Source organism: Myotis daubentonii, chromosome 11 (assembly GCF_963259705.1).
Source record: "Myotis daubentonii chromosome 11, mMyoDau2.1, whole genome shotgun sequence".
Lineage (NCBI taxonomy): Eukaryota > Metazoa > Chordata > Mammalia > Chiroptera > Vespertilionidae > Myotis > Myotis daubentonii.
Window position 1 is genome coordinate 26,550,258 of NC_081850.1, and position 144,179 is coordinate 26,694,436.

The 144,179-nt window shown below is 38.8% G+C and overlaps 1 protein-coding gene across 2 annotated transcripts; it reads right to left on the minus strand.

Annotated features, from left to right (window-relative positions):
* Nucleotides 1-44,771: 44,771 nt before the first annotated feature.
* On the minus strand, nt 44,772-94,935 carry LURAP1L (leucine rich adaptor protein 1 like). 2 transcript variants are annotated; one of them, XM_059656664.1, is made up of 2 exons: nt 93,810-94,935; nt 44,772-46,876 (listed from the first exon to the last, which is right to left on the minus strand). In XM_059656664.1, the coding sequence occupies exons 1-2, from the start codon at nt 94,182-94,184 to the stop codon at nt 46,502-46,504; spliced, it is 750 nt and encodes a 249-aa protein (XP_059512647.1). In that variant the 5' UTR covers nt 94,185-94,935; the 3' UTR covers nt 44,772-46,501. The 2 variants fall into 2 exon arrangements, with proteins under 2 accessions (XP_059512647.1, XP_059512649.1); XM_059656666.1 differs by having other exon boundaries at nt 93,879-94,931.
* Between the last annotated feature and the right edge of the window lie 49,244 nt (nt 94,936-144,179).

Below are 144,179 nucleotides of genomic sequence, written 5' to 3' on the forward strand. Positions count from 1 at the left end.
AGCTCTCAAATAATTGTTCTTTGTCCCCTAATGTGTCTGGGCCTTTCTGGTTTACAAAGCTTTCCTTTATCTCCTTGCTCCTTGCTATGAACCCATAAGGGACTCACGCCTCCTACTGACCCCCTTTGCGAAGTGAAGAAATACGACTTCACAATCATTCATAATGAAAAGTAGTAGGAATGGAATCTCATTATTTTATTATCACAGATTTCAAACCTAGTGCCTTTCCTGGTGTCCATACTGCCTCCCTGACCATTTACCATGCCCATAACTGTCATGTTAATAATTATCACCCTCACCAAACCAGTCTGGCAGACCAAATCGCGAAGGCCTGACCTATGTTCTTCCTGCTTGTATACCTAGCCTTTATACTGTGTGGTCTAGTACATTTTCTGTTTTACCTCAAACCCAAAGACACTGGCAGCTGGGCAGTGGCAATGGGAAGTAAAGAAAGAGTATTGTAATAATACCTGGGATTTGTATAAAAATAATCAGTATATTCATTTGTACCCCTTTTTTCGAAGGCTGTTTTTGAGGTTCAGATTAGTCTGGTTTCAGCTAATTTTCACCTATCAGGAGAGCAGGCCTTGTAGAGTATAATATTATTCCTGCCTAAACTTAACCTATTATTGCTCTGAATGGAACAGAGTTGGTGACTCTCCCAGAACTGGGAAACCCTCCAGTCTGTGAAAGAGCTAGAAGTCTCCCAGATCTCAGGTATTGATCAGTATAGAAGGGAGCCTGGTACAGAAGGGTTCAAATGAATAACTAACTCTGAGGGGAGTCAAAATGTGATTTTCATACGTCTTACATTTCTTTCTGTATATTTAAATTTTCTGACTATGACTATATATTTTTAAGTTCTGTGATATTTAGGTTCCTTCTTTGATTTAAAACTTTTATTCCTGTTATTGCTCTTGACCATTTTGACGCCTGATGAAAAATGGAACAAAATACTCTGAAGTTCTAAGAATGCTCCTCAAACACATTTCTATTTCCCCCAATTTAAAATATTTGGAATATTTGTATGATAGTAGTAGAGTAACTTAATCCAAAAGACTTTATTGTTATTTTATTTCAAAACTGAAGTTATGGATTGTTTTTACTATGGAATATATAGATTCAGAGTTAAGTCTCTGAAAATTGTAGTAGTGTTGTTATAAATATACCATTATTAAGTCAAATGACAGTTATGATTCACATTTGTTAAACATAAATTCAGCTTTTATTCTAGGTCCTTTACATACAGATTTTAATCCACGCAACTATCATTTTTTGTTTATATTAATAATATTTTTTAAATGAGCAAAATTTTCTTGAAAAAATGTGTCTCAAATAGGAGTGCTCATTATGACAAAGCACTTAAGCATATGATATCCCATTTTCTCTCATAATGTAGACCATATTCCATGGGCCAGAACTTAGTCCCATGGCCCCACAAATGTATGTGGTCTGTGTGCCATGAGGAAAAGGAAACAAGATTTGCGGATAACATGTCATTGTGACTGTCACAGTGTTGGTCTACATGCTAAAGAAATAAATAATTTCAGTATTTGAGAATACAGAAAAAAATGCAAAGATACTCTCTTTTCCTTATTCATTTTTTAAAGCTAACATACCAAAACTAACAAGGAGAGTAAGAAAAATTTAAGCTAAGCTCATTAATTAACATAAGTGCAAAAATAATTAAATGAAGTATTAACAAACTGAATCCAGCAATGTAAAGCAAGGGTAATAATACATCATGACCACCTTGTATTTTTCCTAAAAATACAAAGTTGAACAGATTGAAGTAAAAAGTATTTAAAATAGTATCTTAATATAAGCCCCTCAAAGCCTTTCATATGCAATTCAACTTTCATTCACACACAAACATGGCATTAATAAGTAAGCCAAACCCTTCCCTTTAGGTTCTGAAAAAGACAAACATGCCTTTTATCACTCTTTATATTCAATATTGTACTAAAGGTCTGAGCTAGTTCTGGAAGGCAAGGAAAGTAAATACTAGTAAAAGGTACACGAATTATGAAAGAAGAAACAAAGCTGTCATTAATTGGGGTCTGGCTTGGAGACCAGTCTACCAACTTGCTCTTTAAGAGTATCTTGATGGGCCCTTCATAATTTCATATAGATTTTTCATTCATTTTCCAAATTCCCTTAAAAGGATAAAAATTTTAAATGCTTTGGCTCTATAGAACAATTAAAGGAAAAATGATACATTCACAGATTTTTTAGCACCTCACCTACTGATGAGCACTTGGAGCGTATTATGCTAAATGAAATAAGCCACACAGAGAAGGACAAGTATCATATGATCTCACTTATATGTGGAATCTAATGAACAAAGCAAACTGAAGAACAAAATTGATTCAGAGGCATGGAAGTTTGCATCAGACTGATGAATCTCAGTGGGAAGGGGGAGTGGGAAGAGATTAACCAAAGACCTTATATGCATATATGCATAACCCATGGACACGGGCTTGGGGAGGGGCTAAGAGCGGGGTGGAGGGGGCCAATGGGGGAAAAAAGAGGATATTTGTGATACTTTCAACAATAAAGATACATTGTGGTTTAGAGCAAGTATTTGAGTATTCTGACAGGTAATTCACTGAAGAGGTAAAAGCAAGAATGTAATCCTACTAAAGTCTTGAAAAGATTCCTCTGGGTGCTATATGGGCCCTGGAAGAGAACATGGTTGACTATATCAAATATTGTTGAGGATGTGGAGCAAGGAGATTGCAGTGGTCAGTTGATAAAACCAATTTGGAAAATAATTTGACATTTTCCAGCATATTTGAAGGTGTGTATTTCTTATGATCCTGGAATTCCGTTCTTGATTTATACTATAGAGAAATTCTTTTACCTGAAAAACATTTTACACAAACATTTTCAGAGCAACTCTTATATAACATTCCTAAATGGAAACAACCCAAATGTTCATCTACTATAAATTGAATAAATATATCATGGTATATACATGCATTATAATAATGTACTACAAGCAAAATGAACAAATTACAGCAGACACCAATGTAGAAGAACATTCTGTCAACATAATATTGAGTGAAAGAAGTAGGTACAGAATATATGCAATGTGATTTCATTTTATCAAAGTTCTAAGACTGGTAAAGCTAAAACAATGCATTGTTTAAATATGCATGCATAGAAGGAAAGAGAGGAAATAGTTATCACAGATAGGATTATGATTAGATGTGGGGAAGGAAGGAAACTTCATTGGGAGGGGCACAAAAGAGGCTTCTAACAGTAATCTATTAGTTAACCTGGGTAATAGTTCCAAGGGTGATCGCTTTATTTTTATTCTTTAAATTATATGTTTTTATATATGCTTCTTTGTGTATGATATATTTTATAAAAAATAAAAGGGGTTTTATAGATCAATTTTTTTGATGGAGTGTACCTAATATTTTCTTTCTTATTGTCTGAAAACAATTTTTAAAAAGATTCTGTTATTAAGATCTAGGGTTATTCTCATTGAAAATTTAAAAACCATAAAACATATAATGAAAAATGTAGAAATGGCCAATATCTGAGTTGTGAGTTATGTATATTTTATACAAAATAATCAATATGAATTCATGCAAATATTTCTATTATAGTTTTGATTTTTTTTTGTGCCAGAATAGAATACTTTTCTTTTTTTTTCTATTGATATTATTCACAAGAATGTACTCTACAAGGATCTAAAAATTAAACACTTATCTTCATATTACATAATTATAGCAGTTAAAATAATATCTACTATTACCCTGGAAGTGATTAATTTAACTGAACTTTTTATTTTATTTGATATTCATAAATTTATTATTTAAATGTCATATAGTGAATGATAATAAAACAAACCAAACACTCCTTCCATCTGTACAGAACATTATTGTGTACTACAAAGCGCTCTCATGAGGTGGTAACAAGTAACATTTATTGAGGAGCATACGAGATATTGTTTAAGTCTCACAAGCACCATAGAAGGCATATATGATGATGATGATGATGATGATGATGATGATGATGATGATGATGATGATGTTTCAGTATGGAAACATTATGTTCCAGTATTACCATTTGGGGGAAAATCAAGACTGAAAGAAATTAAATAACTTCCCAACTCAGACAGAGAAAGACAAATACTGTATGATGTCACATTTATATGTGGAATCTAAAAAAGGCAAACTCAGAGAAACAGATAGTATAGTAGTGGTTACCAGGGGCAGGGAGGTAGGTGGGTAGAGGAAATAGGAGATATTGGTCAAAGGTTAACAATCCAGCTTTAAGATGAACACATTTGGGGATATAATATATGGCATGATGATTATAGTTTGTAATACTGTATCATATTCTTGAATGTTGCTAAGAGAGTAGATCTTTATGTTCTCACCATAGCAAGGAAACGGTAACTCTTCACAGGATGGGGATGGGAGTTAATGCTGCAGTGCTGAGCCTTTGGCAGTTTCTAAATGTGTGAAATCAACACGTTGTACACAGTGTTGGGTGTCAAATTTACACAATATTGGGTGTCACTCATATCTCAATAAAGCTGGGAGGAAAAGAAAATTAAGTAACTTTCCTAAGGTACTTAAGAACCAGGTAGGACATGTACTTTGAGGTAATTTCAAATTCTTAGGCTGTCTCAACCCAGAGGTCCCCTCCACGCCCCTTTATTTTCATCACTCCAGGAGCTGCAACCTATTATTTGGGAGCTATCAAAGACTTGTGGTTTTGTTTTATTTTTTTCTTTGTCTGGCAAAGTGTTAACTTTTTTTTAATGCATGAAATGCTTTTGTGAGTGCACTTGCTCATCCCAGTCCTACAGAGCCCATCCTCCTCTCACCTTGACAATCACATTCCAGTGGCCCCCCAAACTCCTGCAAAAGTTTGGATCTTCCTCTCCTTCACCACCTCTATTCTCTCAACAGCTGGTCTTTATAATTATTCTCTAAGGTAGGTTAAAAAAAAAAAAAAAGCCACAGTTCACAGGTGGGGAAACCAGTTCTCAATGATGTTATGATTGCCCAGAGTGTTGAAATTGATTTATTTCTAAATGTAAAGTTATTCAAAATATAGGGGAGTTCAATCAGAAAATGAAATCTGACCTCCCCTTGCCCCGAACCACCCCTCTGCGCCCCCCCCCCCCCCCCCCCCCGCCCATTAGCGTTAATCTGTCAGATTTCTTTCTCAGCCAGGAGAGGAAAGAGATAAAGGAACTTCACTGCTGTCAGGGGCATCCTGGTTTTGCTTTCATCTTAATTAGCGGATCCTTTGCCCTCTTTGGAAAAAGAAATTTTACACCATCCCAGAGGAAGGGATTTTTCCTCCCGAGGTTTCCTGATGTGAAATCCACTCCTCTAATGTTTTCCGTCATCAGAGGGTGTGACAATTCTAAACAACGTATGTGCTCCCATGACTCCAAGAAACAAAGAAAAATAACTTTTTTTCCTTAGTTTATTGAAAATGATGACTTCATTACAATTAGATTTTTTTCTTCTTCTTCTTCTTCTTCTTCTTTTTTTTTTTTTTTTTTTTTTACCTCTGATAGTAGAAACAAAACATTTCTCTGTCTGTGAAAGAACTATAGTTCCTTCCAGTGTGTGTTTGAGGTCGGGGATGGGAGGAGCATTTGGGTGGGAAGGGAAAGAAGATACAGTTGAGAAAAGTAATGGAAAAGAGCAAATTACTGGCATTCCCACGAATGCACTGGAAAAGGGCCTGGCATAATTTTTGTTGAAACATTGAGATGTCCTCTCTCCCTCCGACCTGGAGATCCTGATTGCAGCTTTCATGCTTCCAGGAAGGCATGCAACCTCCCAGCGCCGGCACAGAGCTCTCTCCCTAGCTGCACACGCATAAGGTTTCTCTGTGCTTGGAAAACTAAGAAGAGCAGCCCTCGGTTCACCTGATCAAAGAACTGTTCTATCAGCCTGAGAAAATGCAGGAAAAATTACTGATAGGTCATTTTCCCAGGGGACTCATTTGAAAACACTTGGCAAGCTTACAAAGAAACTGGAAATAGCCTATGAAGGCAACATGCTAAGCAGGTGCCATTGAGTGTTTTAATATTAACAGTGTCTTGGGGAGGATCGCCAAATGGCTGGGACTCAAACTGATTTATCTGCAGTTGATTCTGATGAGCCAGGTACTGGATTTCAGTGACTTAGAAGAGCGGATACAGATTTACAGGCTGCTGAAAACAAATATTTCCTGTAAGGGAATGACATTTTCTTGCAATTTGATGAACACAACTTCCAGAAGTTCATCACAGTATGGTAATAATTTTCAGCAAGGCAACTTGCCAACTTTAGTGATTATCGAAGCGTTTTTGCTTCATTGAATTTTCCCAAAGAAACTTTTAGAGTAAAAGAGATGAGATCTTCTTAAGAGTGTGTCGAGTCACCATCATGCATAAAGAAGAAAGGAATTGTTTGAGTCACTACAGTCTTACTAGCATGCATTCATGGCGAGCTGGCTGATGATTGCAAACCTTGTAAGGCACGCTGTATTGGGAATACAGGTGGATGCCCTGAGCTCCCCCTCCCGTCTTCCAAGTGGTACCACTGTTCCAAAGTTGGTGGGCACCCCATTAGTTCTGATAATAATATTTTTACTAAATTAAATACATTGAATTAACTTGTAGGTTTTCAAAACACAAATGTTCTAATTTTGGAATTTGACCTTGTCCAGTTGTGTATGTGTTTATGTCTGGGATCTCTGTTTTGATCCATTAGTGTATCTGATTATACCTATAGTTCTAATTTCTATATTTCCTCCGACTTCTCCACATTTTCTTACATCCCTGGTTTCTATAGTCTTCCAAATTAAGTTAAGGTTATCTTGTTACATTCTATGAAAAAATTCTGCTGAGATGTTGGTTGGTGTTGCTTTAAATTTATAGATTAAGTAAATTAATAGATTAATAGCATCATTAATACTGCATATCTTTCCATCAGTTTCCTAGGTTTTTTGCCTGCTTTAGTAAATTAAAGAATTTTTCTACATACAGGCATTACACCATTAGCTATATTCCCAAGTAGTTTGTAATTTTCGAGGAAATTTTATATAAAACATGTATTTAATTTTTATTGGTTCTTAATGCATTGGTTCTTGGGGAAAACTATTTATATACACACACACACACACACACACACATATATATATATATATATACATACACACTCATACATATACACTAAATGCTGTCATTTACAAAAGGAATGTTTGGATTGTCTGTGTGGTCTATCATATCGTCTGCAAATGAAGATAAATGGATTTTTTCTTTCAATTTTTGAACCTCTTCTTACGCTTTAGTTTTCTTATTCTGTGTAGGGTCATCACACGATAAATAGAAGTGAGAATTCTTATTTTGATCCTGACTTCACAGCAAGTGCTTCTGCCATATCACAATTGAGAGTATCAGTAGAGGTTCTCAAAGTATGGCCAGTATCCTAGGTCAGCAAGCTCATGTCATCTGGGAACTGGTTAGAAATACAAATTCTTGCGCCCCAATCCAGACCTAGTGAGTCAGAAATTCTGAGGGAAAGGAGGTGATCCCAGAAATCCGTGTCTGAATGTGCCCCTATATTTCCTGTTGGCTGCAAATAGGAAATGAAGGTGTATCAGGTGATCCTCATGCACACTACAGTGTGGGATTCCCTGCTGTGCTCTACGTATTTCTGTGTATTTTCCGTTAGGCTAAAAAATGCCCTGCATTGAAATATAACCGAGTTTTTCTCATGTATACATGATTCATTTTATGAATATTTTTTTCTTAATCCAGTAAGACCAAGTGGTGTTTTGTTTTTAATTCATCAATGTGATGGGTGATGGATTATACAGTGAATTTAAAAAAATAAAATCGTACTTATTGGACAATCTCTACTTATTCATGATATACTTTAGTGGTTGTAAATGGCATTAATTTATACTTTAAAAGTTAATATGCAAATTGGGAAACTACCAGGACTGCTTCCTGAATCTCTAAAGTTGTAACCAGGTTTCTATTTAAGCATCCTATTTGTTCTCTTCATAGGATATATCCCAGGTTGGAGATATTTTATTTGTTTGTTTGTCTTGGGTCTGTTTTACTATTAGCTTTTTTGCTTCACAAGAGCAGTTAGCACTTCTGACATAACCATCTTTGTCCGATCGTCCAGTGTTGACACGGTGCCGTATACACAGCCAGTCCTCGGTACGGAGCAGTGCTGGAGGAATCAGCCCTAATGGCCCGTGCTATGGGACAGGCCACCTACACGCCAGGCTGGGTTCCCTTTTGGTTTTACAGCAGCCTCTGCCTCCTGTCCTCCTCCTCCTGCGGACTTCACCTCCCCAGAGCCTCAACTGGGCTTAGTTCCTGTATTTTCAGTGCACGTATTTCTTGATGAACCACAGAAGTCCTTCTAAGAATATTCTGAAATCACGTGTGGTGAAAAGGGGTGGCATGGGAGACGGTAACCCTGACTTCTGACACAGACTGGCTGGCTCGCTTTGGGCAAAGTGCCTCACTCTTAGCCTCACTGAGCACCGTGTCCTCATGTGGGCTGTGGGAAAGTAATGCCTACCTCGTGGATATGATTAGGTACATGCAGATTCAGTGAGGAATTTATAGCCAATATTCATTAAATGCTTGGTACCAGGAATGTGTTTAGAACGTCATATACATGGACTCAATCAGTGAGATCATGTGAATGTCGTACCTGGCTCAATGTCTGGCACTAAATAAATGGTAAATAAAAGTAGATTTTAAAATTTTTCAATGAGAAAATAGGCTGCAAATAGGAAATGAAGGTATATTAGGCAATTTAAAAATGGATTTAAGATAGTTTAAAAATGGATAAGACACAGTTCTTGCTGTTAGGAGCTCCTGGTTTATCTGATATTACATGTACTGGGTGGGCTTCACCAAACAAATGATAAAAGATATTCTAATTTTTATATAGATCCTAGTGGCATTTGCAACTTACTACACGTGAAAGCAAAGAAAGCCTATTAACAGAATAAGTATTTTAAATTATACTGTGTTCACTTAGAGATAGCAAGATTAGATGGTTAAACAGGAAATTACCATTTAGTTGATTATAAAGTCTGAAAGTGCAAACAATAATTTAAGTAGATTTCCAATTTCTTTTTATTGCAAGGACTGAAGTCACTCTTTCAGAAAATTGACTCTGTGGGTGGGGCAGTCCTTTAGTGGAGACAACGGAATCATAGAAAAGAAAGGGGGACAAGTCCTGAATCACTCATCACAGTGAGCTTGTGTTAAGCCTTAAAGTTCTGTCCAAGTCGAACAATCCAGCAAAGTTACTTAAAGCCATATATATATATATATATATATATATATATATATATGGCTAAGTGACCGACCGTCCACTCGATCCTCCAACCAACCGACTGGCTGATACATATGATGCGCACTGGCAATTTAAAAATAAACGTCGACTAATGCATGCGTGATACATATAAAGCTCTCACTGGTGCCAATTGCATGCAATGCCAGAAAAGATATGGAAAACCATATCTTTATAAAGTCTTAATACTGTTTTACCCACAGCATTTTCAGGAATTGCTGCAAATTTACTTCTCGGTGGGAGAACCTTTCATTACTAATATAAATTACCATTCCATTAAATGAAACTTCAATTTCTAGACTCAATATAAAGAGTGAAAGTTGCTAAAATCATTAAAAAGGCCCAACTTTTCATTATTGATGAGTGAACCATGGCATCCAGTAATGGTATAAATGCCATAGATTACTAAGAGAAACTGAATTTGAATGTTGCATTTGGTGGGAAAGTTCTCCTTCTCGGAGGGGATCTTCGGCAATGTCTCAGTGTTGTGCCGCATGCTATGCAGTCGGCCAGAGTACAAAAGAGTTGAAAGTACTGTAGTGTTTGGGGATGTTTCAGACAGTTGTCTCTGAAAACAAATATGAGATCAGAGGATTCTGCTTATCGTGAATAGTTAGTTAGTAAAACTTTGAGATGCCAAACTTGATAGCAGTTTTCATTTAGGAATGGATGTTATTAAAATCCCCCATGAAAATGATTTGTAACGGATCTATTATTGAATCTACCTGTAACATGATTTTTTTCTCAGTGAAATAGCTTCTCCTCTTTTCCATGACTTCGGTCATCAGGAATTCTGGGCTTCTTCAAATTTCAAATGTTTTCTCCATGGCTTTCATGACTATCCTCTTCTTAGTCCCCAAATATTGTCAGTTTTTTCAATGGGCAATAGATACATGACACCATACCTCTGTACCTCTGTTAGGTATCTGTGGTAGGTTTTCTGTAAGAGGTAATCAATCAAAAAAGACTGCAGCCACCAGATAAAACTGCCACTTTCAACGACGTATTCAGAAACAAACTGCTTCTCTTTGGTAGACTCTGACTTTTCACTTTGTATTCGCTTGGTTTTGACTTACACTTGTTTCTTTGAAGTTTGATACATCACAGTGGCTATGCTCTTGGACCACATTCTCTTGCAGAACCTGCTGACATTTTTTTCCCCAGACATTTTTTCCCCCCAAGTTTTGAAGGCAACATATGTTCATTGTGAGAACTTTAGAAACTATGAAATATAAAATGAATGAATAACCATGTCTAATCTTGCACCCCAGAAATAACACTCGTTAACATTCTGTTTAATAGATTACTTTTAATACTATTTTCTAGACATCAGTTTTACAAAGCTAGAGTCATTCTGATACACAATCTTGTATCCCGTTGTTGCCACATAACGTTACATCATTATGATTTTTCTCTTGTGTCTTAAGCTAGTTTTCCAGAAATCAGAGCCTGGAGCTTTATTTTGGAGTATAATCTAGGGAGCAGGGCAGGGAGGAACAAAGGGAGTAAAGAAGGGTGAGGGAAAGCTAATACAGAGATGGTACCCAGCCGGCATGGCTCAGTGGCTGAGGGTCGACCTATGAACCAGGAGGTCATGGTTCAATTCCAGGTCAGGGCACATGCCTAGGTTTCGGGCTTAATCCCCAGTGCAGGGCGTGCAGGAGGCAGCCGATTAATGATTCTCTCTCATCATTGATGTCTGTCTCCCTCCCTCCCTCCCTCCCTCCCTCCCTCCCTCCCTCTTCCCTCCTCTCTGAAATTAATAAAGATATATATTAAAAAATAAAAAATAGGCGATGGCAAGTTCACTGATAATAAGTGCACTGGTTACTTGGTCTTGGGGTCCATCCAATGAGAAACTTCACAAACTATATATAAGGACTTTTCATCCATGGAGAAAGGGAGAAAATTTATACAGGGATGGGCAAGAGAAGATTTATACAGAGTGTCCCCCAAAAATGTGTACACCCTTTAATAGTCGATAGCTTAACTTTGAAAACGAAATGTATTTTACTAAACACTGCCCTTATAATTACTCATAGTGTGTACATACATTTGTTGGGACGACCTATAGTTGTGAGTACATGAAACACAGAGTTCATTCTTGTATTATTTATTGATTGTTGTGTTATTTTCTATAGGAACAACTATAAACCTACTTTTGCCCTATCCTGTACATTGGCTCTTATTTCCTACCAAGCAGTTCCCCATAGGATACGAATTCCCCTAAAGGTGTGCATGGTGTTTGCTTAGATAAAGATGGGTGTCGGTGGGGTCTGATCATGTCTCAGAGCTTAGTGTTAGTGGGAAAGTTCCAGGCCGGAGGCGAGAGGGCCCAGTAGAGTCATGAAGATGTCAGCCTGCATCTATGTCATGTTGGTCAGACACACATGCTGCACCACACCTGCAACAAGAGACAGTGCATCTGAGAGTAGCTGAAGCAGTCCCGTGTCTGATACAGTAAACCCCTTGCACTACCCAGCATCTCCTAGTATTCTCCCATATCCTCGTGGTCCTAAATTCCCAATCTTTTCCCCTCGCTAGCTCTTTATCAACCACCCCAAACTGCTCAGGAGTCCTTGTGTGCTTGGACTTCAGGCCACTGCTCCCTCCATACACAAAGGGGATAATCTAATCCTGTCTACAGCTCCCCACGGTTCCTCAGGCCTCTCACTGTAGGGCTTTACCATGGCTGCAACCTGTTTTCATATTGTATCAACCCAGCCGTGAACTAGGCCCAAGTTCAGTCCTTCTCCATTGATTGTAAAATAAATAAATAAAATAAAATAAAATAAAATAAAATAATAAAATAAAAAATAAAATTAAATTAAAAAATAAATAAAATAATAAAATAAATGAAGAAATGAAATGAGATGAAATGAAATATCTCCATATGGCCATAGGTGTGGGTTGAAGTCAGGATGTCAGTGTCACAGAGGTAATTGACATGGGAGTCTGATCACCTGCTGCTCCTCCGGGAACTACTGAGACTCACCCCCTGAAATATAATTTGTATAAAAAACAGAACTTTGCTCTGCTATGGTGCACTATAACTCAGATATGGAAACACTCAGTTTACAGTGGGTCATCCCAAAACAACCGTTACTCAGTCCCCACAACAGCGCAGGTACCCTGGGAACTGTTTAGCAAGCAGAGAGTTTTGCCCCTGAAGGCATAGTTTTGCTCCATATATAACTCCAGGGACTTGCCGGAAACTCCACAGCACATTCTTATCCACCATGGAAACCCCAGGGACCATTTGAGTAGCTGGTCTGATGGTCCAGGTGGCAGGGAGCACACCCCACAGTTTATATCTATTGCAGATTTCTCTTCCTCTGAGTGCCATGCAAAACTAGCAGTCTTCTGAGTCTCAAAATACATGGGTTTGAGCACAAGTATAATATATGCTTCCTTCAAAAGCCAAAGAGTGCCAAGTGGTTTATCTCTTTCTTCTTAGTAAGGTGCAAGGTACAACCACATACCTTACCTTAAAGGGCTCAGGCTGCTAGACCCAGAAGAACCTCACTAATTTGGGAGACCCTGAGGATTCATAGATCTTACTTCTAGTCATCGGACATGCATGTCTTTTAATAGGGCATTAGCATATTTGCCGCTTCCTGCTCACCAAGTCAAATTAGTAGACTGTCACCAAATCAATGAACCAGTTTGATGTTCCCTCACATGTCAACAATGATCAAAGACCTGCAGATTATAATATAATCGGGAACAGGAGTAATACAGCTTCGGGGAGAGACCTTAACAGTGTACTGCTATCCCCACCATATGCAGCCAAAATGATTGCTTCCCTCTATCACTGGGTATTCCAGCTACAAAATCCTGGCCTAAAGGTCTTCTTTCTAGGACCGTTTTAAATGCTTTACCTGGTTTCTCCAGAGAGCAGAGCTTGAGACAAAAGCTTATGTACTACTATTTCAGTAGGGAATGCAATTCCTGAGAACAGGAATGAGGAAAAAGAGAAGCAAAGCAGGTATAACCAATATAAACTTTTCAGCTCAATCTCATGCAAACATTCTCCAAGAGGCTTATAAACTATATCATAGAATCACGGGGAGGGAAGGGGACAGATTTATCCACTAGCTACTCTTTCTCCCAGGTCTTTTGCCCTACAGCAGGGGTGGAGAACATCGGGCCCATGAGCCATATAAGGCCCACAAAATCATCTGGTCTGGCCCTACCAAGGCATTAGGGGTGAGTTAATTCAATGTTTGACCAAATATACAGGCTAATTTTTAGTTGACAATTTTGTATGGCCCCCAAATCATGTTATAAATATCCAAATGGCCCTTGGCAGAAAAAAGGTTCCCCACCCCTGCCCTACAAGATATCAGCTCCCTCACACGTGTGGGTATGAGCCAGGCTTCTGTCCACAGGGAGGCTTGGGGCGGAAGGCAAGAGGCTCTTTATTTGACTTGAAACAGACTGTGTCAATTTGAGCTCACGTGAATCAGAATTTAGGCATAGCCAGTCACCGCAGCAGAGCCAGAATAGGAAAAAGAAAGGTGTATAGGTGAACAGGGTCTGAAGTATGACATGAAGTAATTCGATTCATCGTGCTACTAAAGACTCTAAAACGTTTTCATGACAGTATAATGTATAATATTTCATTTCATCGTTTCACTGATATGCCCGGACCTATTGCAACATTCACATTGCTAGTCAGGTTGTTTCCCTTCTATTATAACAGGCCTCAGTAATCAAGCCTCATGAATGCCTTATGAATAGTTCCTTCACACTGAACCCTGACTTAACTCTGGGGATTTTAGCATCCATACCCTTGTAATTGTGCTGTTTTCTTGTGATCCTGGTCCCTTGGCTAAAATAGAAAAATGCAAACTGGATTTTATCTTCCCAAATGGTGTCACTGTCTCACAGGAGGGCAATGAAGGGCCTCATCTCTCCAGGTGATGCTTCATATGGAGGTCATTTGTTCTTTCAATATTTGCTGAGATCTTACTGTGTGTCAAGTGCTGTGTTAGAAGCTGGGGATACAAAAATAAATGAGACATGACCCTCCATCACAAAGAACTCTTACTTTTTTAAATTTTTTTTTATTGATTAAGGTATTACAAATGTGTCTTTATCCCCCATTGCCCACTCATCCCCCCAGTCTTGCCCTATCCCCTGTTGTCTGCATCTGTTGCTTAAGCTTATATGCATGCATACAAGTCTTTTACTTTTTTGTTAATCCTCATCCGAGGATATTTTTCCTTTGATTTTTCAAGAGAGTGGAAGGGAGGGGCACAGACAGACAGAGAGAGGGAAACATTGATGTGAGACTCATCGATTGGTTACCCCTTACACTCACCCCAACTGGGGCCGGGGATCACTCTGACCGGTGCCTGCAACCTAGGTATGTGTCCTTGACTGGAATTGAACCCAGGACCTTCAGTCCCAGGGCCGATGCTCTAACCACTGAGAAAACTGGTTAAGGCCACTAAGAACTCTTAATCTAGAAACCAGTTGTTTATAAATACCAATAGTTTTGAGAAAACATTTCTCAACATTTTCCATTTGTATAATACTTTGCATATGAAAAAATAAAACCATTTATTTGCAACTGAGTCAGTGGTGTAGAAGGATTCTCGTTCTAAAAAATTCAGTTAGGTAGGCAGTTACTACAGTTTTTGCGGCAGACTATGTTTCAGAGTCTGGGAAGGCTGGATGCAATGTGACCTCCCTGCAGTAATAATAACCTCGCAGAAGATAAAATGTTATCGTCCACGCCTCTCATTTTACCATCATTTCCCTGGGAACTGACGTTCCGTGCCAGGATGGAGCCGAGTCCGTCCTCCTCCATGTTGTCCTGAGTGAGGTGCTGGGGTGGGGGCAGATTAGCTTCCTTGGGCTGGACGTTGTCCTCAGCGTGAAGCTGAAAGTCCTTTGAGCTGAAAAATCAGCATGTGTACCTCAGTGGTTACAGTGATAGAATTTTGGGGTGAAAGACATGGGTAACATGTAACCTGAATCAGGTATCCTCATCTGAGTTTGCAGGACTGCCAAAGCTCATATGAAACACTACTCACTTTATGGTTTAGCACCTCGATACTGTCTGGCACAATGTAAACGCTGGTTATGATTATCAAAGTAACACATGAGCTCTCTTTAGCGAATACTTTTCATAAAGCTCATAATCTGTGTTCCAAAACCCTGACAGCGGTCTCATTAGAACCACTGGCGTCTGTGTGTTTAGAAAATCACACCCTTTTATTGTACTTCCTCCCCTGAAGTGGTTAAAGCCGTAACATTTGTAAAATGGGGCAGAGTAAAGGGAGACACAGCCAAATTGCCAGTGATCATGGGACTTCTCAAGGAAATAATGCAAGATTCTCACTTCTTTCTTTTCTCTTCCTGCTCCCTCCCTCCCTCCCTCTCTCCTTTATTCTCTTTTTAACGTATTGCAGCACTGTGATTTCCGCCCCCAGTTGGTAACATTTCAGATATCTCTGACTCTCGGTTTGGTTGTATTCCCGTTCATTCCCTATGTCCTAAGTGGTGTGATAAGAAAAAGAATACTTTGCTGAGAAATGTCTTGTAATTCTGGAATCATAGCAAAGGAGATAATATTCTTGTTATGCACAGGATCGAAGGATTTTGGTCTCATCAAAATATTTGCTTTGTTAATTATGCCCCAATATTTTTAAGCAACACATACAAAACCATCCTCTCTTTTTTTAGTTTTGGTTAATCCTCACCGGGAGGATATATTCCCATTGGTTTTTAGAGAGAGTGGAAAGGAGGGGGAGGGACAGGGAGAGAGAAACATCGATGTGAGAGGTTCGTGCCTGCACCCAAGGTACAGGAATTGAACCCAGGACCCTTCAGTCCATAGGCCAGGGCTCTATCCACTGAGCAAAACCAGCAAGGGCCCAAACCATCCTTTCTCAGTAGAAGTACTTTGCCGGCTGATGACATGCCTTCATTCTGGATCTTCTGCCTCTGAGCTATCCATAGATTCTATAAAAAATCAGAAGAATAGGTTGAGGATAATCTTTTTAATTTCCATTTTCTGTAATATGTGCCTTGTTAGAATCTCTTGCCACTAATTAAATTTATCTCTGACTTTGTTCTCTGTAAGTTTTAGTTTTCCTTTACTGCCCAAGTACCTTCTTCTCTTTTTGGTGTCCGGGAAATCGCTGAAGTTTCACATCAGGTCATCTGGGACTGATGGGACTGTGTGTTCTCTCTCCAGGTGGCTTTGTGAGGAAGCTCTGCTGAAAAGGCCTGTGTTTCTTTCTCAAATAGTGGCACTTGTCCAACCGCATGTCCTGTTTGTCAAGAAGGCCTACGGAAGCCCTTCACTATCATGCCGCAGTGAAATAATTTGCCTGAAGGGGAAATGGCTCATTAATAAGAGGAGTGAATTACACATTGTTTTTGCCTATTGCTCACGCAGCTTCTTCCTGGTCACACACATTCCTCCTGCTGGCCTCACATTGTCTACCTGCTTGGTGAGCCTGTGTATGAGAATGGAAGCGGCAGCCTCGTAGATGCCAACATTACCCGAGGGAACTGAATCCCAGAGTAGATCGGAAAGCCTTTTGTGTTTTCTCTTAAAGGGAATAATTACTACAAGATACGTCTGTTTAACTCATCGGCCTCTTCTTGAGCTCTAAGCCTGAATTCAAATTTAGGTCCACAGTAGTGCTAACAGTGGAGATTTGTATTTGAAGCAACAAAAAGGCTAGTTTGGGACTAGACAGCTTAGAGTGGGCATATTTCACCCATTTTCACTCCTAACTGAAGGGGTTGATTTCCAGCATCTAGGTTTGTTTTGATTCCTTGTAATTACCAGGATTTAATATGTGATGAGGTTGGGGTAACCTCCTTCCTTCTCTTAGAAGTTGAAATAGAGACCAAGAAATAGTACACTGAATTGTACGAGTGTTTGGAACTTTAACTTAAAAGTCAGGAGTGCCCTGGCCAGTGTGGCTCAGTTGGGGGCGTCCTCCCAAACACCTAAACGTCGTGGTTTGATTCCGGTCCAGGTACATCCTAGGTTGCAGGTTTAGTCCCTGGCCTTGGTCAGCATGTGTGCTGTAGGCAACTGAGTGATGTTTCTCTCTATCTCTCTCTGCCTCTGTCTCTCTCTCTCTTCCCTTCTCTCTAAAAGTCAATGAATGTGTCTTTGGGTGAGGATTGAAAAAAAAACATACCAAGAAAACCTCAGGAGCACGGGGCATGCATATTCTCCTGTGCGCACTTGGAAGCAGAGAAAGCCAGTTTTCACAGAGAGATGGACATAAACAGTGAAAGCTGAGAGAAGTCCACTGAGGTCCTGGTGTCTTTCCTGCCCTCTGAGGACTGCCTGAATTCCTTTTTTTTTCCCTTTTCTCTGCTTGAGTTGAGTAACTGCCAGTTATCTGCAGTCAAAGAATCTTGACAAACACATAAGCAATTACAGGTAGGTATTTTTTTTTATATTTCCATTTAGACACTGAAATTGATTTACAATTTTGCACAGAAAACAGCCAGAGGGAAAACATTATAGCAATAATATGCAGCACACATGAATCAGTAATTTAGAGCTGACAGATCCCTTGGATTGTGCCCTGGCTCATGCAGCAGTCAGGGAAGGAGAGAACAGGGACACAGCACAAACCTAAGGAGCACACATCAGTGGCAGCTTCACTGGGAGTAACTCAGGGTGAGTTGGGTTGGAACAAATATTTACATAGAAGAAAATTCAGTAATGCAATGTTAGCATAATCATTATTTGTAAAAACATCTGACATTTGTATCACTGCAAATCACAGTCTCTGGGGGGATACTTTATAACCAAAGCTATTTTAATGGCTTTGCACCACTCTCTTTTATGATTCTTTTTTGGGGAAAATATTATGTAAACTAAATATCTGAAAACAAAACACTCTTCATTCTTTTTAAAATCAAGAAATAATTTATTTAGCTAAAACATAAACACCCCAAAATGCCTTTTTTTTTTTTTTTTTTTGGTTGTGGTGGTGGGGTTGTGGAGGCTCTTTATTCTTAAGGGAAAGGAAAATGTTGTGTATGAATCATCACAACTAACAAATACAACACTACAGGCCATTAGAAAACTACTCTTAGGTTCTTCTCACTTCTTATCAAGGAATTGAGCTGCAGTGGTATATTTCAAAAAGAAGTTTAGGCAAGTATGATTACATTTTCCTGAAAAATGAAAATAGAATTATTTTGTATTTAAAAAATTACACTTAATAACTGCAACATATGTTTATTCAGTTTTTCTATCACTTGTGGGAGTAGTGATATTTAACATTTTAGATAAGAATAGCAAACATGTGATAACATTAATTCTGCACATATGTAGCAGTTGATGCTCATGCCTGTCATTACTTGTTGAAAAAGTTGGGCATGGAGATGCAAACAAGTCATTGAATTTGCCCGCACCTCTTCCAACCAGGCTTCTTGAGGAGGAGGCACTGGGCACAGATTAACTGTAGAGCAGACCTGGAGGCCAAGGGTGTTCAGAGAGAGGAGCTGGGCCAACCAAAGGCAAACTATACTGCGCACATTCCCAGTGGGGTCGAGGTGTGGCCACCGGGCAGAGGAATATGGAGGAGGGAATCGGGATTCTGCAGTCACAATCTGTAAAGCGTTCCCTGGAACAGGAGCTAATGAAACAAGGGTATGCAGGAACCGAAGCCGAACCTTCATTTTAGAGACCAGGATGCGTAGGAGTTGGTGGATTTGTAACTCCATGGTGCTGGGAAGTGGATCTATTCAACTCCTCTCAGTGCCGGAAGGAGGAAATTGCCAACAGTGCTCCAGCCTTGCCTGTTCTACGCCCCAGGGCTCAGGGTGTTGGGATGACATGATTTTTTCAGGTGGGGCAGAGGGAGAGCAAAAGAATACCCCAGGCCTGTCTGATTATTAGTATCCAGGTCAGATAAAAACACCACGACCTTCCTCCTGGCGCTGTGACTAATGTGCTTAGTGTTCAGGGGCTCCTTTTGCCTGTAATGTTTCAGTTTCGCCTTATTCTCTTTCATATTCACATCAGTACAACCAAACTGGTATATTTTGTTATCTAAATCTTTCCTTTATATCTTTATATCTTTGGAAATACCTTCCATCCTATCTTTTATTAATTTTATCTATGCTTCAAGTCTTACTTCAATTTCTATTTTGTGCTAAACCTCTAGAGTTGAGAAAACATTAGGCATTCTAACTTACTTTAAAAAACACTTCTTATTGTGAAGTATATCATTTTGGATATGAAAATACAGAAAACAGTTAATATAAAAAGCATCATCTACGTAACCACCACCCAGGAAAAGAAACGGGACACTGTTAACATCCTAGAAGCCCGTATGCAATTTAACTCCTTGATTGTATCTTCTTTGTTCTTCTTTGGAGGTCATTCTGTCATGACCTTATAATAATCATGTCCTTCCTTTCACTGTACTTATTTACTTGGACTTATACTGCCTATGCAGACCTCTCTAAGTAACATTGTTGTTTAGCTTTACGTAATTGCATCTTACTATATAGATTTTGTACTTTTGCTCAACATTATATATCTCTTTTATTGCTTGTAGCTACAGTTCATTTTCATTTTATATAGTATTACCTTGTCTAAATATCCAGCAATTTATTTTCATTGTACTATTTATGGACATTTCAGCTTTTTCCAGTTTAGGGCTATTATGAATGTTCTAATGTTGGTACCCTGGTGCACATATATATGATTTCTTTAACTATTGAACTATCCATTTTTATTTAAAAGTATGAGCTTATATTTGTTCCATACTTAAAAATGCTATTATAACTAATTTCAATTATAATATATTCTAGCTTATATTTATAGTTCATGTACCTAATTGTTACTCCATTTTGGGGTTTTTGGATATTCAAATTTCTATTATAATTTCACTGTAATTAATAGCATTAGGAATATATTTTCTCCCTAAACTAGGTTATTTCTAAAAAAAGAATTCACTTATTAGAATTCTCAGGTAAAAGGCTATGAATATTCTTGACTTAAAAAAGACACATGACTTGCAAAATTTGATTATACATATATATTGACTGCTTGTTTTCACTAGAAAATTGTTTCTTGGAAGGGAAACCCAACATATTAGTTTACTTTAGGATTGAATGATCTTGACATTATAACCATACATCCATGTGTTCTCTTTTTAAAACAGGAAATAAATCATCCTTTCTTCTTCTTCTTCATTGTTAGAGACTATCTAATTCTCTATCTCTGACCAAAATTTTGGCAGGTTGTCCTCAGTATTTTATTACAATCAGCTTTTTGATGGAAGGTAAGAACATTAGAGTGATTATAAAAGGTAGTTATTAATAATTTAATCATCAGGGAGAAAGGTAAATAGATTAGAATAAATATGTATGGAGATTATCCTTTAAACAAATATGCTTTATTTCACTATTTCCAAACCAAAATTTTTGGATATATTATTGTATACACACACACAACTATACATAAAGAGGACAAATGTCGTTTTTTTTTTTAAATTAATGTTAAGGTGAAATCTTTTTTGTCCTTTTTACCAACTAATTACATTCTTCCCAATCCATTTGCCTGTCTCCACTACCACATAGCAGGCTTCTCAGGCTGACTGTGGCTGTACTTCTTGTTTACTTCCCTCAGTGATTGGAACCAATGGCTAGAACTATGGAGAAATAAAAGATGATGAATGACACTGCTTGTTCTGCAAAATTAAACAATTGCAAGTATCATGAGTCTGTGCAATTGTGATGTTTGTGGAAAGGAGCAGTGAGAGAATGATTATAAAACAAAGTGCCAAGTTTATTCCTAATAAAGCAAACTGGGTGAGTTCAACAGTTTGCCTCTAAATGTTCCGTAGTATTCACACAGGAAGAGTCCATTTATCTTTTGTTTGTGACTCCCAATTAAAACATGCCCTACTTTCTGTATCAGCCTGTAACTCTGTCTTGTGTGGGTGTCTCTGTATGTGTATCGCAACACTTTATAGTAATACCAGAAGCCCGGTGCATGAAATTTGTGCACGGGTAGGGTCCCAAGGCCTGGCCAGCGATCAGGGACAACCGGGGCCTTCCGGCTGCTGGCAGGGGCCTTCCTTCCCTGGCTGCCGGCTGCCAGCCAGGGCCTACCTTCGTTCTGCACCATCCCCTGGTGGTCAGTGCAGCAATCTAACTCTCGGTCTCCTGGTCGAACTCCAGAGCGGGGACACATATAATAGAGAGAGAGAGAGAGGAGTTTAGATTCTATCTTTTTTTTAAAATTGGAAATGGTGCTTTTTGTATATTTTGACCACAATATGATGCATAATACCTTCTTAGACTCATAAGTTAATATCAAAAACACAAATTCCACATTTTTAGCTTTAGTCTTCTTTAAAGGGGTTCTTTCTGACACATGAGATGCTGAATCTTGTATCTGGAGGTCTTTCCTTCTCAGACAACTGGCAAGTCTCTTTCCTGTGAAGAATGCAGTTGCTTATTGTCTAGTGGCCACTGGAGCTCCTGAGAGGTAAAGGGTTGATAGAGCGACGGATGCTGTTTCTAGGTTGTAAAAGCAGGAGTTACTGTCTTGACACTAACCTCATCCCAGTAGAGGCTGTGGATGGTTTGTTTAATTTTCTCTTCTCTTCTTTTCTGGGCAACATCTAGATTCTCTTCATGCTTCTAACAGTTCTCTTTCATGAAATAAAGCTCATCTGAGAACAAGAATTAGAGGAATTGGAGGCAGGGGAAGGAAGGAAGGATATTACATACAGAGGTGGGCAAAAGTAGGTTTACAGTTGTGAGTCCCTGAGACATAGTTTATTCTTGTATTATTATTTGTTAAGTATTGAATTATTTATTTGTATTACAAGTGTAAACCTGCATTGCCTACCTCTATGTATTTAAAGCTAGTTGGTGAGTAAGAAAATAAACCAGAGTCACTGTTAAATATGGATTAACTCTTTGATTAGTCAAGTACTATCTTTAATGTTTGCCATAAATTGTTAGCAGTAGCATTTTTGCCTAAGGATTGCATAATCCTCCTCTCATTGCCTAAGCCAATCTTGAAATTATGTGGAGAATGAGGCTTTAAAATTGTTTTACTATTTCCATATTTCAAATTCTTAGTGGTTATAGACCCCCATTTCATAATCTTATCCCAGACAAACTCTTCAACCTCATTTCCTACCACTTGTACCTCAGGATGGTACCTACCTCGCGTATTGAATGCCTCCCATATTTCTAAAATTGACATATTATCCTGCTCAATTTCATTCTGACAAGCCCTATCACCCACTCCTAATCACACAAAGATAAATACCTTGTCACTCTTTTGTAATCATGTAAGAAGAATTTCTGGAGGTATCCCCTTCCCTAGATGCTATCTCTAATATTTTTAACTATCTTGTTAATGTCATCCTACAAGCCCTGTGCTTGCAGATAAAATAGCACATATTATATAATTGTCACAGTATGTTTGGTCATCTGTCTTTTCTCCTCTTGCTCAAATACTATGCTGTATTAAAGAGTGGCATTTCAGAGTAGGTGTTGAAAATTATGCAATAAATGAATGAATAAAAGTCACTAGCCACAGTATATTAGAATGACAGTTCCAACTCCACAATTCATAATATAGGTTTAGACAGTATAAAAATAAAGAACCAACACACTTGTTTGCCTGTTTTTAATTAAGTAAACTCTTTAAAATCCAATAACTAAATAATGTGGATTCAATTTGAGCTCTCTGTATAGCGAGTTCTAAACCTGGGCTGATTCCATCAGATTTTAAAATTGAATGGCGTACTGTTGTTTAGGGAGATTTAAAAGAATCTATATGCCTAATCTTTGAAGGAAACACTAAATCTGTTCCATTCCATTCTGATGAATCGGAATCTGCATAATGCGTTCATTGCCAGACGTCAGCAAGCAGAGCTGAGTTTTTAGTACCACTGTGTCATGATGTACATAATGAGGCTCTCACATCTTTTTATGCAAAACCCTGTCCATTTCCTGGAGCAGAGGAGGAAAGAGCACAGGGATGCAGAATCCAAAATTCTGTTTTGTTTTTTACCATACCCATACTTAGAACAGAAAAGAATAAAAATATAAACATCTGGCCTTTGATCATAAAAAATAAGGAGAGCCCTGGCCAGTTTTGCTCAGTGGATAGAGTGTCAGCCTACAGACAGAAGGGTTCCAGGTTTGATTCTGCTCAAGGGCACATGCCCTGGTTGTGGGCTCGATCCCCAACAGGGTGCATGCAGGAGGCAGCCTATCAATGATTCTCTCTCATCATTGATGTTTCTATTTCTCTCTCCCTCTCCCTTCCTCTCTGAAATCAATGAAAATACTTAAAAAAAAGAAGTAACTACAGATGAAAGCTACTTTAGTAGCATAACTAGTGAAATTTAAAAGCACACCTATACCTTGGTAAGGCAGTGGTTTTAAACCTTTCTCTGTGTCATAAGCCTCATTGAGAGCCTGAAGAAAGTAATGGTCTCTCTCCTCACAGTAATGTATTCACACACAATTTTGCATCAGTTAAAAATATTCATGAATTTACTCCCATGTCAAAAATGAACCCTCTTTGAATCTTATATTAGGACTTTGGTCTAGACCAGTGGTCGGCAAACTCATTAGTCAACAGAGCCAAATATCAACAGTACAACAATTGAAATTTCTTTTGAGAGCCAAATGTTTTAAACTTAAACTATATAGGTAGGTACATTGTTGTTAACTTAATTAGGGTACTCCTAAGGCTTAGGAAGAGCCATGCTCAAGGGGCCCAAGAGCCGCATATGGCTCGCAAGCCGCAGTTTGCCGACCACGGGTCTAGACAACTTCTTGTAATGGTGTTGTAGAGATGTGGTTGCAGAAAGCCTCCCACATAAAACAATGATAAAATCTGGACAAAATATTAAATACAGTTATTTAAAGGCATTGGAAAGAGCCTAACAACATGCAGAAGCTGGAAGAGAATATACCCTTAAAAATTGGAAAGCATAAATTATATCTCAACAATAAGCAGTTTATATTATTTTTTCTTAAAAAAAAAATCTCAGGTCAAACACATGAGTCCCTAAGACTAGGAAAACAGATTCCCATGAAAGCCTACAGTGGGAACTCTGCAGTTAAGATGCCAGATGACTAACTATAAACACCAACTGGTGCTTCATGGGCCGCTTAGGCCTGCAAGAAACCAACTGTATTTAAGCCCCAGTATCATTGAGAGTTGGCTGTGGCTTTAAAGATGCCCACCTTTCGGGAAGGCTATCACTCCGACTTTCTAACTCACAAAACAATTAAGTTAAGGGGCGATGCTTCTCTTTTCAGAATACTGACATTACAGAATGAGTGTACATTTCTCTGCATATAGGTATTTAAACATCCATCTCTTTTTAATGTCTAAGCTATGAGTCAATTGGCTCTGCCTTGCTGTGGTAGCCCACTAGTGGGAAGGTGAGTCACATATAATTTTAATTTCTCAGATACACATGCAGTGTGGCAGGATGGATTGCTGAGGGCAAGTGCTACTTTGGATGATGACGATGAACCTGGGATGCAGATGCGGAATCTGTATTAGTGATGGCGACGTCTGGCCACGGGTGCAGGCAATATTACAGTGGTATCAGCACAGTGGGACTCACAGGACATAGAAGTCTTTGGTGTTAAACTGAGCTCATGCCATTCGCAGCTCTGCTATCTATTGGTTTTGTGATCTCGGTTACACATTGATATACTTTCCCTGCCCCCTGATAATGTCTTCATATGTACAGCATGGTAATGATATCTTAGTTATAAATGCATATCAGTAATTAAATTTAAAATGTAATATACCTCATGATTTCTAATATCTAATTAGTGTTCACTAATGATAGCTATTACAATTACTAGTATTACTTTATTGATAGAGGCTGGAACTTAAAACCGGAACTTGAAACTTCCTCCTACCTGCCATAGGAGAAAGTGCAGAGAGAAAGGTTATTAGTAATGTATGTTGTACAAATCTGTAATTACTTACTACATGTCAATTTTTTTGATGTCCTTCAGATGTTTTCTGTATTCCCACAATATAATTTTTTAAAAATTGTGTTTTCTCTCAGATGTAAACCACTTATATATCTTATTCATTTTTTTAAAGCTACATGCTAAAGCTTATTTTAAAGAAAGGTTAGTAAGGGCAATATTGATCTCACTTTTTTATTACTAGCCATTTGTGGAATGACTCTTTTCTTTGTGAGAAGCTGTTTGCGGCACACTGTTGCTATAGTAAATCCAAAACCGTCCTGAGCAAGTCATGCTTGTAATATCTCAGTAACATTTAGTTTTAAAATGAGCAGTTTCTTTCTAGTAAATGGCAATTTATTCTTAGGTTCACTGTTGATAGATAGGTTCAGAGCATTAGGGGTGCACTTTTTCTCTTTGCTAAGAAAACATGGATCCTGAAGCAGTAATTCTTGGTCTACAAAAATTTACAGATTGACTTAGGATATAAATTTCACTGTTTTTTTAATTGAGGTATAATTGACATACAACATTACACTGGTTTCAGGTATACAACATAATGATTTGATATTTCTATACTCTGAGTAATGATCACTAGAAGACTCTGTTTCTATTGTACGTAAAATGTATTACAAAATTTGGGGGATTCTATAAATTTTCTCCCAAATGAGCTCTAGTTGTTATATGAATAGCTTTTTCCATTGTCATTGGGCACCCTTCTCTAGTCCCTCTCTAGGAAAAGGTTAAATATGTCACGTGAAGTCATCATAATCTGACACCAGCCAATTTTCTCAAATTTATCTTCAGCTAGTCTACAATATTTCCACCCACTAATCTATGTATTAATAACTCTAAAATTTGAGTATATTATTATTTTTGCACTAATATATCTGTAACAAATGCAAACTTTTGCAATATTTCCTTTTCTTTCTAAATCCATTCTTCACCACTACAATGATCTTTTCATTTATTATATTTTCTAATGCTACTCTTATACCTTTTAATATTCTTATACCCTCATTATGGATTTCAGCCTTAAGTAGTTGTGTGTGAGTGTGTGTGTGTGTGTGTGTGTGTGCTATGCCAAGTGAAGCTCCAAGAACCCCAACCCTTCCAAGGATTACAACAGTAGGTGGATAAAATGTCTTAAAAATAATGTGGAGAGAAAATAAAAACAGGCATATTTTAGAGGTAAACTGAGATTTGGAAGGAGGAGATGGCATAGGGAGATTTTGTCAGTTTATGACTTTTAGCCTAAAAGCAGGCTGAAGTGGATTATTTATGATGTGGCTAAAATTCTAAAAGAACGTGAATGCTGTCATGCCCGAAGAGGCAGAATACAGACTTTAAGGAAACCAAAGTGTCTGAAAAGTGAGGGAGTATCATAGGGAGTAGAAGTCAGAAGTGTGGCGTCCCAAACGCTCTGGAAGGCTTTGCCCAAGTCTCTGCCTGAACCTGACACTGACCAAAATACAGCTGAGGGTAAAAGGATGACATGAGATTGGAGCAGCTCAAAGGATGAAGTTTACTTTGAGTCCAACCAGTCCAACCAAATTAATTATTTTCTTAAACTAATGTATTCTTCAAAAATATAAGAGAATCTAGATTATTAGCAACATAATATTGACAAAGGCCAGGATAAAATTCAAAGAAACTAGAAAATGTGACTATTTTCAAGAAAAAAAGTAAAGTAGGGAAGACCAACTTTGAGATAGCCCAGATGTTGGGATTTTCACACAAGACTTTTGAAGCAGCTATTTCTTTGGTGTTCAAAGATATAAAGGATAATATGTTTACAGTGAATGAAAAGATAGAACAGAGTAACAGAGAAATATAATATATGATAGAGAGCCAAGTGGGAATTTTAGAATTGTGATTTGAGACTGCTAGAAAGAGGAACAGGAAAACCTTTACTTCATTATCTTTATTTTTCACTTTTTATTATGGAAAGATTTTAAATCATATAAAAGGTAAAAAATATTTAGTGGGCCCCCATGTACCCATCACCAAATTTAAAAATGAAATTAATGTTAAGTAATTGTTTTGTGTATTCTCTCCTTTCTACATTTTTAGTAGAGCATTTTAAAATAAACTATAGTGATCATGTCATTTTATCCATAAATACTTCAGTATGTATCTCTGATAAGAAATTTCAAAATTGTATCCATTTTTACACGTAAGAGAATTACTATTAATTACTTAATATTATCTAATATGAATGATATATTCAAATTTTTCCAGTTGGTTTCAATTAAACTATAACAAGGTCCATGTATTGTATTTGGCTGTTATTTTATTTTTATTTTTTTTGTCTCTTCTTTTGACAGTTTTCCTTTCTTCCCTTGTTTGGAGAAAACTGGTTTGGTCCCAAATACAGATGCATTGGAGAAGCACCAAATCCTTCTTAAAAAAAAAAAAAAGCATTAAAGATCTACCTTTATTTTTACTGAAGGATGTTGATATCACAGAAGAGGGATTCCACCCCTTAAAACCCAGTAGTGCCTTCTTACAGTCTGACATAGATTTTCTCTTTCTTTACCAATTAATGATCCCTCCTTCTAACAGCTTCTTCATCTCTTAGACTTTCTCCACAATTCTCTGTTGCATTGAAATTTAACTATTCTTTCTAATGTCTCCTTTTCATCATTGTCACCAATCTGTAACCTTAACAATTCTTAAACATTTTCCCAAGTACTTGTATTTTTACCACAAAGCTAGTAAATGCCTTTTTGGGCTCACCATTTTGCAGCTACAGCCATGACTTTTCTTAGAAAAATCTATATATATAAAAGCCTAAGCGCCCGTCTAACTGGTAGCTATGACGTGGACTGACCATCACGGGGGCAGATGCTCAACACAGGAGCTGCCGAACTGCGGAGCTGCGGTGATTGGCAGCTGCGGTTCTCAGGTGATGCACCCAGAACCAGAGAGGAGGGAGCCCGATTCCAGGGTGTGTCACCTGAGAACCGCCCTCTCGCAACCCGGGACCTCTCAGGAGATGTCGGAGAGCCAGTTTTGGCCCAATCCCTGCAGGCCGGGCCGAGGGACCCCACGGGTGCATGAATCCATGCACTGGCCTCTAGTAGTAACTCTATAATCAATCCTTGCTTACAAATGATACTTTTAGAAGGTGGAGAAAAAGACAAATATCTGTGTGGTTTTTTGTTATTGTGATTTCTGCCACATTCATTATAGCATAATACTTTGTCATTGTCCTTTTTAAATGTAACTGTGAACTACTTAAGATCAAATTGCGCTTTTTTTCTTTTTAACTTTATCTCCAACACAGCAGCCACCGCAGTTAGAGCACATCATAAATGAGCCTGCTGAGTAGATGACTACTTAAGAGATTAGATTTGTTTTCATAAAAACTGTTTCTCATCTCCCCATGTTATCTCACTGTTCTTCCAAACATGTAAGTGTAGATCTAAAGTAGATTAGTTGAAAATTCTGTGTTTTGTCAGAAATCCCAGATAGTGTGACATTTTAATTCACATAACCACACATAGATCAACTTCCTCCATTTTCTTCTAGCTGTATGTGAACATATTTTCTCCACAATTCAAGGAATTCTATGCTATGGAGTTTTCAGTTCTTTTGTGATAATTCAATTCAGATTAAATTCAAGCCTACACAAGAAACTAAAATGGCAGGTAACTTGGTAAGTTACAAGAAGAAAAACTGCCTGAACTGTTGCACATAGACACTTGCAATTGAATGTGATTTCAGTGAGAGCCATTATACTCAGGGTTTAATTATGAAACCAAGCACAGCCACAGGAGGATAATGTACAAATCAGAAAGGTAACTGTGCCAGTCTGAGAAGTAACAAGCATTATTACAAAATCAAATTATACAAAATCAAATTATAAATGTGTTTTGAAACATTAAGAGGCTTTAAGGAAAACGACTAGTTAGTGGGATATTTTTCTGGTATCAGTCAGAAAATGCATATTTATTGAGTATCTATAATGTCTTTGGCACTAAGTTAAACAGATTCAGTCATTCTTAGTACTGATAGGAAAATAGTTCTTAGTACTGACTGCTTTTGACAAGCTTTTTAAAAGTCTTTTCATGGGTAGATATCAGGTTTTCGTCTGTGATAATCTCAGAGCACGAAATCAAAACAAATCAACTTTAGGTTTCATTAATAGCTGGTCATTTTATCTAGTTTTCTGAAACTGTGTCATTTTTAAGATAATTTTGCTTTATAGAATACTAGAGGCCTGATGCACGAAATTTGTGCAAAAGTAGGCCTTCCCCCAGCTGCCAGCACCGGGTTCCCTCTGGCACCCGGGACCCGGGCTTCCCTCGCAGCCTCAGCTTTGTCCAGAAGGTTGTCTGGGAGAACACCCAGTCTAATTAACATATTATGCTTTTATTATTATAGATCCCATTCCAAAGTATTTCAAATGATTCATAGATATCACAACCACCAAACAATAAATACAAAATAATTTATACAAGAGCTTCTCACCCTCGCTAGGTAACTCCGTTGGTTAGAGCGTCGTCCCGGTGCACCTGAGTTGGGAGTTTGATCCCTGGTCAGGCACATGCAGGAGCCAACCAATGAATGCATAAGTAAGTGGGACAACAAATCGATGTTTCTCTTTCTCTCTCTAAAATCAGTAAAAATAAGTAAATAAAAGAGTGTCCCTCTAGTGCTGCTTTCTGTAGAGTACTGCAGAACCATGTCATAAATAAAGTAGGAAGTATGTTCCCTAGCACTTGTAGGGTATTTGGCAGTTAAATAATGCGGTCTGATTTACTCCTCACACAGCATTCAAAGATTATTTTCAATTTAGTGCATGAGAAAACTGTTTTGCAGATGATCATATAGCTCGCAAGAGCAATCTTCAGAATGAAACTTAGAACCATTGACTATGAGTCTAAAGAACTTCTCACTATAATATAGGAATCTCACACTTACAATAAGTTAAATTTGACATTTCCCAAAACAACCTAAAATTTAAGTCATGAAATCTAACCTGTAAAAATAAAATCAAATGATGTATATGAAAATGCTTTATAAACTATAGAACAATAGAGATACATTTCTATTCCTGACCCAATGATAAGGTATCAACATGTGCCATAAAATCTAAGTCTTCACACTTAAAATAGCCTTTAAAAATATAACACATGTATTTTTAAACTTTTTTTTACCTTAAGTATAGAAAATAATCTACTTAACCACAAGGAAAATATCAATAAAGTGGGAAAAGATAAATAGTGTAATCATAGAAGAGAAGTGAATGGCCAATTAGGATGAACAGATGTTCAACCTCATTAAATACTAAGACAATAGAATGAAAAAATAACAATGAAAAATAATTTTTAAACTAAACCAAAAAGTTAAAATGTTATGTAATAACCAGAGTTGGTAAATGTGCTGGAAAATGGACTCTTTAAAGGACTGATTAATTGATACAACCTAGTGATAGGGTAAATTTGGCAAGCCTTTTAAGTTATCTTTAATTTAAAAATGTAACTGCAATGTTACAGTATTTCATAGTACAAATGGGAAAAGCACCACAATAATACATATAATAAATTTCACACATGCACATATTTCTTGACAAAGTTGTAGTCATTCTTAATAAACAGTAAGAATCATTATAATTTTATACTTCATACAAACGTTTTTATTTTACTGTGTAAACTTCATTATCATCATCATTATCATAATTAATAGTAGTATCAGTTCCAGTGCATGTAGTACAGTTTAATTAACATTTCCCTATTGGTAGATATTTAGGTTATTTGTACCTCATTAGTTTAACTAATGTTATGGTAAACATCTTTGCAATTACTGGCTTTCTCCTCCCTTGGAGAACTATTTTATGTAGTTTTACTCTCAAATCTTTTACATTTAAATACTTTCAAGTTGCTCTAGCCAGTTTTTTCAGTGGTTAGAGCACCAGCCTGCCAACTTAAGGTTGACATGTTCGATTCCGGTCAAGGGCATGTACCTTGGTTGCAGAATCCATCACCAGCCCTAGTCAGGGCACATGTAGGAGGCAACCAATCGCTGTGTGTCTGTCACATCAATATTTCTCTGTCTCTCTCCCTCCCTTCCTCTCTAAAAATTAATGGAAAAAATATCTTGGGTGAGAATTAACAAAATAATAATAATAATAATAATAATAATAAATAATAATAAAAAATACTTTGAAACTGTAAAGAATAATACAGATTTACTTGGATATCAGCAATTTATATGTACCAATATATTTTTGAAAGTTTGGAGAAGCAAACTGGACTCTTATTTTCGGTCATTATTTAATTACTACTAAGGTTACTTTTCCTATGTATTTTATTTTATTTTAAATTTATTTTTATTGATTTCAGAGAAGAAGGGAGAGGGAGGGAAAAAGAGATAGAAACATCAACAATGAGAAAGAACCATTGATCAGCTGCCTCCTGCACCCCCCCCCACTGGGGTTTGGGCCCATAACCGGGGCATGTGCCCTTGACTGGATTGGATCTGGGACCCTTCAGTCCACAGGCAGACGCTCTATCCACTGAGCCAAACCAGCTAGGGTCCTATGTATTTTATTAATTGAGCTCCCTTTTTGAAATTTTCATGGGATATTGAAGAATATTCATGGGATATTTATTTACTAGGATATTGAAGAAATTTTTTTCCAATTCTTATTATACCATTTGGTGCAATTATTCCCCTCACCTACTTATCTTGTTCTAAATTTCAGTTTTAACCTTCACATATAAAGTTTTTCATTATTTTGATATCTTATTTTTATGCTAATATATTTAAATTTAAATGTTTTATTCTCTAACTCTCCTATAGTTATTTTCAAAGTAACACTTTAATACATATGAGATTTATTTTAGTGTTTAGTGTGAGTTGTAGACCTAAAACCGATTTTTGTCTTCCAGTTACTAATATGTTATCTCAGTGTCATTGATTAAATAAACTAATTTTTCTATTGTTTTCAGATGTTCCTTTTATAAATATCAAATCTTAATCTATAATTTTATTTATTCCATTCCAGGTATCTGTGTTTGTTTGTGTGTTGTTTTTTTGTGCCAGCAACACATTGTTTTATTTATTATAGTTCTTAATTAAAAGGTTTTTTATATGGTAGGGAACGTTTTTCTATTATTATTTATTTGCTGAATATGTTCTTTTATATTTTTGACCAGTTTTCTGTTAGATGAAATTTAGATCTGATTCTTTTTGTTTTGTTTCTTCTGCATCTATCTATATTATGTTCTATATTATCTTCTTATTTAGTTCCACAAACAGTTTTACAGTTTTGCAAGTTTTATATTGTAACTTTTGGAAAGTTTTATAGTTTTTCTTTTTTCAGGTAGGTTGAATTATTTCTCATTGAAATTATTCTTAAATCTTTTATATTTTTTCTTATTGTAAAGTGGTATCTCCTGGCACATCTCTGAAATGACTCTGCCATATAACAAAATAATACACATATTAAAAAATACTGATCTACTCATTTACTTTATTAACTCCTTTATTAATTTAAACGTTTAATTTGGTAGTTTTTAATTTTCTAACCACAATATTATATAACTTGCCTTTTTTCCTTTCTTTGATATGTTTTAATTCTGGCCTCATTTTTTGTTTTTACCATATAGTAGAGACAATTTGAATAATGACAACATGTTGATCATACTAATACTTTTTTCCTGTTGATTTTAATGGCTGTGAAATTACTTTTATTTAGTAGAGCTTAACAATAAATTCAACTAAACTACTTCTAGAAATATCCTTTGAACACATAGTGAGAATAAATATTATGAAATATATAACATTCTAAGCAACGAAGAGCTAAACATTTATGTTTCACCCTTAAATTGCTTCTACATACATATACTCAAATACACATATATTCACATCATATTATAGCAAATTATTATTTTTAATCATCGCCCAAGGATGTTTATTAATTAGAGAGAGAGAGAGGGACATCGATGTGAAAGAGAAACATCAATCGGTTGCCTCCTGTATACTCCCCGACCAGTGATTGAACTTTTGGTGTTTGGGATGACACCCCTGGCCAGGGTTATAGCAAATTCTTAAGTACCAAACATGTGGTGTGGTTAATGAATGCCACAGGTTAATGGAAAAGCTGACTGCTACCTGGAGAAGATAGATCTTCAAAGATAAATGGATTTGGATGGGTAGAGAGCAGAGGGAATGGCATTCTGGATGATGGAGAAAGCAGAGCAAAGGCATGGCTATTCTATTTTCAAGGCATATTCGGAGAATAGCAGATCAGTCTTCAAGGTGAGAACAGTGTGTGTGATCCTTTCCCGGGCTCATTGCCCTGGCTTGACTCCCTCCTGAGCCATGCCTTTGCAGGTCTTTAGAACTGCCTGCTGTTCTGGATGTGGATGTGTTTCCCCTCTTTCCCAGTTTGAATCCAAACCTCTTTCCTCTGTCAAGGCTGCACACTTTTGGCTGTGTGTTCTGATGTAGTCTCTAGTGTGGTCTTTTTCTGATGATCTCCTGGCCTCTGGACCTTGGTTGTTTAGCATGATTTGTAGCTTTGCAACTTTTTATCATGGGCTTACTATTGACCTTTATTATTAAGAAAATCTTTAGTGAGAATTTTTTTCTATGGTTTATCTCTTAAATCTTTATGACATTCCTAATCTTTTTGCTATTCCTGTTGGGAAGGATGTCTGCTCTTACTTTGCAAAGATGATATTGGGCAGATGAAGCATATGAATGCTAAGGTAAGGAAATGTTTCTGCAGTAGAAAATTTTATTGATTGATTGATTGATTGATTGATTAAGGTATTACATATGTGTCCTTATTCCTAGTAGAAAGTTCTTAAAGGCAGTGTGCTATAGTATAAAACTATAGAATAACTATGACTAAAAGGACATTTTACATTAAAAAAAATAACATGTTTTGTAGTTATTTCTTCAAAATGAATCTTATTGAAATATGAAATAGGGTAGACTTTCATAATTAGAAACACAAGCCTCTGCAAGAATGTCTAAGTATTTGCATCACTAAAAGAAAGAATGGATCACAATATTTATTTAAAAGTGAATTGTTTCATTTAAAACCAAGTAATTCCCAGGTAACAAATCACAGTGACCCCAGCGATTAGTTATTGGATTTCCCTGTAGAACGCTTAAGATACAATCTGGTGATGAAAACCATATATGTATGTGTGTGTGTGTGTGTGTGTGTGTGTGTGTGTGTGTGTGTGTGTGTGTATGTATATATATAGCATTTCTGTTCCCAATTCCTAAGTCAAACCTTGAAATTGGATTCTTAAGGTCTTCAAAGCCCGTAGGTTCAAATATGTTCCTCATCAAACATAAGAACCTGAAATGGAAAAAGACTTTCTTAAACAGTGATTATTTTTATTTTTCCAAAACAGCATTCAATGGACTCAATGTGTCTAACTTTGCAAGTTCTTTGAAAGACTTGAGATTTTAGCATTTCTAATTAGCTCGTCATCTTGGAGTTCAGAGATTTCAGCCATTTTCATAGAACTGCCAGTCTTTCAGAATGTGGGGTTATTTTCATTGTGCCTCTCATTAACTCAAGTGGGAGTCCCTAGTCATCCATTTAATGAGCTTTTCACCCTAACTGCTGGCAAATATTTAAGCCTGGAGTCATGCCAATGAAAATCCACAGGAATTTTAATGTTCCAAAGTTCTATGGGTAGTAAAAATTTGGAAGAAGGTAGAGTCATGATAGATTTTTGGTAAATCATTTGGTGAACTTCTATTGAATTAAAATGATCTCTCTGATAAATGGTGTATGTGACTGTAAATGGTATCACCAGCCATCATTTTGTCACCTATCATTTTCTCACTGATTGATTTGAGAAACCTAGTAGGAAAAGTAGGTCAGGTATGGTACATTTTTAACTGCACTCTTACTTATACTGGCTTTGTTTTTCATTCTATAGTAAATCTACCAAAATAAGTAATCATTTACCTGGTATTGTATCTGTAAGGGGCCTAAAATAAGAAAGTGACACACTATATAAATATTTTTTCCATTTTTTCTTAAACATAGCTCCAAGTGAAATTTGAAACAGCAAATTAACAATGTTTTAGAAAGTCTGGATGTCTAAAGAATTTTCTGTGCACCTTGGTTGGGGTCCAGAAACTAAAATTGAGAAAACAGAATCTGAATTTAGCATCTTCTCATCATTTTAAAGGCTTAACTATTACTGTAAAGCATGTACTATAAAAGCAAAAATGTGTTTTGCTTTTAAAAAAATCCCCAGATTTATTAGCTGCATAATGATGACTGTGAGGACAGAAGGAAAACAACTGTTTCATTTGTGTAATTCACTGCTGGCACTGTGTTAACAGTCGTAGAAATGCAAGTTGCACATTTAGTGCCTTTTCTTGCAAGAGTCTTACAACTGCCATAGGAAATAAGGTTGTCAGAAGCTCAGAATATTCTGAATTCAGGAATGGTTTATATAAACAGCTCAAAGGCAGCAAAATGTTTTCCAAAACCCCTTGTCAGATTTCTGCACACAGCTTATTGGCCAAAATTTTGTCTCGTAGCCATGGCTAGCTGCAAGGGTGGCTACAAATGCAACAGTGTAACTTCTGCAATCTATATAGAGGAGTAATTTGGAAATGATTATTGGATTGGTCATACAATAATATATGAATCTAAATTATATTCCCCAGGATGGGCCATCTGAATTTCTTCCTCCTTAGATATAAACAGATTCCTTTACTTAATTATTTATTATAATGACAGTAACATGATAAATTAAGTGTTTCCATGTGTAAGGTAGTACAGTGGGGCCTTGACTTACGAGTGTCCCGACTAACGAGTTTTTTGAGATACGAGCTGTGTCTCGGCCGATTTTTTGCTTTGGGTTGCGAGCTAAAATTCGGGTTATGAGCCAGCTTCAGATACCCCACCGCTAGTTGGCGCAGTGAATGTCACAGTGAACGCCACATCAGCCCAGCATCACGTGTCTCACTCGTTCATTTTATGATTTGACATACGAGTAATTTGAGTACGAGCTCCGTCACGGGAATGAATTAAACTCGTAAGTCAAGGCCCCACTGTATTCCAAGTAATTTCCAAATATTAATCCTTCAACAATTCCATGAGGCGGGTTTCATTATGCTCGTTTTACAAATGAGAAAACAGACACTTCTCTGTTCATGTGACTAGGAATTAGCAGAACAGAAATACTCTCAAACCAGTGCCTTTTACTACACACTTCTACCACTCCTTAACTGCAGGTTAATGAACATCCCATATCAGTCCTTAAATGTCCTTCTTTTTCCTTTTTATATTTATACTTTAAATGGAGTTTGTTATTTTTGTTTATTGTGGTAAGTGTGGGTCAGATCTTTTTCTGAAGCATAATTTAAAAGGCAACTTGGCTGAACTGTCTATCATACAGCACAAGTTCCCTAATTCCTCATTTTTCGTATGCAAAGTGATGGATTTCTCTACATGTTCTCTTGCAGCCCTTCAAGTCCTAACACTTATCATCTTTGAATTTTTTAAAAAAAACACATTAGGTGTTTGAGGGTCCAGCAGAATAGTTACCTCAGTCCACTTTTTATGACTGACAAAATGTTCAGATTGAGAGTCATCACTCTTCTGTTTGCAAAGAATCCTCAATTAAAAATACAGAGACAATGCTTTGAGAGGAAGGCAAAGGGACAAGAAGCTTGAATGCATCTGTGATAAAGGAGTAGGAGATTTTATGAGTTCAATATATATATATATATATATATATATATATATATATATATATATATATATATATATTCCTTTGCATGAGAAGGAAAAAATGCAGAGTTGATAGCTAAAACTATATTTGATTTATAGGTGGATTTGGCTTATGTCAAATAATTGTAGTAAATTACTCTTGAGAATAGTCTAAAAACTTGAAGAATGCAGCGTTTCCCTACTGGTCCATGATCTATCATTAGTTAAATATGAAATAATGCAGGCTCTGACAATTCTTCCACCCACGTTGGACACACAGGCTGTGTGCATGATGCTAACAACTTGGGCAGTGTTTGGAATCCGGCACTCTAAGGACAGGTGGATGAGATAGGGTCCCAGCACTGGCTCTGGCGTGGCTTGACCAAACCTGAGGTTAAGTATGCTACACATTCATCCCGAGTGATGGGTGAGGAGATCTGAAAGAATGTGTGTTTAATGGGAGTGCTCTGCTAAACATCTCAACAATGATAACTATGATTACATAGAAATAGTGTAAAGTTGATGCACCAGTCAATGAAATCCAAATAGAAACTATATCTTGTGCAAGGAAATAAAACCCTGTGAAAAAGTTATTTCTGTCTATTTCCTTTCTCTGCTTCTATAGTACCTCTGTAGCATTTCTATACTTGCCCTGAGAAATCCTTCTGCTTTGGAAAACTAGATTTAAATCTTTCAGACTTAAATGATATGGGACCATACCAAAGGCATATTGGCTATAAATATAACTGTATGCAGACAAATATTCTTTTGGTACATCTCAAGCTAAGAAAAGACACATTGAGTTAGTGTAATGTTTTTGTGCTGTAATTTGCATGCTGTGAGAACGTTGGAGTATGTAAAGCTTAAGTTAAAATCTTAGATCTGACCATTACTATTGGAATGAACTTGAGTAATTTATTTAGAGATTTACCAAGGACAGAGATAGCATGGATTCGCTACCATATCTGAGGTCATCAGATTCTCCCAACAGAACAGTATTTCATGTGATGCAGTTTCTGGTATTCGGTGTCTGGTAAAAATCAAGGAAATAGGTATTTTTGCTCACTTTTGTATTTATACTGATTCTGTTTAATAAATTCATCTTCTTGGGACAAGCAACAAATGAGTGCTATGTTAGCATGGAATCTGTTGACAAACTCTAAACCACCAATTTATTAGCATGAATTTAAATAGTTCTCTTAGAAAATGGCCCAGGATTAAAACACAATTTAATGGTGGTGATTAAGATTTATGCAGAAATGAATTTATTATGTTTGTCTTAATGAAAGTGAATAAAATAAACCTCCCCGGGGTATACTTTTGATATATTTCAAGGATATAATTTAGTGATTTTTGCATGAATTTAACAATACCTCTTTGCATATTGGACCATGGCCCTTATTTAGCATCTATCATACTATTTTGTAATTGCCTTTCTTTATTTTTCTTTATATTATAAGCTACATATGGGCAGGAAACATGTTTTTTTTTACATAAATAACTAAAAATATAACAACTTTTATTTTTGACTGTGGTTGAGGTAGCATTGAAAATAAAGAGAAAAGGAGGCAAGTATTACTAGCTACAAATGCGTTTTATTGAACCAATAATTGTAAGTACCTTTATAATATCCTTTTTTGACAGTATGGAAAATGTACTTGAAACTTAACAGGTCTTCAGACAAATGGCCATCATATAATAAACACTTCAAGATACAGTAACTCCGAATGAATTATGAATCATTAAAGAAATGAGCAAATGAAAATTATCTTACGGAAATTAAAATAACTGGTTTTTTAAATTAAATATATTTTTTATTGATTTCAGAGAGGAAGGGAGAGGGAGAGAGAGACAGAAACATCAGTGATGAGAGAGAATCATTGATCACCTGCCTCCTGCACGCCTCCCACTGGGGATTGAGCCTGCAACCCGAGCAGGTGCCCTTGACCGGAATGGAGCCCAAGCCCCTTGAGTCCACAGGCCGACACTCTGTCCACTAAGCCAAACCAGCTAAGGCTAAAATACCTAGCTTTTAAGAATGGCTGCTCTCCCACTTAACCACTGTGCTGGGAGATCACAGGGCACACAGCTGATCTGCCCTGTAACATGGTCCAACTCGCCCTCCTAAGCGCGTGCTCCTCGGGAAGATATACTTTCAGGACTTCCTCCCAGAGTAGAGGCTGATACTGGTGTCACTTTGGCTGCGAGGAGCCCAGGAATATTTATATAATTCATCATGTTTATTGATGAAGTCAGAGGAATGGGAGTTCGGTCCCACAGGAGTTTTCTTAAAACATTATTTGTAAAAGTGTGGGCAGTTGGCCAAATCTTAATCTAGCCTCTCATAATTTAGCCCAGAACTCCTTCTTGTTCAGGTACATATTTTCCTCTTTGGCGATAAAGCATAGACTAAAGCAGAGGAGGACACACGTAAGGCACTGTATTTGTAAGGTAACAACACAAGGGGACATTCACAGGATGGAGACACCTTAGGGATGTCATTACCCTGCATTTCGTAGTTCACTCCCTGTACCCCCACAATGCATGCCCATCTCGTATGCAAATTGCATTCACCCCATTCCAAAATTTCCAAATGTCTCAATTTAATAAAGCCTCAACTTTATTGAGTTTAAAACCTCATTTAAATTTCATCATCTCCAAAGGCCTACATTTCTTCATCTAAATCAAGTATGGGTGAGACTCTGGGTTTAATCCATTCTGAGGGAGAATTCCTCTTCGTGTGCAAAACTATGAAACTCAAGAAACAAGTTATTTGCTCCCAAAATACAATGGTAAGACAGGCGTGGGGGGGTACCAGTTATAGAGCTCTCTATTCAAAAAGGGAGAAAAGGAAGGGAAAAAAAAAAAAAAGCACCAACATTCCCAATCAGCTTTAAAATGCAGCTGAGGCATCAATGTTCGGTTTAAAAGCCTGGGACTAATCCTCTGTGGTTTTCTGCTCTGTCCTCTGGATTTCTGACTTTTCCCTCTGAGGTTGAGAATCCAACCTTCTAGTCATCCTCCAGTTTTCATCAGAAGTAGCATGTATTTGACGCTGATTAGTTTTACCAGCCTGGCTCCTAACTGGGGTTTTGGTGGGTTCTATCGCCTTTTTTCATTTTGATCTCTCCCTTCTGGTCCAAGCCGGCAATGTTTCTGCTAGTATAAGAATTTCAAGACCCTCGTGAGTTTCCTTGGCATATCACAGGAATCCACCCGTTAGAAAAGAAGCTCCACCCTGGGCCTTTCTTAGATAATCATATCTTTAATTTTGTGTTCTGCTGACAAGGCTGGGGGATCCATGAATCACATGCCTATTCTCTTTAAAGAGACATCTCTGTGACTGAATACTCACACCCTCTGAGCCTTCGGAGACATTAGACAAAGGTCATCCAGCCACACCCTTGGCTTTGTATCCAGAACACTTTTTCTTGGAAGTGATGCTCCTGATTTTAGTGTCTTTTGCGATCTGGTAGCCAAGAATATACCGTTTCATCAAGTCCTGCTTCCTTTTGGATTAAGTTCTTCCCTCCTCCTCACATCTTTCCTCTTGCATTTTCCTGGAAGAAGCCGGGAGAAACCAAGCCACATCTTTAACCACTTTGCTTGGGAATCTCCTCAGAAAAATATCAAGTTCATTAGTTACAAGTTACGCCTTTCATATAACGGAGGGGCACAGTTCTGCTAAACTCTCTGCTACTACATAACACGACTTCTCTTTCTTCCAGTTTCCAATAATGTGTTTTTCATTTGCTCCTGAGCCCTTAGCAGCGGTGCTTTTACTATCTTTCCTACCAATCATCAGCTTATGATGATTTAAGTGTCTCTAAGACAGCGTAGATCTTCTCTTCTGTGCTTCTCGCTTCCTCCTGGCTCTTGATTGGCAGAGGCATTCAAATCCATATTTCTACCAATAGTCTGTTCAAAGCAAGCTAGGCTTTCTCTGTCATGCTCCTCAAAATTCATTCTGTATTTGCTCCTTACTGAATTCCAAAGCCATGTCCACATGTTTAGGTATTTGTTAAAGCAGCATCCTTCTTCCAGTTCCCAAAATCGGTATTAGTTTGCCACATCAACGAATCACTACAAACTGAGGGGCTGAAAACAACCCTGTTGACAGCTGAGTTTAGCTGAGTCAGACCCATTTTAGACTTCAGAAGTCCACAGTGGGTCTCACTCAGCTAAAATCGGGTGTCAACAGGGCTCTAGGGAATGCCTGTGTCTTTCCTTTTTTAGAGACTGGAAGCTTCTTGCATTTCTTGACTCGTGGCTCTTCTCTCGCAGCCAAAAGTATAACATGGTCACACCTCTTTCCCTCACACCACAGCCTCTCTCTTGTAAGGATCCTTGTAATTACATTGGACGCCCTTGGATAATCTAGGGTCACCTTCCCATCTCAAGACCCTTAGTCACGTCTGCAAAGTTCCTTTTGCCTTGTAGTCACAGATCCCAGGAATTAGGACATGGACATCTTTGGGGAGGTGCAGGTGGAGCATTATCTTTCCTACCAAAGAAACATACTATACAAATGAGGTATTTAAAAGTGAAGTTTATGCCTCCCTTCTTTCTGCATCCCCAAGACCTGGTGTAGTCATTGCCTGGTACCTGGAAGGCACCCAGTAAATGTTAAATAATTGTTTTAGTAAAAATAACATGTGTTTGGCATTTGCTACATGACAGACACTCTTCTAAGAGATACAGCAGTGAACAAAACACAGTTCTCATCCTCACAGACCTTACATTCTAGTGTAGGGAAGCAGAGAGTATATATACACACACAATAGTATTAAGTGATGGATGACATGAAGAAACATCATCCAGGGTAAGTGCAGAATTTGCCGGGTGTGCTATGTGAGAAGTCCTTTCAAACAAGGTGCCATTTGACTGGAGACCAAACAGAACAGAGGAATCAAGACATAAATATTTGGGAGAAGAAATTTCATTAAGAGGAAATGGTAAATGAACAGATTCTGAGGTGGGAACATGCAGGGGTTTTGAGATTTTTAAGGTATAGAGAGGATGCCAATGAGGTTCACAATGAGAGGTGAAAGAATGGACTAAGAAGAGGTCAGACAGGTAGAAAGGACAGGTTGCGTAGTATTTTGTAATCTGTTGTGAAGAGTTGGATTACACTGAGAGGGAGATGGAAGTACATTACATAGTTGCAACACAGGCTGGCAAAAATCTGACTTGTATTTTAAAAGATGATTCTGGTTGCTATGTTGACTACTACCTGCAGGAAGGTAAAGGTGGAAGCAAGGAGACAAGACAGGGCTATTGCAGTGGTCCCAGGGAGAAATGATGCTGACGTGGCAGAGTGGTAACAGTGGTAATATGAATTTGTGGCTCATTCCAAAATTTTTTTTAAATTCTCACCTGAGGATATTTCCATTGCTCTCCAAAGAGAGTGGAAGGGAAGGGGTGGGCTGGAGGGAGGGAGGAAGGGAGGGGAAGAGGGAGAGAGAGAGAGAGACATTGATTGGTTGCCTCCTGCATGTGTCCCAATCAGAGCCAGGATGCAACCTGCAACTCATTTTCGAGCCCCTGATTGGGAATCGAACCTTAGAGCCTTCAGTGCAAGGGCCAACACTCTAACCACTCACACCAGCTATGGCTCTGAATTTTTTTCTAAAGTAGAACTCATGTGATTTGCATGAAGGATTGGTTGTGGTGTGAGAGATGGCAGTTAAAAATGACTGCAAGGATTTGGGCTGAGCATTTGTGAGTGGAGGCATCATGTTTTGAACTGGGGAAGACTACAGACCATAACAAATCCTGATTTGCCAAAGTTGCAGGTTTGATTCTTGATCAGAGCACATACAAGAACCAACCAATGAATGCATAAGTAAGTGGAACAGCAAATCCCTTCCTCCCTCCCTCCTTCCCTCCCTCCTTCCCCCTTCTACTCTCTCTTTAAAAGCAATAAATTAAAAATAAATAAATAAAAGTGATCAAATGTGTTCGCTGCTGCTGAGATGCCAGTAAGATGAGTGCCCCAAAATAACGACTTAGTTTGGCATCATGGACGCTTGTGTTCTGATGAGTTGGGGATTCAGATGCCTGATTGAAGTTATTCATGGAACCCCAAGGGCCTTTATAATCCGCCAAACAGCAAAGACTCCTCACTGCATTTCTTAACTTTGACAAATACTTAAAACTATGCTATGGAATTTGGGGCTGACTGGTAGTATAAATATTGGAGTTTCTTTGAAGTTCAGTCAAGACTTCTGCATTAGTCATCTAGAGTTCATTTCTTTGCAAAACTCTCACAGTGTACTAGCTTTAAGCTGTCTAAATTCCTTACCTTCAATTATCTCCCTCTCATAAGACAAACAAGTCTATAAAAATGGAGAGATTAATGTAACGGAGAAAAATTCTATTTTCCTGGGAGAACACAACTCAGGCCACGCAGAATAGTTTGAAAGGCACCATTGCTTAAACGTTTCTACCCCATTTCCTTGTGGTGCTGACAGAGAGAGAACATCAAATGCTGCAGGTCAGGCATTAGTTATGGGGATTCTTTAGCAGAAAATGCATTTGTTCTCTTGAGACCAATGAATATGTTAGTAATTAATTAGTGTTGTATACATTCCCCTCCTCTTAGTAAACTCAACTATCAAAACATTGTTGGCTTATATGTGACTCCATATGTCAAAATCACTGAGTCCATATTTGGTATCTTTTGAAAAAAGTAGGCATAACTGTAAAGCACATAAAACATTGGAACTCATAGAGCCAAAAAATTCTTATCCTTACATACTCTGCCAAGGTTTATTACAGATTCTTTAAAATGTAATGTATAAATGAAAACTATTCCACATACTTCTTTCATAGTATACTCCTATGCTTTTTCATTTCCTTTCTGCAGAAGGGGGACTTATAGAAGGTATGGGATAGACAAAAGCAGGGGAAGCAGATTGGAAAAAGGAGGGTGTAAAAGGAAATTTGCCAGATTGAATTTACCATCTGAAACTGATCCGAGGATGCAAATCATCTTCTGTGGGTCTGGCTTGAACTAGGAAAATGCTGGGTTTTGAAGGGGTTAGAATTTGCTCTTGATGCTTCATATAGTCTCGCTCTCTGCCCACCTCCCTCTTATTGGGGACATTCTCCTTGCAGTGGTGCAGATATAGGGTTACATATTTCATTACCCTCTGTTTGAAATTTATCAGTCATATTTCTAAGAATGTTTTCTCAACTAGGTCATGTGTGCTAAAAATTGCTTGCTTTAACTTCAGATTAAATCCAAACAAAATAGCCAACCAACCAGCTTTCATTAAGGGAATGTAAAAGAAAGCAGAAAGAGTGAAGTACACGAGGAGCAGTTGGCATGTGGTCAGCAGCCTGATTCGCCTATAGGCACAAACCTGACTCTGGACGTGTGATTTCAACAAAGGGTTTGGAAGCTTAGAATTGGAAAATGCAGGTCCCAGTGATTGGAAGGGAAATGGTTCGTTACTTTTTTCTTGTTGTCATCGGCTTATATTTGCTTTCTCATTTGTACTTTATTATTTAAGTTCAATAGGCACAGAAGAGTCTGCTGAGTGTTATTGTTAGGAATAAGACATACCCAAATTCAAATCCCACTTCTGACACTGACTGGGTGGTTTGACCCATTTACCTACCTTCTGTATATCTTAGTTTCTCAAACATAGAAGGGAGACAATCCCCACATTATGAGATTGTTGTGATGAACATTATATCAAGAAGTTTATGAAAAAGGACCAGTGTAGAAGATAGACCCTATAGATTTTAATCGTAAATTGAATAATATATGTCCTGGAAACAAACAATACATTTGACAAGTGTGTTATAGGTACACAGTAACAAAGGACATTTTGGGGAAACCATGTCTTGAATATGGACATTTTTTAGTTTAAATAGGAATACTTTTTGATTCATATTGTAAAATATTTTGTGCAGAAACATGTATCATTACAAAATACAGTTTGACATCTCAACAGATTAACTTGCTAGGAATCATTAAGGTAAAGGAAATGTGGAGGATTAATAAAATCACATCAAAATTAAGAGATTCTTTATCCACCACAGGATGAAATGATATCATATAAGTGAATAGTGATTCTGCTTTGCATGTAATATAGCTATCTATCCATTCATATGTATTATCTAAGTTTTTATATATCTGATTGCAATTGCAAAATGCATATAAGTGAATGTTAAGAAAATCTCAAAATACAATTAAATTTAAGACCCCCTAACTCAGGGGTGGGGAATCATTTTTCAACCAAAGGCCATTTGGGTATTTATAACATCATTCGAAGGACACACAAAGTTATCAACTTAAAAATTAGCTGATATATTTGATTAAACATTTAATTAACTCACCCCTAATGCCTTAGCAGGGCCAGACCAAATGATTTCATGGGCGTTATATGGCCTGCGGGCCGGATGTTCCTCACCCCTGAGGCTTAACCTCTAATCACCATCATATCTCATCTCAATTATCTTTGAAATTTGGGAGAATCAAATATTGCCACACAACATAGTCTACCGTTTCAGTTAGCATCACTGATGAGAAGCCCTAGCCAGTTTGGCTCAGTAGATAGAGCGTCAGCCTGCGGACCAAAGGGTCCCAGGTGGGTTCCGGTCAAGGGCACGTACCTCCGTTGCAGGCTCCTCCCTGGCCTGGGCCCTGGTCAGGGCTCATGCAGGAGGCAACCAATTGATGTGTTTCTCTCACATTGATATTTCTCTCTGTCTTTCCCTCTCTTTTCCACTCTCTCTAAAAATCAATGGGAAAATATCTTTGGGTGAGGATTAAAAAAAATAAAAATAAAAAAATAAATAAAGGAATCACTGATGAGAAAGTGCTGATCAAGACTATGAACACAAAGTTGAACTGAATAGATTTCATATCGTTGAGTCTTCCAAATGATTGCCATAAAAATACGTGACTAACGGTTTTGTTGATTTTTATGCTAGGAAGTTGTGGACTGGAAATAATACCTAACTTGGTCCCAGACATTTTGTTCAGTCTACTCTATAAACAGTAATAAACCTCAGTATCTTCTAGACAATGACACTTTGAATCCTTTAGGAATGCAAGCAACAAAATTAGCTGTTATCAGACTTTGGTTTATTGCAAAATTTAGCAAAGTTTTTGATGTAATCCCTGACCCCTTGCTCTGAAAACAAAAGCAAAAACATAATTATTGCTTATTCTTTCCCCCTTCTTTCTTTGTGCCACCGGAAAAGAAGGGAGAGGAAAAAAAAATCATTGTAATAAATAAAAATAGAGATGTAAAAGAGAAAAATAGATGAATCCAGATTAGAAATATTAGGAGCAACAGAAATATCATCAAGCAGTTTCAAAATATGCTTCTTTTTTTTAAAGGTTATCATGTAAAAAAAAAAATCACACCAAAAATATAGCAGCAGAGAAAAGAGATAAATACAAGTTAATTGCACACTAATCCCATGCAAAAAACCTGGGTCATCAGCCAAAGCAGTAGTATTCAGAATCCAATTTGGGATGCTTGCGCAGTGCTTGGGAGTCCTCCGTTACGGAGCTGTCACTGAACTGGTCCAAGTCTGATGGGGTGTGATGGCCTGGCACATCATCTGCCAAGGTGTCCAGGTAGCTCCCCACGGAGATGCCATCCAGCCCGTCGCTGCCATCGTGTAGGCTATTGTAGCTGCCATGGAGGGAGGTGCTCTGACTCTCCAGTAAGCTGCACAGGCTGCCACTGAGACTGCTGCCTCGGCTGGTGATGGTGGCTTTCTCTTCAATCATCCACTTGATGGACTCAATGCTCTCGTTGATCACAAGCAGCTGGCGCATGAGCCTGGCGTCCGTGGCTCTGAGATTAACCTGCAGAGAAGAGGGAGAGAGGAAAGACCTTCCAGTGAGTCTACGTTCGTGAAAGACCCAACATTCATTTGGATTCTTTCTTCTTCAGCCCGTGATTTTAAACTCGTAGACTAAATTCACTCGATCTCAGGATGTTTTTGAAAATGGCTGACCCATGGTGGGAGTCATAATCAAGGAACTCGCTTCCTGCCGGACGCATCAGGCTCCAAAAGAGACAATGAAACTCCCACTGCACCCCTGACCCTGACCAAGATGCCTGGAAATTTCATACTGAATATCAGGTTCCAGCTAAAACACGTATGCTCTCTTTGGCCCAATTAATAGTTTATCCAAGTTTACTTGAGAATATGTGTGTGGATGCTAAGAGGTGGGGAGAGGAGAAATGTGTAGAAATTAGGAATTATCATAATCCTTGTTGCAGCTTCTATCTTTTTGAGTGATAACATGCCAGGCATCATTATAGAAGCTCAACACTCGTTACAGTAATTCTATACCACAGGTATATTATTTTTATCCCCATTTTCCAGATGAAGAAACAGAAAAGATTTGAGAGTACAGAAGAGGTCTGTTCTCCTTATGATTTATGAGCATATATAGTACTCAATAATGCCTTATTTCTAAGAGGAACCAAATTGCTGTAATATTCCTTGAATCCAAAAGGGTACCATTATACTAGGCTGATATACTTTACAAGATGCAGTGCACAGATAGTTTCTGTAGATTTATTTGCTTGAAATATGTCAGGGGCAGCCCTGATCAAAATTGGGATATGGAATTCTGGGAAGGTTCTAAAACTCCCCTAAGTGCCTTCTCAGTGTGTATTTCTTCTGATAGATCTAAGCTACCTTGGAGAAATCTGTCTTTAAAGCCACAAAACGTAATTCCTTTGTGGGTCTTACACTTCAGCGGAACACTTGCTAACATCAGGTGTGCTGTGGTTCTGGGGAAGGTGGGAAAAGGGGGGCTGCACGAACTCTCATCATTCCCTTTGTTCTTGGAGCTGGAGAGATGGGGCTCCTGTAAAGACTCCAGTGCCTGGACTGGGAGGCAGGGACACGTTCGGCCACCAGGGGTCCTAGTCACATTCTTTATGGTTTGAAATGGATTCCTGTTTTTTTTGTTTTTGTTTTTTTCAGTTGGAATCTTTTGACTCAAGAGTCTGGGCTTTGCTAATTCTCTTTAACATCCATGGCTAATTCAAACGTACAGGTTTCTAGAATTTTCAAAGGCACTCAGTCACAAGTGACTCAAGCCATAAGGGAGAAAGGAGCCTATTGTTTTCAAACCTATGCATTCATTTTTGTAAAAAGTATTTCCTGGTTAGGAGTTAATCCATAACTGAAGGCAAACTTTGCATTTAGTGAATGTGGTGAACAAACATTAGGAGAGATGGAATTTCTACCAGGGACTTCAAAGATCTAAGATCACAGGATAAAACATAGATGTATAAATATTAAAAGCACAAAGTACAATTTAAAAACCCTTCATTTTGATAGGATATTCAGTAAAGTGATTGGGTGATTTCCTTCTCTTTTACGAGAGAGCACTGAGAACAAATTCTGTGGGAGGTAACCAGTGAAATCATTTCACTGAGGTGTTCACAAACAGAAGGATGTAAACTTAGTAGGTCTAAGAGGGGAAATGTGTAGAAATTAAGGAATCATTATATCATCATATATTAGCTTTTCTATTTGTGGAGTCATCTCAATGACCTTGCAGTGACCTGTTGGGGAAGGAGTCTTTCTGGCAGTTTTTATGTTCCAATTCACCCATACACCCCATGAGCCATCACAATACTATAATACGACAAATATTTACAAATCAGCAACAATTTGCCTTAGTCCACTGAGGAGCATAGAAAGTCAGGATGAGCCAAAGTCTTGCAAATGTGTCCAGTCAGGCAACTGTAGCTGATAAAACCCGCTGTGCCCATTGCTGGTGCAGTATAAATGCTGGTGCAATACACTGTAAATGAGACCATTTCCCAAATGAGCACAGCTGCATCTGTTCACATTCCCACCCTGTCCCAGGCAAGTCTCCCAGCCCAGGCTCAGCTCTGGGTGTGTTCCTGCTACTCCCCTCACTTGAAATACTTTTACTGTCTTCCTCCCTGAATCTACTCCATCCTCCACTGTTTAATTAATTCAATTAATTAATTCAATGTTTGATTCATTATTTCCAGTCCACCTCTTCCATCAACCCTACTTGCTAATTCCAGCCTCATCTGAAGGCCTATTAGTTACCTCTCACAGTGTAGCTTAATTTTGTACGGTCATACATTGCTACCTATGATTATGTCTTTGAGCTGTTTCTTGACTAAATTTAAAGTGCCTTTAAGAAAGAAGCCATGTCTCCTATTTCTTCCATCTCTTTTAGGTATGTTGTAAGCAATGATTGATTTTTTTCTTTTACAAATAGTCATAATTTGGGGATCTCAAAACATAATAATACACATTCCCAGAAAACTTGTCACTCAAGGGTTAAAACACACTTAAGATAATATTTCAGCAAATTTTGCCTGAGCCACACAGCGGCTGCATCAAATACAATTTAAAAAAAAAATTCATTGCACAATATGAATAAGATGGGAGTAGACTATGAAGCAACAAAAGCTTCCTTTGACCGTGACATGATTTATTTAAATAAAAAAATTCTTTTCTTCTGAAAGCAAACATTCACAGGCCATTGAACCACAGTTGGGGGAAAAAAACTGACGAAAGCGGGTCAGTTAGAACGCGTTGATCTGGCTGATCATGATCACAGATCGACTGTGTCTCACTCTCTGTCCTTGGTGAGAGAGTAAACAGCTTCCCACTGTGGGAGCCCTGGGCCAGCCGGTTCACACGCTGCCCATTCATTTCCTGGAGCTGCAGGCAGCTTGCTTCACACTCACTGCTTTCTCCTGGAACCAAGGTGTGGCTGTGCTACTGCTGATGACCCTTGGAAGTATGGGCAATCCACCGCAGAACTAAATCACAGTGTCACTGCAGTCTCCAGTAGCTGCCCCACCTTTTCTCACTATTATTCATGTCAGTCCTTATGAAGTCTGACCGTCAATTAAGAAGAGAGTAGAAGAGAGAGAGAGAGAGAGAGGGAGAGAGAGAGGGGGGGGGGGGGGCAGAGGCTATGTTGGCAGGAGACCATGCAGTTCTTTCACCTGAGGTCTTCTAAGGTCCCGTAACCTTACTCTGAGAATGGCGAGAGGTGGGAGGCCCTCCTTATAATCTGAATCTGTGTCCCTACTTTGGAGAAGGGACATGATATACAACCCCCACACCACATTTCTGGGCTTTCTGCTCCCTTCATATTTATCACTCGTTGAAATCATTCTGCTTCTTATTTGTCCACTTGTTTTCTGTCTCCCCCATTGGCATGGAAGTACCACAGAGTGCACAGGACTTAGTGTCCTCTTCACTGCTCTGTGCTCAGGACGTACAAGAATCTTGGCACATAGTAGGTGCTCGATTAGTGTTCATTCAAGAGCTGAATGATTTTGTCAGATTGGACCATCTGTCATAACCCTTGGGTTCTGCTGTGGGCCAGTGACATGTTTGCTTCTAGAAGAAAATAAATTTTTTTTATTTAAGTAAATCATGTCACGGTCAGAGGCAGCTTCTGGAAAGAGCACTTCAGTATTGAAACGCTGCCAGCATGCAATCCCACGCCTCTCCATTCACAGGATTGGGACGCCGAGAAACTGGTGCAGGGTTATTCCTATCTTCAATGTGCAGATTACGAGCTAGTACCTCTGAAAGGAAGTGGACTTCAAGGTGTGAATCACACTCCAAACATGACTGTGTTTGTTCGGAGGCAATAATGGGTACGAGCACAGCACAGGTGTTCTGCAAACACTTGATGCAATGAGTTACACAAAGGGAGCAAACACACACAGAGGACATTGACCAAGAAAAGGTTTGCGCGAATTGATCCCGCGAAGTGGCTGCCCCTTCCTCTCTCCCTGCTCCCTCTCTCCCACTCTGGCCCTTAGTTGCTGCACTTTAGACGGGATGAATGCTGACACTTCATGTCATTTTTAAACAGGAGGTGAATGGGGTCTGTGGCAGAACTTGAAATGAAGGATCTTGAAAGAGCAAATATTCTTAATGATAAACTTTTCCAGATCTATGTTTTCTTTCAGACTCTCATTTTAATACTGAAAGAATCCAAAGGTTACGAATTGTCTCAATGGAATCCCAGAAAGAGAGAATGCGGTCAAATTTTCAGTGAATGAGGGAGTTGACAAACTAGCCAATTTCTTTTGTGGTGGTAAATGAGGAACCTGTCACTGCCTCTGTCGACCTACGTGACCTTTGGGCAAAGTGGCCTGGCACATAGGCCTAAAAACCACATCCTGGGTGTTGTATGAGCTTCAGTGAGCCACTGGACTCGGTGGATGTGGTAAAAGTCTGTGAACAAAGACTGATTTCTGCCCAGTAAAGAAGATTTAATTCGGCTGAGGGACCCAGCTGTCATTTGTGTCTGCTTTTGGTATTAAGATGTTATCTGATAAGAAGATTCTGTAGGATAGATCATCTCAGTATCTCCCTCCACCCTGACTTTGTCTCCCATTCTTTGCCTCTCCTGTGGCCATTTGCTCCCTAAATTGTTTCTGTTATGAGAAAATTCCGCAAATTATAGAGGAGACAAGGTACACCGCTTTTGCTGCTCAGTATCTCCAGCAAAAGACTTAGCTGTTAAAACTCATGGCTGAAGCCAGAAGTTTACGCTCTATGTGAATGCAGTGATAGAAATTTTAGCTCTTACCATTTGGGTTGAAATAAAAATCATATTGTGTTCTGCTCCAAGATAAACATGCATATCCTCTTTAACATGCCTGTGTATTGACTGCACTGTGCACTTGAACTGCAGAATTGTGTCTTCCAGATAAGGGCATTACTCTATCTTGTCAGACTACAGGCTGGGTTAGCACCATGTTCTCATATCTCTCTCAACGCTCTCTTTCACTGTTTCTCCCCTTTTATTTATGAGAATGGATTAATCAGATAAAAGCAAGCCATCTCTTAGTTATGCATTCCTACTGTAAAAGCCACAGTATCCATGACCTAAATCCCAAACGTCCAGCAGGCTGTCATCTGAATTAGAAGGGAGAAAGACTACTTTTCAAGCAGGTCCATAATAATGAACAAGCGGAAAGGAAGCCAGATTAGATTTGCTTTTTAACAGGATGCTCTAATCCTGGTTTTAAATCAGAGGAAACCAATCAACATTGTTTTCGGATGTGTAGTTGGGGGACGCTCTTTTCTGGCCATATTTATTTCTAAATATACAAACATAATCAAAAGCATCTGCATGCACTAAAGGAAAGAGCTGTTTCAAATATGCTTGGAATATTGTTTTTCCAGCAGTTCATCCCAGTTTATCTTCACGTTCACTTTGCATAACCGTCTTGTGTCCAAATCTGCTCCCTCTCCAAATTCACCACATCCTCCATTTGAGGATCACAGGAGGTTTTCCTGCCTGCCCACCCTTCACATTTCCAGCATTTTATGAACAGCTTTGTGTGTGAAGCCCTCCGCTAACTCTTTTCGCAGAGGATCCGCAAGGAGCTGGTGTCCGTGCAGTCTAGGAGACTGTGCGTTCCCACCCACAGCCTTTGCTTTGGAATGAATGCTTCAGGGGACAAGCCATCCACAAGTCTGTGCGGTTCCACCAGAGTTTTTCCTCCGTTTCTTCAGTCAGTTAAAAACTGACAACACAATTTGTTTCTAATTGGGCAACAGAGGATTCCATTTTTATATCAGTCTTTGTCTCCCTCCATTTATGTTGTTTATTTGGGGAACTGAACAATAACTAAAACAGTTCACTCTTTTCCCAAGACCTTATAGAAGAGTTATTTCCCCAAAGACGGAATTACGTACATAAAAACACTATCAGCAGCACAGTTGACTGGTGGATGTTGTTTTGCTAAATTCAAAAGCTTCATCTGGTTTATGTGAAAGGGGCACATGTGACCCTCCCGAGTCTTAAACATAAATTCCAGCCACCAGGCCTGCTCCTGAGATCTGGACGGTTTCTGCTGGTTGGATAGGAGTTTTCAGTCTTGTTCCCTCAGGTTTTAGGTCCATTGGATACTTAGATGCCTGTGAAGTCAATTCCTTTCCCATATCCTAATGTAGTGAGATTGGCTTCCTGAGTTCTTTCAATACATACATGCAGAGTGTGATCACCTGGGTTGAAATTCTTTGGAATGATGTAACAGAAACACTGACTCCCCACATTTGTACCATGTGCATTTTTCTAATTTAGAACTTAAAATGGTATTTTTACATGGAAGACTGGGATATGTAAAGTGCTCCTCTGTGATATGTAGTAGCTGTGCTTACAGTGGGAGGGAAGGGAAGATGAGGTGGTAGATGCTTAACAACTGGCTCCCTGGAAAACTACACACACACACACACACACACACACACACACACACACGTAATAGAAATTGTACCAGCATAAAAGATGTGTAGCACACACTACAAATAACACTAAAATATGTAGTGCTTTTTCTTGTGAATTTCATGTAACTAATTGAGTCTCAGAGAATGGGTTGGTTCATTTTTGCTAAACTGAACCTATGGTTGCAGTTCAGCCACAATTCAACAAATGGAATTGCTCCTAATCCACGAGCTCTTTTCTCAATAATTCTGTCATTAAATCTCATACGTGATCTACTGTTAAACTATTTTTCACACCAGTACAAATTATATGTGCTAAACTGAAACCTGTTATATGTGCCTCGGCACTCGTTATGTCTGCACCTTGCTGGTTGGTCAGTGGTGTGAGCAACTTTGCTAAATTGGATAATGGGTTTTGAATATGTGAAGAATAGTTCCCTTTCTGCATGTGCTGTTGATATGTAATAGCTAAAGACTCGGCCCCCTTTTCAGTTTAATCTGCAGTATTCACATTTTCCCCATCACTGTTTTATGGCCACAAAATAAAGGTCAAGTTCTGATTTATAGTGTCTTCCAGTTTCTGTGCTGTCAATACTCCTACCATGGCCAGCTTCAATCTACCAATGTGATATAACTAGGCAGAGGGTTGGTAAGAGATTCTCAGTAGTTCAGCATTAGATAGTATTTCACCCAATAGAAATAATAAATGTTTTAAATAACCTCAGAAAATAATAGTAAAATGTAGTAAATAATTACCAAGTAATGTGTTTTGAGTACTTATTACCTCACTTTTCATATAACTTAATCATTTGTAGGTTTATATAAATACACACTTTAAGGTGTAAGAGTGACTGCGACTAAAAACTAGTTCATAAAACTGAAAATTTAGCAAACAGGTCACACAGGCCAATAGGAGTTGGCTCTAGTATCCAAATGAAGGTGCAGAATAAAGGCGTAACCTAACCTACTACACTTTTTGATAAGTAGATCAGAGGCTTTCATTTCTCCCTTAGGGCATTTATTTTCCTATAAAGCAGTGGTTCTCAACCTTCCTAATGCCGCTACCCTTTAATACAGTTCCTCATGTTGTGGTGACCCCCAACCATAAAATTATTTTCGTTGCTGCTTCATAACTGTAATTTTGCTACTGTTATGAATCACAATGTAAATATCTGATATGCAGGATATATTTTCATTGTTACAAACTGAACATAATTAAAGCATAGTGATTAATCACAAAACCAATATATAAATATATATGTGTTTTCCGATGGTCTTAGGCGACCCCTGTGAAAGGGTCATTCAACCCCCAAAGGGGCCACGACCCACAGGTTGAGAACTGCTGCTATAAAGGATTAAAAGGCCAATATAATTTATCTTTTCCAATAACTAGAATTTGAGGAAAATGTAAAATGTTTACACCAAAGTTATCAGTGTTTTTTAAAAAATGTTTTTATTGATTTTAGAGAGAAAGGAAGGGAGGAGAGATAGAAGCATCAATGAGAGAGAAACATCAACATCGATTGGCTGCCTCCTGCGCACCCCTTACTGGGGATGGAGCCTACAACCTGGGCATGTGCCCTGACGGGGAATTGAACTGGTGACCTCTTTGGTGCATAGGTCGATGCTCAACCACTGAGCCACATTGGCCAGGTAAAAGTTATTAGTATTTTTTATGAAAAGATTTCAAATATTGAATATAAATTATTTTTTAAGCATCACTGAGGTATAAAATGTACTTAGTAAAGGAATAATAGATCTGAAAGTCAAGTATATGTGCTTTGATATTATAATTTTTGCTGGATATATTTCTAATAAAATATGCTACACACTTCTCTAGGTAAATAGAACCATGCAGAATCAAGTATAAACAGAGTATTTCTAATGCATAGTTACTCAGCAGTGCACTTAAGGGTGCTGAGGAAATAGCAGCAGAGTCCCTTTTTTACATGATTCCAGACATCCTTCCCACCCAAATATGTAATCATCTCTTTCAGTCATTTTTTTTTTTTAGTGATTTATTGATTTTCAGATTAGATCTGTTTGTCAGTCCTTATGCCCCCCTTTTCTTCCTCATTCTCTTAATTCTATTTCTAACCTGCTATCTGCAGCCATAGTTTTTTCCAATGTGTTGAGTAGGGGACTACTGCACTGCAAGGAAGACTTATCTTTGCACTCATTAGAAAGTCATATTAACTGAGTAAAATTAGGTGAGGAAATATTCTGTGCAACAGGATAAGGTGCAAGAGCTTTGCGCTCTAGAACAGCTCTTCTCAACCTTTAATATGCATACAGATCACTGTGGAATCTTGTTCAAATTCAGATTCTCTTCACTGTTCTGTCATCCTGCATTTCTAACAAGTTCCCAGCTGATGCCAGTAGAGATAGCAACCTCTCAGATATCTGCCAAGACCCCCCACTTCCCCCGGTGTATCTACATCTCTGCAGAGTTCCCTGCCCTTGTTTGTGAACTGGCCTAGCAGCTGGTTTCTGGGGAACAGAATATGGTGAAATGATGGGCTGTCACTCTGAGAAAAGGTAACCAACAGACTGTGGCTGCTGCCTGGGCATATGACTTGCTCTAATGAGAGCCACCTGCCAGGCTGTGGGCTGGTCTCTTGTGAGATTTACATGATAAGGAACTACTATCACTGGACAACAGCTAAGCCAGAAGCCAGGCTGCCAACTGCTACAGGTGGTGGGAGTGAGTTTGGAAGCGGGTCCTCCCTGAATCCAGCCTTAAGGTGACTGCCGCCCAAACAGACAGGGTGATTGCAGACTTCATGCTAAGAAACTGAGCCAGAGGCACTCCGTGACTCTGTGCCCAAACTCTTACCCACAGAAGCTGTGAGATAACGTTTGCTGTTTACCTTGCCAAGGTTTAGAATGTTCTGCAGCATGAATGAGGAATACCCCAATGCTTTGGGTAAATGGACCACCCTTTGAGTAGCAAGTGCCTGAGATCTTTTTACTTGTGGATAATTTTGGGTAACGGCTAATGGACCACTCTATTGATGGAATGCTACTCTATTAATACATTGTTTTATAGTTTGAAAAAAAGTAAAACATAGAACAAATAGGTAAATATTTATTGATGAAGACAAAAACATGTTCATTGAGGGGCCATCTGCATCTCCAACAGGCTAACCTTTCTTCTTCCAAAAAAAAGGTGGTTTAATACCCAAAAGAGAAATGATAGACTCAGATATGGCACAGATTTTGGAATTATTAGACTGAAAATTTAAAATAGTTATGCTAATATGCTAAGGGATCTAATAAAAATATGTTCTTGCATGGGCAATATGCAAGAACAGGTGGTTAAAAAAAAAAAAAAAAGCAGGAAGATGGAAATCCAAAGACTCAAAAGGAAATGCTCTAAGTAAAAAACACTAATGTAAATGAATATTTCAGTAGGCTGGACACAACCAAAGAGAATCAATGGCCTTGAAGATATGTAAATAATTTGAATATCTCTTTGAGGGCCTTAGAGGCCCAGCAAAGCATTAATTATCTATGGGATTACCCTTATGTGACCTGCTATTTACTATTAATTTGGCCCAGATTTATCAAGTTAGAACTTGACTTATAGATTTGTGTCCGGATGACATGAAAATGACTTTTGTCTAGCTAAAAAATAATCTCAAAGGTTATGATTTTACTATCCTGCTGGACATTAAACATTTGCTCAGAGAAACTCTAACTCAACAGAATGATTTCATGTGTCTTTTTCAGAAAATATATCAACCTTTCCTCTAATTCTCTTTTGAACCAGCCACATCATCACCAGAAAGTAATCTCACAGGGTGACCTGATCACAAACGCCTAACTGGGAAGGTCATGCTTGGCAGTCATGCCCTAGGCATACAACTTCTTTAGCAGGTTTATCTTGGCCTTAAGCAAGACCTGTACATTTTTCTGAGTGCATCTAGGTTAACCACACCTTTGAAATAAGCATAACCACCCTCAAGAGAGCACATAATCTTGTTAACTATCCAGTAATCTAATCCCCACCTTGCTTGGAGAAAGTAATCTTCCTTGTTAATTTCAAAACTGTCATTCCCTGGAGCATTTGAGATTTTGCTTCCCAGCAATTATTGTCATTTTTTGCTCATGTAAACTCTAATATAAAATTCTCTACGTGTTTGGACGTTTCTCACGTGCACACCATCCTGCTGGTTCTCTCATTAAATGAGCTAAGTAAACCTGCGACATGTGCTCCCTCTGGGTTTGTGAGAGAGTCATGTTTTCATCTTTTTGAACATTAGACTTTGCTTACCTGCTGGGACTAGTTAAGCAGAGTTGCCCACAGAGAGACTTCTGGAGTGACTCATCAACAGAAATAGAACTTGACCTTTTCTGACGTTCAGTTTTCTTCTGGTCTGGTTCTTTTTGTTCTGGTTTGTTTAGCTGCTGTTGTTTCAGATTCTTGACCAACAACAAATATGCTAGTTGGTCTATATTGTTTGTCCATTGGTGCGCTCAAATCCATGTAGAAAATATTCTATTTCCACGGAGTAGGAGAACAACCCTTTGAGCATGTGTGCTCTGTGTTTTCTAGTGCCCTGTGCCTGAGGTGGTAGAATTGAAGTTTCAAGTCCTGTTGATGGTGGAGCATTTAATCGAAAAAACCTTTTACTGCTCATGCTTAGAAAATGAAATATTTTTCTACATCTAGAGTACATTAATGAATTAAATTAGACAGTCTCTTAAAAAAAAAATCTAATTATAGGGGCTAACAAATACTTGCAAAAATTTAATATTACCAGAATTTTAAGCAAGAAAAAAAAAAGAACTCTAATACACTGAATGCACTGACCTTTTAAAGCAAAAACAACAATAAAACTTCCTTACAGACAATACTAACTCAGAAGCATTTTTGTAGAAGAATCAAAGTGAATCTTTAGAGATGAATTGTTTTCATAATTTTAGGTTATAAATAGCTAAGTGTCTTTTTCTTGATTTCTTCAATATGGGGAATAAACATAATTTAATTGTTTGAGATTTAGATTTATTACCTAATAAGGAGACTAGTTAATTTTAACTTCCTAAATTTATTATACTGGGCTACTGATAAACTAATGTGACTTCCATATGTTATGTAAGATTAAGAAAATATGCAAATATGTATTCTAAAATATATGTAATTATAATTCTTTCTTAGTCTTTTTAATTCAACTGTAATAATTTTCTGTACTGTACCAGGTTAAACATAACTTGCAAGATATTTATTAATTTAGAACTTAGAGTAATATCAAGTTAATAAACAAAAACATATGGGTATGTGTATAATTTCTAAGGAGGACAGACTATTGAAACACTGGTCACCAATTGTTATTGATATCTTTGTTTGTTGTTGTTAATCCTCACCTGAGGATATTTTCCCATTGGTTTTTAAAAAGCATGGAAGGGAAAGGAGAGAAACAGAGAGAGAGAGAAACATCAATGTGAGAGAGACACATCGATTGGTTGCCTCCCAGACCCGTCCAGGGACTGAGATCAAGCCTGCAGCTGAGGTACATGCCCTTGATTGGAACTGAACTAAAGACCCTTCAGAACTAAAGACTCTAGCCACTGAGCCAAACTGACTAAGGCTGATGGGCTGATATCTTTGCTTTTATTTTATAGTAATAAAGTGACTATATCTTTGGGTCATTTTAATGAACATATTAATTTTGCCATCTACAAAGGTGTGAAAAATATGTTTTTGGCTGTGGAGGTCTTATAATGTAGTATATAAGCTTTGCTGGACTGCTAAAATGCTAACATGTATATGACAGACTTTGATTATTCTACAGTTTCTCTCTGAAAGATTAGTAAATTTGATTAAAAAATGATAGCTTAGTCATGCAGTTGAGACTACACTGGGAATAATCATGGTAAAGAACTGTGACAAAAATATGGTTTTGTATATCAAAAAGGAAAGTTTTTTATTCTTAATGAAAATTATTTCAGAGAGGAAGAGAAATAGCAACATCGATGATGGGAGAGACTCATTGATCAGCTGTCTCCTGCACATCCCCCCTGACCGCAAATTGAACCATGACCTCCTGGTTCATAGGTCGATGCTCAACCACTGAGCCACGCCGGCCAGGCAAATTGTTCAGAATGTGAAAGAACATAGTGAAGGACAGAACTTGACTTGATGTAGAAAACTGAATCTACAAAACAAACAAACATAAAATCTGTTTGCCTTGAATCCTAATATCTATAAATAATAATTCTGAAAGTAATAAAATATATAAAAATGTTGGTAAAATTTGCTCAGTTTAGATGGACTTATTAGGAGAAGTTTTCAAAGGAGCTTGTCAATAAATGTATTAATGCAAAGCTAGAACTATTTTTCTTTTCTTTGTCCTCTGTTGGAATGAAAAATTAGCTTAGAAGAATTTAGTTTGCTCTTGTGGAGAGATATTAAAAAGTTATTATTTTCTGTTATCTGCTCAGATAGAGATTCTGTAGTATCTAACCTGAAAGTTTCAGTGCTTTGTCCTAGCAGAGAGAGAGAGAGAGAGAGAGAGAGAGAGAGAGAGAGAGAGAGAGAGAGAGAGAAGGAAAAAAAGGAGGTTACTTAAAATTATGTTGTAATCTTACTCCAAACTATAGCTATTCCTTGTTTTCAGACACATCTGAGAGTGCTTTAATCAAATAATTAAATCTACTCAAATAACACTTAAACCCTTTTAATTTTGCCTTCCGAAGAAAAAACCCTAAATTCAGGTTGAAAATCATTTAAGATGTCTTTTACCCCCAAACTATTCTTTGAGGTCTCTGCAAGGCCCCTGGGCAAGTGCCTTGGATGACTGGTAGATAGCAGTCTTGGTAAATGATTGGGCGTGCCTGTGTTCCAATAAAAATTTTTACAAAAACAGCCACGTTGGATTTAGACATTCTGTTGCTGTGGGTTCCCAGACTTGCAGGTATAAAAAAAAAAAGGTGCTTCCTGGTGAGCTTATTTCCTCAGCATATCTTTCCAATGGACTATTTGTCCTCTGCTCCTCTATTCCTTCCTTCATCCATCTTTTCCATCCTGATGGTTCACCTCACTAAAGAATTAAATAAATATTTAGCCTATAGGTGAGTTATTTGTATGAGTCATGTTTTTGACTGTTATTTTGTTGTTGTTGTTTTGAAAAAGGTAGCCACAGACAGAAATCTGTTAGATCTGGCACAAAGGCATTTGGGCCCAGAGCAGTACAGATAACGCAGGTGATGTAAAGAAACTTAAAAGTGTTGCAACAAAAGTTTCTGTTAAGTATCTGTCCCTAGTTCTAACTTTTTTTTAAATCTTTAATCACTTCTTATCTTCTTTATTTTACCTGTATTGCATAAGAGAACATTGAATACCCTAAATTTAATATTTCAAATAAGAATAAACTATCTTCTCAGTGTGAACCAAGGTGAATTCTATGAGGAAGGAATGGATTTGTTATTTCCAGTGGATTTATCTCTCTGATTATCTGTGATTGAGCACATACCAAGAATTGTGATAACTCAGTGTTCATATTCTTACGGAGCTGTCCACATTTTATTTTCCACAAATAACTTAATGATATCTCTGGCACTTGAAGATTGTCAAGGACTAAATTTATGTGCTACTCTCTTTAGTCTTTTAGAAATGAAAGTGTTTAAACTATTCCTTTGCATGATACCATTTAAAAATTATTGTATGATTTATTTTAAATAAAATGTATTATAGACATTAAAATAAAATATTGATTGCCTAAAATATTACATTCATTTTTTTCTTTAGTATGCTCCTAAAATTTTACTCTAATTAATGTAGATGATTTTACCTAGATATGTGAGAGTTTGCTCTCCTTTAAATGTGATGTATTTTGTTATGTTTATATCTATATTGATCTATTTCCAGGAGAAATGATAAAGAAATTTAAAACAGAGGTGATGGCTGATTTATTTATTTATTTACTCCAATGATGCCTGTGACCCAACTACCAAATGATAATGTAGTTTAGTGAGACTAGCAAGGAAAATAAAATTTTGGTTCTGGTCTTGGTTCCATTACTAACAACCAGTGACTGGTAACAAGTTATCAACCTAATCTTCCCAAGCTTCTGTTTTTCTGTCTGTTAGACGAGAATACTGGAGATCATCTTTAAAATTCCTTCCAGCCCTAAAATGTCTTGATTCCTGGGTATTAACAGTGTATGATCAGCCTACAATTTGCACAAAAAATTAGATTTATCTATGTGTCTAATGGAGCATAGTTAAAATGATCTTAGAGTTTGATTCTGAGAGATGACTACATTAGAAAGAGTTTACATGTGAACAAGGGAATTTTCAAGATAGAGAAATTTTAAAGATATGGGAGAAACAAGCACATAGGTAACAACTGAATATAAAGACAACTGACAAAAAAGTGTTAAGCATGAATTAACTCCGCTAATGCAGTGGGTCTATCCTATCCATCAATTCTAGTTTCTTTCGTGTTGTTTTTTTTTGTGTGTGTGTATATGTTTTAATATGTTTGTATTCATTTCAGAGAGAGGAAGGGAGAGGGAGAGAGGGATCGAAACATCAATGATGAGAGGGAATCAGTAATTGGCTGCCTCCTGCACACCCCCTACTAGGGATTGTGACCTGACTTGGAATCAAACTGTGACCTCCTGCTTCATGGGTTGATATTCAACCACTGGGCCACATTAGCCAGGTCATCAATCTTAGTTCCTAACTAGGATTATTGGTACATGGCAAATCAGTAAACATATGTTGAGTGAAGAAATGGATGAGAGAGGAAAATACAGGTACATATGTACATGGTAATGTAGCAGAGGATAAGTATGGGTTAATGTTCTTTGGGAAAAGAATATATGGCAGTTGAATAATTTTGAAAAATGGATCTGGATAGAGAGAGGTGGGTATGGGGTGGCCTATGCAAAGAAAGACCTAATTATTTGAAGCTGCAATGAGGAAAGTAAGTGCAGGCCTAAAAAGGTGAAAGTTCAATACATACATACATACATACATACATACATACATACATACAGTAAAAATTCATGTCATGCTCAGGAAGTGGCAAGCCAGCTAGAGAGACTGAGGGTAATGTGGGACGGTAATCTGGAGGCATGCCATGTCTGAAGTGTTGAGCAAGGATCACTCAGCAATGATGCGATGGTCCATCCCATAGAACAGCTCAGCGCATTGTCTTAAACAGAAGCTCTTTATGAGAGTACTACCTCACTGCTGTGATCTGGGTTACTGACTTGGAGTTGACCTAAAAGAGCGTAAGGGGGTTTCATTAGGATCTCAGACCTGTTTGGGCAAACATTTATTAATTGCAACAACAAATGATGTTAAACAAAAAAATAACTTGACTGTCTAAGGAAATTAGACAAGGACTGCAGCTTAGATTGACATGAGGCCATTGCTTTCTGGAGCAGATGCTACCTCTTCCAAAAATAATTTTGCTAAAGTGTGAGTAAGCTATTATTTCATTTTCCAGAATCCAAAGTGGTAGTAGATTCAGTCTTGGGGAGAATCTGCTGAGAATTCAGAGTCCATCTGTATATGGGAAGCGAGGCTATTTTCCATCAGAAGCAAAGATGGGGTGAAGTGCTTTCAAGTATCTGACATAGAAAGGCAGAGGTCTTGACTCCAAATTCTTATTCTGATCTCCCATTTCCTGCCCATAAACCCCATCTCATTGTTCTTAAAATTCTCATGACAAATATGTTCTTCCTCTTGGGTTTTGACTTGTTCTCCCAATTTAGGGACATACTTAAGTTTCTATGACGGTCTGTATATTTTTCCTGTTTTGTGCTTTTAATGGACACAAAAGAAGTTTGTTTCTTGCCTTTAAAATGCAGTCATATTAATTGTTCCTCACCTAATTGCTAAACACACTTTGTTTTAGTTGAGTCCATTTAAAAATGTTCTTAAAACAAACGTTCCTTTGTAAGCTGTATTCTAATAGCAGTTCAGTGAAGATAATGTAGTAAAAGTTTCTTAAAATGATGGATGATTAGAGAATCCCAGATTTCCCTTTAGGAGAAAAAAAAAAAAAAGATCTGGTGCTCCATGCTAAGGAACAGGATACATATTTCTAAGAAATACTTCTAGATACTCCTAATTCACTTCATGAGCAAGTTTCTGAACAGCTTTTGCCATCTTTAATATACTTAACTACCATTAAAATAATATCCTGATGCTACTTCAGAGAGATGCAGCTACATCCATAGCGTGTGATGATTATTTATAATTATAACAATTAGTAATAGATGGTCTTGAATGAAAGGTGCTATGTGGAATTGCAGTATGATTATTATAGTAATTAGGAGATCACTTTCTCAGCTTATACTTGTTAGGAAAATATTTTTGTACCAATAATAAGAATTACATAATTATCATTATCTAAAACCCTAAATATTTTCAGTTGCTTTTATACCTTAGGTATCAAAATTAGCTCTATGCCTAGTCAAAACTAAATTTTATCTTCTGTTTGAGCTTGTCAAGAGAAACTACCACACAGGCACTGTTTTTTTTTTTCCCCATTGTGAAAATTACAAAGATATAAGACAGTCAGATGATCTTAACAGATTCGTGCTCATACATTGATTATGCCTAATCATAATTTGATATTGTTTTCTATCATAATATAATTTATTATAATCATATAGAAATAGTTTACCTAAGTGCTTTCCATAAAACCAAATAAAACTATATATATATATATATATATTGTTTTATTTTGTTTTTGTTTGTTTTTCTTTTTGACTCAGTATGTTTGGGCATTTCTTTGCAATCCTATATAATAAAGAGCTAATATGCTAATTAGACCAAATAGCAGATCGACCGTCCAGACAACCTTTCAGATGAAGCCGCAGCTGTGAGGGCCAAGACCCTTGCACGAATTTTGTGCATCAGGCCTCTAGTATTCTTATGAAGTCCAAAATAAAAACAGTGTAGGAAAATGGTATCCCAAACAGATCGGTACCCTAGAAAAAAAGTATGGGTTTGGATATTTAAAACCAGAAATACCATGCAATTCGTCCCCTAATTAGCTTCATAGGTTTTAATATTACTTATTTTTTTCTCTACATCAATTTTCTAATCTATATTGTGCTATGATCAGTGTGGTATTAGCCTTTAATATTCTATCAACTTTCTGTTGACAATTTAGGATTGGTTAAAAATGAATCATCTTTTTAAAAAAATACAATTCTAGCCCTAGCTGGTTTGCATAGAGTGTTGGCCTGTGGACTAAAGAGTTTGAGGTTCGATTCCGGTCAATGGCACATGCCTGGGTTGTGGGCTGGATCTCCAATAGGGGGTGTGTGGGAGACAGCTGATCAGAGATTCTTATCATTGATGTTTCTATCTCTCTCTCCCTCTCCCTTCCTATCCGTAATCAATAAAAAAACATATTTAAAAAAATAAAAAGATACAATTCTACAACTTGGATTAAACAGGCACTGGCCTGCGTAAGTATTCATTAACAAGTCTAGGGCAAAAGTAGATTTACAGTTGCTCATAAGGAAAATAAACAATCCTATCTAATAAAAGAGAAACATGGAAATTAGCTGTACGTCCGCTACCCTTCCCATTGGCTAATCAGGGTGATATGCAAATTAACTGCCAGCCAAGATGGCGGCCGGCAGCCAGGCAGCTTAAAGTTAACATGAGGCTTGCTTGCTTCAGTGATGGAGGACTCCAACGTTCCCCGCCTGCCGCTGCCGGCCTCTGAGCTTGCAGTTTGAAACATTGTTACAAATATAGAAGCTAAACCAGCCGTGGGCAAACTACAGCCCGTGGGCCAGATCCGGCCTGTTTGAAATGAATAAAACTAAAAAAAAAAAAAAAGACCGTACCCTTTTATGTAATGATGTTTACTTTGAATTTCTATTAGTTCACACAAACACTCCATCCATGCTTTTGTTCCGGCCCTCCAGTTCAGTTTAAAAACCCATTGTGGCCCTCGAGTCAAAAAGTTTGCCCACCCCTGAGCTAAACAAAACCCCCAGAAACCTGCTTTCAGCCAGCCGGGATCTCAGAGCTGGAGTTGATACAGTGTTTCAATTATAGAACCCAAACAAACCAGATACCTGCTTTCAGCAGCAGAGGCCTCAGAGCTGGAGCCAGGCTAAAGCTGGCCCAGAATAAAAAAAAGAAAAGAAAAAAAGCGGTTGGGAGCTTCAGTCACCCGCCAGCCTGAAAACAGCCCTCAGCCCCTCACCCAGGCTGGCCAGGCACCCCAGTGAGGACCCCCACCCTGATCCAGGACACCCTTCAGGGCAAACCAGCGGGCCCCCATCCGTGCACCAGGCCTCTATCCTATATAGTCAAAGGGTAATATGCCTCCCAGCACCGGGATCAGCGGAGCCGCGAGGCCTCCCGGCACCAGGATCAGCATGACAGGGGGCAGTGCCCAAACCCCCTGATCTCCCTGCAGCTCTGTGTGTGAAAGGGGGCGGGGCCACAACCTCCCTATCTGCCCTGCTCTGTTCGGGACAGGGGAAGGAGCCCCAATCCCCTGATCAGCCCTGCTCTGTGCCTGATAGGGGGGAGCTCCCCAACCCCATGATCGCCCTGCGGCTCTGTTTGTGACAGGGTGCGGCGCCCCAACCCCCTGATCGGCCCTGCTCTGTGTGTGACAGGGTGCGGCTCCCCAAACCCCCCTCCCCCCACGGGCCCTGCTCTGCGTGTGACGGGGTAGAGCCATAACCTCCCCATCAGCCCTGCCCTGAGTGTGAGAGTGTGGTGCCCCAACCCCCTGATCCGCCCTGCTCTGTGAGTGACAGGGGGCGGTGCCCCAACTCCCCTATTGGCCCTACTCTGTGTATTACGGGGGGGAGCTCCCCAACCCCCTGATGGGCCCTGCTCTGTGAGTGACGGGGCAGCGGCCCAACCCCGATTGGCCCTGCTCTGTGCATGACAGGGGGCGGCGCCCCAACTCCCCAATTGGCCCTGCTCTGAGCCCGACCAGGGGCTGCACCTAGGGATTGGGCCTGCCCTCTGCCACCCAGGAGCAGGCCTAAGCCAGCAGGTCGTTATCTCCTGAGGGGTCCCAGACTGCGAGAGGGCACAGGCCGGCTGAGGGACCCCCCTGCCCCCCGAGTGCACAAATTTTTGTGCACCGGGCCTCTAGTACTTAATAAGTAATAAACTCATGTACTCACAACTGTATACCTATTTTTGCCCACTCGATATGATACCACTTTGATTTTATGTACTTTGATGTAATCTCAACATATTTTACAATCAAGAATCACTCCTCTCTTAAATGTATGACAGGAAACCATAAAAATTCTAGAAGAATCCAAAGGCAACAAAATCTCAGACATATGCCGAAGCAATTTCTTCACTGATACAACTCCTAGGGCACTTGAAACGAAAGAGAAAATGAACAAATGGGACTACATCAAAATAAAAAGGTTCTGCACAGCAAAAGAAACCATCAACAAAACAACGAGAAAACCCACTGTGTGGGAAAACATATTTGCCAATGTCATATCTGATAAGGGCCTAATCTCCAAAATTTATAGGGAACTCATACAACTTAACAAAAGGAAGATAATCCAATCAAAAAATGGGCAAAGGACCTAAATAGACACCTTTCAAAAGAGGACATTCAGAAAGCCAAGAGACATATGAAAACATGCTCAAAGTCACTAATCATCCGAGAGATGCAAATCAAAACAACAATGAGGTACCATCTCACACCTGTCAGACTGGCTATCATCAACAAATCAACAAACGACAAGTGCTGGAGAGGATGTGGAGAAAAAGGAACACTTGTGCACTGCTTGTGGGAATGCAGACTGGTGCAGCCACTATGGAAGACAGTGTGGAGTTTCCTCAAAAAACTGAAAATGGAACTCCCATTTGACCCTGTGATCCCACTTCTAGGAATATATCCCAAGAAACCAGAAACACCAATCAGAAAGGATATATGCACCCCTATGTTCATAGCAGCACAATTCACCATAGCTAAGATCTGGAAACAGCCTAAGTGCCCATCAGTAGATGAATGGATTAGAAAACTGTGGTACATCTACACGATGGAATACTATGCTGCTCTAAAAAGGAAGGAACTTACCATTTGCAACGGCATGGATGGAACTGGAGAGCATTATGCTAAGTGAAATAAGCCAGTCAATGAAGGAAAAATACCACATGATCTCACTCATTCATGGATAATAGAGACCATTATAAACTTTTGAACAATAATAGATACAGAGGCAGAGCTGCCTCAAACAGATTGTCAAACTGCAGCGGGAAGGCCGGGGAGGGTTGGGGTGCAGGAGGTAGGGGGGTAAGAGATCAACCAAAGGACTTGTATGCATGCATATAAGCATAACCAATGGACATAAAACACCGGGGGATAGGGGAGGCTAGGGGACTGTGTAGGACGGGGGGAAAAATGGACACATATGTAATACCCTTTGTAATACTTTAAGCAATAAAAAAAAAAAAAAAGAATCACTCCTCACATTTTGCTGTTAAAGAAATGGAGCTACGCCCAAGTAACCATCAGTAGATGAGGGGACAGAAAAGCAGTGGTACATTTACACAATGGATTACTCATAAAAAAAGAAGGAAATCTTACAGCATTGATAGACCTGGAGAGTATTATGCTAAGTGAAAATAAGCCAGTTAGAGAAATACAGATACCATAAGATTTCACTCATCTGGAATTTAATGAACAAAATAAACAAAATAGAAATAGACTCATTGATACAGAGAACAGATGGACAGCTTTCAGAGGGGAGGGAGGTTGTGGGGCTAGGTGACAAAGGTGAAGGGATGAAGCAAAGAGGAAAAACTTGAGGGAAAGGGTGGAGGGAGATAAAAGAGTAGATATAGGGAGGAGAAATGGTGATGGAGGAAGACAATATACAGGTGATGTATTATAGAATTGTACACCTGAAACTTACATCGTTTTATTAACCAATGTCACCCCAATAAATTAAATGAAAAGTTTCCAAAATGGAGTTATGGAGATACTACAATTATCTAAAAGTTGTTCACCTATTCAAAAAATGTAGCTGGGAATACATCGTTGTTTCTATTCTTATCCTCTTGCATTTCCTTACATCTGAAAATCACTGCTGCCAGATTAAATGGTTTGCAGTAGCAGTAAAAATTAGAATAAATTCAATGTTAATTTATAACTTCTATCTCTGAAGGATCACAAATGAGGATGATAAAAGCAGATGCCTGGCATATGGCAACAGATGGGTCACCACATTTAAAAAGAACTAGTGGGAATAGGGTGGTTCACTTTTCTCAGTTCTTATCACATCAGGTGGAAAGCATGGAGAAGAAAACAATCAAGGCAATGCAGACTTAACTGTGTCCTAATTTTCCTATAGCTTTTAAATGTCCTATTAAAATACAGGACTTGTAGTTTGCTAGTATGTTTCATGTCACAGACATGCAGAAAAATCCATCCTAGAATGAATAAAGGTAGATATATAGATAGGAATCTACAGTACCCACTGACAAGCTATGGCAGCTGATGGCAAGAATTATTGGAGCAGATGGTACATGATAAATGCATCAGGACATGCCCAGACACCCAGATTCATAACATTACCAAGGGTTTCACTATTTTTGCTCAGATGATGACTTCTCCTAACATTACATTGAAATTTCATCTATGAAGCATTTAAAATTTTTTATTATAATTACACATGCTTTTTATTATAAATTAAACATAAGAATGATGCTTATAATAAAACTTTGACTCAATACCCATAAAACATTGCAGAAATACCCTAAGATGGAATGCTTCCCAGTGAACTAGCACCTAAATAACTATTCTTTTTTTTTTTTAAGGAATGTTTCATTTTCTATTTGGAATTCCTTCCATAAATGCAATTCATAAACTCAGATGATAAAAAATTATACTAAGTAATTGCTGGGTTTTACTGGATATAACTGCTTGCCATATAATTAGCAAAGATGATGCCAGATCATGTTTTCCCTTGGGTATGAATTACCTAAATAAGGCTCTATTTGGGTTGATTTAATCTCTCTATTAAAGAAAATATATGACTCCTACCTAAATAAAATCCTTAAAGAATATTCTAAAGTTAAAACTTAAAAGTTTATCCTAAATTATAATACAGAAAAAGAAGACAAAGTTACTGCAATTAAAGCTCAAACTTTACCTAGAATTGGAGGTTATTTTCTACTAATAAAAATCTTGGTGGATGCAGCTTATGAAGTGTAAGCAGTATTGTATTTGGGTGTCTCTAAAAGTAATAGAACGGCCATTTTTCTTTCCCTATTATCTGTCTCTTGATTCAAAAATGTAACTTCGTCCCAGCTGGTGTGGCTCAGGGGTTGAGTGTCAACTCAGGAACCAAGAGGTCACTGGTTCGATTCCAGGTCAGGGCACATGCCCAGGTTGCAACTTCATCCCCAGTAAGCGTGCTGAGTGCAGGAGGCACCCAATGAAGACGTCCCTCTCTCATTGATGTTTCTGTCTCTCTCTTCCTCTCTCTCTAAAAATTAATAAAAACATATTTAAAAAAAAAAAGAAAGGAAACTTCTGCAATTGCCTAAAACTTGGCATTGATCTCTCCTAACACTCTGTACGTGCTGCTTTTATAAATTAATCAGTGTGGTTGCCATTTCAATTTTCGGTAATAACAATAACGTCTTTCTAGGCTGGTTTTGCAATTATCAGAACGAACTGCTCAGGAAGTAGGTAAAGAACACCTGGAGGGTGGTGTATTGAATGCTAGGAAATGGCCATAGTTCTCATAGGCAAAGCCCCAGGGTTGATGGCAGATAGAGGAGCAGTCCTGGTAACAATGCATTTTAGCGATAGTGGAGGCATTTGCTGTTTTAATTATTGTGTTTGTAATCCCACATAGAAAATTTTAACTAATCCAGGTTAACTTCCATAGTGATAGCAAAAAATTCCAACATCATTAATAACAGCGTAAACAGTAATAACTAGCCTTTAATAAAGCATTAGTTCCAGGCACTACAACAAGTACTTCCTATTTTTTTTTCACCTAATCTTCATAAAAACTCTAATAGTATATTTTATTAAATTGCAACTCAGAGAGGATCTGTAACTTGCCAGTGTCCTACAACCATGGAGTGATGGAGCCAGGATTCAGACCTAAACCTCCCTGGCTCTGAACCCCATGGCCTACATGCTTCCTTTCCTATGCAAGAGCCCAAAAGACAGCATTCATGATCCCCTTTACAAAAACCTACTCGAATATTCAGTCTGGCCAAAAAAATTAATTAGAAAATCATGTTGCAAAAGGAATGACATTTATTCCCTCAGCTTAGGAATTGTTAAGGAAATAACCTGAACTGTTGTATCATCACAACAGAAATATAAGGAACAATTTAAATATCAGTATCAGAGAAATGCACAAAAAATGGAATCTCACTCAGGCAATAATAATTAGGTTTAGGAAAATCACATAGGAAAAGGTTTATGATACAATTCCAAGCAAAAATATAGGCTCTACAAAAAAGAAATATATAAGGCATATATTAGGATTTCAACACTGCAAAGGAAAATTACAGAAGAAAAATAATTGAATATAATAAGACAAAAATTATATAATAATGGCCTTGGATAATATAATCATTATTTTTGCCTCCCACTTATACTTATGTACTTTCTAAAATAACTATCAGGAGTGTATATTACATTTTAATGAGAAAAAACCTTAATTACAAGATAAATCACATAATCATAAACATGGAAATTTATATAAATAGCTGATCATTCAATGCCAGTTGAATGATTAAAACATTAAATTATTAAATATTTTTGTTTAGAAAATATCAACTTTCTAATACAGGCAACTTACATTAATTTACTGTGTAATTATAAAACCTATGGAATCGTGGAATTATATCTGGTAGGAAGAAAACAAACATTTTGGAATATTTATATCTTGTACAAGTATAACCTTCTCTTTCCTTGTTCCAAAAATATTTTTGTCATTTTTTTATTTTATTGCATACTTTCATTCCTTAGTAATCAACAGTATGCTTTCTTGTTTATGAGTGTTTCAAAAGTACAGCATTCTTTAAGGATCCCATAATAAAAAACACATGGAACTGTTTAGTTCTCAAGAAGAAAATCTTAAGGAAAAAAATGAGTAAGTATGCAAAAATATAACAGCTTTTATTACACAACTTCCTCAAATAACAACTACAATTGGTCCTTATTGCTTATCCAACCATATTCAAGCTGAGAATTCTCTATTAATTGTGATTGTTTTACCTTTCCTATCCCATTGCACTAATTCCCACATAACCTTCTCACCTGCCTCCATCATTCTCATTACAGATTCCTAACTAACAAGTGCTTATTCTACCCCAAGTTTGCCCAGGCTAATTTTCCCTCCACCTATGGTTACCCTCCTACAAAACCAGTTCTTGGCAGGGCACTTTCTAGACAGCGTTACTAATTTACTTCTCCAGTACTGAGCTCTTATACTCTGCTAAATGTATAGAGATGAAATATATTGGACATGGTTTTAGCTATGCAAGAACTTATGTTCTAGAGAGGGATATAAAAAGTAAAAAATGAAAAAAAATATATAGCACAACGTTATCCGTGGTATGACTTGGAGAATAAAAAGTCAGAGTTGACTGGATGTGTGAGGGACAGCACCGGGAAAGGAAGAAATATCCAGGCAAAAAGAACAACCTATATAAATGTCAAGAAATAAGAGTACACATGGCACATCTAAGGAACTTAGGTAGGGCTGGAGTTGTACATGAAGATGTAAATGGCCAGGTCTTAGGCATAGTATTGAATGGTTATGATAGATATAATTTGCTTGATATAAAAATTATATGTTATTACAGAACATGGGCCTTTGGAATTAGACCAGAATTTTTAATAGCATGGTGGTTAAATATTGCTATTGTTTTACTAATAACCTCATTGGTATGCAAATAATCTGAATTCTGTGTTTTCAACTGTATTTCTTCTGGGGCCTATACAGGAGTGGGATGTGGTTTGTGCTTAAAAATATGTGTTGCATTCACTTGATTACTGTTATAGTAACATTTCTAGAAGCAGAGGTGGTGAACCGTGCCCAGGGTGGGTATTTACATAGTTAAATGGTGTGCAACTGAGAGTTTCCATCTGTCTTGAAGGCCCAGCAGGGGGTGAGGCTTTGGAAATATGTATACTTACTATAGATATGCATCATCAGTGTTTAATTGGAACAACCAAGGTTTTTGGCTGGGTCAAATTAATTTCATGTGTAAAGTCAAGAGATGGCAAATAGATTCCTGTTAGACTCATTTCCAAGTATGTGAATCATGTAATATTTGTTCTTAGAAGAGTTAGATAGTATGAGTAGCACCAAAATCTGCTTACAAAAAGGCATTGGATTATTTTCATGGAGAGGATAACTTTTTCAAGTGACTTGATACTATCGTCACAAAATTAACTCAATGATGTAAAAAAAAGTAAAAGTAAAAAAAAGAAAAAGTATATTACTCCTTGAGAATTTGGGGTGAAATCCAAATAGAATCAGTTCGTTTTAAGACTGACAGAAAACAAAAATAACCCAACCCTTAATGTTATGAAATTGCTGTTCATCCCCAGTAATGATGTCTGAACTTTTGGAATTAAAGTGTAAATGCAAATTATTTTCCTCTATTTATATTGGCCACTCCATGACACTCAAAACAACCAATTTGGGAAGTAGAAAATCCTGGCCTTGTCTTTATCTACTGTAAATCACTCCCTATCTCGATTTCCAACTCAGCGTTGTGAGCATTTGATAGTGCTCCTAGGAGACTTAATGGTTAGTGGTTTTAAATAAAACAGTGTTACAGAGTCTAACAATAATCATTTCAACCCACTTGCTTATCAATGCCAATAAGATAAGATGGTTGTGCTATGATTATTTAAAAGGCTCCAATACAGAATGTAGCATCCATTTATGAGTTCATTCTTGTTATTTATTTTTTGACTGCTAATGATCATATTCAGAGCTCATTTCATTTATTAATCAAATAAAAATGTTCGAGCAGGTCCATTTTGTGCTGGCAATGTGTTTCCAAGCATGTTGATTTTCCATGTCTGATGCCAAGTAAAGCTATGGTTCATGAAAAAGATTACTTTCTATCATGGCTGAAAGAAGCACTGCTTGAGGAAGCTTTTTCACTGCCTTGTTAGTTGCTCTTTAAAGTTACAGTATTCATCATTATAATAATATAATAATTATAGTAAGTTTACAGTGTACATCAATATAGTACATGACAACCATTAAGATCTTCTCAAAATTCCTGACTTCATCATATATGAATCCACCTAAGAATCCACGTATGAGCAGAAGTAGTCAGTTGTTTCACTAAATAAGTTTTCCATGTTCTATAAAATTAGTCTTTTAATTCCACTTATAAATGTAAAGTTTAACATGGTTGGAAAGGAGAGTAATTAAAAATCACTGCCACTGAATAACCAAATACATCCAAAAAATGCTTACCATCACATAAAGAATGTTTATCAGCCCTGACCAGTTTGGCTCAGTGGCTAGAGCATCAGCCTGTGGACTGAAGAGTCCCAGGTTCGATTCCAGTCAAGGGCATGTACCTTGGTTGCGGGCACATCCCCAGTAGGGGGTGTGCAGGAGGCAGCTGATCGACGTTTCTCTCTCATCGATGTTTCTAACTCTCTATCCCTCTCCCTTCCTCTCTGTAAAAAAATCAATAAAATATATTTTTTAAAAAAAGAATGTTTATCAGTTTAAATGTACTCCAAAGTACAGATCAAGATCATGGACAACAAATTTGTTTGCTAATAAAAAACAACTTGTTTAGGTGATAAACCAAAGATACCATACCAGACAAACATCTAAGAAAATAGTTTTATTTTACATTAAGTGTACTGGTGGAGATGGTACAGATTTCATTTCCCTGTGCTATAAGATTACCTTGAAGCAGGATACATGTTTATAGAAATGAACTGTACATAATTTCCAAAGCTACTACTGAAGGATGGCATTGGAGGGAATGTAACCAACAAGAGTGGGGGGAAATTTTATGACCCACTCTTAAGTTTGGTCCCTATTAAAACAATGCATAATCTGCATTCATCATGAAATCCAAAATTTACCAAAATAATCTTTGTCAAGTTCTAGTTCATTTTTTCCCCACTGACAAAACCACATGTAAAGAAGACCATAAATTTCTTAGTTATCCTGACTTTTTTCTCACATACTCATTCTGACATCCCCAAACTGATTTTTAAGAACTTCCAAGTAAGGGATAATTGGAACAAATATTACATTGAAAAGCAAACACAAACACAAATTTAAAAATGGAGCAATAAACTCAAAGTTAAGCAGAATATGAAAGTTAAAATTACATTTCATTTCATCGGAGTTGTCAGGGCATGCATGGCTCTTGGCAAAGTATAAACATAGCCAGATTAAAGGAAAAACCAGTGGATGTTTTTCAAGAGTTAATTCAACGTAAGGATATTTCTATTAAATGTAACTCTCCAAAGGAGTTTAGCACATGATGACAGTGATAGTATAGCTTGAGTCATTACTTCTTTGGTCAAGTAACTATAGCATTAAGCAGAAGACTAGTTGCATTTATTGGGCAAATACAGTATTCTAGCAAATATAGCTACAGACATTGCATTGAAACATAGGCAGCAAGTGTTATATTCATCATTGAAGCACTATAACATCATTAACTCTAGGACTGAGGAAAGAAGATGGCATATGTGAAAATGCTTTGTAAACTACGATGTAAAGTGCAAAATAATGACTCACAGGAGACATCTTTTCTTAGACAAAAATGCTAAAAAATTATATTCTTTTCCTGTGACCTTTTCTCTCTCATTTAACAAAATGGGCTCTTCAAATCCTTGTTCCCATACAGTTCAAATATTAGAAGGCAATGGTGTTGTTACTGTATCCGGCATTCATATGTATTTATTGGATACCACCTATGCTCCAAAATCTTCCAGCTGCTACTTCATATTTTCATAGGGAACATAAGCTCTGGCTGAAAAGATGCTTTTGTGAGAATAGAATTTCTGGCATTAAGTCAACAGGAAAGTGAGAAGTTGAGGGCATTTTCCGGTTGCCCCTAGTATGCTTCAGGTAGACCTGCTATATTGTCTAACTGAATGCTGGTCTGGTCGATGTGAAGGAGCCACTTCTAGTGTCCTTTCAAAGATATTCTTAGGGAAGGTCTGAACTCAGCAGGAAAAGGATGGAGGTCATTAATTATGACTGCGAGTCTGCAAGAGAGAGGAAGGACATTTATGTCCCGTAACTGTTCTCGTTGGAGAAATACTCGCTGAGGTATTTAGAAGTAAAGTAATAGCATGTCTGCCACGTTTTTCTTTAATTTGGAGAGTGTGTTTATGAAAGCTGGGGACAGCGAAACAAGGAAGGGCTTAGGGTAGAAGCAGCAGGAGAGAGCCTGGGTGGTGGCTCCCTAGAAACATTATAGGAAAGAAGTGAGCCGTGGCAGGGCTGCTGTCAGCTCACTGAAAAGTCAGAGAAAAGGGGCCTTGGGACCAGGTTCATGGGTTAAGCCTGAGAGGAGCTGCTGCTGCCATTGCTCCCCTGGTTGCAAGTCTCCTGGGGGCCTTTAAGAGTTTAGGAGAGAAAAGTCAAGATGCACGCCTTCGAGGGAAGAAAGGTGTGGGCGTGCTCCGCCTGTCTGCCCCTTTTTAAGGTGAAAAAAAATTAAGGAAGTGTGTGTGTGTGTGTGTGTGTGTGTGTGTGTGTGTGTGTGTGAGAGAGAGAGAGAGAGAGATAGAGAGAGAGAGAGAGAGAGAGAGAGAGAGAGAGAGAGAGAGGAGGGAGGAGAGAGATTGAGGTCAATGTAAATTGTTAACAGGTGGGAGAATCTGGATGAGGGGTATATAGTGATTTTGGGTACTATTTTTGTAGCTTTTATGTCCAATCTAACATTATGTTAAAATAAAAGGTTTTTAAAAATGCCTGCCACATATTTGGAGCTCCTCCTGTGGATGTGGGTACCATACATAAGAAAGAGGAAGATGAAAAGCAGCAAAAGCCCATTAGTGCAGCTTTAGGACGGTGGTAAAATAACGCCGCTGGGAAAACGAGTGTTTAAAAAGCTCACATAGGGACAGACCAGTCAGAAGGAAGCCGGTACTGTTGCTGGTTTAGTAGCAATATTGGAGTGTTTGGTAGCTTTTCCCCCTCTTTTGAGACTAGTTCCAAATTAAAAACAGAAGAATGGGTTGATTCCTTGGAACTCCTTTCCATTTTGAATCTTACAATGAACACTCAGGAAACAGAGCCTTTCTCATTCTGTCCATCCAGCTTACCCACCTGGACGTTGATAATGTGACACTCCACTGAAGTTTGCTTAGCTGCCTCCAACATATAAGATCCAGTGTGCCCAGGCCACATGGCACTCCTACGTCCCCAAGCCTACGGAGGCCTGTGCCAGGAAGAGTCAGATAATTAATGCCCCGATGACTGATGCTACCCAGGTACTACACTAGGCTTCCAAAATAAATGGCCATGTATTGGTGTGCTGATCAGAGAGGAAAAAGAACTCCATTTCTATGGTATGGCAGTGCCCCTGCGAGCAGTGATTCTTGAGACTGACAGTATCTGGGGATAGAATAGGTCGTGCAGCCAGGAAGAGATTCTGCTGTATTGCTTCAAAAAAGGCAGAAAAGTCCTTTCCTTTTCTTTTTTAAAAGTAATAATGAAACGTGAACATTGAACTGGAACGCGCGGTGTTCCTCTGGGCAGGGTGATTCCCGGGTCCTTGTCCAGGTGGGTTCAAAGAATGAAACCACGGACAAAAGGTGGAATAGGAAAAGGTGGAACTTTATTGAGAAACAAGCACAGGCTCCCATGTGGGGAGGGGGAGAGAGTCCCACTAAGTCCCTTTTGGCTACGGTTTAGAAAGGCTACAGTTCTTTGTGTCTTGCTATCCCCTCTGATTGGTCACTATAGCAGCTTCAGAGCTCACACCTCATGGGAGGTTCCCCTCTTCTTCTCCCTTACTGTTTTTCTATTCCCTTTGGCCTTCCTCTTCCCTCCCTGAATGAGTGGCTTCCTTCCCATTATTCTGTAAATGAATACCTTCTGCAGCTCCCAGCTCCCTTATTCTATGGAAATGTATACCTTCTGGCAGCTCCCTTATTCTGTGAATGTATACCTTCTGCAGCTCCCAGCTCCCTTATTCTATGGAAATGTATACCTTCTGGCAGCTCCCTTATTCTGTGAATGTATACCTTCTGCAGCTCCCAGCTCCCTTATTCTATGGAAATGTATACCTTCTGCAGCTCCCTTATTCTGTGAATGTATACCTTCTGCAGCTCCCAGCTTTGCAGTCCTGTGGTTCTCCCCCATAGACCCCTTTATTCCTAAAACTTCCTAAACCTGCCTATTTTATCCCTAAAAACCCCTTTCAGTAAAGTGGAACAATAACAAACACTCAAAAGATGTTTTAATATTTCTTTAACCAACAACCTAAGTTCCAGGTGACTGGGTTTGGCTGGTGGGAGGCAGGGGAGGGACTGGGGTTCTATGTTCCAATCAAAAAGGAAATGTTGCTAACGCATTCCAAACACAACACTTAGAGGCAGGACTAAAGTGTACTTTAATTTAGATGTTCACTGCTCCATCCCTAAATAATGGCTGGGCATTATGGAAATACTAGAGGCCTGGTGCACGAAATTCATGCACTGGGGGAGTGGAGTCCCTCAGCCTTGCCTGCATCCTCTTGTAGTCTGGGACCTCTTGCTCCTTACTGCCTGCCTGCTCGCTGCTCTTTATTGCCCGGCTCACTGCTCCTTGGCTGAGCAGCGTTCCCCCTATGGGAGCGTACTGACCACCAGGGGAAGCTCCTGCATTGAGCGTTTGCCCCCTGGTGGTCAGTGCGCATCATAGTGACTGGTCATTCTGGTCGTTCCACCATACAGGCCGCTTAGGCTTTTATTATATAGATAAGCATTGATTAGTCATAGCCTCTGCCTTCCAGGTGATAATAGTGAGGGAGAAAAAGATAGCAATATTATTCACCAAGTTGAAATATATAGCCTAAAATTTGCACAATAGGAAAGTGACAAATGAAATTATGTTCATAGAATTTTGTCAGACTTTCACCCCGTTGAAATATTTAGCCCTAGAGATAAATAAATGTATTTTAAAGAATAATGTGCTTTTGCTGCAGAAAGATTTTTTTTTGGTGAATAATTCCTAGTCTACCATTAAATCATTAAGTTTTATAATGTGACTAAAATCACTGAACTCAGTCATTAAGTTATACTTGTTAGTTCCTATGTATTATTTCTTTGCAATACAATTTTATTATCACCTTTTAAAATGATAGAAGACTAGAAAGTGGTTTGAGATTCTTGTTGATTATTTCTTACCCTTTCCTGCACTTTAAACAGCAACTAATTTTCTGTCTAAAAATGTATATAAACATCTATCCGAGTCCTAATATTCTCCACTCATGTGAAGAGACTGTAGAATGCGTGTAAATATTTCTGAGAGTAGCAGACAAGTTCATTACCTTCCTTTGGTGAACTTGTCCATGTTTAGCATCAGCTACTGTGACTAAAATCATGAGGGTCCGTTGGTTTTTAATGCGCCTTATTGTACAGAGAGGACATTCCTAAGTTGAAGTGGCCAATTCTTACTTAGGCACTAAGCATTCCAGGTATTACTTCTATGCAAAGGCACTCAGTGCCGAACTTAGCAACTCAGACTTAGTATGTGTAGGACAAGAAGCTATTTTAAATATAGTCATACTCCCTTTTTCTTTGAAATGGAATAAAGGGAAGAAAGAGAAAAATGAGTAGTAGAAACAATTCTAATCTCATCTTTGCTTATAAGCACCAAAGAGTTAAGCTATTAATCAAATGGGAAGGACAGAAAAACTAATGCTTAATGAGCTCTTTCTGTTTAGCAGGCTGAATGCCAGCTATTTTATATATATTAAACTCTTAAAGGCATTTAGCTGATAAAAGGCAGAGCTATAATTCCTTGACTTCAACTCTACCTTATTTTGAAGCACACATTCTTTAATTTTTTTTATTTTTTTAATTCTATCATTTTTTTTCTTAACAAAATACAAAATATACTCAGTGTAGAGCAAGCATCTCAAACTCAACAGCTAACATGGGCCAAATAAATAAGGTTTAAGTTTATGTGGGCTGCAAAAAAAAAAAAAAAAAAAAAAAAAAAGCTTTAATTTTCATAGAAACGTAGGTTTATTTCGATAGAGACATGCTGAATACAAAGGGCTGACATAAATGAGTACTCGATCATGAGTATTCGTTGTGGCTGCATGCGGACTGTGGGCCGCAAATTTGCATACTTGGTGTAGAGGAATTGGATGAAACAAGAGCTAAACAGAAAAACAAAAACATTTATCACCTATAACTCCACCACCCATTGATACCACTCTGAATATTATAGGATATTTTTATCTCCAACCTTTTTTCCTAAGCATATTATATCCAAAACTGTTTTCGCTGTTCATAAATCTATATATATAAAAGTCTAAGCGACCCTTATGACTGGAATGACCAGCCGACCAGTCGCTATGACACATATTGACCACCGGGGAACAGACACTCAATGCAGGAGCTTCCCCCTGGTGGTCAGTGTGCTCCCACAGCCAACCTTTCACAGCCAACCAACCTCCCTCATTCCTGCCTGTGGCCAGCCAACCTCCCGCGGTCCCTCCCCCAGGCCAGCTGGCCCTGACCTGCCTTGATTGGGGCCGGCCAGCCAACCTCCCATGGTCCCTCCTCCTATCTGCCCCCTACTCCGGCAGGCCGGCCAACCTCCTGCAGTCCCTCCCCCTGTCCTTCACCCCCGGCTGGCAGAACCTAGTTGGCCCAACCCCAGTTGGGACTGGGTGAGACAGCCCTGATGACCCTGATCACCAGCCAGGCCTGGGGAACCCACCCATGTACAAATTTGTGCACCGGGCCTCTAGTAATTTTAAAATATAATTTAAATAGCTAAACACATTTCTGTCATATGCACATAAATAACCTACCTATCATTACTGGTCATTTAGATTATTTTTATTTTTTAATCATGAATAATACCAATTTAGAGACTATATTTTTGTGTGCATATTCATTATTTCCTTAGGGTAAGTAAATTTCTATATTTATCCTAAATATTCCTGGCACCAGAATTGCTATGTCAAAGAATATTTTTTTCCTTTTTTAAATACAGTGTCAAGTTTACCTATAAAGGCACCTTGAACATACACACTTCTGGCCCGTGAGAAGACTGCCTGTTTCTCTCCACTCTTGCCAAGACATGGCCTTGCCATTCTTTTCTCATTTTGCAAGAAAGGCAAAAAAGTCCTTTGTTTTACACATATACCCACAAACCCAGGAGGAACTCATTGAGCTTTTATTGTGTTTTACACTGGAGAGCTTTCATCTGAGGTTATAAATCCATGGCTTGTAGACACACATGCTACAGCATTTTTTCCCATAGTGAATGACTGTAGAGTTTGTTTTTTTGATGAATAACTGGAATTGCCAATTAACAATTATAATGAATAGAAGTGTCTGAACATGGAATGTTCTGTCTTGTGAGCCAGGGAAGTACCCATCACTGAAGAAGTTGAAAAAAAAAAATCAGCTGACTAGCATGCCAGTAGGGAATTGGTCTAGATGACCTCTATAGGTTCTTTCTACCTTAAGGCCTTTGTTGCTCTTTTCTTTGTTGTTGTTGTTATTATTATTATTATTATTATTAGTAGTAGTAGTAGTAGTAGTAGTAGAGAAGCAAGCAAGAATTTATTGATGACTGAAAAAAATATACGTAGGACAGTAAAACAAGGAAGGGCATAGAGAAGCGACAGGAGAGCCTGGGCTGGGCTGCCTTGGCTCACCAGGAAGTCAGAGAAAAAGGGACCTTGGAGTCAGGTTTTGGGGGTTAGCCTGGGATGAGCTGCCTCTGCCCATTGCTCCCCTGGTTGCAAGTCTCATGCAGTTCCTTGGAGTTTAGGAAATGCACACCTGTGGGGAATGGAGAAGGGGAAGGGAATGGCTGGGTGTGCTCCCTGGAGGGAGAGCACCCTGGGACCTAGCTGTCCCTGCCCATTCTCCCCTGGTTGCGAGTCTCAAGGGGTCCCTTAGAGTTTAGGAGATACGTGATTATGTGGGAAGGAGAGGGGGAGGGAATGGTGTGGGAGGACCCCTGGAGAGAGAGCACCCTATGATGCTCTTTTCTATTTCTAGAGATTATTGACTCTGTATTTTTGCCTCATCAACTGCAATATTTTTATACAAATAGAGTGATTCTCTCTGACTGCTGTACTTTGTCAGTAATCTATCCGAAGTGGCAGCACTGTAAGTTATGCTTTGAAGCAATATATACCTATAATCAATACCAGAGTGTTTGCTGACTCTAGAAAATTAGCTGCAACATGAGCTCCTAAGAGTTTCAGTTTGAAAATTATGCATGCACGTATAGTCACAAAAATATATGTATAATTATAGCTAAAGTATGTAAGAAACCAGAGGTATGCTTTCATGTGTTCAGAAAATTTCTAGGAGGATACATAAAATATTATTCTTAGTAGTTGTCTCTAAGGAGGGGAAATTGGGTAAAGGGATGTGGGGAACTTTTTCTAGTATTTTCCACTTTAGATCATTTTATACTGTTTGCATGTTTCAATGACTGCATGAAAGAATTTAATCATCATAATTTAAGATTTTATGAAATTAAGAGAAAATTTGGAAACAAAGTTAACCACACCAATGAAAAGCCAATCAGAGCTATTTATCATTAAATTGTCAGCAAAGGAACTACCGGTATCTGAATTGAGCAGCCTTACAAGTTGGACTTTATCACCAACTTGTGATAAAGTGACTTGTGAAGAGGGACTTTTCTTCTCAATTTCTTCTCAATATATGGAAAGTTGGAGACTTAAGTCCTAAGTTAACATACAGAGAGAAAATTCCATAATTTTAATTACAAACAGGTAATTCTGACCATTTTTAGTTTGCATAAAAAGAATCCATGGTATCCATCAAATCTTTTTTAAAACCTTAAAAATTATTCAAGAAAAGCTGATGCTGATAGTAGAGGAGGACATGCATGTGAATGTGATATGTCCCCTAGAACTTAAAATGAGGGAAATTATCCCCTGAAAATCTGAAATTAATCATAAGATATCAGAGGTCAGGATTGAACTATCACCCCTAAAGACAGTCCAGTGTGCCTGACTCCTGACTGATGGGCTTAACATTTTGAAGACTAAAATGTGTCAGTTAGAATATAGGCTTAACTGCGATGGACATTCTGCCTGACCCAACCAAGGCAGTTTTTTAATTAGTAGCTGGTTGAGGTTTATATGAGAAGTGATAAAATAGGATAAAAATTAACTAGATAAACATTTCTTAAGTTCTATCAGGAATCTGTTTGTATTACCTAACACCCCACAGTGCCTACCTCAAAAGTGGGTGAGGGGTGAGAACAGAACAACATATACATGAAAACTGTTTACAGTACCAACTAGCATAATGTAATCATCCAATGCATGTCAGATGAAGGAAAATGAAATCTAAAACAACAAAATTATGTGAATGTATATATGTATGTATATGTGTGTGTGTATATATAATATACATATACATATACATATATATGTATATATGTATACATGTATATATGTATATACATATACTAGAGGCCCAGTGCACAAATATTTGTGTACTGGGGGGGCAGGGGGGCCCCTCAGCCCAGCCTGTGCCCTCTCGCAGTCTGGGACCCCTCAGGAGATAACGACCTGCTGGCTTAGGCCTGCTCCCAGGTGGCAGGGCCGATTGGGGAGTTGGGGCGCCGCCCCCTGTCATGCACAGAGCAGGGCGGATCTGGAGGTTGCGATGCCACCCTCAGTCACACAAAGAGCAGGGACGATCAGAGGGTTGAGGTGCCGCACCCTGTCACACACAGAGCCTCAGGGCAATCAGGGGGTTGGGGAGCTGCCCCCGTCACTCACAGAGAAGGGCCGATAGGGGAGATGGGGCACCGCCCCTTGTCACACACAGAGCAGGGCGGATCAGGGGTTGGGGCGCCGCCCTCTATCACCCACAGAGCAGGGCCGATCAGGGGGTTCGGGCGCCGCCACTGTCACACTCAGGGCAGGGCCGATGGGGAGGTTATGGCTCTACCCCATCACACACAGAGCAGGGCCTGTTGGGGGTGGGGGAGGTTGGGGCGCCGCCCTCTATCACCCACAGAGCAGGGCCGATCAGGGGGTTGGGGTGCCGCCACTGTCACACTCAGGGTAGGGCCAGTGGGGAGATTATGGCTCTACCCCATCACACACAGAGTAGGGCCCGTTTGGGGGGGGGAGGTTGGGGTGCCGCCCTCTATCACCCACAGAGCAGGGCCGATCAGGGGGTTGGGGCACTGCCCCCGTCACACACAGAGCAGGGCCAATCAGGGGGTTGGGGAGCTCCCCCTATCAGGCACAGAGCAGGGCTGATCAGGGGGTTGGGGCGCCTTCCCCTGTCACAAACAGAGCAGGGCAGATAGGGAGGTTGTGGCCCCGCCCCCTGTCACACACAGAGCTGCAGAGTGATCAGGGGGTTTGGGTGCTGCCCCCTGTCACGCTGATCCCGGTGCCGGGAGGCCTCGCCGCTCTGCTGATCCCGGTGCTGGGAGGCATATTACCCTTTTACTATATAGGATAGAGGCCTGGTGCATGGGTGGGGCTGGCTGGTTTGCCCTGAAGGGTGTCCTGGATCAGGGTGGGGGTTCCCACTGGGGTGCCTGGCCAGCCTGGGTGAGGGGATGATGGCTGTTTGCAGCTGGTCACACACCCTTCAGGGTGGGGGTTCCCACTGGGGTGCCTGGCCAGTCTGGGTGAGGGGCTGAGGGCTGTTTTCAGGCCGACTGAAGCTCCCAACTGCTCCTTTTTTTCTTTTTCTTTTTTATTCTGGGCCAGGTTTAGCTCTGACTCCAGCTGAGGCCTCTGCTGCTGAAAGCAGGTATCTGGTTTGTTTAGGTTCTATAATCGAAACAATGTATAACTCCAGCTCTGAGATCCTGGCCGGCTGAAAGCAGGTTTCTGGGGTTTTGTTTAGCTTCTATATTTGTTACAATGTTTCTTAAATTGCAAGCTCAGAGGCTGGCAAGGCAGGCGGGGAACGCTATAGTCCTCCATCATTGAAGCAAGCAAGCCTCATGTTAGTTTCAAGCTGCCTGGCTGCCGGGTGCCATCTTGGCTGGCAGTTAATTTGCATATCGCCCTGATTAGCCAATGGGAAGGGTAGCAGTCGTACGCTAATTACCATGTTTCTCTTTTATTAGATAAGATATATGCAAAGAGATTGAAAAAGGCCTGAGAGGATTCATACCAAACTTCAACAGCAGTTTCCTTTGGGGTATAGAGTAATATGGGGGAGCTAAAGTATTGAGAATAAGTGAAGGGAGACTTTTGTTTTCCTTTTTATTTTTTTTTTTAATATATATTTTATTGATTTTTTACAGAGAGAAAGGGAGAGGGATAGAGAGTTAGAAATATCGATGAGAGAGAAACATCGAGCAGCTGCCTCCTGCACACTCCCCACTGGGGATGTGCCCGCAACCAAGGTACATGCCCTTGACTGGAATTGAACCTATGACCCTTGAGTCCGCAGTCCGATGCTCTATCCGCTGAGCCAAACTGGTTAGGGCTTGTTTTCCTTTTTCCATATGTCTATATTTCTGGAAGTTTTATAATGAAAGAGCATCTCTTTAATTTATAAAAAGGAAACAGTAATGTTTTTGAAGAAATACCAATGGATCCATTGGTAGATGTGTGGTGAAATTATTATAAAAACGTGCATTCACAGCAAATGAGCACACTTCATGGTACTCACATATAGTATGATTTGTGAGTAATTTGGATCCACCAAGTAGCCAGGCTCACAGTGGCCCTTGCCTGAATAAATGGCTGAGAAACCAATTCTAGTGACTTAGTCAAGTTACTTAACCTCTGTAAGCCAGTTTCCTTATCTATAAAATGAACATATGCATATATATATAACCCATGGACACAGACTAGTGCAGTAAAGGCCTGTAGTGGAGGGTGGCAGTGGGGTGGAGGGAGTCAATGGGGGGAAAAGGAGGACATCTCTAATACTTTTAATAATAAAGATAAATTTTTTTTAAAAGAGTGGTTGGGCTTGTAGCACCAATTTTTTTCTATGACAGATAAAGTATGTCTAACTTTGGTAAAAAAAAAAAAAAAAGTACATGTTGGTATAGCCATTTTAACATACGTAGAAATTGGATAAGAAATAGACATAATAAAAAATAGCTACATATAAATATCCATGTCTTTAGTTATTCCTCCTGGGAGAGCTGTGGTAAATAAGGATACAGTTTAAACTATTTAATATTTTGAAATTCTGAAAGAAAAGCAGATATATACATTTAATTTGGGGTGTCAACAAAAGCATAGAAGTACTCTCAAGCATGAAATGTAATACTACAGTCATGGTTAAAAGTTCAGATCCTGTGGGGAGGAGGGAGGCTAGAAGGGGTCAATGGGGAAAGAAAGGGTACATCTATATTACTTTCAACAATAAAGGTAAATTAAAAAAAAAAAAAAAAGCTCAGATACTGACTACAACCTAGCTCATCTCCTTACTACCTTGGTAATCTTAAGCATCAACAATAAGCCTCAGTACTTTATAAGATAACTGTGAAAATTATGTTTAGTTACAATAACTATAAGGTTTCAATGAGATGATACATATAACATGTTTAACAGAGTACCTGGCACATAGAAAGATCTCATTATATGGTGATGGAAGACCTGACTTGGGGTGGTGAACACAATACAATATATAGATGATGTATTATAATTGCACACCTGGAACCTATACAATTTTATTAACCTATGCCACCCAAATAAATTCATAATGAATGAATGAATGAATGAATGAATGAATGAAAGGTCTCATTCTAAGTAGTCTCCAGTTCCGCAGACTACCTAGGATACTGGAAATTAGGTTCATTAACCTATGCTACTATACCAGTGATGGCGAACCTATGACACGCGTGTCAGAGGTGACACACGAACTCATTTTTTTGGTTGATTTTTCTTTGTTAAATGGCATTTCAATATATAAAATAAATATCAAAAATATAAATCTTTGTTTTACTATGGTTGCAAATATCAAAAAATTTCTATATGTGACACGGCACCAGAGTTAAGTTAGGGTTTTTCAAAATGCTGCCACGCCGAGCTCAAAAGGTTTGCCATCACTGCACTATACTATGCTTGCACTGGAACTGGGGAAAGGCTGCCCACATTTCTTTTTTGCTTTTGTATAGAAATGCGGTCCCTGTGGAAGGTCTAGTGACATGGCTGAAGCTATGCTGGTCAGTTTGGCAGAAGCGGCGCCTAAGCTTTCATGTGTCGCAAAGCCGCATTGCCCTTGTCTAAAGTCGACAGAACAGCCATGTAACTGACATAATACAGTAGCTGTTAACTGTCATCATTCTCACTGCTTCTGAATGCCTATGTAATAACTGATTTTCTTATTTCACTGCGTTCACACGGCGCCTTGGTAGAAATGCCTTTATCCCTATGTGAAAAGGAGATTGTATTCTAACTTGCTCAGAAATGGCATTATAACTTGCGCGGCGCCATATACCAGTGAGTGAAAGAGCCAAGGCTAGAATGAGGGACCATGGAAGATGAGCTGAAGTCTCTGCAGGGATCGAGCGTTGGGCCGCGACAGCCTGCTGCCTTGTTGGTTTGTATCCTGTCTTGTTCTAGACGTGACTGGAATCCTAGCTTGTCTGATTCCAAAGCTGGTGAAGGTTCCAGCCAACCAGAGGTCCACCGCATGAGCAGTGAATATTAACCTTTAAAGAGGAACAACCAAAAAATGTCCTTCAAAGCCATAGAAACACATTCTCAGGGACCCCAGAGAACTCCAGACATAAATCCCAGTTTCAGAAGTAGTATCTTAAAAGCTAAAGCCTTAGTGTGTGCAAAAGCCTTTTCATTGTGACTCACCACTACAAAGTGGAAGGTGAAAAGGTGTTTTTATGCCCGCAATCACCCAAGTGAACACAACCAGTTTTAAAATTGGCGTAAAATGTGGTCCTCAAGGTCAGGGCTGTATGGTTGTGTAACTTGAATAAAAATGGAAGGTGATTCTTTTTTTGTCAGAATATGTTCCTCATGAGTGTACCAATCATTCAACATACATTCCTCAGGCTCATCCATTTTTTGGAAATGTCACTGTTTCAAGTTATGTATAAATCCTCGGCATTCTGTCTGTGTAACATTACTATCTTTGCCTGCACCGCCATTAATTTTGAGCCACTGTGTAAGGAAACATGTTTCAACAAGATTTGTTTACTAGAGTAAGGAAGTTTAATAATACTCCATGCACAACATGACAGAAGAAACTACTGTTAGGAATCAGATTTCCTGATCTCCTTTATGTCTTTATCCCTAATATTAATTAAGCCTATAATTTACATAGTTATTAGCACTTTTAATTCCTTGTACAAGGCACATTTGCTGTGAGAAATCTCCTCAGCTTTATCTGTTAGTCTCAACATTTATGTCTAATCTCCACCATCGCATAACACACCTGCTGATGTATTTGTTTGTAATCTTTCTCTGGCCAAATTATATTCCCGTTTTATCTTATCAGCTCTCTTGTGAACTCATCAAGGAAGTTGCCTTCTACTTTAAGCTTCTCAATTATATATCAAAGGGTTTTCCTTAAGTTTTTGTCCAACTTAAAAAAATAACTAAATTTTAGAACCCATGACATAAATCTTGTTGCCTACTTTAGTTGAAGTATTGCTGATGCAAGTGTAGTAAAATTCTTTTTGAGGACATTTAAGATAATTTTTCTTTTTTTTTCAATAAAAATAAGTTTTATTGATTTTACAGAGAGGAAGGGAGAGAGATAGAGAGTTAGAAACATAGATCAGCTGCCTCCTGCACGCCTCCTACTGGGGATGTGCCCGCAATCAAGGTACATGCCCTTGACCGGAATTGAACCTGGGACCCTTCAGTCTGCAGGCCGAGGCTCTATCCACTGAGCCAAACCAGTTGGGGCAATAATTTTTCTTTTTACTACAAAATAAGTAAGCCATTTAACACAGGGTACACACATGAAAAAGATCAGTGAGAAAAAGTATCAGTAACATTTTTTTTTACTATTATTATTATTATTATTTTAAATTTATAGTTGAAAGTATTACAGATATCCCTTGTTTGTTTTTGTTTTTCCCATTGACCCCCTCCATCCCACACCTGCCCCTCCCAGGCCTTCACCACAGGACTGTCTGTCCAAGGGCTATGCATATATGCATATGAGTTCCCTGCTAACCACTCCCCACCCTCGCACCCCACCTTCCCTCTGAAAGATAACATTTTGATTTATGTTCCAGTATCACTTGATGTGTCTGTATTTGCCTAGAAAACTTTATTAAAGCAAGAGTTGATGAATTGGGTGAGGTGTTTAAATGCTTTAATAGTAGGAAAAAATAACTAACTTGAGATTGTTTTTACCTCACTACTACATAGCCCGTATGCAAATAATTGGCAAAAATATGGAAATCAGGACACCATATTTTCAAATTAGTTTTTATAATGGCACTGCAATAACCATCCCAACATAATAAAGAGTTGACTAAAATCCAGAATGTGGCATCTACAAGTAATACGTACTTCTTTACAAACTCTACTTTGATTCTGTGATCAGTAATTATGTAGGAAGGCAAATGTGGGAAGGTGTATTAGACTCCTTCTAATTCCGGGTTCTCGTTCTTTAGTAATTGCTTTTCTAATCTCCTGCATTTCAAATTTCTTCCAGAGTAAATTGCTGTAGATAATTTTCACGCTCAAGCTAGATGTATGAAATGGACGCATTGAAGCAGCACTAAAACTCTACACATATTGTAAAAGTGCAATATAAAATTACTAAGAAATCAAATGCAGGTTCTGACCAAGATTGTTTATAATTATTGGAAAATATTTGGATATTCTGAGATAGTCTAGAACTTGGAGTAATACTATTTGATAAGGAATGTTTAAAGTCCCACTTTTAAGAAAACGTTGCAAAAGGAATCTTTACGCGCTGAAAGAAGTATAATACTCATAACAATGTATTGGTGCCACCCCCCTCCAACAAAAGGAGTCTTTGCACACAGAGTAGAAAGAAAATTTCAAATATAACAGACCTTGCATGGCCAGCTTTTTTTAAAGTAGGTATTTTGTTCCATATTCCCAAGGTCTTGAGGCAGACCTGGTACATAGTAGGCACTCAATAAATATTTGTTGATTATTGAATGAACTCCTGTCTGAAACAACCCCTGGCATGCATCCTGAGGGATTCTTTTGATTGGTCTCTTAGTATTTTAGGGGGTGATAAGATATTACAGATGTATAAAAACTATATTTTGAAGGGAAATTATTGGGATACAGACCAGAATGATCATAAAAACACAGTACATGGATTCAGATGATATGAGTTAAGTTGTGATTCTGTCCACTAATTAGCTGTGTGACCTTGGCCTGCTTTCTCAACCTTCTCTAAGCCACAATGATCACATTTGTAAAATATGAAAGAAAAGAATTCCTTTCCCAGTATGGTCTTACGCAAATGATATAACAGATATTAAAACACTCTGTGAACTGAAAAGTAGTGAACAAATATTATTGGGCATAATTTGCACAAGAGGTCTGAAATCTATTTCCAATTTTATCATATATTTCCTATGTGTATCTCTTCATTTTTTATTGTATTGTCAAATTTCCTCATCTTTAAATAAAAATCAAAATACTTTACACATTGGGAAAATTTTCTCCCTCCCCCAAACATCCTGATGGTTACCTTGAATTGGCCTGTCATATCAAATATATTCCTGAAAAATTTATTTTGCAATATTTTCCTTCCTACACCTCTATTATGTATGGTGCTATTTATGTTGTTAATAAGAGTTTTGACATTAAGAAATTTGATCACAGAAATAGATTCTCCCCCCTGTTCAATCTTTTTTCAACTTTCTTCCATTACAGTGCATTTCACAGGCCTCTATGAGCATGGATTATAACATTAACTAATAAGAGTTAAGGAAATTATTCATAAAAGCATAAAAGGAGATGAGAGAGACAATGATAAAGTCATGTGTATGTAAAGAATCTAAGACTACTTCCCTGCAAGGCTATGCTGTATTGTGTCCATGGTATACACATCCATTTTAATAGGAAAAGGAGGCTAATTCCTGGAAGTCTCTAGAAAGGTGTGTGCATGGCTAAGGTATATCTTAGGAAGGAGTTATGAAAGCAAGATCAAAGCCTGATAATTCTAGACTATCCAGAAGAAAAATCTATGAACAACTCAAAATAATGAGCATGAAATACGGGGTCATGCATAATACCAAGAAGGTTAACTCTGCTCATGGTAGAGGACAGACAAGGACATACAAATCGTGATTAAGAGATCATAGCTCAGCTTCTCTACGTGGAGACACCAGGGGAAGATAGGAAGAACTGCATCTGTTCGGTGTTTATAAGAAAACTGCCAAGTCTACATGAAAACAAATCTGTTGCTTTGCAACTATGCTAAAGCTGAGCACCCAGAGAGTTATGCAAAATGGGGGGAAACTCTCTCATTGGCCAGGGAATATACTTGTTTTCAGTCCCTTCTCTCTCACGTCTCATAGCCAGTGTTATCATGTGCTCAATGGAGACCTTTATTAGAGTACAAAATGGAACACAAGACATCTGTTCTGGCATGAATTCTCCTACGTGCATAGATGCTACACATAGAAAGTATAATGAATAGTCAATTTAGTAATGTGCCTCTGCTGTTACTGTTTCTATTTGCTTTTTAAAGTTTATATATTAAGATACCATAATCATTGCACATAGCAAGATCTGGTTTGGGGAAATAGATTTTTATTAACTCTATAACATTTTCATTAAGAAAAACAGATATATCTGGAAAGTGTTGAAGAGGAACAGAATACATGACCTCTATATCTACCACTTTGGAATTTGGATTATTTTGAGCTGAAGACAATCAAGACCCAGCAGGCTGGAGGAAAAAATTTTACTTCTCCCTTAACTACCTAAAAGAATGTAGATAGGGGCCTGGTTCAGAAAGAGAGCTATTACCAGAGATAACTTTTATCTGAACAACCCGTCTGTTAGCCAGGCAAACATCTAATTTCCCAACATCTGCTCTTCTTCTGGGCCTGAGAATTACCTTTCTCCCCTTTGAAGCCCTAGGGCCCTATCCCATTACTTTTCTCAGAGACGCAAATAAGCCTCAACTGCCTAACTTGACCTTGTGTCTCACATTTTATTGGGGTTACCTTACATAAGAAATCAAATTTGTTTTCCCCCTGTTAATCTGTCTTATGTCAATTTACTTGTTAGACCAGCCAAAGAACCGAGAAGAATAGGAGGAAATTTTCCTCCTTAGTAGTGTCTTTAGTTGTTAATAACCAGATGCTTTTTTTTTAACCTACGGAGTTACAGAGCACATTTGGCTTGATATACTAAAAATAATAAATGGCAAATGAGTACAAGAAATTGGAGAGCCTTAATAGAGAGGCTCCTTGACTTTTTCATTTTGTACTTTTAGCAGCCAGTTATTAACAGGTATAATAAATGCTTAATAAATACTTGTTGAATAACTAATATGTATAACCTGTGTATCTGGACAGTGAAACATAAATATAGCATAAAATCATTTGCATTACACATGATGTATGAATATATACACATACAACGACCCATTCATGTGCGTGCATGCACACACACACATGTGTATATATATACTTCTCACCTGAGGATATATTTTTATTTATTTTTACATATATATTTTATTGATTTCAGAGAGAAGAAAGAGGGAGAGAGAGAGATAGAAACATCAATGATGAGAATCATTGATTGGCTTCCCCCTGGACACCTCCTACTGGGGATTGAGCCTGCAACCCGGGCATGTGCCCTTGACCGGAATCGAACCCGGGACTCCTTAGTCCACAGGCCGATGCTCTATCCACTGAGCCAAACCAGCTAGGGCTGTTTTTATTTATTTTTAAAGAGAGAGGGAAGGACAGAGAAAGAGAGAGGGGAACCTGGATATGAGAGAAACATGGATCAGTTGCCTTCCAAATGGGCCCCCACTGGGGATGAAACCAGTAGCAACCTAGGTATGTGCCCTGACAGGGAATTGAACCCACAACCTCTTGGTGTATGGGAGGATGCTCCAACCAACTGAGGCATGGGGCTAGGGCTATAACTATATATATTTTTAAACATCTGGGCATTCCATGTAGGGAGAAAATGAATACTTGAGACATACAAGATATAGAATGGCTTTAAAGAACTTGAGAGAGGTTTTTAGTGTTTACTAGAACCTTCATGTGGTGAAAATTCTGAACATGGGACAGATCTTGAAGACTGGCTTTTTGTGCTCATATGATTGCCAAGATTACTTTAGGCTGTGGAATCCATTCCCTCCAGAGTGTTCCAACTGCAGAAAGAGAGGAGGGAAACACCTCTGGTTACTTCCTTTTAATGCGAAGCTCGGGCAGACAGCATCATTTATGTAGAAAATCCTTCCAACCATCCTTCGATTAGGCCCCTGTTGCAACTGTCCTCCTCCCCAACCTGGTAGAAAATACTGTTGATTTGTTGTCGTTTTCCTCAAAATATTCGGGAAGGAATCATTTCCTCCAACCACTTCATTATACCGAGGCCACAGAGAAGTGACTTACACAAGAGCTTATGGCAAGTGCCTTTATCTAAATCCATCCGGAATAAGGAGTGTTCCCTGTCCCTGTCCCCCTCCCACCCTCCCTTTCTTGGGCTAACATTTGCAAAGAGCACAGAAAACAATTGCAGATTGAGGACTGAGGGGGAAGGGTAGGAAGTGGTTATTAGCAAATCCCGGGTCCTGGAGATCACCTGCTCTCTTGGATCAAAACAGCATAGCCAGCTATTCATGAGAACATCAAGGACTGGACGAGTGGGCCATTGTTTTCCGAACCAGCTGTGGAGAATCAGCTCAACAGTGGCCTTGGAACAGCAGCTGCACCAAGGGGCGGAGGCCATGGAGGTGGGAGAGGAGTGAGCGAGCAAGTCAGGCAGCCAGGCTGCAGGCACCCCGCGGCGCCACCTCTCGGCAAACCCGGAAGTGTTTCGGTAATAAGCGCAATGGCCTGAGCCACCTTTTGGAACCTAAAGTGTGAATGGCTCGCAGCAGGCCCCAGATGCTTCGATAGTAACCGCGCAAACGGGGGGGGGGGGGGGGGGGGGGGGCGGATTGGTGCCCGGAGGACTGTGCTCTGGCCGCTAAATGGACGCAGCCAGGAAGCACCAAGTCCTCGCAATCAAAGTGCACAGAACAGAGCAGGCTCTGCTCTCTTGGCGAACCGTGAACCGAGCAAAGTCCGGGGTAAACAAGCCAACAAGCCTTGCAGCGGCTGCCTCCAGACCTGCACCCCCTGTGCGCTCCTCTCCCCCTCTTTTCCCACGCACCGGAACCCACCCCTGCAGCCCTGGCCACCCTCTCACCCAGGCCCTACCTTCCCATCTCCGATCTCTGCATTTTGCCGGCGAGGCCCCCATGCCCACCGCTGGCGCACCGCACTCACCATCTCTTGCCTGAGGAGGTGCAGCTTGGTTTCCAGCCTCTCCAGGGTGCTGGAGTGGCTCCGTCTTCCTGGGGAGCCCGAGGCTGGGGAGGACGAAGAGGAGGACGACAAGGAGGGAGGGAGGCTGCAGCAGCTGCTGCTGCTACTACAGCCGCCACCGCCGCCGCTGCTCCCCCCAGAGGGGTCCCTGATCCTTTCCAGGGGAACCGGCTCCTCCCCGCGCAGGGAGCGCACTAGGCTCTCCGGCACTTTGCGCCCCAGCTTCAGCTCGATGTCTCTGAGGTCTGGCACTGTCGCGTCTTCCATGACTTCTCAGGAGCGGTGATAATGGCAGGAAAATGCTGCGGCTGCGAGGTGGCAGCGGCTGCTAAGTCGGCCCCGAGGTCAGAGGGCCCCTCCAGCCGCCAGGGCGTCTATCCGCGGCGGGTCCAGAGCACCGTCCGCTCCATAGCCGCCTGCGCGTCTCCACCCTGCAATCTGCACGGGGCGCCCCGGGTCCCCGCCGCAGTCTCTCGGTCGCCGTCACTCCTCCGACTCTGACCAAGATTAGAGAGACCAATTCACCCTCTTCCCTCTTGGCCACTCCACGGCGAAGTTGAGTTAATTGATATCGCAGAGCGGGGGAGAACGCAAGTACTACAGACCGAGAGGAAATAGAAGGAAAGGAAGCCGGCTTTAGCTTTCTGGGGGGAAATCACATTATAAAACTGTCCATCACATCCCTGCGCCATTCACTGACTGCCCATCTGGTCCCGCGCGACACAAAATAATGATGTGGCCACACTCCAGCGTCGTTTCATTTTCCAGCCATAAAGCTCCAGGCTTTCAAGGGATCCTCCGAAATCATCTCTGGTCAGTGATAGAGGAGGGCGGGCGAGTGCATGGACGCCTGCACGGAGGTAGTCCGCAGGAGTTTAGGGGCTTCCTGGATGCAGTAGAAATACCCTTCTTGCCATTTAGGCCGTTTGATCCAAGTCATTGTGTTCTTGCGAGCCTCAGAAACTTTAAACGGCGCTGGCAGGTGGACCGAGCCAGGGCCAACCCCTGTACCCCTGTACCGTATATCCTAGGCAAGAAGAGCAGCACGTTTCCGCACCCCTGCTGCCGGCAGCGGTTTCAGCGCCCTGTTTTAGTTGGGAGTTCCTAATAGGAGTATTAGATTTCAGTTTTCCCGGCGGAATTGCCTGGCACCTACAACCTTTACAACAGTTAGCGAATATTAGAGGCAGAATAATGACTTTAAAGGTAGTGTCCTACCCCACCCCACCTTCCCCAGGCAAAAATATAACTTTAAAACCCTTTCCTGATAATTTTATACGAATAAAAAGTAACCAAGTGAGACGGTACAACCAAAATTAATGGTCTTGCCTAATGCAACAGTATGTCACTACAAGCAGAAGTGAAGAATTAAATAGCCAGAATAATGCATGTGATTATTGAAGACAGCTATGGATTTTAAAAGGGGGAAGTTGCTGAGGTGCTTTTAACTTTAATTATGGAGGGAAAATATTGAGCATAACTAGTCAAAAAGTTGTCTTTGATTATTTGTATTTTCAACTAGTTAAGAGCATGCCAGTCTGTTGATCTGAGATACTTCTACCAAGGAAGTTATTATGGATTATAGGTTTGATTCAACATGGAATTTATGCTAATGTCTTCAAGTGGAGGATACCATTTTCAACACAGTAAAGTCTAATTCTAGGGTTCCATTGGAATATTTGAAAATATGGCCCTCCTATTTCCGGGACGAATAAGATTTGTGGCATCAGTCCTTCCGACCCTCCATTCCCAGAGCTATCACTCAGGTTTTGTCAACACTTGTAACTTCATGGGCAGACATTTCTGAGAGTTTGTTTCTAGACTCATCTAGAAAGTCTAGGGATAGGAAACGGGGCTTCTGAGTGACGTATTTCATGGCAGGGAGAAAGTTGCTGAAGTTCTCTTGTCAACATGTCAAATATTTGTGTTATTTCTCACCCTTAAAAAAAATAGAGAATAGTTGTAAATTAGGTAGCCCTTTTTGAAGTTGGAACAACCATTTATGGAATCAAAGGAGAACAAGACTAAATCTCAACTCACTGATAAAACTACCTGCTTTGTACTAAATTTGGAAAACCACAGGCCTGTTGCGTAAGAATTGCACGGTGACATGTAATTATGGAAGGCTTGCATATCAGTCAAGAACAGGTTTTTAAAAAATTATAAAACCCTTACAAAGTTCATAATAGAGTTGGCTGAGAAGAGTAACTTACAAATACAATATCTACCTTGAACTTGGTCAATTTAAAAAGTTTATTGTCAAATTATCATCAATATAATCTACAAAAAAGGAACACTTTCTTTGCTGTGAGTCACAGACAATAAAATTAGTATTTGATACTGGTGAAAACTCAAAAATAGAAAAAAAAAATTTTGCCTTTTAAAGGTCAGCAGAGCCAAAACCGGTTTGCCTCAGTGGATAGAGCTTCGGCCTGCGGACTGAAAGGTCCCGGGTTCGATTCCGGTCAAGGGCATGTACCTGGGTTGTGGGCACTTCCCCAGTGGGGGATGTGCAGGAGGCAGCTGATCAATGTTTCTCTCTCATCGATGTTTCTAACTCTCTCTCTCTCTCTCTCTCTCTCTTCCTCTCTGTAAAAAATCAATAAAATATATTAAAAATAATAATAATAAAGTAAAAAAAAATAAAAAGAAATAAAAGTCATAAAAGTCAGCAGAGAAAATTCCTCTGAAATTAAAAATATGACCTATATTGAAAGTAATACTTTGTGCCAGTACAATATAAAACAAATGTTAAGACTTTTACATTTTCTCAGTTTAATGCTTTATGACATTTTGTTTAAAATAGAGACATTTTGCCCTAGGTGGTTTTGCTTAGTGGCTAGAGCATCAACCTGAAGACTCAAGGGTTCTGGGTTCAATTCCAGTCAAGGGCACATGCCCAGGTTGCAGGCTCGATCCCCAGTAGGGGGTGTGCTGGAGGCAGCTGATCAATAATTCTCTCTCATTATTGATGTTTCTCTCTCTCCCTCTCCCTTCCTCCCTGAAATCAATAAAAATATATTTAAAAAAAGAGGCATTTTGAATGCTGAAATGCTAATTTTCAAAACATTTTAGAATCAATCCAGCTGGTATGGCTTAGTGCAGTGGTCGGCAAACTGCGGCTCGTGAGCCACATGCGGCTCTTTGGCCCCTTGAGTGTGGCTCTTCCACAAAATACCGACCTCTGCGCATGGGCCACGAAGTTTCAATCGCACTGTACATGCGCACCTGCACGTGGTATTTTGTATGTAGAAAAGACAGACAGAGAGAATAAGCTGGGTAGGTGGATCTTCCTGTGCCTGGCTGAGGCCTCAGAGAGAGATCCAGACAGCAAGCTGAGCCTTTATTTTATAGCCAGAGGTAAACAAGGTAGTGGTCACCATAGTTACAATGTTCTTGTGAGTCTCACTTGTTTTGCCAGCACTTGCTGCATCTCCCACAGCCCATTAGCTACCCAGGCAAGATCTAGGGAGCCATAAGGTCAAGCCTAATTATGCTAAGAGGACTGTGCCCTCTAAGCTGGGACTTGTTTGTGGCTTTGCCAACAGGTCAGTTCGAGGCTTAACCCTATAGCCACTCCCTACACGTGCCCTTGAACAGAATCGAACCTGGGACCCTTCAGTCTGCAGGCTGATGCTCTATCCAGTGAGCCAAACCAGCTAGGGCACCAGAGCAACCATGATATATATTTTTTTTTGTAATTGATTTTTTACAGAGAGGAAGGGAAAGGGATAGAGAGTTAGAAACATTGATGAGAGAGAAATACCAATCAGCTGCCTCTTGCACACCCCCCACTAGGGCTATGCCCACAACCAAGGTACATGCCCTTGACTGGAATCAAACCCGGGACCCTTCAGTCCACAGGCTGACGCTCTATCCACTGATCCAAACTGGTTAGGGCCCATTTTATATTTTAACGAGCGTCCCGGTGCACGGATTTATGCACATTGGAAGGAAATTAATTAGAAGAAATATTTTAATATCGCTATTCGTCCTTTCCCTATAATAGAAGTGTCAACCAAATTCATGATCAGGATTCTCCCAAATCTCCTATCTACCTACTCCAGGTCTTCTGTGAGGATCAAATGAGAGGAGGCACGTGAAAACGCTTCACAGACATTTGGTTAAACTGTAAAATGTTTGTACCTGGCTATAAAGCAAGTCAGGTTCCTGGGATGAAGAAACTGCAAGGAGGCTAGTCACTAGGGAGAGGAAGCCGGGCGTCATTACCTGGCGCCCACAGCAACCACATCTGAGCTGGGCTGGGCTGTGGGCCGCATTTTGCACCATGGGGCCTTGGCAGCTTCGGCTGCGATTTGGTGAGGTGTTACTGTGGGGTAGTGGCGGGGCCTGTGTCCCATTTGGGGGAAGCCGAGTGTTGGTTTGTTGGTACCAGGTCCACGGTGCTGTTTATTTTTAAATGGCCAGTTGGCATCATGGCAGCTCCTGCGTTTAGCATCTGGCCCCTGGTGGTCAGAGGGAAGGATGGACACTTAGCCTTTTATATTTATAGATGAGTCGATCTTAAAAGCACTTCGTTCCTGATTCAACCTTTCTTGTCCATCTCTAATCAGTTCTTATTTCCTTAATCAAGAGCACCTGCCAGCAACAACCTACACTCAGGGTGTTTCTCCAAGGCTGATATGTTGAAAAATAAAATTATGAAAGTAGTTATAGTTTTTTGTGCTTGTGGTACATTTTTTAGACCCAGACTACCTTACATGTGCTTTCTTTTCTAACTGCCTTATATGTAAACTAGATTTGCCTTTGTTTCTATTTAGACTAAGGAATCTAAGTATGGGTATTAAACTCTGGAGAACTTTAAGAAACGGAATTTCTTCCCCAGTTGAATTGTGTTTCCAGAGAAGGAAAGGAAGCCTCTTATTTATCATTCCAAAAGACTCGCACAACACAACACAACCCAGTGGCTAATTTAATAGGAACATTGTTGGACTCAAGATGACAGGTTTTAAAAGAATGTCTCATTCCTCCCAAAACAGAGTGGTGTGGTATATGCTGCACACATTCCATGCTTGGAACATGTTCTGGTATGAGACTTATAGCAATAGTAGACTCAGCAAGACTGTATGGTGTGAGTAATGCCACTCCTTACTCTGCTGGCATTGTGGTTAAAAGAAAAAAGACCTTCCCCCTTCTCCCAGGCACCGATTCAAGGCTTTCAGCATTCCCAGATCTTGCTGGCACCAAGTTCAAGGACTAGCGCAGATTCTCTAACCTGAGACTCCATTCCCCACAGTGCAGAATAATAGCAAGCAGCTTACTGCCTCAAATTACTCTTACTCTTAAGACTTTTAAGAAGTAACTATTGAATGGGTATCAGCTTCTTTGGAACTTTATTTTAAATGTGTAGGGATGCTGTTTCTATAAATATTTTTGTTTAGCTGATGATGTGCTTAACAAGAAAGATGTCATACAAAAGTAAAGAATGTTGGGCCTAGCTGGTCTGGCTCAGTGGACAGAGCATCAGCCTGCAGACTGAAGGGTTTCGGGTTTGATTCCGGTCAAGGGCACATGCCCAGGCTGCGGGCTCGATCCCCAGTAGGGGTATGCAAGAGACAGCCGATCAAAGATTCTCTCTCATCATTGATGTTTCTATCTCTCTCTTCCTCTCCGTTCTTCTCTGAAATCAATAAAAAATATATTAAAACAAACAAAAACAACAACAAAAAAAACTCTTAAAGAATGTTGATCCTTTCCATTCATAGTAAAGCTGCAAAGATTTTATCCTGTCTATCTATAGGGTGATTTCATTCACCTGTTTTAAAGCTCGGTCTCTTACAGCATAGAATCATCTAGTTTATTACATACCTGAGCTACTTATGCACGTGTATGCCATATAGATATCACTGCATCTACCTATCTACCTATCTATCTATCTATCTATCTATCTATCTATCTATCTATCTGCCTATCTATCTATCATCTGAAATGCCTCTCCCTAAGGAGCACAGATCCTTTAAATAGTACTCTGATTAGAATATAATTAATATTTATAATCAGAGCTAAACACTTCCCTGTGAGATTTAGTAGACAATACTAAAAGTAGGTCACCAGCATCTAAGTCAGCCTTATCCCCTCTTCGCAATCCCTGTCAAATCTCTCTGCCTTTGTTATGTGTAAAGAGTCCTTTATTTGCTTTTACTTGTTTTGCTGAGCTCTGAATTCCTTCTGAAATGTGCAAAGTGGGGCCCAGGAAAGAGACCTCTTCAGTGAAGCTAACCTGGGTGTGTTCCTTCGTAGCCATCCCAGTTTGGCTTATAAAATAGACTATAGGTTGTATTTCAATGGCATGCTGATAAATGCTTATAAGTATCTCTCTGAAAATATATAAAGAACTGATTTGTCGCTTTTGACAATTTTCATGGCATACCTATTCCACTGTGGCTGATTTCAAACTACGGATGCAGCCTTGAATGCTTAAAGCCACAGGAAAGAAATAGATAACAGGCTTTTTCCTATTCGGGAAAAAAGGTATTAAGAATGACAGGCTAGTTTACCCCTATCGTCATAATCACCTATGGTTAGATAGAACAACTGTCAGCTTTTTATTAAAGTATGCTCTTTTATAAGCTAGAAAACTTTGATCACAGAAACATTCTTATCCTGTAATCCAGTGGCATAGTTATGGACAGGATTTATAGAATCCACCTTTGATATATTTTACCAAACACCTTTGATGATTTCTGAAATCAAATATGAGATGGGGTCTAACAATAGATAGTGTAAATATGAAAACAAACATAAAAGGCCTAAAGAAATCTCCTATTTCCATGTCCTCGCTTAGAGACGTCCTTTTGGATTTGCTATGAAAAAGACTTCACAGATTTTATTTGAAGTGTTTGAGTTTATACAGCATGGAGGCTAAGCATGTTGGACTAGAGCCCCAGTGAGGGCAGAGAAAAGCAGGGTGACCGTGCACAGAGAGGATGGTGTCTGAGAAGTTCAGAGAGAGCTATGATTTCCCACAAAAGGGTTTGACCTGTAGATGTGGCGCATGCCATAGAATTCCCATGGAGGTCATGGCTTCGTGTTCAGTGCCCATTTCTGGCAGTGTCTTATGAAGAGCTCAGTTCTTCTCCATAGTTGAGGCTTCTAGCATCTCATTATCCGGAGTGTTATAGTTGTGGAAGGCAAGGCAGACGTGCTTTTCGGTAGTCTTGAGAATAAGGACTACAAGTTTATATGCATTTTTTAAACTTTATAAACATCACAGAGATTCTATGTAAAGACACACATGAGTGAGTTAGCATTATTTGGGAGTTAAAACTCAGCAAGTCCCCATATTAGAATTTCAGGTTGTAGTCTTCTGAGTTAAGAGTATCACTCTACAGTTGAAAGTTAGCCTTCTTAAGCTATTAACTAGCCTTGCTGGATGCATGGAGAGGGGGAGGAGAGAGAGAGAAGAGAGAGAGAATATGAATGTCATTTTTCTTCCAGAAGGAGGTATGAGTCAATATGAATACTTTTGTGACCATAATGAGTTATTTTTGAGTCTATGTACCTTATATAAAAGATAAATACTGTAATTATGTCTTTAAAATATTACGGCAGATAGTTACTGGTTATTATATTCATTTGATGCATCAGCAAGAACATTTTTTGAAGTAGAAAAACACTTTTAAATCAGAGCAGCACAAATCACAGATTTTGTATCATTTAATCCTCATACCAAACCAGAGAAACAAGTGATATTAACTTGCTCTCATAAGAGTAATGTGAAGCCCCAGAAGATGAAAATACTGGCCCAGTGTTCACTGGCATCAAGTAGGGAAGCTGGGATTTGCCTCAAGTTATATTTTACTCTCCAACTCATGTTGTTTCCATTACTTACAGATGGGTGTTAGCCCTCCTTCAGAATATTTAAGGGTGTCTACTGCTGAACATTTAAAAAATATATTTTTTAGAGAAAGAGGAAGGGAGAGAGATAGAGAGATAGAAACATCAATAGGTTACCTCCTGCATGCCCCCGAGTCTGAAACCTGGGCATGTGCCCTGACCAGGAATCAAACTGGTGACCTCAGTTCATGGGTTGATGCTCAACCACTGAGCCACACCAGCTGGGCCAAACTTATATTTTTAAGAAGCCAATAGTAAGTTACTGCTTCTGATGTTTTGGGAGAATTCATATTCTACGTGAGGTAGAGATAAAAATTAAAATGGATTTTAAAAATAAGTGCATTCATGGAAGGTTTATATACAATGAATCATTAAGGGATATTAGGATATTCTGTGAAGCTGTTCCCATGTTCCACCTCTGATTTCATTTGAATCATCCTTTCCTCCTCTAGCACAGGGCCAGGACTTGAGACTGAATGTGACACTTAGTGGACCCCAGATCTGAATAGGTGTGGGGGTTAACTCTTTGGTTTATAAGGGGATGGCCCTAAAGGAAATAAAAGCGTTGGAGGAGCAAAGCAGTCATGAAAGGGTGCTGTGAGAGAGCTTGTGCAATAATCTTGGCTCAGCAGAAGGTTTCATGACCTTTTGACCAGGGAAACTTCCCTTGCCAGTCTGATGTGGCAAATGCCAAGGGCATGGCAAAGTCACAGGGGTTGGGGGAGCCCAAGGCACCCTGCCATTTCAGAAAATCAAAGGCAGTGAGGGTGTAATTGCTTACCCATGTGCTGTAGCTGATTTTGTGGTAGCTGACCCTTAATTCCATAGTAACCTTTGGCTTATAATCCCAGGCTATACTTTGGTAGTTCAAACACTTTGACATTTGTTTTAAGAACAGTGCTGAAGTCATTTAAACTTCATTATGTTCTACCAGAACCACTTCACATTTCGATTGAGTGTGTGAGTCAATGCTGATTCTTAGGGGTCAATTAAAGAGATGTGATCATAAATATTGGAGGTGCCATAGCACAAGATATGGCCTCAGAAGGAGACAGGGAGAGGGGAGGGAGAGCAAGTGTGGGAGAGAATGGGAGAGCTCTCCTGTCAGGTGAAAACCCAACAGTTTCACACAGACAGGTATGGCCACTCTTGCTACAATAGCAACCAATCTCATTTGACAGCTGTGTAAAAATTTGCAACAGAAACACCTCTCATCCTCATTTTCTCTCTCAGCTCTGTTTTTTTGTTTGTTTTTGCTAGAGATGATTTAGGGTGAAGAGTGGGATTCTGAAAAGACACATTTTGATTACTTGTAAGTAGGTTGTTACAGTTCCTTTGCAATAAAAAAAACCAGAAAGCAAAGTATTTACTTATTTATTTATTTACTTTCTAACATTTAAAAACATTTGAGTTGTGATTATATCCTGGGTGAATTAAATATATTATTGGTGTGCGTGTAAACTGGTAACATTTTTAGAGGACCAATGATCACATTTTAAAATCAGGCATGCCATTAGACTCAGCAATTTCTTTTCTAGAAATTTATCTCTAAAAAGATGATTAGCAATATGTGGAGAGATTTATTTATAAATCTGTTCAATACAAATCACAAAGAAAAACAACCAAGCAAGCAAAAGCAGCTATATAAATGGTCATAAGCAATTAGGTGAATAAATTATGTATAGTGTATAGCCCTAGTTTGGACAACTCTGCAACCAATGATAGAAATACTAACAGTACATTACTTACCAGTAAAATGAGAAATATTGCCAGCATGTTGTTTAATCTTTAAAAAACTAAAAAAAAAAATGCTGGTGTCCACAACATGTTCAAATACATACACACACACACACACACACACACACACACACACATATGCCCACATATCCAACACATATACATGGAGGTATAAAATAGTCACCTAAATTAATTTCAAATATATATATATATATATATATATACATGTATATATATATATATATATACACATATACATATATATGCATAGTTATCAAATACAGTGGGGCCTTGACTTATGAGTTTAATTCGTTCCGAGACCGAGCTCGTTAAGGAGTTCATTAAATCAAATTATTCTATCAACTCAATGCAAAAATCGGCCAAGAGACAGCTGGTATCTCAAAAAACTCGTTAGTCGGGACACTCGTAAGTCAAGGCCCCACTGTAATGAAGAAGCTTTCACTTTGTGGTAAAATTATGGGAAGGTTCTCAGAACATTGCTTTGAAATCTTTTTTAGTGCTTCCCATTTTATTATTAAATGTTTATGAATGCCTTTTATAACAGTTGGGGGTTTTTTAACCCTAAAGAAAGAAATTAAGTGGAATATTTTTAAGGGGAATCCTGGGTGTTTTAATAAGTGCAAATGTCATTTAATAACTTAATATCTTAATTTTCAAGTAGCTTTGCTAATATAACTATTAAAACCCTAATGCTATAGAGTGCCAATAATATCATTGATCTCTGGCTACCGCATGGCAAATATGTGTTCTACTTCTCCCATAATGAAGTAGGCTCCCTACTCTGGGTCTGACTTTGGAATAACTCCTTCAAGTAGGGAGCAGAAGATAACTCTAGAAATTGGCCAGGATTATTGCCTGATGCAACATGGAGTAAAATAGTCAAAAGCAGGCTACATGTGACATAAAATAACGAGTTCTCTATATATTTAATACATGATCTAGCAAAATTATCTTCCTCACAGCATTACCACTGAACTTTATTTAAAAATAAAAAGAACAATACCTTTCAATTTTAAATATATTAGCCAGAAATTCAATCCATGAATGTTCAGGAACTCTTTAGTCTGGTTTGTATTATGCCATGTTGGGTAGCAAATAATTGCAAAGGAGGGATTGAGATACAAGATAATATTACAGAAAGGGATGAAGCCAAAACTATGAGTCGCTGGGTCAGTACCTCTGGGTGTGTGGGATGTAGAGAGGGTTGAGAGGTGATGAGTCATCAAATATAACACAGGTACCACACAGTTTCCCTTTGGCCAACCCTGAATGTTCATGTCTTACATATTAAAAATTTGCAAAAGTCTCTGGTCACTAAACGTGTAAATCTCAATGTGTATGAAGATATTCTCAGCTCACAAGAAAATTGCATTAAGTCCTAACTGAATGAACCGTCATCATTCATTAATATTTATTTTCTAAGCATAATGTGAGTAACTTAAATTATTTTTGGTTCCTGTGTGAGAACTGTAGTAATCTGTAATAAATAGACCACAGAGTGTATTCATTTCTGCAACATGCTATTAACTTCAGACAGATTATTTAGGCATTTGGGTCAGAGATTCATTGAAAGAATGGTTTAGTTGACACATAACCTGGCATTACCTCATTCTAAATTGTGTCTGAATAGGGATTATAAAGAAAGATTTTTTAGTTTGCTGGAATGTGGCCTCTGTTTTATAGAACTTAAGTTTCCTGGTGTAATATAATATCTTTACTTTGTATTATATACCATTCCTAATTATATAAGTGTACTTTATTTAAAATAGTGTATAAAGGGGAAACCATATTTGACTAAGAAGGCTTGCAATGCACATTATTTAAACAAGCATTTTTATATAGCTATAGGAATATAAAAAAAAGAAGGCATAGGAAAGAATGAGATGAAGTCATATTTCACCCTATTAATCAATTCTCATATGGCCAACACCCAGGCCCTTTCTGCCCCTATCCTCTGCTCCCCAATTAAGCTTTCCATTAACATTTGTTTCCAGTTTCATTCAGAATTGTATTTTATTTGGTCCTGCTTCTATTTAAATAAAAAAGAAATTATATGTGAAAATTTCAAATTATAAGTATTAATTTTAAGAATCCTTTCCTATTTCTCTTTTACCACTGTTCTTTTCAATGTTTCACTTTTCTCCCACATTTTCTCATTTTTATCACATTTCTCCTTCTTTACCTATCCTTGCTGCTGTCTTGTCTCATCTCCTTCCTTACCTTTCCTCCCCTTCCTTACCTTGCCCCCTGCTGTGTTTTCTTTTTACTGTTCTTATATTTAGAGGCTAGAAATTAGTGGTGTTCTCATGCTGATTAAGTAGATTTCACAGTGTTTCCTTTTAAATAATGTTAGCTAGCATTTATTGAGTACTTACTTTCTACAATTAGAGAAGGTAGATTCTCTTATGGTACCCATGCTACAATTTGTGGGCTTAGCTAAATTCAGTATTTTCCTGTGGCCATCATGGCTAGGAGCTGTGTTTTATCTCAAGATGAACACTTTTCTGATTCCAGAGTCCATGCACTTAATCATTATTGAGTGCTTTCTCCCCTTTTAATAAAAATTCCCTGTGACCAGGCTCCTTCCTTCTCCTTGATTCTTGGTTCTAGCTCCTTGTAGATCTGCTATAATTTAGAAAGCCATATGTCCTTGTAGGCCAGCATCACTTTCTCCCTCTTCTACCTGTTAAACATCCCTATTCTCATGTTTGCTGAAGCTTGTAGAACAGGTACGTTACATGGTTAGGGGATGTCTTGTTCTTATTTTGTAGTTAGGAAAATAGAGGTAATAGGTTGACAGAAGAAAGCTCAGCCTATCCTAGGCTTTCTGTCTCCCCCCCCCCACCCCCCCACCCCCAGAAAATAAATTCAGTGTTCTCTATAGTTTTATTATCTTTTATTCCTTTGAAAGTGAATATTGGAGAGCAACCTTCTGTAAGAGCCTAAAAAGAGGAAAAAAACTACCTTTTTATGCATCAGGCAAAAATGTATACCTTTGCCCCTGGTCTCTGATTTATAACTTACAAAAAGATTTGACAATTGTGATTTGACAATAACAGTTCTAACAATCACCATCTTATTTTATGCACATAGTGTGATAATTATAGCAGGAATTTATGTGCCCTTTTAATATTTTAGGAAACATAAATACCCAGATATGTCAATTGATTTAATAAAAATAAATATTGAACTTCCAAGTACCTTTGTCATGCTCTGCACAGAACTAGAGGCTACGCTTATTCTATCATTAATAATATGTTCTTGCAGCCCAGCTGGGTGTGGCTCAGTGGTTGACCATCAACCCAGAACCAAGAGGTCACTGGTTAGATTCCTGGTCAGGGCACATGCCCAGGTTGTGGGCTCAATCTGCAGTGGGGGGCATGCAAGAGGCAGCCGATGGATGATTCTCTCTCATCATTGATGTTTCTATCTCTTTCTCCCTCTCCCTCTCCCTTCCACTCTGAAATCAATAAAAAAATATTTTAAAATAATAATATGTTCTTTGTATTACCTCATGCTATGTAAAATCATCATGTACAAAATTAAATTGTCATTTTCTTTAAACAAACTACTTTCTGTACTTTCTTATTTTAATTTATAGCACCACAAATTATGAGCTCAACCTCTGTCACACATTTAGGAGTTTGGGGATACTTACTGTGTCTCTGTCCCTTTTACTCTTACAGTCAATTAATCATTAAACCCCACTGATTTAAAAAAAAAAGATTTTTTATCTGGTGATCAGGCTTATCACCTTATGATTACATGATCACAATTGGATCAAAACTGATTTCCCTTCTTTACTGTTTTCTTTCTTCTCCACCTTGCATAATGCTGTTTCCAAGTAGTTTTCCTAAAAAAAAAAAATGCTTTTCATCCTCTTAAGATCCTATAATGGCTCCATTACTTCTGGCCCGAGTTCTAAATTATTCTGATCTCCACAGCATGAAAAATATCTTACCTATTCTACAGATGTGCCAAGTCATCATAAAGAAAATTTCTCATTGCAGTTAGAATAGCTTCCACGTAGTTTCACACACACAGAGGCTCCCACACTGCCAGCTTTAACCATCTGCCTTTGCTGATAATGTCCTTCTTGCCTAGAATTCCTGACTTTTTTTCATATTTGAGTCCATTCTTTAATACCCAGATTCATTCCTCCCTCCTTTCAATGTTGTCCTTCCAACTTCCCTTCCTAAGTCAAACATTGTCATTTCTACTGTGTCAGGCATCATGCTAGGACAAAAACAAGGAATAAGCATGAAAAAGACCAATGCTTGTGCTTAAGGAGCTCAGAGTCACAGTTACCATTGTGCCTGCAACATAATAACCTCATATAAATATTTTCCTCTATGGTTGTTCCATTATGTGAATTCATATTTCAGTAATAATTTGTCATTATTTTTATGATAATTAGGTAAAAATTCAGTGGGACATCCTTTGTGCAAAACAAAGCAACTGGATTTGAAGATGTAAGAAAAATCATATATGGTTCCTGACCAAGAGACTTACTATCTAGATTGGAAAGCGACTTATTTGTTAACACATTTTAAAATCCAAAGATATGAAATAAGACAAAAATGTGGCTAGATATGAGCTAGAAAATTCAGGGAAGGCTTCCCAGAATAAATGAGGGTTTAGTTGGTTTGGGGGAAAATGTGACTAACAATACTGCCTAGATGAGAGCAAGATATTTGATATCATTAGTTCTATATTTTCTCTAGAGCATTCTAATTCTTTCATATCTCTGAATTCTGTCTCACCAACTTCTTGGATGGCACATGTGTCAGATATTTGTTTGTTTGTTTGTTTTTATCTCCTAGAGCAGCCGTGGGCAAACTACGGCCCGTGGGCCGGATCCGGCCCGTTTGAAATGAATAAAACTAAAAAAAAAAAAAAAGACCGTACCCTTTTATGTAATGATGTTTACTTTGAATTTCTATTAGTGCACACAAACACTCCATCCATGCTTTTGTTCCGGCCCTCCGGTCCAGTTTAAGAACCCATTGTGGCCCTCGAGTCAAAAAGTTTGCCCACCCATGTCCTAGAGTGTCAAGAACTGACCTGGACAGTAAAGTATGTAAATTGGGTATCCCATATTTGCCTCCACTCAGGAGAGAAGACATGCTACCAGAATTTGAGTCAAAGAATATAATTCTCTCTATTTAGGGCTGGAAGAGTGTTCCAGTAGATTGTTAGTTGATTGCGTATGAACATTAAACTCTACAGGCAATAATATTGTAAATTTAAGTTTATCACTATCAACTTATTCTTTTTACAACTCACTCAAGTTGTACAATTTTGATTTTATACTTTGGAAAACTATTATATGAATGGTATCAATAATCTATGAAATCACGTTAAAAGACTCTTCAGTGTGACCTGAGATCAAAATACTCATACCTTTCCATTTTCCATTTTGATTCTTTGGCGATGTCTGTGAGAGAAGAAAAAATGATAGCACATAAAACCTACACCCTCCCCTGAAATGAGGAATCCTGCGGTAATTAATTTACAAGAGCACAGCACTGCCCCACTACTGCAGTTTGCCCATAGCCTATGGGAGCAGGAGACCACCTAGGTTCTCCCTGAGTGAGGTTTAGGAAGTGGCTCAGCCCTGGGCTTCACTTACTGGCTCTGGCCTTGTTTCCGCAGGCTTCGAAGCACACAGCACAGGGAAACTTCTTTAATTGGCCAAGACACACATTTTGAAGCATGCAGAGCTGCTAACAGGATATAAGGTAGCAGAGCAAATACTTAAAATTGAAGGCAGCTGCCAGAGCTTCCCAGAAATTGTGGCATTGACTCTGTTGTCATAGTAATCCAGACATTGTTTGTGTTTTGTTTGATTTCAGTCACACGAAACACTATCTACTGTACTCTGGGTTTCTGTGTGTGTGTGTGTGTGTGTGTGTGTGTGTGTGTGTGTGTGTGTAAGACAGAGAGAGATGACAGTGCAGTAAGTATTGTATTTCTACTATTTGTGAGACATTGCATCAGAGAGGTTCTGTCCCATTTCACCACCATGGGACAGGGAAGTTGAACAAAGGGAGATTAAACATGAGGATTTTTTACCATTATGTTTCATTCACACTTTGTTTTGTTTCAGGTCATGCATGTATAGAGTGTATGAGAGGTCAAATAGGTGATATTAAAAGGAAAATGTTGTATTAGAAAAATGGGTATATGGGTGTGATTTCTTTTTTCTTTACTTGCCAGTCATTGCTATAAATCCCTGCTCTTCATACTATTGGTAATTTTATCTAATATTCATTTATTTGCCCAAATACTTACTGAGTGCTGACTTAAATAGGAATAAGTACACCACTGGCATCGAAGTATCTTTGCACAGAAAATGATTGTTGCTTTTGAAGAAATGTACGATACAGGAGAAGTATCTAAATTGAGTATCCCATTTGCCTCTACTCAGAAGAGAAGACATGTGGGGAGGTTATTTGCTTCCAGAATTTGGGTCAAAGAATATCATTCTCCCTATTTAAGGCTGGAAGAGTGTTCCTGTAGATGTTTATTGCATCTTTAATGTGGCATAAATCTGAACTAGCTTACAAAAGGCATTGGTAAAATCAAACATAGTCTTAGCCTAGATTTCTGTATACATGGCACACGTGCAATTTTTAAAAACTCAGATTTTAATAACATTTCTGCTATGATGCTGTTCCCTTCACAATTACTACTGCCTTTTGATTACTTGTTAGGTGCCACGAGTTTACATGATTTATCTCAAATAGTCTTCAAATAACTGTTATGTTCCCATTCAACAAACAAGGACAACATATTCCAGAGAGATAAAGTAATTTGCTCAAGGTTACCTAGAATCCACACAATTCGGTTTTACTTCAAAACCACCTCAACTATCACACCAACATTTCTCCCAACTTTCTGCTTTGTGGGGGTAGGTCATTATGGGTTAAAAAATAAGGCTGGTTATATTTGCTTACATGTTGGTTTTTTTTTCTGGTTATGTGCATGTACTACCTTGAAAACAATTTACTCTATGCTATATTACTCAACAGAATACAAAACCAAACCAAACCACGAAAAAATTGTACATATGTATGTATGTACTAGTATAAGGAGGAGGGAGGGAGAGTGTCAGAGATAGAAAATCTTCCCCAAATTATCCTCTGCTAATCCTTGTGATAGCTATAAAGGAAAAGCAATGAAGTTTTAAAAACTGGCTTTTTTGAAACAAAGAAGTTTGGGCTAAACGCAGAGTTTAAGGCCTGATTCTGTGGAAGGAATTTGGGATTGAAAACATGAATGGATCTACCATGTACTCCCCACAGGAACAGGAAAAACAATTCAACAAAGTGTGCCAGTGCTTGTTTCCATAAGCAGCAACATTCGTGCATTTTAGGATAGAAATGGTGCGCTACAGTGCTGCCCATGAACTGGAGGGTTTGCACAAGTACTGGCTCTGTCCCTTCCCGTGGACAGGAGTCTCGCGAGAATGCTCCCCACAATGGGCTATGCAGTGTGTGTACAGGATCACAGTGGTAGTGGGCAATCTGTGAAAGGAAGTGTCCAGTAGTTTCATCAACTTGGAGGAAGTTTTGCCAAAAAAAGTTAGATTTCTTGACTGCAGAGCCACTCAGAGCATTTTCTATGGTCAAATACATTTTAAATTTCCAAGAGGAAAAATAATTTATAGCTTTTCTTAAACTTATATAGCCATGTGTCCCCTTTTCTTAGAAACCGTTGTGAGTCTGTTGTTCTACATAAAACACTTTGTGATATAGTTCCCACAGTTTAAGTTAAAATGCATGGCACTCAGGCAACCCTTTTTGGGACCCATCTCACATGCCAAGAGCTTTGTCACTTTTGCCATAATAAACTTCACTTCTCTTTTGCTTAAAAAAAATTACATGACACTCATATATAATAGGTATTTTGTTAGTGACATGGATCTTCTCTATACACCGTGAAGGCCATTGATATGACTGAAGAGCAGGAAGTACTTTACAAATCCTTGCAGATCATTATATTATTACTACCCATAGCTTGTGAGGACTTTTTATGCATTCTGTTTGATTAGGTAAATCAGAGATACATTTTAAGAAAATATAATAAATTTCTTTCACTCATTTATCCACCTAATTTTATAACTATTTTATAAGTGCTTTGAAGCTTAGAATATTGTGGACAACAAAATGTACACATTATCTTTCTTATACAGGAATACAGGACACCCCAACACCCTATAGTCCAACAATATAAAATACTCTTCTCACTTTCAATCCTTTACATTAGCTGAAAGGTTTTTTGTTTAATTTTAGGGGTGCCTCTGACTCATACTAGGTCCTCTTTGCAAGTATCAGCATGCTAGGAAATCCAGAATTAAGATAAAGGAATAACTTGTCTTGACAAGGCTATTTAAAATGTGAATGTTCCCTGAAGGAGTATGACTTTAACAATTCCGTATGATTTCATGTATCCTAACAATTTCCCCTTTTATACTAGAGAGCAGGCAGGTCTGGGGATTTTGGCCAGTTAAATAACTAGAGCTAAATGCTGAGAGGACAGAAAAAGGAACTGCAAGGAGAGGCAGAGTGCAGCAGGCAACTGAAGACAAATCTCTCACTTAACCCCTTTGATTTAGGACCAGTTCTGGTATTCAGATGGTGGCTTCTTCAGTTATAGGGCATGCAAATCATAGCTGTTTACTTTTTGAGAAAAGGTGAGAGGCTATCCAGTTGGGTGTTGAAGTATTTTTTTCTTGATGAACTTGATTTGAGAAAGCAATTTTAAGACATAGTCAGACAATGGTCACAGGAGATAGATAATAGATAGGTAATAATCACTGGGCCAGGAGAGAAAAGTCAGTCTGATACAGTGAGAAAAGGGAGCTAACTATGGTAACATTTAATAAATACCTAAGTGGCAATTGGAGTAGAATTGTGTGGGAGACCATGAAGCATGGGTATAAAAGTCTGAGTGACTTTAACAGCCTCAATAGAACTGAGGTTGATTGATGAACAAGGATGGTTAGCTTGATATCTTGCTTATGAGGTGGGAATAAAATTTTAAAAAATAAGCAAAAATCTTGGTAGTAATGGGCTATAATTTGGTCCTAATTTGGAAAGAAAAGACTGAAAATAGGGAAAGTTCCAGAAACACAGAATCAGGCATTTTCAGTGCTTCCAGAAGAGAAAATGAAAGCCTATAACTTGTCAAAAGCCGCATGGGAAGTTGGGTCCATGCCAGGGAAATAAAGTCTCTCTGTCTATGCTCCTGCTTCCGTTCTGTGTTTCCTCTGATAGAAGGTGTTTAATGCTCTTTGATTCACTGGTGACATGAAGTTGATGATAATCTGAGAGAAACACTCATCTAAAAAAGGAGGAGGAGGAGGAGAAGGAGAAAAGTGCAATTCAAAAGCCAAATGAAAGTAAGGATAAGGGGGAGGAAGAGGAGGAGGAAAGAAGAAAAGAAAAGAAAAAAGGAAAGAAGACAAAAGAAAAATTGGTATCTGGGTATCTGACTATTTTTACAAAAATTAGTCTAAAATGTCAACAGATTCAAAGCTTTTAAGCTTATCAGTACCGCTTGTAGTCTTTCAAAGAGCCAGACACCAGAGGCTAATCCAGTCATGTGGAGTGTGTAGTAGAGCAGGGAAACTCAAGCTGAGACCCTGTAGGCAGAAGACCAGAAAGGAGGACCTCTGAGTGGTGAAGAGAGCTAGAGAGATTGAATGGAGGAGATGGCCTGAGAAAATGATACCATAAAATGCATATGAGCTCTTGGTCTTGCCCCTGAGCCAGAGGTAGAACTGATGCTTAATAGCATAACAGATGCTTTGAGAATTGAACTATGGGATAGACTACAGCCCACGCTAGGTTCCAGTCCTAGCCACTGGGTGGTGAGCACGCAGAAAAGGTGTTAAGTGGCATGGTGAAGGCTTTGGATAGTGCATTGATATGAACTATAATCCACAGAAGGTGAGTCAAAATATGCAGAGAACCTAAACATTCTACTGAAAGAGCTACAATGAATCAACATTCTCCATTGGATTTTAGCTGGTTATATGTGTTAAAAGTAAAGGATGAAGAAAGATTCAGTTAAAAGTCAAACGAAAGAAGGGTAAAAGGGATATATTTATATTAGACAAAATAGGCTTCAGAGCAAGGAAAACTGCCAAGAATTAAGAGGGACATTACACAATGATAAAAGGGTCAGTTCACCAAGAAGACCTAATGATTCTGAATGTTTAGGGTCTTAAAAAAAAACAGCAACTTTAAAATACATGAAGCAACATCTGATAGAACTGAAATAAGAAATAAACAAATTCACAATATGGCTTGAAGACTTCGGTACTTCTCTCTTAGTATTGAAACAAGTCAGAGGAATGGTGGCGTGAGAAAATACTTTGGCCTCTCCCCCTGAAATTTCAACAAGTTAACCAACTATAATTCAACAGAGAAATCCCTGCTCAATACAGACGCATGCCTGAGAGACCTGCATTGAAACATCTAAAAGAGAACAACAGAAATAAAAGGGGAGAGAAGAAGGGAGGAGAGTGGAGATGACTCAGCAGCCCTGCAGCCAGGAGCTCACAGCTGGGCCTGGGGAGCGGAGAAAGCCAGCAGTAGCAGGCGCTCCCTTTGCCTGGGAGGAGCAGAGTTGCTGGGGGCAGTTCAGCAGGGCTAGCAGGCGAGGGAGCAAACAGTGTCTGAGTGAGCAGACACCTGACAGAGCACAGGGTTCTGCCATGCAGCGCGGCTCTCCGCTGTCGGGCATCCATGGTGTTTCAGACAAAGAAATGGTGCCACAGAGCCCTGCCGCCGCTTGGCGGATTGATTACTTCTGCCAAACGCTGTGGTCCAAATTTTCTCCCTAATTGAAGATTATGCATTCTGCTCTGTGAACTCAGAAGTGGCCATTAGTAACGTAGGTGACATTCCCAGGAAGAGTCAAGGTATGGTTTGCCATGTGTCTTTTCCTTTCATCTCAGCCATTGGCAGTATTCCAAGTACAGGCCGCTCCGCTACCCTGATTCCAGAGTGATGGCAATGTAAAGTAGGGCTGGGGCTGATTCCTGATGAGTCTTGCAGTGTGAGTGAGACCACTGTGATTTTCAAGGTCACTGTTACTGCAGCAAAACCCAGCCTGTCCTTACTGATCCTGTCACACAGCTAGTACATAGCAGATTTGGGATTTCATCTACATATTAATAGCATGCTAGAAGAGACTTAATTTGAAAAACAGTAGGCTACACATAAAATACTTGTTTGAGAAGGTGTACTTCAAATTTTCCACTACAATCATTATTCCGATTTTCATATATAAAAAAATTTCAGAATATGCACTATGTAAAATTGCAAATGTTGTGTGTTGTTCTTTCATGGGAGTTGTTTTTCTCCATTCCATGATATAAGAACAGGATTGAAGTTTCTAAACTGAATGGTCCAGATGTGAGAACTTGTAAATGTAAATATAAATATAATTATGAGTAAGGTAAAAGAAATTTGAAGTTTAAATTAAATCAGAAAATTCAAATTCTTGTGGTTTTTTGTGTATTTTTTTTAGTACATCCTTCTAGTCACTTTCACTTTTTACTTTATTTCTTAATTTTATTATTTTTTAAAATTGTATCATTGTTAGTATTACAGTTATCTCTCATTTTCTCCCTTTTTGCCCTCTTCCACCCAACTCTGACCCCACCCTAGGTCTTCCCCATGCTATTGTCTGTATCCATGGTTTGTGCATATATGCATATATGTTCTTTGGTTAATCTCTTCCTGCCCACCCACCCAGGTCTGTTATTCTGCTCCCTGCTTGCATACCTCTGGCCCTATTTTGTTCATCAATTAATTTTGTTCTTAAGATTCCACTTATAAGTGATATCATGTGATATTTGTCTTTCTCTAACTGGCTTACTTCGCTTAACATAAAATTCAAATTCTCTTGTCCAGCAAATCTGTTGTTATGTTCATTGTTTTAACTTACTACGTGCAAAGAAAGATAGGCAAGATTTATGCTTTCCAGAATCTCATGTTAAGGATACTGTGTGTGAGGAGGAGAGACAAATATAGGATGAATAATTAGAGTAATATGGATACATTATATAATACATTTATGACCAATGTGCCATGGGAGCATCTAGGAGGGACTCTATAACATTTATGAGGAGATCGAGAAGAGCTTCCTCTGATATGAATAGAGCTCAGATATCAGGGTGAGGGCATTAATGGCAAAGATAATACCACAGGCAGATCCCTGGAAGTGAGAAAAGCCTAGACTTTTCTGGGAACAAGTATTTCAGAATTGTGAAGGCAGGATGTCTGTCTGTCAGGGAGTGGAAGGAGATGAGCCACAGACCACAGCTAGTAAGCAGCACTAAAGAAGTGCCATGTGAATCATTTCCCTGGATCTCTGAATCATCAGACTGAGTAGACTTGTCTTATTCTGTGTAATAGAAGCCTTTGTCTGAGGGAAATGACAACATGAGCCAGACTCAACTGGTCTGTTATGACTGGCTTTTTCTGGGGAGGATGAGGCAGGTCTTATATTATTGACACAGTGTAAATAGTGCTTGTTTTACATTTAAAGAATAAGCATATAAAATTTGCAAAAAAAATGCTATTTTAAAGAAGAGCAATTCAAGGTAAATATTGTAGAATGGGAAGGTAATTTCGTGCTTGGGGAAGGAAAAGTCTTTTCAGCAAATGGTACCATTAAAAAAGGAAAGAACCTTGATATTTGTCTTTCTCTAAAACCAAACATGAATAAAAAATAAATTATATACTTATGACCCTATAGCTAAAACTATAGGGCTTTTGGAGGAATACATAGAGAGATCTTTTTAATTCAGTGGTAAACAAAGATTACTTGTGTCATAGAAAGCAATAACAATAAAAGGAAAAAAATGAAATTAGGCTTCATTGAAATGTAACACTTCTGATTACTTGCAGCTATGAGGAAAATAAATAATCACAGGCTAGTAAAAATATTTGCAAGACATGCATCTGACAAAGGACTGACTTTGAAGATGTATAAAGAACTCTTACAACTCAGTAATAAAAACACAAACCATCCAGCTAACAAATAGGCAAAATATTTAGACAGATACTTCATTAAAAGAAATTACAGGAAGGGTAATAAACACAACAAAAATGATCAACTTCATTAGTCATCATTTTAAATTCAAACTAAAACCACAACAAAATACCATTATACACTCACTGAGATGTCAAGAATTTTAAAAATGGATAAACCAAATGTTGGTAAGATTGTGGAGCAAATAGAGCTCTACTGTAATTTTAATCTTGAGTATTTACCCAAGAGAATAAAAATATATGTCCACAAAAAGACTTATTTAAGAAAGTATACAGTAGTTTTATTCAGAATAGCAAAAACTGGAATAGTTTAGGTATCTTTCAATAGGAGAGAAGTTAAACAAACATGGTATAGCCATACATTTGAATACTACTCATCAAGAAAAAGGAATAAAATACCAATATGCACAAAATATGGATAAGTTTCAAAACATGTTGAGTTTAAAAACAGACACAAAAGAGTATATACTGTATGAATTCATTTCTATTAAGTTCTAGACTGAAAATAAATCAGAACAGTAGTTGCTTCTGGTGAGGTGGAAATAAGGATTGAATGGGAAGGAGTTTGGGAAATTTCTCTGGGATGATGGTAACCTTTATTTTGACAGGCTTGGGTTACACTATTGTATAGACTTGTCAAAAATTCAGTGAACATACACTTACAAATTATACATTACATATATAATTTTTATCAAAAGAAAAATCTAACCATATTTATTTAATGATATGCATGTTGAAGTACATATGGTGGGAAGTGTACTGTTCATAATTTACTTTGAAATGCATGAAAAATTAAGGTGAATTAATGGATGGATAGAAAGATGGATACATGGAAAGATACAATATAAAGTACCTTTCCTAAAATATTACTGATAGAATCTAGGTGTGGGTATGTAGGTGTTCACTACAATTATTTTTTTCAATTTTCTTGTGTATATTGCAAATTTTTATAATAACATGGAAAATGTTAATGTCTCTCATTTTTCTAGCATATGCTAGGTTTAGAATAATAATTTAGTTTCATGTTTTTTTTAGGCAGACAATATCCACCCACTTGCCCTTCCTTCCATTAAAGCAGAAGTGAAGTCACAGGGCGGTTGACACTATTATGACTAGTTAATAAGCAGCCTCCTGCCACTCCCTGTTGCAGCACACTGTTTCAGAGCTCGGTGCTAACAGTAACCAAAACAAAGTCCCCACTGGAACATAGGCTGTAAGTGAAAGGACAAGAATCAGGCCAGTATCGACAGTTAAGGTTGAAGGTCTGCTAATAAACTGTGGGAAGAGGGTTTACACTAAAAGGCTTACATGTCCAAGATAATTGTAATCTTACAGATTAGGATGCCTTTAACCTGAATATATATATGACACTCAGTTAAATTCTCCTAGTGTTTCCTGCTCATCCTCTTTTATCCCTGGTAATAAGTTGCATGAGCAATTTATTAGAAAACTGTCGAGTATAATTCATGTATTTTCCTTAACTCCACTAATTTCCTCATTCACAGTCTTCCACATCTCAAAAGGATTATCAGTCGCCCAGTAACAGATGCAGAAAACTAGGAGTAATTTCTGGTTGCCCAGTTTCTCTTATCCCAAGCATTCATCCCATCATCAGGCCTTGCTAATTCCAAATGCTCTCTCATTCTTCCACTTCTTTCTATCTTGACTGTCTTCGCCTTTGTTGCAAGCCATCATCATCTTTTACTTGGACTTCTGCATGAGTCTCTTTAGTTGTCTTTTCGTTTTCTCTCTCTCCCCATTCCCTTCCATTAACCCATGTAGCAGAAGTGATTTTTTTCTCAAAATGTAGCTGCATTATGTCACTACCTTGCTTAAAAGTTTTCATTTCTCCTCTACTTAGTCTTAATCCACACGCTGTGATAAACTATAAGAATCTGCCTTACACCCTCATCTAATCTCTCTAAAGTCATGCCATCTGCTTGTTCCATTGCTAGCACAGCAGACTCTACTTCAAAAGCAGTCTGTCTTCTGAATGCTCTTCCCCCAGTTCTGTGTGTCTAGTTCTTTCTGTTCTTTCATTTCAGCATAAAATATCACCTCCTCAGAAAGACTTCCCTGATCATTATGTGTTAAAAGCTTTCCAACTTTTGATATCTTGTTTAGATGAAGAAGATCTAGCTTTTATTTCAGGATGCTCAAGTTTGTCTGTTCATATTCTATTTTGGTAGTTTCCCAAATATTTTTGGAATTATTTTTGGAGATACTGCAAGGGATCCAAGAAGCTTTATATAAACTCGGAATTGCTTTTACATTGAATCATTTCTATTTTATGTCCATGGATGCTATTTTTCAGGATTATGTAGATGCTTCTATGATTAATAAAATAAAAAGTTAGCTGTATTTCTGGGTGTCTATTAAAATTTAATATTGTTTTTAATCTATAACTAAAGTAAAAAAGTATGCATAGGGTTTTCTTTAACAAAAGAGCTTTCAATCCATAAAAAGTTCTGAACCACTGCTCCATATTACTATAAATAAATTACAATTAAATTAATTTATCCAGATGATGTATTTGACTTTTTTCCAAAGTTAGATAACATTTTCTATATTTAGTACTAGCATGTTACAATTTAAAAAAATCCTTGAGATACTTCAGTTTAATTCTTTTATGTTATAGAATAGGAAATAGTGGATTAGAGACTTAAAATATTTATCCAGCCCAGCTGGTGTGGCTCAGTGGTTGAACATCGACCTATGAACCAGGAGGTCATGATTTGATTCCCAGTCAGGGCACATGCTCCGGTTGCGGACTTGATCCCCAGTGGGAGGCATGCAAGAGGCAGCTGATCAATGATTCTGTCTCATCATTGATGTTTCTATCTCGTTCTCCTTCTCCCTTCCTCTCTGAAGTGAATAAAAATATACTTAAAATATTTATCCATTCACACAAATAATAGAAGAATAGAATTAACGGACTGATGGTGTCCTGTCTTGTAGTCCAGTGTTTCTTCCATCTCCCTCAGCTTCCTTTGACATAGTGCTGTTTCAGATTTGGGGCTAGACAGCAGATTTCTTAGCCAAGTGTCAAATGGGTTGTCCAGCCCATTCATTATATTTCTCATTCCCCCATGCCCTCTAATTTATTTGGGCTACAATATTACTGTATCAAGTGTTTATTTTTTACTGGTTGTTAAATATTTAACCAGCTGCATGTTAACATGAAAATGACCACACAGGAAAAATGGTTGCTAAGCGAAGGTAATTTAACTCCCTACAAATAATCAAGTAATTATACTGAGAGCTATAAAGCATGCATAGAATCCTTTACCACCACTAAGGCATCCTTTCTATGCACATTTTTCTCATGCCTCCTAGAGCAGCATAAAACCATTTTCTTGATGCCAATGGCAACACATTTAAAATTTGACTTGCAACAAAGCTTGTTTCCCAGATGTTCCTATTGGCTATACTGTTACCCAACTGATTTAATGATATGTTCGGACATTAAATGCTTTCATGGATTGTTTTTGCTGCAGTCAAATTGAAGTCAGTTTTAAATAGGAGCATATAAGTCCTAAAGCTCAAATAGATCAGTATTCAAAATGCTAGATTTAAATCTACTGTGAAGACATGGTTTCTATTGAGTTAATTTCTAAAGCCACAGAAGGAAATATAAACCTTTTTCATTTAAATTTCTTTTCAGACCAAGCTAGTCTCCTAAGGACCACTAGACACCGCATTTAGAGAACTAGGGTATCTCTGGGCCGTATTATCATTCTACTTTTTTCTTTCTTGTTCTCGAGTGAATACTTCTGAGGATGATTTCAGAACCTTGCCAAATGTAGATTTCTGGGCACCACCCTGAGAGACTGGGTTGAATTCAGTACTTGACATTTTCGGCAAGCTCCCTCAACTGATTTTGAAGCAGGCGCTTATGGGCCACACTTGGAGAAGACTTTGCAAGCCCAGCAATGATCATGTGGCAGACTCTCCTCCTCCACACATGTGTGAGGCCACGGTGGCCAGAGACAGGGCAGTGACCTGGGAGAAGCTCAGCTTCCCAACAAGTCAGGGGTGGTTACAGCAATTTTCCATGTGTTTGCAATAGTTTTAAAAAAGACCAATGCCAGTCTTGAGGTAAAAGCATTCTCATCTTTCTTCACAGATTTTGTGGGGAGATGAACCACAAAGCTAATTTGCCTAACAAGAAGATAATATTATCCCAAATTTGGTTCATGATATTCCTCATTCAGCTCATACCTAAAAATGAGGTACAGCTATACCTCATTTTTTTTTCAATGAAATGGATAGTTCAGGAGTACTTTTAAACATTCTTTTTAAAAAGTCTTATTGAAGACAGAGGGTACTTATGAAGTGATCTCATTCTATTGGTAAGAGCTGAAATATACCCCATTAAGGAGATCTAAAGATCAGTGCAGATGCTGCTGCTTAATCATACTTAATCACATGGTTAATATTTCTAAAAGATCTTTGAGGGAAAGGGAATCTAGATTCATTTAAAAATGAACTCATTAATGGAGAAGAATGCACTTTGTCCCAATAATCTACACTAATAAAAGAGAAAAATGGTAATTGGCGTACGACGATACCCTTTTCATTGGCTAATCAGGGCTATATGCAAATTAACTGCCAACTAAGATTGGCAATTAACTGCCAACTAAGATTGGCAGTTAACTGCCAACAAGATGGCAGTTAATTTGCATATGTAGGCACAATGCAGGGAGGTGAAAGGGAAAGCAGGAAGAAGCCCCCTGCCACTGACAGTGATCGGAAACCCAGGGGGGGAGCTAAGAACTGGGGGGCAGGGCAAAGGCGGCCCTGGGGCCGCCTTTGCCCTGCCCCCCAGCCATGATCGGAGAATCAGGCGCCTTTTCCACCCTGGCCAGTGATAGCAGGAAGAAGGGGTGGAGCCAGCAATGGGAGCTGGGCAGGGTCGAAGCTGGCAGTCCCAGGAGCTAGGAGCCCCTTACCTGGGCCTAAAGTGGAACCCACGATCACGGGGCTGCTGCAGCTGTGGGTCCCCGCTGCCCGGGCCGAACGCCTCAGCCAGAGGCATCAGGCCTGGGCTGGGGGCAGAACCAGTGATGGGTGGAAATGAGGGTCCCCTGCCCAGGCCTGACGCCTCTGTCAGAGGCATCAGGCCTGGGCAAGGGGCCGATCCTGCGATTGGAGGGTGATGGGGGTCAACGCCTGAGGGTTCCCAGTATGTGAGAGGGGGCAGGCTGGGCTGAGGGACACTCCCCCCCCCCGCCCCACACCCAGTGCACGAATTTTGTGCACCGGGCCCCTAGTAATAATAATAATGATAATAATAACAACAACAACAACAACAACAACAACAGCAGCAGCACCAGTTCTAGAAATTAATTATCAGAATAAATAAATTATCACACAAATAATCAGAATGAATCATCAAACCAGTTCATTCTGGACACAGGTTTCCTTCAAAACCCAGTCAAGCTCTATGGCTTAAAATGAACTCAAGTGAAGAGGCTAGGTGTCTCCAGACTTAGAAGTTTCTGTTATCCTAAACTACCACCCATTTTCCGTATTGGTACCGTTGTGCAATGGCTCTGAATAGGATGTTAGAACTTCACTTTATTAACTAGAGGCCTGGTGCATGAAATTTGTGCACTGGAGTGGGGGGGTCCCTCAGCCTGGCCTGCACCTTCTTGCAGTTTGGGACCCCTCACTCCTTACTGCTCGGCTCACTGCTCCTTACCACTGCCACGAAGGTGGGAGAGGCTCCCACCACTGCCCCTGCACTCACCAGCTGTGAGCCCGGCTTCTGGCTGAGCGGCACTCTCCTTGTGGGAGCGCACTGACCACCAGGGGGCAGCTCCTGCATTGAGCGTCTGCCCCCTGGTGGTCTCTGCACATCATGGCAACCAGTCATTCTGGTCATTTTGCTGTAACGGTCACTTAGGCTTTTATTATATAGATGCTAAACAAAAGAACTAGACTCGATTGGGTAGTGGGTTTTTGCCCTAACTTTGAGGCTGAGAAAGATGCAATACTTGTGTTTCATGACAAAGTAAAATTCTACAATGAGTCAAGCCATTCTTATACTTAGGGAAATAATATAGTAAATTAATGTATAGGTGTTTCTTAAATTTAAACTTTCTCACGTAAGTTTTTTGAAACCTTTAATGTCAGCCACCACACACCCAGTGTGAGGCTGCAACTGAGGGGGACCAAATTTTGCCACCCCAAAATATGCTTTTTTGGGGTTTTAATTTCAAGTTGGTTATTAAAAAACAAAAGATTCAGAAAGAACCTTACACACACACACACACACACACACACACACACACACACACACACACACCCCTTACCTGCCTCAAGGAATTCAGATAGAAAAACTTGCTGAAAGGAAGAGAATATCACTTGAGCATCATAACATAAACTAAATATGCCAGGCAGAAATCTAGCACAGCCTGTTTGTGAATTTCATTCTGCGTCCCATTGTCTGTGGGTGGCCCAGCAAGAATTTATTCACCACTTTTTTATGTTTGTTCTTTCTCCTTTACCTGTAAATTGCCTATTTTCCTTTTGAAATCCCAGACCCCTGAGCCCCCACCCCAACCCGGTCTCCTTTGTCCATAGGCATATAATTCTCAACTGCTCAATGTGTCTTCCGGACGCATATTCTTATGGCATGCCCACATGTATATGGTAATAAATTCTGAATATTTTCTTCTGTTAATCTGTCTCATGTTAACTTGATTATTAGCCAAGCTTGAAGAACTTAGAAGGTGGGAGGAAGGTTATTTTTGTGCCCCACCCACACAGCTCATTTAGAATAAAACAATATATTTGTATATTTTAAGCATGTATAAATGCTCTGTGGAGTATCCTGAAATATCCATGACTTCCAGGCGCTCTGCCACCTGGATGAGTAAAACTACCGGTGTGCTGATATAAGCTGTAATTATAAGAATGTGCCTGAGTCATAATATAGTGCCTTTACATGGACTTGTTGGGGGCTGTGGTCACTGTTGGGCTAGTCACCTGGCAGGAATGGTTTATTCAAATGGGAAAATAGATGTGAGATGGAGAGCTCTAGTGGATGTTAATAAGGAAATCACCTCTTCTCAGTCTTTAACCTTGGAGGTGTCAAGATGGGCACTCCTTAGGAGGAGTCTAATTTCATGCCCTTAATGAGGAGTCTGGGAGGTCAGATCAGCTGCTGTGAGTCTAAAGCAGGGGTCCTCAAACTTTTTAAACGGGGGGCCAGTTCACTGTCCCTCAGACCATTGGAGGGCCTGACTATAGTTTTAAAAAAAACGATGAACAAATTCCTATGCACGCTGCACATATCTTATTTTGAAGTAAAAAAACAAAACGGGAACAAATACAATATTTGTACTTGCATGTGGCCCGCGAGCCGTAGTTTGAGGACCCCTGTTCTAAAGCTCTGGGACTGCACAGAGCTTGTCTCTACACTTGGAGCGGCAGATGTGCTTACACCAAGTCAAAGCTCAACCTCAGAATGAGACCCCCTACTGCAGGGTGGGGAACCTTTTTTTTCTGCCAAGGGCCATTTGGATATTTATAACATCATTTGCGGGCCATACAAAATTATTGACTTAGAATTTAGCCTGCTATATTTGGTCATACATTTAATTAACTCACCCCTAATGCCTTAGCAGGGCCAGACTCAAATGATTTCTGGGGCCTGTATGGCCTGTGGGCTGGAAGTTCCCCACCCCTGACCCACTGGGAGGTTACCACAGATCCAGAGCTGCTTCTCAACCCCATACACACACAGAGAAATTTGAATCATCTCATTTTAATTTAGCAGAATAACTATACAAGGGAAAAGTTATTTTTTTCAAAAGCATTCCTTTAATATAGCACCAAAACCATCAGATCATTTATACATAATTTCTGATCATTCTTATATTGATGGGCTAAAAATGAGTCACTATGGTGCTTAGAGGTTTTTTTTTTTTTGAAACATGATATATTTATTAAAAAGTTAAATAGCAATAAATGAAATAGCACAGGGAAGGGTGTGATTAAATATTTAAAGAACTGCTGATTAAATGTGAATGTTTGGGAATATGACCAAAATAGTGAAGCCATTAAATGTTGAATAATCTTCTATTTTCCATCCTTGTTTTATTGTCTTTGATGCCTACAGGTGTTATACATAAAATGTCTCAAATTACCTTTAGAGCAGATGGAATTGGGAAGGTGGAACAATGGTCTTTGTCCCTTTGCCCATATTTAGTGCTATTGAATGTGCATGTGCTTTTGCTTCTACCATTATGTCCTGTTGCTCCTGTAGTCCTATGCCAAATGCTGCCGCCTTTCAAAGTAAAATTGGTTCTTGATAACTGCCTTCAGGAAATCCCCCAAAAGTATTTTTGTAACTTTCTGCATCCTGAGTGCAGTCTTCCTTGGAATATCTTGAGAAAGGAAGAAGGAGTCCTTAGTGCTGCTTATCCTGTCCTGACCCAGAAAGGTTTGCTGCTCATTGTCTAGTAAAATGACCTCATGAAAACATCATAATATAAACTGTGATTCAACATGTAGCTAGTAATAGGCGCTCAGCCATTTTATTTTCACAATAACTTTGAGCTTTCCATGTATACACACATAAGTCTATTTATAAACTGACCAGCCATATCTATTTTTTTAAAGGACACTCCCAAAGGTGCTCAGAGTAGAATAGACAAATCAATGTTATTTTTTTAAAGGAGATCATTTTTTTAAATATATTTTTTGTTGATTTCAGAGAGGAAGGGAGAGGGAGAGAGAGAAACGTCAATGATGACAGAGAATCATTGATTGGCTGCCTCCTGCACGCCCCCTATTGGGGATTGAGCCCTAAACCTGAGCATGTACCCTTGCCTGGAATCAAAACTGGGACCCTTCAGTCCACAGGCCACCACTCTATCCACTGAACCAAACCAGCTGGCGCCAAATCAATGTTATTTTAATGTCAAAACTACTGCAGTGATACACATGCCAAATTTTTGCCCAAGGGTCTAGGAAAATTAACTTCATTATGATAGCACGAGGCTACAAAATATCCATTTTGCTTTCACTGTAACACAGGAAGAGAAATGTAAAGTCACTGTGCTCATGATGGTGGTTAGGCCATTCTTCTCTCAGCCTGCTTGTAACTTGCTGAACATAAGAAGAATTGCAGGTGTCTGTCACATGAGAGCAGGCTGTTAAAAGGAGCTGGGTTGAGTAAATGAGGGTGCTAGCAGCAGCCTGTGTGTGAGTGTATGTATTGTTTTAAGGGTCACTGGGAAGGAAGAAAAAAATATTGCACATTGAATATGTCCCTGGCATTCGGCTGGATGTATTATCTTAATTACCTCACCAATACTGTAAGGTGTATATTTCTATTTATTACTCAAGTTCATGGGTTAAGAAAATGAGATTCAAAAAGGGAATTAGCTTGCCTAAGGTCACACAGCCAAACACCTGATATTTTTACCTCGCTCGGTCAGGGCAGGTAGTTCAGTCTTGGGGAACAGATGGTGCAGGGTATGGAGGCCTGAAAAAATGTGGCATTGTTTAGGACACACTAAATAATTCAGTATGCTTGACTGAAAATATAAATGAGAAGTAACAGGCTCCGAGGAAGGGAGGGTGGACATGGGTTAGCTCCAAGTGACTTCTCACCAACGGAAAATTAAGGATTCGGCTCCAGTTTCCCTTAAATTCCATGAATATTCTGTAGGAGCTCGCCCCAGACAGGCCAGCGTACAGTCAGTTGGTAAATCCCATTGTTTTTTCTGCTTCCCCTGTGTAGCCTGTTGTACTCTACTGCATCATCCTATTCTGATTTTTTTTTTTTTTTTTACTTCTTGTCTGGACAATTAGGATAGCTTTCTACCTGTCTCTTTCAGCAGCTTCATTTACTTTCAGTTCTTCGATCATACCACATGTTTAATGTTCTAATCCGTGGGCTACTTTCTTTTGCCAAAAGCTGTATGTAGAGGGTGGGGCAAGGGTAGGCGAGGCACAGTTTATTGTATTCTTTTCCGTATGAATAACTGTAAACCTACTTTTGCCCCACCCTGTATATATACACTTTTTATTTCTTAAAGCAGTTTTAAATTCATAGCAAAATTGAACAGAGAGTACAGAGCGTTCACATACATTCCCGTCACCACACACGCACAACCTTCCCCGTCATCAACCCACTAGAGCAGTGTACTGGTTACGACTGATGAACGCAGATGCACACATCACTGTCATACCAAGTCATAGTTGACATCAGGGTTCGCTCTCGGTGTTCTGCGTGTGGGTTTTGACAAACATATAATGACATGTATGCACCATAGAGTGTTTTCACTGCTCCAAAACTCCTCTGCGCTCTGTCTAGCTGTTCCTCTCAACCCGCAAACCCCTGGCAGCCGCTACATGTTTTACTGTCTCCATATTTTTCCCTTTTCCAGAATTTCGTATAGTGGGAATCAGAGGGTACGTAGCCTTTTCAGATTGGCTTCTTTCAGTTAGCATCATGCATTTCAGTTCCCTCCATGCCTTTTTGTGCCTTTCCAGCTCATTTCTTTTTAGCATCGAATAATATTCCATTGTCTGGATGTGCCATAGTTTTATTTATACATTTGCCTACTGAAGGACATCTTTGTTGCTTCCAAATTTGGGGACTTATGCATAAAGCTGACATAAACATCGGTGTGCAGGTTCAAGGAAGATGATATCTAGATTGAAAGGTAAGCATATGTTTAGTTTTGTAAGAAACTGCCAGACTATCCTCCAAAGTGTCTACCCCATTTCCCATTCCCATCAGTAATATATGTCTATTCCAGTTGTTCACATCCTTGCCAGCATTTGGTGTTGTCAGTGTTTTGAACTTGGCCATTGTAATAGGTATGTAGTGGTCTACTGTTATTTTAATTTTCAATTTCCTAATGACATATGATGTTGTACATCTTTTCATATGCTTACTTGCCATTCATCTATCTTCTTTGGTTAGGTGTCTGTTAAAGACTTTCACTTACTTTTGAATAGGGTAGCTTGTTTTCTTATTGTTGTGTTAAGAGTTCTTTGTATAATATATAACAGTCCTTTATCAGAAGTGTCTTTTAAAAATTTTTTAATTTATTTTTATTTATTTTCACCACCCTATTATCTGTGTCCATGGGTTATGCATATATGCATATAAGTTCTTTGATCTCTTCCCACCCACCCACCATCCCCCCACCTTCTCTCTGAGGTTCAAATGTCTGTTCCATGCTTACATGTCTCTGGATATACTTTGTTCATCGGTTTATTTTGTTCAGTAGATTCCACATATGAATGAGATCACGTGATACTTAACTTTCTCTGACTGGCTTATTTCACTTAATACTCTCCAGGCCCATCCATGCTGTTGCAAATGGTAAGAGTTCTTTCCTTTTTACAGCAGCGTAGTATTCCATTTATAAATGTGCTACAGCTTTTTAGAAACATAGGTCAGGCTGAACTATGGCATCTTTAAATGCCATAATAAGAAATTTAACCTTCAGTCAAAAATTTTATTTGACATGCCACTTTTAAAAAGGGGGTTTAAAAGGGCATAGAGTAAAATATTAATAATAATAATAATAAAAAAATATAAATGTGGGAGATTGAGAAGATAAGCCACAGACTGAGAAAAAATATATTCAAAAGACATATATGGTATCAGAAAGAATATATATTGATATAGCAATTCTGCTTGGCAATTTGGCTTTACATTAAAAAACACACAGAACAAATCCAAAACACTGGTCTATTCGAACCTATTGGTGGATTCCCTACCTCACAGAAAATCCTTCACAAATGGGTATATGAGACACAAGAGGGCATTTGCTGAGGCACTGAAGAGGTGATCTGTTTTTCTAGATGTTGCTGTGTTTGTGACACCCAGAACTGTTGCTATCATTTTTTTTTTCACCAGCCAAAGGATTAAGCAGACCTTTTGAGAAAAAAAGGGCCAAAGGATCTCAGTGAAATGGAGCTTTAGTTCTGATTGAACTCTAGCTGACCCATGCCCCACCTCTGGATTTTAACCAGTTACGTGAGCCTTCATGATCCATATGAGCCTTAATGTTGCTTAAGCAGTTTATATTGGATCTTCTCTTTTGGTTGAATCCATCAAAATTTGTACTTTCTGGAGGGAACACTGAAAACATCCTAACTAACCACCAAAAGGGAACTGGTTTCATCAAAATTGCAAACGCAATGGAATAGTAAGTAGGGATTAAAGATGACACTAGAAGAAAATATAATGACAAAGAATGGTATTCATAATAGTTTTGTATGTAAATGATTTAATAAAGCCGTATATATGTGGTAATTAATTTTGCCTTTGTGGGAGGAAGATACTTTTCTCTACCCCAAGGTCCTCTCTGCTAGTCTAATAATCAAATAGACATGAGATAGATTAACAAGAGAAAATAACCAAATTTAATTATATGCATGTGTATGGGAACACTGCATACATGAGGGAGTCAGAGACCCCACATACATGAGAGGTTCAAAGACAGAAAGGAAAGTAGTGAGGTCTCCCTGACATCCTGAGCCGAGGATGAGGCAGGGAACCCTGAGGCTTCAGAACGTAATTGCAGGGAGAGTGCGCGCTCAGCTCAGTGATCAGTGGTGTTTTCCTGCCATATTGATAGGTTGTCTCTGATAATCTCTTACTATGGGCAAGGCCCCTAATTAAAATTCCTCTGGATAGTTAAGAGGAACAAAAGTTTTTCTTGAGCCCCAGGGTCTAGGTTGCCTTTAGTTCAAAATAATCCACATACCACTGAGGTTCATCTTTGGGCGGCTTTTCTGAAACCCCCCTGGACATTTCCCATTCCCAAAGTGGGATTGATAGATCGTTTTATATCACAGTCTTGAGAAAGTTTAGCTCAGTTGAGTCTCATTTTCAGGAGGCAGCGATGCTGGCGGGCTCTCAAAGTGAAGCCTATGGCACAAGCAATCAGGTATTTAATAAGAGGCATCACTATGGGAACAAAAGAAAAAGGATGACGATGGGAGCAGACTGTGATCTCGGTTTCTGGGTTCTGAAGGCAGGCAGTCAAGAAAATGTCTTGGGGCATCTTCAGATGGAGTGTAGGCAGTGACAGTCTGGTAGACTCCCCCTGGTCTGCAATCTGCAACTTGAATGTATCCGGTGCTCTTTCTTTTTTCTTTCTCCTTTTTTATTGAATTTATTGGAGTGGCATTGGTTAATAAAATTATATAGGTTTCAGGTGTACAATCCTAGAATGCAACATCTGTCTATTGTCTTGTATGTCCACTACCCCAAGTCAAGCCTCCTGTAATCTTTCTGCTATAGGACTGGGGACTGGAGATTGTCCACGTATGAGCTGTGGTGGTGATTTCTCTGAAGTTTATATCAAGTGGTCCATCTTTACCTTATATGACCTTGGGAAAAGGGCAGTTTTGGTTTTCAATAATTCCAAGTCGAAGGATGAGGGGAAAATTGGAAATATCACCTTGGAGAGTCATAGGCAGATATCGGAGGAAAGTAGAAGAAGTAAAAAAACAACAACAACTCAACAGACAATGAACAGCACTAGAGTCTAATACCCATGAAGGTGTATTATAGTTTCTATTGCAAATATTTCTCCCTAAAAGAACCCTTTTTTATATAAAAAGATAGCTATTAAGACTTGATTTACTTGCAAAATAAGTCTGGTTTCAATAAACTTGGTCTGTTTCTTTGTATATGTCCCACAAGAATAATAGTTAACCATATAGGCTCATTTAAATCTGCTTTGCTAGACATTTTTCATTAGAAGTCTTCAGAAAGGCCTCTGAAGGCCAAAAAATCCAAGGCAAGTACTTGATATCAGAAGTTGCCTGCAATACCTACAGATTTGGGTGAGTTCCTCTCTGCACGAGGCTCCCCCAAATATCTTGATGTTTCTGCACCTGCCAGGAAGTGATCTTCTTTATTCAACTGCAAAGACTGTTGGGGAACCTGTAAGCAAGTTAACAGGTGGATATTTCCAATGGTTTTATTGGCTTCCATAAGTCAATTTTAATTCCTTCAAGCTGTCTGGTCACATCTGAGTCTATGACATTCCAGTCAAAGCCTTGATAAATAACCAGTTTCCAATTGTGTCCTGTGAGAAGGAAAACAGATTTTTATTCAAATTATGTAAATGACCACATTGCCATAAAAATAAGAATATTAAAAAGTTCCCAATTCTGGAGGGTTAAGGTAGCGAGAAAAAGATAAATGTTTTCACTTCTGCTTACAAAGCATGATTTACCAAACATCCTAAGTCCTAGCTAGCTTAAGGAAAAAAATCCTTATATCAGTATAACAAACAAACAAAAAGAACAAGCAATGTTACAAACAAAAGGTCATACAAATTTTAATCATTCCATCAGAAAATTCAGTCCTGTGTAATCAAAACTTGTTCTGCTTGAATCCAATTTTTAATTTTTTTTCTCTCAATCTTGCCTGAGAATTCAGGGCAATAGAGATAGTAACAATTCCAAGAAGTTTGAAAGGTTCTTTGTCAAGACTTGTATGATTTGTTCAGTGAAGTGGGTGCTTTGATCACTAGAGATTATGGAAGTTATACCCCCAGAAGTGTTAAAAAAATTCTTTACAATTTTTTTTTTTTTTGCCATTGTAAGGGCATCAGCTATGGGGGAGGGGAAGTGTCAACCCACCCATTCTGTATGTACAACAAGAATATATTGATAACCCTTTCTAAATGGAGGTTGAATGAAGTCCAGTTGAAATGTACTAGAGTAGATGAAGGAATGCAAAAAACAAAAGAATGGGGGTTTATAGGGAGCTGGAACAACCGAATGGCCATCTTGGGTTTCCCATGGCTCTGTTTATTTGAATTACATCTATGGTTTACCCATACAATATACACTAGAAATTCATTATCACTTATTTTACATGCTTCCTGAGCAACTTAACATACTACATAAACCTGATTAGCTTAAAATTTCTAGGAGAGGAAACAAGTCTTCTGAGGTGTTCCAGGGGCCCCTAAGTTGTCCCTAGGTCAACTTGAATTTTGCAAAGTTTGTTACAATATATCAAGAGGTTTGGACATTGGACTAAATAAGATCATAAGTCATTATGAAAGACTTCTAATGATCAATTTAACTAAAGTGACAATAAATGATTTCAAAAATACAGAAGTTTACATAATTCTTAGCAAAACTTAGTTCATACTATTGAGGAGATTTAGTTTTCTTAATTAAGGACACGATTATGATAATTCTTATCAGTAGCAGACCAATAGTCCAAGAAAACTTTTTCTTTTTAGCATAGAAAGAACCAAATTCTAATTTTTTATCAGCTTTTATTTGATATTTAAATTCACTTACTTGATTACACTTATTTCAACCTTTGAATTCAGCTTGATCACATAAAATTTCTTTCTCAAGATTTATTTTTCATAAACTTTCAGTGTCCCTTTTACCTTGTCTCTTACCCGTTCAGAAATAATTTGGGCAAAATTACTTCATTTCCCTTAACAAAAACATGTCTTCATGTCTCATACCTGTTTTTTAATCCAAAACTTAATCTATTTTCTTGTATATAGTTGTTTCCCTATTGTTATTCATTTTTATAGTTTTAATTATATATAATAAAATGCTTTAAACTCCTTAATTTCTAGTTAAGACTAATAAGTAAATATTTATGAATTGTTTGTTACACGAGTATTCTTTAGAGTGATAAGTTTATGAACACATTTCATAATTTCTAAAAATACATATTTCTTCACAGCACAATTTTTTTCATTGTGGCACAAGACATGTTTACTAATATCTTTAGTGCCTCTATAATAAGAAGCAAAAAGTAGATAAACCTATGTTCAGTAATTAATGTTTAATTAATTTATCTTATTTGGAAATGCTCTAAATAGTCAATGACTATCTGTCATATGGTTTAACTAGCAAAACTTTAAAGTTTCAAGTTACCAAAGAAATTTCAGAAACCATATTTAAGTACATGTACAATATAATTATTGCTAAAGAGTTTACCTAAAAAAGAAACTTTTTATCCTACTTAACTTTATTGAATTTACTTGCTCTTAACAATTACGTTTACATTACTCTTGGAATTTCATCATACCAAGTTATTTTTCTTGCTGACAATTTTGCAATAGAGACAGCATGAACTTACTTGGCTAATAAACCCACCTAGACTAACAGTATTATATTTAATGCTGATGATTCTGTAGACATACTTATTTAACCAAACCCAACACAAACAAGCTTTAAGATCAAATATTTTCCCAGGTCATGTGGTTCTGAAAAGCACTTGGGTTAGTTTCTGTTATATTTTTGGGAATTGTCCATATAAGTGCTTATTTGTTTAAGCCAATTTGATAGAGCTCTTTTATAAATTAACAATGTCTTCTAAAGGGAGAAAATACCACACAACACATAGGAACATACAGTCACAAACAGACCTCGTAGCCTTCATTTTAAAATTCCCATTTTCACAATCTTATCAATACTAACATTTTGATATTCTTTTCATCTATTTTTAGTTAGAGCTTCACAACTGGGTTTTGGTACCAGAGTTCATGCATTCTCATAGCAGGGAGTCCTGGAAATTTCTGATCAGTTACCCACTCTTGAGTAAAAAGGCTTTGGGTCCCCTTGGCAGCCAAGGGGTCCTGGTAGTGCTGTATTAAAACCTTTGTTTTAACCCCATCAAGGTTCATTTTATTTATATCAACTTTTTTAAGTAACCACCTAGCGATTTCCATTCTGCCGGAACAAGTCCTGCCTGTAATTCTCCTCTCTGTTTGCTCTTTGTTTCACCCTCATCACTATTTAAAAATAGGTATCTCATTCTGGTTATTTGATTTGGAAATCCCCGTTTTATGAGGGCACTTTTAAATGACCTAATCTAATTGGAACGTTTCTCACAATCGCCTGTACTTGTGGGCTATAATTTCCTCGGGAGCTGGCAGCAGTTTGATTGGAGCCTCGCCGTATGTGAGTGGGATTTAGCCCACGTTTCTGTCTGGCTACATTTCAGAGCTTCCAACAAGCCGAGTCCTTGGAGCATACCATTTTTAGGAGTTTTTTTAGTAAGATTTTACTATTATTTTTCTCCTTAAGTGCAGGACAATTGTATTTCCAATGGCCTCATTTTTACAATGTCTGCAAAGGACTGAAGGCAAATAGAAATTGGTGTGAGTGGACTTTGACTTTTAATTTAATTTCTGTTCTCCCATCTTATTAAGGGAATTTTGGTGACTAGCCATTATAACAATATGAAAGACATAAACATTTTTTTCTTTCTTTTCAATTTAGAAGTTTTTCCATTATGTCATCTTGCCTTGATGAGTAGGGACTCGGCCTAATAGGCCTTTTATGGCTTAAACAAGGAAGCAAGAAAATAACCAGAGAAAGCGAAGGCACGTGTTGCACAGACAGGAAGGATGTATGTATAGCTTTCATCTCCCACAAAATTGTGAGATGCCTCCAGCCACAAACCTGCTAACTTGTGACATCAGGCAGGCACTACTGGAATGGGATTTTTCCTGGGTGAACAAGCACCGAAGGTTGAGATAACAAAGGACCATTATGGGCTGGGGCTGCTTATGACAGATACTCTGAGAGTTGTGTGACTGGACAAAGGAGGACCTATACACCTTTATAACTTAACCAAGGCTTGGAGCCCTCGTCTATGTGACTGGCCACCAGACGGTGGAGACAGAGAAGATATTCCCGCTGGTCGTAAAGGTGAAGCTCTCAGGACATAGAATTAGGTAAAAGAGCAACACCAGACAGGGAGAGCGGAGAATAAAGCAGAATTTACAAAATCCATGATGATTCGTACCAAATAACCAAGGGTCGCTAAGCCCAAGAAGTTAGCTTCACAAATATTTTCTCCTGCTAAACCAAATTTAGAAAAGAAAAAAAGGACTCTCACCACTTTGCTTTCCCCAAACCTTGTAGGTAGAGATCTGGGTGTTTGACTTGGCAACAGTTCTTACCTTTGCTGGCTTGCCGCCCACTATGGGGCGGAAGAAACTTCCCTCTACCTCAGGGTTCTTTCGCTTAATCTAATAATCAGAAAGACCTGTAACAGATTAACAAGAGAAAATGGCCAAACTTAATTACAATCATATGTATGGGAACCTCGATTACATGCGGGAGTCAGAGACCCCACATACACAAAAGGTTCCAAGACAGAAAGGGAAAGTGATTGTACATGACATTCTGAGCTGGGGATGCAGTAAGGAACCTTGGGGCTTCAGGAGGCACTTGGGGGAAGAGCACATGTCCAGTAATGATCTTTGTCATTTCTAGTGATCACTCTTATCATGGGCCAGACCCTAATTTAAATTCTTCTAGACAGGTAAGGGGAGGGCGGGCATTCCTTTGTCTTGAGCCTCTAAGGCAGTGGTTCTCAACCTTCCTAATGCCACGACCCTTTAATACAGTTCCTCATGTTGTGGTGACCCCCAATTTCATTGTTACAAATTGAACATAATTAAAACATAGTGATTAATCATAAAAACAATATGTAATTATATATGTGTTTTCCAATGGTCTTAGGTGACCCCTGTGAAAGGGTCGTTCGACCCCCAAAGGGGTCGCGACCCACAGGTTGAGAACCACTGCTCTAAGGTCTCAGTTGATTTTTGATTAAAATGATACACATACCACCAAGGCACATCTTGGGGTGGCTTGTCCTGAACCCCTATGCTTGCATGATAACAATTAGCTTAGATTGGATGGCAGCTGCCCTTTTAAAGTGTTTGTTTCCTGAAGCATTTTACTCATTTATGTTGTCTCCCGGCCCCCATAGACATTTGACTCCCACCATAACTTGGTGGGACTTTAGGCAAGCAGGGATATTTTGGCGCTTGCTTAGTATACACCGCTTTGCATGGTTGTTTTTTGTATGTAGATTTTCTATCTTTTAAGCCTCCTTGGGCCAAGGCCCATGCCTTCCACATGTTTGTGAATTCGTAGTGTCTAATGCACAGTAGGCTTTTGATATGTTCTTTATTGAATGAATTGAACCAATGAACAAATAAATGTAACTGTTGCCACATCCTATAAATTCTTTACTTGAAAGAGGGTTTAAAATATATATATATATGCGCTTTGATTAGTCAACTGAAGAAATCGCATTAGAAAACCACATTTGTGGACAAACAAGAAAATTGCACCATGAATCACAATTGCTGAACAGGCCCCGTATCATTGTTGAATTTCAACAAAGTGGTTGATTTTTAAAGGGGAGATATGAGATCTAGCCTTGCATTGCACTCACAAACATTGTTTGCTTACAGAGAATTTTGATGAATTCGCTTTTGTCCTTTTACCGGAAGAAATATGTTTTACCACCTGTCAAACAAGACAGTGATAGGAGTGTTGGCAACTTCAGGATAGAGCCATCACTTTTCATAGATGCTATTAGTTATGTCAAGCTGCAATGGTGAAAGAACCTTAGCAGCGGTCAGTTTTAACTTCTGTGTTTCATTTTGTGAAGGGTGGCAGGATAGCATCTCTGATCATCGCAGATGCTTTTAAGTGGGGGGAAGGCAAAGTTGGATAGCATGTGAAACAATCTGTGGATGTGGAGAAATGTTCATAAGTAATTCATTCCTCGTGATCATATTATCTGAGCATGCGCATGGCTTCGGAAGATAGTCTGGAATTTAAAATGCAGGCTTCAAGTGTCTTACATATTAAATTAGACTTATTCACATGTGTGGACTGAAGAGGAAGGAAGATCGAGAGGTAGGGATAAGAGCTGTGACGTTGGGGCTGCCATTTTAACAAAAGTACCTGGTTTGGAGAGTCCCTTTCCTTTCACTGCCCATCACCTGGCAGCCTCCTGGCGATGTGACAGGACCGGCAGCCCCCAGCATAGGACCATGGCATTGGCGCAGCCAGTCTTGTCTTGGTCTCAGTCTGAACTCTGGTTATGTGTGATTTGGAAATACAGATTTTCAAGCTCTACCACTTGATGTCACCTGGCCTCTCTGAGCTTCATTTTACCTATGAAATACGAGTCAATATCTTAACAAATATGAAGGTCACAACATGGTTGGTGGTATCGAAAATCATAGGATTAGTGCACTCCAGGCAACACTCCCCCCCCCCCCCAGGTGTGCTTCCTCCACCTTTACCTTCAAACCTGCTTAAAGGAGAAGGGATCGGATAAGGTCACTCATATTTAGATGCAAATAACTGATAAGACTTCAAGAGTCACCTGCCCTTATTCTTGTTTACCAGGGGTCAGAGGTGTTAAGTCAAAAGAATGAACCTTTAATTGTGGAATTTTAGGAATTGACTACTTACTGAGGGAGAAACTCTTTGCTCAGGTATTTACTTCCCCATGCTTTGGTGAAAGTGGCAGGCGGTCTGCTTACTGAGACTAGCCAACGCCCAAGTGTACACTGGTGACTAACAAGTAAGATGAAAAAGGGAAAATTTTCTAGGTAATCATGCTTTTATTTTAAAGACACCAGGTTTCTTCTGTTTCTTCCATATTTAAGAAATAAGTACTAATTCTCTCTTTAAGAAGGGCAGAACTCCCAAATGAAATGTTATTGCTAACAATGACATTGTCATCAAACATTTTTTACCCAAATGGGGCAAGCAGCTGCATAGGAATTCAGGCTGCATTTGTCATGTAAATACACAGGTCAGGAAAATGGGTTTTGCTTCCTTAAATGAAAAGAACAAACTATACATCCAGTTCAATTTCTACATCCCATTGAAGGATCTAAATATGAAATTTTTGAACCCAGAGCCATTAGTGGGATCAACATTCTAAATTGAAATATGAGGTTTGGACCATGTTTTAGGACTAACAGATATAGCTTTGGACAAATAATTTGCCACATCCAGACCTCTGTCACTTTTGTTCCAGCATTACTAGTAAAGTAATCGCTCATTTTAAATCAAATTCCCCCTTAACAAGCAATGAGGCAGGGATGGCTGCAAGGTCTATAGCTGAGAAGAACGAGGCTAGGTGAGTTCTCACATGTCACAGAAGTGGTTGAAATAGATTCCAGCCCAGCAGCCTGTTGAAAGAAAAGCACGTTGAATTCTTTGAACTTGCAACATTAATTAAAGGAGGAGGCTTGATGTGGCTCTACTGCTTTGGCAGTCTATAGTATAAACAAACTAAAATCTAAGCCTGTAAATGCCTCAAGGTTACGAAATCAAAACACTCAGGACCACCAATCACAAACAGCCAAACGATTTCCATTCTTTGCTTCTATGCTTTCTTTGTTTAAGTCTTTCCCCTGCTTGCTGATGGCATAATGCTCCTAACCATTTCTGGTTTGGCGCTCCCTGATGCCAGTTGATTTTTGCTCAAATAAACTCTTAAAATTTTTAATATGCTTCAGTTTATCTTTTAACAAACTTTAAGGCCAGATGAAATTTATAAGTTTCCTGTTCCATCTTTTTCTAATAATAAACCAGGACCACATCCTCAGTCTTTTTGTTTTTCACTGTGCCTCGTATTTTAAGTGTATTATGGGTTGCATAATGTTTAATCTTTCCATCAGAATCTAAAGATAAGTATTATTATCTGGTTTTTATACTTGAATCCATGAATCTCAGAGGGTGAAATTTGTACCCAGCAAGGGGCTCTACTTACAAGTCAGCCAACTTTCCATCCTTGTCTCTCTAGTTTGGAATAACTTGGATCATCTTAACAGGGGAAATTCATGTTATCTCTACTCCCGAAAATCTTTAGGTTATAGTACTATAAATGAAAAAGACACTAGGTTCCTTCCATTTAGAAATATTGATTACAAACGGCCCAGTAATTTAATATTTTTTTCCTACTCTGCTTTTGTAAAGATCTCAAAGGAAATATCCAAGTTGATCATCTGTATTTTGCATTAGTATACATGGGTAGCCACGAGGAGGGTTCCACTCTGTACACGTACACATACACATGCGTGCATTTGTGTAGTATACAAATATGATGACCACCTTCCTTGCAAGCCTTCCAATTTTTTGTGGTCTCTCTTTAAAACGAAATAGTGCCCCCTGGTGGACAGTAGATGTAAAAGCGGCTCCTTTAGGTTTACTCCATTTTGTCCAATTTGATAATTATCTATTTGCTTCAACTCTGTGCGAGGTAATCTTCATGCTCTCTGGTCACAAAAATAAGTAAGATGTAGTTTCTGCCCTCAGAGAACAGCAGTGTCATGAGGCTTCCAATGTGGGAATGGCCAAGGACATGCCTTCTGCCAACTGCCAAGCAGAGGCCTTCCGCCCTAGAGGAGGGTTATGCGTTAGCTGGGCTTTCCAGGGAGGCTACCTTGAGTCATGACTCTTGCCAGAGCAGACACCCTACAAGGCAGGAGCAGAAATGGTGGGACCAGAGGTAACATCATGAACAATAGCACAGAAGTAAGAAAAAGCAGAGTGTGTGTGTGTGTGTGTGTGTGTGTGTGTGTGTGTGTGTGTGTGTGTGTTCAGAAAAGCAAGCAGTTTGTAGTCCTGTAACTTACAGTTTGGGAAGAGGAAGAGACAGAAGATGAGCTGGCAAAGCTACCCCGGACACTGTCACAGAGGGGCAGATGCCGCGCTAAAGAGATTGGGCTTTATTGACTTGTAAGTGGAGAGGGACAGAGTTAAGATTGAGTGGATCAGTGTTGGCAGAGAGGAGAGGAGGATGGATTTGAGAGGGGGAGGAGAGTGTGCTGATCACGCTTCAGGTCCTATCAAGAGGGAGGGGCAGGGCTGAGGGAACTTACCAGGAAGCCACGTGGTATTGGGCGCACATTCGCAAAGGGATGTTTGATATCCTCTCCAAATGAGATTACGCATCCAGGCTCTGACAAACATTGTCAAGTTTGAAAGAAGACAATATCAAACAATTTTAAGCCTGTGTTCCTACATTAGTATTTCTTGTAACAAAGTCTGAAAATTCATGTCATAAGTTTCTCATGAATAGTACAGTGTCACTTACATTGAGATCATTATTTAACCTAAGTATTTAACATATACTTTATGGTTTATAATTGAGTTAGCTTTCTGGTTTTCAGTTGTTAATATAGTGAAAGTCTCCCCAAATGAAAATATTTGAGGCCTTTCTTAAGTTCTGGAAAAATCCAGCGAGGCAATGGTAAAAAGGGGAAGAGAATTGAAAATGATTTTGGAGGACAAATGAACAGAGGTGGTGCGGATGAAATGTAAAGATGGGGTAGCCACTTGGCAGATGAAGGAGAAAGGAGGAATCCAGATGACCCCCAGGTTCCTGCCTCAGTGACTCAGGGGCAGTGGTGGCACTTGCAACTGAGGCACACCATAACGGAGGATGAGGCGTTTTTATGTAGGAAAAAGAAATTGCTCCATTTTGGATATGTAGAATTTGAAGCTCTTGAGAGCAAGTCAAATGAATTTGTCTAGCCCACAGTTAAATATGTGAAACCAAAGCTCACAGAGAGATGTGGGGGTTGTCAGCACAGAGGGGTGTGATGAAAGCTACTAGGATGGTTGAGAAAACCTGAGGGGAGTGCTCTGTCTACAAAGAGCAATGGACTGAGGGCGCCCCCTTGTGACTCCTCCTGTATTTGGAAGGTATTGTTATAAGGGCAAGTGGATTCCTCATCATTCGTGGGAAGGCTGTGACACACAAAGCTATTGTGACTACATGAACGTTCCAAGAAAAGGGAAACTACAGCTAAGATTAAGGGGAAGAATTTGAAAATCTATGCTAAATGGTTAAACCAAAATGTTTATCATAGAAGTAGTTTGAGTGGGAACGTAGCAGAAAACAAGGATTCTTTGTGGAGAGGAGGGAAAACAATTGGAGAGCAGGAAATTTCATGGAAGATTTATGACACCGTGCCAGAATTCCCCTGTCAAGTTTTACAGCCTTGATTTAGCATCTCCTATCATTGCCAGAGGAGAGGCTAAACATAAACTTTCCATGACAGCTTCATGAAGAAAAATGAAGAATTTGGAACTAGCTCCATTTTCCTCTATTGCTAATAAGTGAGCCAATTTCTCAGTATGGGCACACAGGGAAAGCATTTGTGGTGGGCTCAAAAAATGGCCCCCGAAGATATCCAGGGCCTAATCCTTGGAACTTGGGACTGTTACCTTATATGACAAAATGGACGTTGCAGTCCTGCTTACGTTAAAGATCTTGAGACGGAGAGATGATCATAGATTATCTGGGCGGGCCCTAAATGCAGTCCCAAGTATTCTACAAGGAAGGCAGAGGGAGACTCGAGGAACGGAAGAGAAGAAGGCCATGTGACGTGGCAAAGTCAGTCCCTGGCCCTGCTGACCTCGGAGATGGAGAAAGGGGCCACGAGCCAAGGAATGCAGGGAATGGAGCCCCATAGGGGCTGGAACAGGCCAGGAGAAGGGCTCGCCCCTGGCGCCTTCTGGGGACGCAGTCTGCCGACACTGATTCCAGCCAGGGAGACCGGGTTTGGACATCTGTCTCCAGAGCTGTAGGAGAATCGGTTTGTGTTGTTTTAAGCCATCAAGTTCATGGTAGTTTGTTAGGAAACTAAAACAGTATTTTAAACTTATAAAATAATTGCTCTAGACATCTCCCAAAATAGTCTTTAAAAAGAAGAAAAGTCCTTAAGCACATACTGAAAAAAAAATTTAAATGATTTGACAAAGTGCAAAATAAAGCCTCTAAAAAAGTATGCACAGTTCCAATTTCATTTTCTGGAGAAATGTGATAAATGAACTTTCACCTTCTACTTTGAGAGTGACATAGATCATAGACCATGGTAGCAAATTGAGTAACTAAAATTTGGTGCTTAGGATAGGATAATGATTTTTCAGCCATTGGAAGTGATACATGAGTAAGTATATATTCATTTATGTAGCAGGCAGGACCACTTCCATCATGAAGTTTAGTTTGTGTGTGTGTGTGTTTTAAGTGTCTGTCTCCTTTGAGTAGGGAGGGACTACTTTATAGTTTGCCATAAATGGAAGGGGTGTCTGTGAGGTCATTAGAACCATGTTTCTGGATTTTCCAGTCTTACAGATCAGCAAACCCAGGTTATCTAGCCGTCTCCATAATTCCTCCCTCTTCAGGTGACAGAGTAATTGCAGTGCTGTTACGACATGCAGTGTTCTGGGTGTTCAGAGGAATGGAGGTTGTGCCCGCCCTGTAGTGTGAGTTCTGGCAGGGATTGGAAATATCTCACCATCTTCTTCTTTCTTAGCTGCTGTTATCTGCCTGATCCAGAACTCCAGCCTCTTGGGGGGACTAAAAATCATGCCAGTAGTCAGACAGACACATACATGTGTACACGAACTCTTTATATGTCATGCAGTGTAAGAGTCGGACTGAAGATTTTATGAAAACAGTCAGGGTTATATATACTTCTGAGGCTCTAGAGTCACAACAAATTTCTATGCCTCAGAAATATTTTCTACCTAAAAGGGAATGTCAGAGCATTTGCTTAGAGAGCTAACACCTGATTAATGAAATAGATGAGTGCATATGAGTATTCATTGTTTTGCTTTTTCAATTTTCTGAGAAATTGACATGTTTCAAAATAAAATGTGGAGAAAATTAAGATGAGGGGATGTAATGAATTTCTGAAATGCATTAGATCCATAGATATAGAAGTGTCACTATTACTTATCTAGTTTGATTATTGAGAGGCACCCAGATGATATATAGACTACTAAGGAAACTTCATTTGAAGAGAAGAGGAAAAAATTCTCTGTGGCTGAAGGAATGGGGATTCCAATATTCTAATAGAGTATATAGGTTGTGATACATATCAACTAAACACTCATTCAAATCTTTGTATGTCGTTGCATGACTTTTTAAATTCTGTTAGTCTAATTAAACAGATCTACACTGTGGATGATAAAGATATAAGTCAAGAGTCCATGCCAATGGGCATGTTGGATTGAGGCCACTTATTGTAAAGGATAACAATAATTATTGAAGATAAAAATTTTAAAATATGAATGTCTTTATAAAGGAGAACATAAATTATGATATCCAGCAATGAATGATAAGGCCTTACAATGTTAAAAATGATATGGAAAATGAAGTGTGCTTGCAGAAATCCATCATAGCCACCTTTTGTTCTTTCGGGTACAAAATCCATCCTGTCATCTGCAGAAGAACATTCACAGTTGCAATTTAGCTCAGTTTTCAAGAGAAAAACCTTTCTAATGTATTAATAGTATGGACTGGCAATAAACATATTTACTGTGCTCTTATTTTTTTTTCCGTGAATGCTAAGATTTGAAAGTCCTGGGACTATACTGACATCTAGAGGAAATGATTTTAAACATCACTTATTTTCAGTGGTTTTCACAGCTTAGGGTAGATGAACTTCCATCCTTGGGGCTCATTTATAATGCTGTATTTTTCCTTCATTTCTAAGCAAATTTTGAATTTAGTTTCCATAGAAGTCTCACAATAAAATGTATAGTCTAATGTAGAGAAAAGAGAAGGAAGCATTAAGAAATTTCACCCATTAGTGAAATAAATTTCCTATCAAGATGAACTGTCCTTGTCCTTCAGTAAGAATAAACTGTTGCAGATTCCATAGTTTCTTTGTGATTCATTCACTGGAATATAACCCCTCCACAAAATTTGTTTTTGTGTTTTTAAAGTATGTATTATGCAGCTTATTTGAAGGAATAAAGTTTGTAATGGGACAAAATTATAATATTATATACGTATGCCTAACAGTTTAGGACTCATTGTTCTACATCTACCTATGCTTTAAGAATTTACTTCTGTGTTTTGAATATAAATTGGAGAATCAGTTCGTGAAATGGATTTCCTCTTAATTTGGAAAACTAGATGTACATAGTCTGATTCCATCTTAAATATATGTTCTTTAAGAATTTAAACAGAAACATCGCCGTCACGGAACAGGGCCTGGTAAACATAGCGAGAAGGGTTTTAGCCTTTCGGTGGTAAAGGCACAAATGCAGCATGAGTCTCGGAGAGGGAGATCTATTTTGAGATTGCCTCACAGAGCTGTGGAAGCACAAAGGAGGCAGACGGTGCAGCCACAAATGAGGCTTCTGACAGGAAACCTTGCCAAACCCAGGAGCTCCCATAGCTATTTGCATAAGTGCTCGTGAAGTTCCTCAGCCGATCTGGCCCTGCACCCCAGACGCCAGAAAGCAGATGAGGCAGCAGATGACCGTTTACACTGCCAGGGTGTGTGAACCAGCGAACATCCCTCACATTACTCACTAAGTAATGAGGAGGGGCCTTAGCTATGTTCCACAATTCAGACGGGCCTGCCAGTTCGCCCCTGGGCTTTATTCTGTGTGATCCATACGCAGCAGAGACACTCAGGAGGCGATGCAAATGCATCAGCAGACAGCACGGAGGTCCCAGCAGCAGCAGGCGAGGTACTGCCTATGCAACAGGGCGTGATGACAGATAATTAGCTGTGACATGCCCCTCGATGGCAGTGGGATGAGCGCGTTCAGTTGGAAACCGGTGTGCAACATGGCATCATGAACCACAAGATTTAACTTTGGAGCATAAATTCCTTTTTGACAAACCATTGTTTTTTTAAAGGAGGTTGTTAGAAAGAGTTAAATTTTCATACGATTCTAGGAATGAAAGTTAAATTTATTAAGCACTTACTATATTCCAGGCATTGGGGGGATATAC

Bases quoted from the DNA above. Each gene is read 5' to 3' on its own strand.
- LURAP1L (XM_059656664.1), bottom strand. From the start codon at position 94,184: ATGGAAGACGCGACAGTGCCAGACCTCAGAGACATCGAGCTGAAGCTG. The intron at 46,877-93,809 runs GTAGGGCCTGGG...TCTTCTCTGCAG, and splicing joins CAGAGATCGGAGATGGGAAG to GTTAATCTCAGAGCCACGGA.